At 41.2% G+C, this 144179-nt stretch overlaps 9 protein-coding genes, 2 long non-coding RNA genes and 1 pseudogene across 16 annotated transcripts; 6 read left to right on the top strand and 6 right to left on the bottom strand.

Annotated features, from left to right (window-relative positions):
- Window positions 1-18022: 18022 nt before the first annotated feature.
- Window positions 18023-26319, bottom strand: LOC4350498 (ubiquitin carboxyl-terminal hydrolase 5). Its single transcript, XM_015762050.3, has 13 exons — window positions 25923-26319; window positions 24493-24735; window positions 23558-23702; window positions 23277-23336; window positions 23099-23194; window positions 22503-22919; window positions 21606-21746; window positions 21357-21527; window positions 20919-21176; window positions 20681-20829; window positions 20013-20495; window positions 19150-19423; window positions 18023-18939 (listed from the first exon to the last, which is right to left on the bottom strand). Exons 1-13 carry the CDS (start codon window positions 26063-26065, stop codon window positions 18763-18765), a joined length of 2757 nt encoding a protein of 918 aa, XP_015617536.1. The 5' UTR covers window positions 26066-26319; the 3' UTR covers window positions 18023-18762.
- Window positions 26320-31309: 4990 nt separating this feature from the next.
- Window positions 31310-33818, top strand: LOC4350497 (uncharacterized). Its single transcript, XM_015762180.3, has 5 exons — window positions 31310-31606; window positions 31734-31807; window positions 31925-32028; window positions 32164-32232; window positions 33221-33818. The coding sequence occupies exons 1-5, from the start codon at window positions 31524-31526 to the stop codon at window positions 33476-33478; spliced, it is 588 nt and encodes a 195-aa protein (XP_015617666.1). The 5' UTR covers window positions 31310-31523; the 3' UTR covers window positions 33479-33818.
- A 150-nt stretch (window positions 33819-33968) lies between these two features.
- LOC4350496 (ER lumen protein-retaining receptor) lies at window positions 33969-37727 on the bottom strand. The gene is made up of 6 exons (XM_015762179.3): window positions 37529-37727; window positions 35484-35749; window positions 34916-35031; window positions 34558-34631; window positions 34411-34474; window positions 33969-34331 (listed from the first exon to the last, which is right to left on the bottom strand). The coding sequence occupies exons 1-6, from the start codon at window positions 37617-37619 to the stop codon at window positions 34295-34297; spliced, it is 648 nt and encodes a 215-aa protein (XP_015617665.1). The 5' UTR covers window positions 37620-37727; the 3' UTR covers window positions 33969-34294.
- Window positions 37728-52075: 14348 nt separating this feature from the next.
- On the top strand, window positions 52076-59795 carry LOC107279247 (uncharacterized). Of its 2 annotated transcripts, XR_010737790.1 has the most exons (5): window positions 52076-52314; window positions 52732-52950; window positions 57948-58156; window positions 58540-58679; window positions 59280-59795. It is a non-coding gene; the product is annotated as an uncharacterized lncRNA (long non-coding RNA). The 2 variants fall into 2 exon arrangements; XR_010737789.1 differs by lacking the exon at window positions 58540-58679 and having other exon boundaries at window positions 52078-52314.
- A 907-nt stretch (window positions 59796-60702) lies between these two features.
- On the bottom strand, window positions 60703-61817 carry LOC107278085 (uncharacterized). 2 transcript variants are annotated; one of them, XM_015761121.3, is made up of 2 exons: window positions 61529-61817; window positions 60703-61273 (listed from the first exon to the last, which is right to left on the bottom strand). In XM_015761121.3, the coding sequence occupies exons 1-2, from the start codon at window positions 61638-61640 to the stop codon at window positions 60873-60875; spliced, it is 513 nt and encodes a 170-aa protein (XP_015616607.1). In that variant the 5' UTR covers window positions 61641-61817; the 3' UTR covers window positions 60703-60872. The 2 variants fall into 2 exon arrangements, with proteins under 2 accessions (XP_015616607.1, XP_015616608.2); XM_015761122.3 differs by having other exon boundaries at window positions 61413-61554.
- A 1666-nt stretch (window positions 61818-63483) lies between these two features.
- LOC4350494 (GDT1-like protein 3) lies at window positions 63484-68090 on the bottom strand. Its single transcript, NM_001404463.1, has 9 exons — window positions 67832-68090; window positions 67668-67730; window positions 67429-67554; window positions 67187-67285; window positions 66780-66852; window positions 66081-66166; window positions 64724-64807; window positions 64429-64488; window positions 63484-64230 (listed from the first exon to the last, which is right to left on the bottom strand). Exons 1-9 carry the CDS (start codon window positions 67889-67891, stop codon window positions 64042-64044), a joined length of 840 nt encoding a protein of 279 aa, NP_001391392.1. The 5' UTR covers window positions 67892-68090; the 3' UTR covers window positions 63484-64041.
- A 1160-nt stretch (window positions 68091-69250) lies between these two features.
- LOC112936988 (uncharacterized) lies at window positions 69251-70416 on the bottom strand (annotated as a pseudogene).
- Window positions 70417-84433: 14017 nt separating this feature from the next.
- Window positions 84434-93955, top strand: LOC4350492 (zinc finger CCCH domain-containing protein 63-like). Of its 2 annotated transcripts, XM_066305059.1 has the most exons (8): window positions 84500-84774; window positions 86678-86792; window positions 88255-88406; window positions 88918-88980; window positions 89833-89952; window positions 90068-90364; window positions 91116-91442; window positions 92350-93193. In XM_066305059.1, exons 2-8 carry the CDS (start codon window positions 86690-86692, stop codon window positions 92614-92616), a joined length of 1329 nt encoding a protein of 442 aa, XP_066161156.1. In that variant the 5' UTR covers window positions 84500-84774; window positions 86678-86689; the 3' UTR covers window positions 92617-93193. The 2 variants fall into 2 exon arrangements, with proteins under 2 accessions (NP_001391391.1, XP_066161156.1); NM_001404462.1 differs by lacking the exon at window positions 86678-86792 and having other exon boundaries at window positions 84434-84774; window positions 92350-93955.
- Window positions 93956-104111: 10156 nt separating this feature from the next.
- On the top strand, window positions 104112-104864 carry LOC136354182 (uncharacterized). The gene has a single exon (XM_066305862.1). The coding sequence runs from the start codon at window positions 104112-104114 to the stop codon at window positions 104862-104864; it is 753 nt and encodes a 250-aa protein (XP_066161959.1).
- Window positions 104865-107114: 2250 nt separating this feature from the next.
- Window positions 107115-107717, top strand: LOC136354181 (uncharacterized). The gene has a single exon (XM_066305860.1). The coding sequence runs from the start codon at window positions 107115-107117 to the stop codon at window positions 107715-107717; it is 603 nt and encodes a 200-aa protein (XP_066161957.1).
- A 19294-nt stretch (window positions 107718-127011) lies between these two features.
- LOC4350490 (uncharacterized) lies at window positions 127012-140153 on the top strand. Of its 3 annotated transcripts, XM_015760229.3 has the most exons (6): window positions 127012-128223; window positions 132894-133134; window positions 135375-135491; window positions 136832-136902; window positions 137425-137547; window positions 139673-140153. In XM_015760229.3, exons 1-6 carry the CDS (start codon window positions 127880-127882, stop codon window positions 139677-139679), a joined length of 903 nt encoding a protein of 300 aa, XP_015615715.1. In that variant the 5' UTR covers window positions 127012-127879; the 3' UTR covers window positions 139680-140153. The 3 variants fall into 3 exon arrangements, with proteins under 3 accessions (XP_015615715.1, XP_015615713.1, XP_015615716.1); XM_015760227.2 differs by lacking the exon at window positions 139673-140153 and having other exon boundaries at window positions 137425-138745; XM_015760230.3 differs by lacking the exon at window positions 139673-140153 and having other exon boundaries at window positions 137393-137531.
- On the bottom strand, window positions 134815-137399 carry LOC112936924 (uncharacterized). The gene is made up of 3 exons (XR_010737274.1): window positions 136098-137399; window positions 135359-135472; window positions 134815-134840 (listed from the first exon to the last, which is right to left on the bottom strand). It is a non-coding gene; the product is annotated as an uncharacterized lncRNA (long non-coding RNA).
- Window positions 140154-144179: the final 4026 nt, after the last annotated feature.

Here is a 144179-nt window from a genome sequence, read left to right as displayed (position 1 = left end):
TTTTCCTCACATTAAACCACCAATTACCTTCATATCAATTGGCAAAGTAGGCCAAAAATGAAGATCATGGTTTTCATGTGGTAAAAAAATGGTTGACGAGATGATACACATGGCTCCATGAGATAAGTAGAACGAAACGATCTATGCCATATAGATGAATGATCCAAAGACTAAAACAATAAGGTGATGTAGCTAGCTTCGTGAGAGTAGAAAGAAATAGCATTACCTAAAAGTTAGTGTAGAGAAACTTTAGAAGCATATTTTATAAGTATGTAGGATTTATTTGCCTGATGCTTTTGTGATGTCTTATGATCTCCAACATTGACATGCACGTGGGCTGTCTAAAAGTGGAATGGGTTATGGGTTTGCTGATTACATTCAAATAATATCAGTGAACATGTATTTGTTCACTCCCAATCACATCTGACATTGACATAGGAAAGGCAGATATGCTTAACAGAAATGGAATCGGTCCAGCTATATATAATTTGATATATCTTGATTTAATCACCAACTCCTAGGTGGCCACTTTGTTTTTTTGCACCCAAGTAAATAATTCCAAGATATTAACAAGTTAGTTTCCTGGAGGTTAGGGTTTAAGCCCACAAGAACCCAGTTAGGCACTGTATGGCGGGCTGGACTTTTGGCCCATATACCATGGATGGGAACTCCACGTACTGGATGACCAGTGATTGAGGCCAATCCAAACAAGATGGGCATTATGATTCAGCTTTGTTTGGAATAAGTTCATTTGAGATCCCTTAACTTGTCGACGTATCCGATTTTCATCCTTCAACCAGAAAGCCAGATACGGATCCCTCAACTATCAAAACCGGTGCAAAGCAGATCCCTTAGCGGTTTCAATGGTGGTTTTGGCCGATATGGCACCTACGTGGCCGGTTTGACTTGGTCCTCGTCCTACGTGGCGATGATGTGGCACTGGAAGCAAAAATATAAAAAAAATAAAAAACGTGGAGCCCACATGTCAGTCATACAAAAGGACAAAATAGTGGGACCCACATGTCAGTGGGTCCCACCATCCTCTCTATCCACGGACGACGGGCACCCAGGTGAAGGGTGTCAGTGTCACCGCCGTTCTCAACGAGCTTGTCGCCGCCAGGAGGCAGGTCAGCCGGTGCGCCGCCGCTAACGCTCGACGGGCTCTGGTCCTCGGCGACCATCTTCCCCTTCCGCAGTCGGCCCTCGCCCACCAACGCCTCGCCGCCGGTGGCGCACGGCGCGCTCTGGTCCGTGGCCACCGCCGGAGCTCCACCATCTGGATTGCCGAGCATGGACGGCATCGACAGCCCCGGCACCTGAGTCACAGTCGCCATCTCCTCCTCCAACGCCGGCGGCGGCGACGTCTCCCGCCGGGAGACCGCGTCGAACGACATCGGAGTAGACGAAAAACTGAAAGAAATCGACGAGCGATCTGGGAGTCTGGAACAGTGACGGTCGGTGCAATTTATAAACTGTTATGCGTGTAGATACCATTTGTACTGGTATCTAAGATGCCGCAATGCAACAGGTAGCTAGATTATTGCTCAATTAACCATGAGATGATGAAACGATCGATTTGATCAATGGAGTGTTCATGATCCGTGCGTGCGTGTGCAGCTGGTCACAGATCGCGGCGAGGCTGCCGGGGAGGTCAGATAACGAGATCAAGAACTTCTGGAACGCGCGGCTGCACAAGCGCAAGAAGCTCCGGCAGACGTCGTCGTCGTTGTCGACGGCGGCGGCGGCAACCAGACACCGCCGCGGCGAGGCTGACCGGAGTCGACCGTCGCGGCGAGGCTGACCGGAGTCGACCACCACGGCGGTGGCGACCGGACACCGCCGTCGAAGCACCCGCATCGATGACGACGACGGGCGCCGTTGTCGGCGGTGTTCTCGTGGACAACAGTGGTGGTCACTGGGATGCGGTGGTGGAGGCGGCACGGGGAAACGTCGGCGGCGGCGACGACGATGGCTAGCGGATTCCGCTCCTTCTCTGTCGTGTCGCACATGAGAGAGGAGAGGGGAGAGAGATGAAGAGAGGGGAGATGAGGAGAGAGGAGGAAGAAGAGGAGGGTGAGTTGGACTGACATGTGGGGCCCATGTGGGTCCCACCAATTTTTTATTTTCTATGTAAGACTGACATGTGGGTCCCCCGGATTTAATTATTTTCTGGATCGAATTGCCACGTAAGCGTTACGTCAATGCCACGTTAGATGAAGACCAAGTCAAATTTGCCACGTATGTGCCACGTCAGCCAAAACCGCCCTCAAAACCGCCAAGGGATCTAATCTGCACCGGTTTTGATAGTTGAGGGACGAAAATCAGATTCGCTGACAAGTTAAGGGACCTCAGATCAACTTATTCCGCTTTGTTTTGATAAGGAATAAGTTCCCCTGACGTCCCTCAATTGTACGTCGAGTCTGTCTAAGATCCCTAACCGCAATATCAGAAATGTGTAGCCTGAACTATGTAAAACCGTCCAAAAAAATCCCGAGACGGTACAGAGTCTGGTTTCACTAATGTGGCATCCTAGGCAGCAAAAAATAAAAATAATAAATATGTGGGGCCCACATGTAAGTGAAAAGGAAAAAAAATAGGGCCTACATGTCACATCATCTTCTTCCTTTCTCTTTTCCTTCTTCTCTCTTCTTTTTTTCTTCTTTCTTTTTTCACTTCATCTCTTTCATTCTTCCGGCAGATGGGGAGCAGCAGCGGGCGGCTAGAGCAGGGAAAGCGGCAGCGGCGGCGGAGAGGCCGCGTTGGAGCATAGGGGCAAGGGGCGTGGGGGGTGCGGCGGGCGAGCCAAGGCTTCGAGCAGTAGCCATCTCCAAGCCCTGCAACGCCGCTGTCAGGCGAACCGCCGCCAAGGCCAAGCAGCGCGAAGTCGTCGACGCCCGCCTCTCCCCATCCGCCGTCACCGCCACTCCGCCACCGTACTCGCCTGCCGACATTGCCGCTTCACCTGCTCTAGCCGCCGGCTACCGCTCCCCCTTTGTGGGAAAAACCAAAGGAAAGAGAAGTGAAGAAAGAAAAGAAGAATAAAAAAAGGAAAGTGAAGAATGAAAAGAGAAAGGAAGAAGATGATGCTCATATGTGGGCCTCATATTTTTCCCTCTCACTTACATGTGGCCCCCGCATTTTTTTTATCTTTTGCTGGCTAGGATGTCACGTAAGTGAAACCAGACATCTATACTGCCTCGAGACCTTTTTTGGATAGTTTTACATAATTCAGGGATACACATTTCTGGTATTATGGTTAGGAGACATTAGACAGACTAGGCGTACAATTGAAAGACGTCAGGTAAACTTATTCCTTTCGATTATGTGCATTTACAGTTGGTGTAGAAATTGCACTTTCATTATTGAAAAAAGGAGCCAAGGAGCCCAAGTTAGCGCTGAACTTAATGATGGGAGTAAATTGCATTGGCAGTATACGAACTTGTCAGGTGGGTGCAATTTAGTACGTGAACATGTAAAACGCTCGTTTTGGTGCACGTACTTGTTTGGTTCGTGCGAACAAGGTCAAAATCGCACTACAAGGTTAAACTTGTTTGGTGTGTCTAATAAGGATAAACGTATAATAAGGCATAATGATTGCATAAAAAATAAAATCTGAGTAATGATGCAAGAGATAGAAACAAAGAAAGATAAAGTGGAATCTAAGTTTACAAATATAATATTTCTACTATGTACACGCAAGTCATCTACTAATTTGTAATTTATAATGTTCAACGTAGAAAAATCGGTCTTGTCATGCCACCTTAGTCTTAGTTTGTACTTACCAAACAAGTTCAAGCACCAAAACAAGCATTTTACAAGTTCATATACTAAATTGTACGTACCCGACAAGTTTATGTACCACTAATGCAATTTACTTTAATAGAAATCAAATGATTTTCCTTTCTTGCTTATCTAGTTGGACACTTTACGACGCACATATATCCTTATTAACATTTTACTCACAGTACTAGTAGAATACAGAGGTGAGGGGAAACCATATATATCTGAAATATAGCTGTGCGGATTTTTTTTTATTACACGAGAAGACTGACAAGCACACACAGCAACAACGAGCTCACACCATACACACACGGAGTACACGGCTGGTTTCGCTCCCACAACCTGTGTCAGCACATGCCAGTTGTTCCCGTTTCCTTTTTTTAAAAAAAATAATGAAATAGAATCCCGATCTTTGCTCAACAAGTTACCATCAATTATCACACAAATTTATGCTAGACAAACACACATGAACAAGTCTTAACAAGCACACGGAAAATAACTACAACCACAAACGAATAAAAGACCACAAAACATAAACACTCCTTGATTATTGAATCCTATTTGTGAACCTCCAACCATAATTAGCGAAAAGCTTCATAACCGTCACGTCTCAAGAATATGACATGCAGTAATTTTTATTAGTTTGATGTACTCATCACATTTTTGTTCCTGTTTCCTAGCTCCAGCTCACGGCTATAGTCCAAAACTGACACTTTGGAGAAAATGCCGGAAAGAGATCATTCTATGTCAGAGGGACGTCCCGCCTCGGATCGCCGTTCCTGCCGCATCGAACGGCTGCACTTATTTCGCTCCCTCGGATGTCTTGGACCCATCCAAAACCTGCTTGATTGGTTCAGCCCATTCGCATCATCCATGGCATCTACGAGCTCTGGCCACCGGAGCCACCGCTTGACCTGCTCGAACTCCTACCTCGTTAGTGAAGCAGATCGAAAAATCCTTGACCTGCTCGAACTCCTCCCTCGAACTGCTCTTGGCCCAGCTCGTCGCCTCATCGTCCATCCGCGCGAACCCTTTCTCCATGGCGTCCTTCCACGCCGATGCTGCTGCCGCCGCCGCTGGGCTCCGCTTAGCACACAGCTCGACGCGCATTTGCTGGATTGGCCATAGGCTCATGTGTGCAATCTGTTCTTGCGTGCATGCACGCATACATGGGAGCAATCATGGCCGTCAAAGACGCCAAAGAAATGGTGCTTGCCGGAAGATGTCGAGCCCGGCAGGAAGTCCGGCCTTATGGACACGGCGTCCTCCATCTCGCGCCGCCGGCCGCACACGGAGGTGACGCCGTACCTCGGCCACCACCTGGACCCGAAACCAGCGACGGCCGACGGACGGCACGGGCCCGCACGCGCCACCCTCTGCCGCTTGCCGCAGCGCGAGCTCGATGCCGTGGATGGATGCGAATGTGCCGTGCCAAACCAAAATCGAGCAAGCTATGAATGGGCCCAAGACGTCCAACGGAGTGAAACAAATGATGCCGTTCGATGCGGCAGGGACGGCGATCTGAGGAGGGACGTCCCTCTGACGTAGAATTCTCTACGTCAGAGGATCTCGTTCCGAAAATGCCATCGAGCACTGAAGCAACTTGATCATGTTCACGCAGCTATATACGTGCAAGGCCTTGGGACCAAGATCTACAATGCTGTAATTTCACATGCTCGATGTCCATCAACCAAGAGTATTTGATTTTGACTGCTTCTGTTGTTAAGCGCAATGAACATATGCTGGAACTATCATTTTGAGATCGATTTCGTATAGGAGTAATACGAGATTTCTACCTTGATTACTAAACAACCTCAAATTATATTAAAAAAAAGAATACGAGATCCTAGGGGTCCGAAGGTGTCTTAGTCGGTTAGTGTACGCACTAATCCGACCAAACCAACTTGGGACCCTAAGTACCTCCCACTCTACGATGATTTGATAACTAAGGAACTAACTATAAATAACTTAATAAGGTGTCCATGTATGCACTTTGATGAAACATTGTTGAAATTATCAAAACAAAAAAAAGATAAAATACGAGGTGTGTTGAGTGATCCCGGGTGTCATAGTTACTTAGTGTACGCACTAATCCGACCAAATACCAAACCAACCAGGATCACCGAGCATCTCATATTCTACGATTATTTGATATCCAATGAACTAACTACAGGTAGCTTACAAATAGATATTTTAGTAAACTACCTCAAACTACCATCTCAGCAACAGCGGCGGCGGCACTATGGCAGCAGCAAGCACCAAGCAGCCTAAATTTCCTCGCATTCCATCTCACCACAAATGCATCACAAATATACCCTCAAAATAAAACATTTCAATATAACATAAGCATGCCTCCCATCAAGCTGTTACGAATTTACCATGTCGAGAGACCGTTTGACGGCATTCAGTTAATTGATACTACCTTCATTTTTTAATATATGACACCGTTGATTTTTTAATAAATATTTGATCATTCATTTTATTCAAAATTTTTGTGTAAATATAAAAATTTTAAACCATGCTTAAAGAACATCTGATGATAAATTAAGTTCCAATAAAATAAATAATAGTTACATAATTTTTTTAAAATAAGACGAATGCTTAAACGTATCTTAAAAAATCAACAATATCATATATTAAAAAATGAAGAGAGTATATCCCTAGTTGTCATTCTATTGCAGCTTCCAAATTCTTCACCTCAAATAATTAATTGTCTTGAAAATTAAATAAATGGTAAAGTCAGATATTTTTTGAAATAGTAAGGACGCTATAGTATGAATCGTCCAGGTATGGACGTTGGTACATACAATGTCCAGGTAGGGACGTTGTTCTCGATAGCGTCCACAACCTGGCACGGACGGTTCAAAGAGCCTGAACAGATCATTCCTAGTGTCCAAAATCACCGAATTAAGCCACATGCTTCCTTCTGCTCGCTTGTCCGGCAAAGCCTGAAAGCGCTCTCTCGCTAAGCTTTTAGTCAAGGCTGTGTGCTGCACTCGTCTGTCTCCTTATCTCTGCTAGAAAACGATTGACAAACAAACGATAAAAAACACAATAGATCAATCATAAAAGACACGAGATTTAACGTAGAAAACCCTCTCAAAGCAGGAGAGAAAAAACCACGGGCCAGCCAGCAAAATATCTTCACTATATCGGGATGAGGTTACAACACCACACTGCGGCTTACAAGAGATATATATATGGCGGAACTCTAAAAGGGATTACGATCCGTACCTCATAAACTTCTGCAAGGGTTAGTTCATCACGGCTTAATAGTATGGTATCACGGAAATTTGCATATGAATTAGGAAGTGAGTATAACAGTAGAAGACCTAAATCTTCATCATCAAACTGTACCTCCATCGACACTGGGTCGGCAATGATCTCCTTGAAGACCGATATGTGGTTCAACACAAAATCACTCTCCTGCAACTTGTACGTGAACAACTTCATCTTCATATGCATCTTACTGGTTAGATCCTTAAACATGCAAATCGATTCCAGTTTGAGCCAAAGTTCTGCAACAGTTTTTTCCTACAACACTTCTTACAAAATATCATTAGATAGATGAGGTTGGATCAGCGACAGAGCCTTACGATCTTTCCGCTTCTTCTCAGCGGTCCATTCATCCTTCTTCCTCTTCCCAAAGCTTTCCAGCGCCTCATCAAGATCTGAAGATTGCGACAGAACAGCCCGCATCTTAACTTGCCATAGCGAGAATCTCGTCTTGTAGTCTAGCAGTGGTCATACTTCACCGATGCCATCGCGAAACCCTAATCTAAGAACAAGCTCTGATACCACTTGTTAGGAAACAATAGGCAAACAAACGATAAAGAACAATAGATCAATCACAGAAGACACGAGATTTAACATGGAAAACCCTCCCAAAGTAGAAGAGAAAAAACACGAGCAACAACCAGCAAAATATCTTCACTATATCGGGACGAGGTTACAACGCCGCACGGCGGCTTACAAGAGGTATATATGTGGTGGAACCCTAAAAGGGATTACGATCCGTACCTCATAAACCCTAAAAGGTATAGATCTATCGCTCCGGCAGAAGCTGGCCTTTATTAAGTGCAAATGAATTTGGATCACAACTGTGCAAGGACCGTTTGTGTGCCTCCATGCTGGACTGCAGTAGGCTGCCGAAGCATAGACGTCCTAGAGCAGATACGAAGTATATGGTTGCTACTTCATACTATGAGAGTTTGATTAGTTTCATTTTTTTTCTGTTCAGCTCCATTTCTTTTCTATATATGTATTGAGTTCTCACCATTTGGCCGACTGAATCTTCAAAAGCAACCGGAAGAATTGCATGAAAAGAATGAATCTTCAGAGTATGCTTGCTTCCATGTGCTCCCATTCAAATTACAGTACAGAGCATCACTTACATTGCTCGTCTAGCAATCACACAATATCTTGCACCATTCAAAACAAAAGATGGAACAGTCCACAATTAAAATTTATAGAAAAAAAAAAGATGACCTCACATTTATGTTCTTTCTAGCTTCAACCGATTCCCTTTATAAATCAAGCACTAAAATGGAACAAGCGCAGTACGGGCCATTTTTTGTGGAGCTGGAGCCCGGTAAAAATAAGAACTTGAGTGCCTACATCATCCGCCTTCAACACCATCTGGATCCAAGCCAACAGTGGCCACCCTTGTGGCAGCCATTATGTTTCTACCAAGGTACACATGATTCATAGATTGAATGATTTATTGAAAGATTGGGTAGCTTCACTATGCTTGCTTCGAAATTAAGGTTGGTTCGTTTGGCCGCATTGCCATTTTCATTTAAAATTTTGTAAATATTAAGAAAATGAAACTTAGCTAATCGATTTGAATTTCTTAGCAATGATAAAAAATTATCATCATGTTCATGTTTTAATATGAGTATATTTTACTAGAGTGTGGCATATGTGCACTGCATGGGTGATGGATTGTGGACTTTTGAGGTATATCCAACTCCTCTAAGGAAAATGTGTTGATGGGCTATGAAGGGTACTTAAGATCTTATGGTATACTCCATCCATCCAAAAAAACCCAATTCTAGGAATGAACCTAGACAATTCATGATTTGGGTTTTTTTTGGCTGAGTAAGTAACTTGTAAGCTATAGGCACGGAGAGAGATGCAAGTTTGTTAAAAGTGAAATTCTGATAATAATAATGCATTACAAGAATACTTTGAAATATAATAAATATATGGGAAAATGAAATAATTATTCAAGCCAAATGTACATAAGTACGTATCTTTGCTTGGCGATTCAAAATTTTATATAGTTATCAAATATAGTCGTAGTGTTAGCACAGGTAAATTACTAGTAGAGGGAAAGTGACTTAATGGTGGTGCTTAGATCACCTAGAGAAAGTTACAGTTTCTTAGGAGGTTGAGGGGGGCATATGCCCCAATTTCTTAGGAGTTTGAGGGGGGGGCATATGCCCCTATTTCTTAGGAGTTGAGGGGGCATATGCCTCAGTGCCAGTGAAGGTAAAGTTCCGCAAAAGCTTGTTATCATATAGGGAATAGTGATTTAAGGGTATGGCTAAGATTGCCATGAGCTAGTGGCATTTCACTAGATAAACTAATATTTTACTCTCATCAGATTGTTACCCAAAATTGATCATTGGTAAGGTCACTATGGATGATGGGATCGCTCTCAAAAGATTGTAGTTCAAAATGTACAAATAGACGTTTCCAATTTGGCAATATAATGATCTGAAAGCATTCTCATGGAAGTCTAGCCTTTCTGATTTGAATTTATTGGAAATATACGCCATCATATCTTCCCGGGATGCACCTCTGTGATTGGTGGATCATTAGTATCTTTTCTTGTAAGTTAAGTATGTAGATGTGTCTTGATCAAAATAGAACTTCAATTCTACCCTGCTTAAATTCCATGCAACAGTGGGGATGATTCCATGAATATCATGTGTGAGTAATTCACGGACCCCCAACATAAGTTTCAACGCTTCATGGCCATCACGATGACGCTTCAGCACTAGAAGCTGAAGCTGGACTTGTTGTCGGGCTTGTCACGGCCGTAAGCGGTGACGATGCTGTGTGCTCCTTTTTTGCTGTGGTGACCAAGGAGAGCGCATCTATGGAACACTGTCTTTGCTATGTGAAGATGAAATCCACAGTACCTAGAATCTCATTGTCTAGGTAAAAACTGAAGCTTGTTCTCCGCATACAACGTATCCTAGAACTCAAGAGGCTCCGATGTTGTTGGTATCACACCATTCAATGGTTTCAATGGTTGCAGGGATGAACTCTTAAAGATGGTGGTGGTCGTAGCCGATCTAAACTTGTCCTTGATGGTGGTAGTAGGGCACACGAGAACAGTGAGGTGAGTCACAAGATTATTGCAGTCAATGGTGCATGACTATATTTAATGTTTGCGGAGATATGATCAATTTTACGAGATAGACATATGCACCTGTTCACATTCACCACCATGTAGCCGATGGCACGAAGCTCATATTCTCTCATAGGTTTGGTCATAGTGCTGAAATCATGGTTGACATAGGTCAAAATAAGAAAGAGACGAACACTCCGATCAATGAGCAACCCTCGTGAGTGCACTTTATATGCCCACTTGCATCAGAATAAATTTGTTATAATTGCTGGCTAATATGTAGATATAAACGTTTGTGCATATGATGGATCGATCATACTGAATGTGTTTCTTATATAATTACATACATATGTACCTCAAAACACCCGCCACACCCTTCGAACTAGAAGATTTCAACCGATCAATCGGCCATAGCAGAGTACAATGGTTTCAACACCAGAACCCTATAGCGTCGTTCATTGGCTTCATGACTCGGATAGTGAAATAAGAAGAAACAAATGGTATGGTCAGTTAACAACATAATGCAAGATCACAAAACTTGACGAGGCGATACTTTCAGCACTGGCGCCTTCAGGGGCTTCCCACATACCAGTGCCATCTATCCATACCAGTACCTTGGACAGTTCGATGCACCATAGCACACTATTACTTTCTTTCCTATGCAGGAACCGGTATTCTAAAAATATCTGTGACAAAAAGTATTCAATTTTCCCCTAAAAATTTTAAAATCTTGACATAGAATTTTTGGGTCAATGCAAAAAAAAACATATTGGAAGTTCCACAGTGCAAAGTTATTGTTTTAAAAGATAAAGATATTATCCCCACATGGAACTTTTTCTTTTATTCTTGAGATGTAAATTTTGTTGTAGAATTTTTTTTTCAAGTTTATTTTTTTAATCAAAATGCAAGTTTTGTGATAGTAAATTTCATTAGCTTTGAGATATTTTTTAACTAGATAAATATCTGTGAACAATAGTTTATAGTGGCTAAGCAAAATGTTTTGATCTGTATTGTCGAAAACTTTTTATTGGTTACTGTTGTGTGAAAATTGTGGCAAAGGATCATTCTTTCATTGGGAAAGAATTCATTGCAAAGGAGGGTCACTAACTTGGTAATTGGTTGACAAGCTTGGCACGCCCTGGAGGTCTGGATCATCATCGATGTAACTTCCTTTTGTACGATACCGTCATGAGAATAATATTATTTTGGAATATCAAGTTAGAAACAGGAATAGGTATAGGAATAATCTGTGAAAATTAATACGACTAAAAAATTATAAGACCCCACTTGTAAATATTAATTCCCATAGGTGGTGGTCATACTCTCTTAATACGACTGAGTATTGAGGGTTCAGAAAGTTTATGCATTCAATGTGCAGATATTATTTTCTTCGGTGAAAGGCCTTTGGAAGTGGAGATTCACAGCAGGTTACTAGTCCCTCCAGTGTTCTAAAGTACCATGCATCGATCCTACCAGTATTGTACCTAACACAACTCTATTAACATGCCTGTGAAACCAGACAGGACTAGCTGTTCATTTCCAGATACCTGAAAATTTCAGGATAGGCAGATTAATTGGACAATGTATACTGTTAGGTACAAGTACATGAGACTCAATGGTCTATAAATTGGACTGCCAATTATTCCAAGAGAAACTTCGCCATATCGGTAGTCCCAGCAACAACAATGCATGCCGCTTGAAAGTTGTAACATTACTATCATATTAGAATTTTGTTCTGTATTTTAAGAATGGAAGGCATCAAGTATCGACAGGCCACACTGGGAAGTCATCATTGAAGATTGACACAGAGATAGATCTACCACTTTACTCCCTCCGTTCTTAAAAAAACTAATCCTAACTACGAACCTGGACACATGTGAGTCCAGATTCGTAGCTAGGGTTTGTTTTTTTTTTGGGACAGAGTAGTATTTCATGCGATAGCAGTAGCCATCGCATGGTGCGTGTATCCCCAATATGCGGCTTCCCAAGAGATCCTTCTTGCTGAAGAAGAGACAGGGCCGATGAAGAGAACGATGATGTGGGTGGGTGGATAGAGCCTGATAGTAACATCAATCAACAGTAGGCCTCACTGTCCAACTTTAGAGCTAGGTTGTGGGCACTAAACCGTCAAAGAAATGCGTTTTACTGACAGAAAAACTGTACCTTCACATCAGATTTGTGAAATGTGCTTTCTAATGTGCATTCGACAGAAGAAAAAAAATGTCACTGTTATTTTTCCTGTCTGCACCTGGCAATTTAGATTAAGAAATGCATAACGGGTTACACACAACACATATGAACAGAACCATTCATACATCAAAGTTTTAGTACTAATTGCATTCCTCCAAACTAGAAGAAATATACATGTACAAACACATCAAATAATACATCAAGATTTAAGCTTACAAAAGTTGCATCAACGTTCAGTACCAATCTCATTCTTCAGAATTGACAGTAGTATTGTAGACAGGATTCATAAGTTTCTTACGCTCTTGTCCGATTTATCAACAACAATTAAATTAGGGGAGTAGTACACATGTACAAGAGAGGACTGCAGAGAGGTGTCTTCCAACAGCAACTATTAGAAAATAAAATTAAAACGATGTACAAGTCTTGTTCTACTTCTACGTCGATCAGCGGTTCTGCCTGGGTGGGAGAGACAGTTAAAACGAGTTCCAATTGGCAGAGTTTTCTTCATTTATGATGAACTAGATGACAACAACTAACTAAGTTCGTTTTCTTCAATTATCTACTCCCACTAAAACTAAGCTGTAGGTACTTAATAAGGATCCTGTAAGTTGAATCAGACAGTAGTTTGACATGATGAGAAAAACTGTCATTTTTCTGTAGGTTTAAGTTACACCCGTCAAATAAAATTATTTTTCCTATGAGTACGATGCGGGCCGGGACCGACAGAGAGAATATAGCGGCCCATGGCTAGAGTTTCTCGTGAATTTGAGTAAAGCCCAAGTACACGTGAATTTGAGTCTTGAGCTCTTACCTAGCTAGAGTTTCTCTTTCGCAAAATAATGGGTCGAGAGTAGAGGTACGGTGTTGAACCCTTAAACCAAAGCTTTTTGCAGCTTGTATATGACTTATGATCAACACGTGATCCAACAACTACTCCCCCCATCCCAAAATATACTACTTCATACTCATAAAGGAAATCATTTAGGAAAATGTTTAAGTTAAACCTTAGGAATATAAATCATTAATAACTCTCAAGTTGTTGAGTTTGAAAATGTAAAAATTATATGTATAGATTTGTCTTGAAAAATACTTTCATAAAAGTATACATATATCACTTTTCAATAAATATTTTTATAGAAATAAGAAGTCAAAGTTGTGTTTTGGAGACCGTGTCGCTGTCCTAAACGACTTCCTTTACGCGTACGGAGGGAGTAAGTATTTTTTGGATCTCGTCACAGTCTTCGAGATACTACTTTGACCAATAATATCTATAAGAATAAAATGAGTTGCATATTATAATAGTTTGATTAATGATAAATCTAGTAACATCAATTTTACATCATTGATCTTTTTTATTTTTTATTTTTTGCTATTAATAGTCAAAGTTAAAAATTGTTGATTTGGCATTATGCTAAAAAATGCTTATATTTTAGAACGGAGGGAGTAATATTTTATTGAATATTGTTTAGTTATTTATGTACCATACTAACTTCACACATTTCTCATGTTTGCACGCCCTTCTTTTATATATGTTTACTCCATCTAGGAGTAAATCAGCTTATTTGCATGATGTAATGTGGTTGACTTATCATTTTGACCTGGTTGGGTTCAAATGCGGTTACATCAATAAGTAATCTTCCCTCCACATCTATACTAATATAAAAAGCAATCCTACGATCAAATCAAAAGCAAACCAAGGCCCACGCGCAGTGTAAGATCAAAGTATGTTTTGATTTTTATTCTGTGATAAACAATTGGTATCTGTTATTATTGATTTTGATATTTGGAGATTATCGTGGTTTTGGAGATAATCAATTTTCAGGTGATGAACAGGGGTTGCTGTTTTGTCGGGACCGGTCAGACCGGCTCATGTGTAGCGGTCAGACCGGCTGGCCCACGGTCTGACCGGCTGATGCTGTATCAGTTTCGGTTTCGGGTTGTTTCTTTGGATATCTGTGATTGTTTCATGGTTATGGCTTCTAGATGGATACTATACGTATGTAATACTGTTGTTTGCTTATAATGAGTCAAGTTGGAGATAGCTTGGTCTCGGAATATGGTTTCTTTGTTTATTTCATGTGTAGGTGACTCGATGCCTTGGGAGAGTATTTGCGGTGATGGACCGGGAGTCGGCTTGGTGGTAAGACGATGTCCGTGGTGGTCAGATATCATGCGAGATACTAAGGCTAGAGTTGATGCACATGGTTGGTGAAGATTCCATATGGCATACGATGGAGGTATTGTGTGCGTATGGGATGCGGAGTCGAATTTGGAAGGAGTCCAAATTTGGTACGATTGGTTATGTTAAGTTTGTGTCTTGTACTAGAGGGTTTCCTAAGGTGTTTAGGACTCTTAGTATGAGTTTGGTTCGTGGCTTTAGGCTGCCTACCTCATGTATAAATAGAGGGGGAGCGTGAGGCTTCCCTGTATCGCTTTTGAGAGCTATTGAGTTGCTAGTTTAGTTAGGGTTTCGAGTTTAGTCGAAATTTTTTAAGGAGTATTGTTGGTGCACTTTGTAAACATAGAGAGAAGCAATAAAGTTGTCATCTACTTTGAGAGTGTTTCGATTTGTGTTTCATCGGGTTTCGGCGGTCTAACCGGCGACATACCGGCGGTCAGACCGGCGGAAGGCGGCGGTCAGACCAACAGAGGAGAGGCGGTCAGACCGGCTGCGACTTCACACGCGGCAGGCAATCTTCAGGCGGTTGGACCGAGTGATCAACACTGGTCAGACCAGCGGCACGAGCGCGGTCAGACCGGCGGATCAACCTTGGTCAATCCGATCTACATCGAATTTGAGGGTAACTTTTATTTCCGCTAAAAGTTTTGGTTTTTGGGTATATCAACCATTCACCCCCCCCCCCCCTCTGGTTGGCTTAGTTCTTGTGATTCGATCCTACACGCAGATGCCCCGAGTACCACCCATGGGGGGGCGGGGGGGATTCCTCCGTGCTAACCCCGTCACCCCACTCGGTCAATCCATCACTGCGTCCTCGGCTTCTTGCTTAATTTTTGTTAACGACCAAGTTTGGTAATCTAAGTTTCGGAGATGAAGAAGAAATCGAGACGGAGTTCGAGATGGAGATCGTCCCGGAAACATAGTAAAGATCGGCTAGAGCCCGAATCGGCTGTGATCAGGATCGGCAGAGTCTGAGTTGGACAGGGTTAGCCGATTGAGCCAAATCCGACAATATGACATGGCAAATGTTGTCGGGTTGAGTTGATGTACTTCAAGAGGATTGCCACGCATGGATAGAGTCATGAGAAGGCAATTGTATCTATTAATTTGGATATTTCATGTAATTTCCTTAGAGATATGTTTGGGCAAAAGTCTGCCGCAAAAACTTATGGTATCTTAGAGTTTATTAGAGATAAGAGTCGTGTTCGATATGGACATATTTTGTAATCTTGGGTATAAATAGGCCCCGAGCCCCATGTAATCAAACTAACACACGTTCAATACAATCTCGGCTCATCGCCACCCTTTTACTTTCGTTTTGTTTCGACGAGTTCTTGCTTTCGGGTTGAGCTGCATCGGTTTCGATCTTCAACTAGAGGTAAAACTTGTTATGGCAGCTTGCGATCTCGGGATTAGTATTTCCATCTTTATGATACTCTAATCTTGTTTATGTAATTCATCGAGTTATCATATCTTACATAATCTTTGGTAATATCGCTATCTAACCTTCAATCGGCTAACGTCTGTTACTGGAAGGCAGCCGATTAGGTTATATACCGACGTTGATTTAGATTATATAAGATATCTACCACTCTATGACACATCCAACGGATTGATTGTCTAGATATTGTCTTTCTTTTCATACTTATAGCTGCATCAGTTGAGTTTGATCTTATGAGTCGTGATTAGAATCTCAATCTCTAGCCTACCTTTGGTTGCTGATTAGGGTAGCATCAGGGTTTCAGCCGATCTTACCTGATTTAACTATATTTGTCTTATATGCTTGATTGGCATGTTAAATCTGCCCTTTATGCTAAGATCTTATCGCACTTAAGTATGTTAGGCTTTATGTTTAGTATATTCTACTTGCTTTAATATCTTAATATAGAGTGGTATCGGAGTATTAGCCGATACATGCTAGATCTATCTGATCGGCTATGCTATGAACATCTATAATCTCATTGTTAATATATATTTCGACCTAACTGATTTATACGGTCTCGGCATGGCGACCAATCTATCCCAATTACTTGGTTTAAGTATATATCAACATAAGGATTATATATTGTTAATGTCTACAGCCGATCAAGTAGATTTAGTCCTTCCTTACTTATTTGTATTTGCCGATCGATACACATATGACATCGGCTCAGAGATAAATGGTATGTCATCGGCAACTAGCCGATCGGCTATCGTTTATGGATTTAACTGCGGTTTCTTTGTCTTTGTTTCTTGTTGATTGCAATATCAAATCAACTGGCACGCTCATACACTTAAAGGCAAGCTTTTTGGACCTGCACTGGAGTTAAGCAGATCTCCCAGGCCTCGTGTTTTTACATCAACAATTTTCCCTTAGTCACGCTGCCGATAACTTCCTCCACCCCTTGATCTCACCCCTGATGATGCACCACCTATTCATAACGATTTCGCCATTCACGAAAATCGCTCGGACTCCTCCCCCGTTCAATCTACCGTCACAGCCTCACCAGCCGCCTTCATCATTCTACTGATTGTCCTATCTGCTGCCAGCATTGCCACCCCGTAGCTCTGCGGTGGTCCTGCCTACCTCCGGTACCACCCCTCATCCGCCACAACCCCGGGGGCCCGCGGGTGAAGATGTCGCCCTGGCCCCGGCACCGCATGACCTGCGGGTAGAGATTTGGCCCCAACCCTAGCCCCGTAAGGGTGGGGACCCGCCAAGGCCCCGCACTCAACGGGGAAATTGCCATCCCTTGGTATCAAGTAGGTGCACAAAATTGTTCACTAATAGCTCATAACTCCTAAGCGGTTTTATCGGTTTTCACGTAAACTATTGAAAACCAATGAAATTCAGACAAACTTTTGCCAAAATTTTAAAATTCATGTTCACTAATCGAATACCTCTCCTAAGCGGTTTTATCAGTTTTCACGTGAACTATTGAAAACCAGTGAAATTCAGACAAACTTTACCAGAATGTTTAAATTCAGATTGATATTTTCCAAGACCAATTTACCGAGAGGTTGTCAACTTCAACCAAATGGCAAAAAATCGCAAAACGTTGTAAAGCAATTAGATACAGTGAGGTTGGGCAAATTGTTTGTACTCCCTCCGTTTCACAATGCAAGTCATTCTAACATTTCCCATATTCATATTAATGTTAATGAATCTAAATAGATATATATATGTCTAGATTCATTAACATTAATATGAATATAAAAAATGCTATAATGACTTACATTGTGAAACAGATTAAGTAATAGATAGGCAAAATAGTTTTCTTATATTTAATAAGGCTGTCATCAACTATTAAAATAAAATTAAGCAGTTGAGCTCAGATCTTATGTACATCATGCCATCACCATCCCTTCAAGATTACAAACTGATTCCATAATCTCAAGCATAAAGCCCTCCCAAAAACAGTTATCATGAAGAAAACAACACAAAATCTCAATATGACATCTGAATCTTTATATCGTTGCATAACCACACATACACTACGGGCATTTGCTCCAGAACTACTGACAGGCCAGAATTAGAGAAATCTTGCTTCCAAAGATATCCAATGTTACAGCTCAAGGATACCTGAGATACAGCACTTTCATAGTAGATGCATAGTTTAATTTTACTGTTCTTGATCTCAGCACAAACCCATTTTACAGCCTGGAACCTATTGTCCATACAGTACAAGTACAACAACACAGGTTACTGTAACAAGAGGTATCACACCACCATAATTTTAAGTCTACACAGTACTGGCGCATAATAGCACATCCTATAGATGGCCACCTTGAGCCTCAATAATCAGTGTGATACAGGTGCACCAGAAGCACCTTTTGGTCTAGCATGGATGGTGGAAACAGTAAGGTGAACTCTAGTCATATGGAGCAAAACTAAAAAACAAATCAAACAAAAAGATGTTTCTAAAAGTTATCTTGTGTCCCCCCTATGTTTCTCTCTTCAAGGCGAAACTAGAAGCCAACCAACCAGCCCTACCTCCTACAGAAGCTGTATATTCATAATACCTGGGATGACCACTCGCATTCTCCTTATGCGAATTCCCATCTGTAAAATGTCCAATGCTGCAGCAATTCGTGCCGTTGTTCACAATGTCTAATTCATTCCGCATTTGACTCCATGTCCCTGAGGCCAGCCTTCTCTCAGACATGGTAATGGTATCACAATTGATTCCCTGCAGTCCCATAAAAAAGGAAATGCAGGGTTTGTTCTCAAAATCCTCTTTATCTTGAACAAATCTCTGAAACAAACGACTCTTCATCTTTGGCTAGATCTGTGATTTTGATTAACGTGCGGATGAATTGCATTGCTTGCTGCTCCACCTCTAACTCTTCTGTAAAAGAGCACATAGGCTGCACCTGATTTTACATCTTCTTCATTGATGGCAGAAACATGGCTATCATCAAAATTATACCATCTTTCCTCGTCCAAAAGCTACATAAAGAAATTTCAAGTTAGAATTCTAGGAGAGCACAGCAAGCAGGATTTTTATGGCACAAATTAAGTTCTTTGCACATGTACAGACAGCAAAATAAAATTCAGATACACTAGCTATAAACACAAATAACCCTTTGGAATCTCTAACAAACAACATTTTTTTACGGTAAAATAAAATTGCACGCAGATTCAGATTATAGGATGAACCTTTATGTATGCTGTATAATGTCCACTTGCCATGCTGCCATAATGATTGCTCACAGCATACAACTCATATATCTGGCGTTCTGAGCTCTTCTTGTTGGCAATATAGTTTGTCAAATCAAAATCATGTATTGGGAAGTTGACAAATGTTTCAAGCTTCTGCTTTGTTGACCTACTAAAGGAGAATCTCTTCAAATGTATAACTAGCACTTCTGGAAGTCTCCATAAGTCAAGCTTTTTGCTGGCTTGCCTTTGCTCCTTGCACCTCGGACAGTACCTAATTCAATAATAGGATTGTTACTCACACTGTTTGAAGTGAAAACAAGAGACATCAGGCAGGAAAACTTATCATCTTAACTTTTACAAGAGCAAAAGACATGGAACAATAGACGCAAAAAAAAAAACAAAAACAAAAAAAAAAACGTCCTACACTTTCAACTGGGTAGAAATTAGACTTAAACACCCCTGGGCAATTAATGAGGTATATGTGCCAATACCATATACTACAGTAAACGAGTGTATATACAAACAGCTGAAATGCAAATTTTGGCAATGTGACTATCATACTAACAAAACCCAAATGCTGGATGTCACTGAGGGCCAGTTTGGTAGAGCTCCAACTCCTAAATTAGCTCCAGGAGTTGGATCTGGAGTGGAGTTGTGGAGCTTTTAGGTGGAGCTGAAACTGTTTGGCTGAGCTCCAGCTCTAGGAGAGGTGGAGCTGATGCTGGAGCTGTGCCAAACAGGCCTTGAATATCAGCTAGAACCAATTATAACTGAAGTAAATGGTATTTCTAATGTGTCTTGGAACAAGTAATTGAAAATTGACCACATCACTCTTTCGAAAAATTAGAAAGGAAACTAACCACATGTCTTCAGGAACAAGAGGTTCTTCTCTCAAGAAAGCATCCAAGCATGAATAAAGCGAGAGAGGTTCACCACGGGTTCTCTTGGCAGGAGGAGCATACTTGAACACCTCCGGAAGGTTCTCCAAATGATGAGTGTTTAACTTTTTCAGATCTGCTTTAGACCAATTGACAAAGATTACAGCTGCAAGAGAAGACTGTGGAACTCTAATAGTATCATTGGATTGCTCAATAGTTGTGTTGCTATCGTCAATCAACTGTAGCTGAAATTTGGTGCTGTCAGTATGATAAGTCTGTGTCCTTGTGGAAACAGAGCTTTGAACCGAATGTTGGGATTCCTGATTCTTCTGCATAGGTGCAAGCATTTTACGGACCATCTCATGGATATGCATACCCGTGACAGTTTCATTACGAGATACTTGTGCCAGAAGAGGAACACCGTAGGGCTTCCAAGCTGTTACACTGATATTGTTTCCGTTGTCCCTGTAAGTAGTGAAGCTAACATCATAAGAAAAATTCGATCACAAGTATTATTTTCCAACTATTCCATGTAAAGTATAAGGGATCACATATGCTAGGCTTGTTTATATATAAAAAACATGCAAGTAAGCTACATCTATCATACTAGCATGAACATAATTGTAACTAGAGTTTTATTATTTGCTTACCAATCATCACGGCGATGAACAAACTGAATGTAATTTGGCTTTTTTTCCATTTTTGGAAGCCTATAAACTGCCAAGTGATCATCATCATTAATTGTTGATAGTTGAACCACTGGATCATCAAGTAGACGATGGATCCTATGATTACGTATCTGTAGGAAAAAAGGAAAATAATAACTCAATTGTTTCATAAAACCCACAAGCATATAGCACTTAATTCAGTTGGCCTTTTATGACAAACCTCGGCAATTACAAGTCTCTCCCCATTTCTAAGTGAGCATGCATTGCTGATGGCTTGGATAAGATCTCTGCACCTTCCTTGCTTGGGTACATTTACAGTGTATGGTGTTGGTGGAGTACTCCCATCAAAAGTAAAGACCATAACGGTCATGCTCCGGGTTGATGTAAATTGTAGAGGCAAGGAAAGATACATGAATGGGTCAAAAGTCACTGAAACCTTTCCACAGGCTGGGCATACCAAAGTTGACTTGTACTGTCCCTGGAAAATCACAATACAAGGTAGGTTACAAAACAACTTTCGCAAGCAACAAGGGAGAAAAAATTACGCCACGATTGGTAACAGAGAGCCAGACACTGGACCCATTTTATCTTGCATACTATCATCACTGCTATTGCTAGAATTTCAAAATGATGTCTGCTTGAGAGCACAAAATCTAACCTGGCATACATCAACAATGATTGAATTGTTTCTGGCAATATGATTGGCCCAATATTCATCTGCAACCTCATCATCTGATCGACCATCAGCGTCTTTGGACTTTATGTAAGGCCTATGTTTCACACGGTTCAAGTCTTCATGAAGTCCATCCAAGAGGAATGCCAACAACTCCTGCAAGATTTTGCCAAGATAAATATAAAAGAATATCTGAAGACAAAATAGAATAGTTGTTCATGGAGAGGATCGAACCTGTGAATCATGTTGGTTGTATCCACTGAACTGAGGTGCAAAGCGAGACAGCTTTGTTTTGAATGGCCGAGGAGAAACTGGTGTACGTCCAGGAGCCCACAGTTTTCTCAGTAGCTCACCAAAGGCTAATGCAAGTTCACCCTACAAGACTACCATCAGAACTCAGTACAATTAACATGAGGTACGCATGCAAATGAACATGAAACCTAACCATGCAGTAGCCATGTTTTCTTTTTCTTTTTTCTTTTTTTGCTTTCATGATACACACGCACCAAATCAGTGCACAAAAAATGTTCCAAAAAATAATTATTTCTAATAACTGTAGCTTGTATCCGTTATCTTAATATGACAAGGGAATCACGCATCTGAGATTCTCTTTGCTGTAAGAAATTAGAAATTTTTTGGTCAAAAGAAGAAATCAGAAAATTGATTTCAAGCACAACCATATGAACTGACAAAGGCTGACATAAAAAAGAACAGAAGCATCAAATAAACTTGATAAGTCACTTATACAACGAAAAAAAGTAGAAATTTGAACGCAGGTAGCATAACAGAATGCACAACCCACAAAAAGTATATATCCAAGGGAATTGTTACTTTCCCGTCAAAAAAAAGGGAATTGTTACTGAATCAAAACAAACAAAATTGTCAATTTCACTAATTTCACCAAGTATCAAAAATCTCTCGGTTGTTGCATACTATGTAGAAATCTAAAATCAGCAAATTCGACTGGCATCAAACCAAATGCATGTAACAAAATAATATCACTATCTCTGTAACACTTTAAGTTCAAACGTAAGGCTTCAACGCCATGCTACAAAATAATATCACTATCTCTGTAACACTTTAAGTTCAAACGTAAGGCTTCAACGCCATGCTAGTAGAAAGAGTACTTACCACCATACCCAGGGGATTTTGCCAATTTATTTCACGGTGGTAATCTTCACGAAAATATCTAGCGAATTCTGGTGTGTGCACAAGGCATTGTATAGCACTATTCATGAAACATGTATTTCCCAAGTTGAGTAGCCCTGTAAGACCTAAAGGAGATCCTCTGGTGATCATGGCACTAGTACCATGCATGTTATCTAAGTCCCCATTCGAAGATCGCAGGTACTGGCTTTGTGTAAGACTAGAGCTGTAGCTTCTGGAAGTATAATTGTTTGATGCAAAATTCTCATTTGATAATCCTGATTTCGAAGCATCTGCAATCAAGGAAGTTGATTCTCGTTCTAAATATTCATTTTCTTGGATTGAACCAATGCAACCACCATCCAAACTACCATTTGCATCGGTAGTAACCTCCACTAGAATCTGTCAATAACAAAACAAATAGTTCGAGTTAAATCATTTACTATGGAAACATTCTGGAGAATATTTGGAGAAACTAAACTAAAAAACATAGTGTATTATGGCCAAGAGGGAAAACACCAGTCAAGGAACAGAAAACATAACTTGTCAATGGAAATTATTACGTAAATTCCAGTACTCACATCTTGATCCATTTGAATGTTGGCATCATCAAGGGTTTTCTCCAAGTTATCCATCAAAGAATGTCTTGTTCGGCCATAGTAGTCCCAAATGCAGACCTGCCAATAATAACATGACCATGAAAACTTCAAATTTAGAGGGGGGAACATAATACTGTAAACACCCTAATAAAATATCTACCTCATCAGGTATCAAATCAAAAACCTCACAAGCCTTCTTATGGAGTTCGCCAACTGTATCCTGCACGAATCAATAAATTGTTGGTTCTTGTCTGCTAAAAAATGTAGTGAAATTTTACACGGTTATTACTTTTTGCCATTAAAAGAGTTCTACATCAGTTTTTCCTCCAGAGGATCTGTACTTTCATACATTACATTATTATTCAATTTAAATCAATTGATGGAATGACAAAACAAATGACTGTCACATGTTCAACCCTAGCCAGGGAAATAGATACATACTTTTTTGCTTATCCTTATAACAGCTTGCTCTCCTTTTGGAGCCAGAAGTAACTGCAGACGTAAAGGATAAACTTCTATGGCTAAATCAGTTTGAGACAAGCCAGTATTGATTGCCTTTCTTGGCAATGTTGGTCCTCCACCATACCTGTAAATGCATTTTCAGAATAATAAGAAATAAATACACAAGAAAGAAATAAAATTGAAGATTAGCACGTCAAATGTGCAATTTAACATTCCCATAGGAGTTTCAGCACTTAAATCCAGAAGTGCATGTACAGTGTGCATGTGCATGTGCAAACACTAGAGCAGGGTATCATAGTTTATGATGGCAATCACATCAAGAGTGCAAAGTGAACCCACATAGAGCTCAGATTATTAGACAATGTCATTTTTATTAACCTAAAAATTACTCCAGTATGTTAGTAATGTTACAAACATCAACCTTCTTTGCAAAAACTAAGTTAATAAATTCTATACAGCACTAAATGAGAAATATCTGCATAACCTGTATGCTATGGAATATGTTACTGACAAGACAATAGTTGTGCAGATAAGAGAAGAATTCTCAGGTTGCAAGATCTGTAACAAATTGACCAAGAAACAACCATTTTCTGCTGCTTTCTTCATTTTATTCACTTTCTTTTCCAGACTAGTAGTAGTTTACAAAGCACTCTGTTGATAATCAATCAATTAAGCAGACCCTGGATAGTGAGTGATATCTGGTATGTGTACACAATCAAACAGAAACAGGTACATGAGTTTTAATCACCTTTACGGACATTTTATCTGTTACACATACAAAAAAACAAGATGATCCCATGTTCCTAGAGTAGACATATTAGAGGTATAGTAAAGGAATCACAAAAAAAAAGGTAATAATGAGCATGAGCTGAAGATCTATATATTTTAATGGTTCGTATTAAAATATGACATACCAACCGTGCAACTTTTCCCAGACTTGTTGGGGAAGCAGTATATAGTCACGACCCTCAACCAATGTATCATGTAGTTCAATCTCCATATTCGAGACTTCAGATGCAGTATCATCTATCAAATCTGTATTGTCAATTGCTCCTGGTCTTCTCAGAACGTTAGAACCATGCTCATGATGATGAGAACCATTATTCGTTGAATTAGCCAAATCTTGAATGACATAATCAATCCAACTTTGCCACCACCTATTTGAGTCAACCAAGAGCCACCAAGTATAAAAATCAAATAAATATTAAACAAGCAATTAGCAGCTTAATGAATAGTAAAAACGAGATAAAGAAAAATGAAAATGCATAGATTTGTATATTAACTATATTTCAGAAAATACTTCTGAAACAGATACTTCACTGACTTCTATCTCCATCAAATAGCCAAACAATGGGTGTGTTTGGTTGCAAGCCATACTTTGCCACAGTTTGCCACACCTAAGGTTAGGCAAATTTGACAGGTGTTTGGTTGTAGCCATAGTTGTGGCAAGATTCCCCTCCAACAAATTGGGTCCCACGTGTCAATGGCTCAAAAAAGTGTGGCAAGATTCCCTTAGGCTTAATAAGTTGTGGCTAACAATTTGATCACCTCACCTTAGGCAAGGTGTGGCAACTTTTGTTGGCAAGTAATGGTAAAGTGTGGCTGGGAACCAAACAGCCCCAATATCTATAAAACGCAAGGAGGTAATGAAAGCATTCCATGTCCATGTCCAAATGTAAGAAGGCCGAAGCTATCTTTCCATGGGTGCAGTTTCTGTGCTATCTAGCTATCCTACAAGCATCCAGACCTTGGCTGAAGTATTCTAAAACATGAACATGAGAGATCAGAAGTCAGCATGATAGACAATGCAATTCCTACATGGAGAGAACGGGCAGTTGCCAATTGGCAGCTGATGCTTGCGAGTTTACAGAACGAATTCATAGAATGCCTATTGCACAAACACGGTCAAAGAATGCATCACCCTAGCAGATAACATGGCTAGAGCTCCACTTTAACAGGGTGTGATAAAACCTGAAAGGTCAAAATTCCAAGCTTCCAACACTGCAGCCACTACTGGGACCAGATGCGTACAAACAGGCTGAATATCCTGCAAACTCCACCAAGATCATCTGAAAGAAATTCTGTACTACTATCATACAAGCAGCATTTTGCGCAGCCAAATCACGGTCTGTACCGAGCCCATGTTGCACAGGAAGAATCAAGCTCCCCTATACCGAGCCCAGATGCCTCCAGGCCACTCCATTAACTCACATAAGCATACCTCCCGCCGGCGACGGTCGCCGGAGCGCAATAAAGGAACTTTAAAAAAAAAATCTTTGGTCCCCAAACGACCAAATCCGGGCGCAACATGGAGAGGGGAAGAACAAGGGAAGGGGAGCGAGACCTGTGGGTGATGAGGAAGAAGGTGTCCCCTTCCTTGGCGTGGGCCTCGGCGGCGACGGTGATGTCCCGGATCAGCGCCCTCTCCTCCTCCGCGGGCACCTCCGGCGACGGCACGGCCACCACCATCTCCATCTCCATCTCCATCTCCGCCACCGCCACCGCCACCGGCGGAGGAGACGAGTTGGAGGAGGAGGAGCTACGGTTAGGGTTTGGAGGGGGGGCCCCTGCCTCTTGCCTGAAAAAGCTCCGAGCTTCTCGGACGCGACTGCGCGGCGTGGGCCTCCGGCGGCGGCGAGGGAGCGCTGCGGTGGTCGGCGGCGGCGAGGGGGGAGCGGAGATGCGGTTGGATCTGCAGGAGATGTGGGCTTTGGATGGGAGGAAGGAGGGGAGCCGGATTCACCCCCTTCTTCTGGGCTTGCCTCTTCTAATTTGTTGTCTCCTCGTATTTCGAATGGAAATATTGGATTGGTGTGGCCCTGTGGGTTTGTTTTCTTTGGCATTGCTATGGAAGTTTGAGAAATTTTTAAACGGTTTGTGGTTTAACTTTATCTAAATTAATTTAAATAAATAAAGAATGTCAATTTAAAGTTTACTCAGTTTAGAGAGATGCCGTCCCTATCATCTTTCTTCAACAAGGTTGGCTAAAATGAGAGCTACTCTCCATAGCCGAGAAGTTTCGTCCTACTTCTTTCACCTTCTCGCAGTTAGACAGCCTCACTGTGAGGTGGCATCATCGTTTTCCGTATAAGTAAGCTCATCAGAAGCATTTGTCCGTTAGCACTTGGAGAAAAACTAAAAAAACTGTAAAGACACGTCTTTGAAATAAAATGGGAGATTTTCTTTCTAGCACCATGTCTTATTGTGTATTGTCCGCTTGTCCTCCGTCCTAGAATCCTGGCTTCACCCCTAGTTGACCTCTTGGATGACCAACCAAAATCCTAGGCAAAGTTTCTATCCTCCATGCTAGCATTCTTCTAGTAATCCCTTCCATAGCCCCCCCCCCCCCCCGGCGCCGTCCCCACCCCCACCCCACCCCCCAACACCTCATCATTTATTTATCTCCACAATGAGATTTTTCAATAACAACCTTCTAGAAATATAGTTATTGATACCGGACCAGCAATCGAATTGGTGAGGCTCTTGGTTCGAAGGTTCGCTGATTCAACCGGTTGGACCACTAGTGTCTAATCCGATTCAATACATATTAAATATATTACTTATTTCCTCAAAACACAAGTGGCATGTAGCCCAGTAGTTGGTGGGTTTCCCTGATATGTGATCCTGGGTTTGATTTCCACCGCAGTATCTTTTTCTCTCATTTTACCCCACCTGCTCCCCTTGCACATGCATGTCCTCGCATCCCATGTGAGGCCGGTCCAACGATGGTTTACTTCCTGGTTTAGTAATGGTTTTTCCTCAAAACTGGGTGGTTTTACCGGTTCATAGTCGAGTCGACTGCATACGGTTTGACCGTCAATACGATTTGGTCTTAATAACTACCTAGGAGTTGGTTATAGTGATTGAGCTAGAGAAGGACTAGTGGAATGACAATGTCAAAGAGGGAGAGGGAAGGCGTGGTTGTTAAATAGCAAGATGAGGAATCAAGCGAAGGGGGCAAGAAGGAAATGAAGAAGACAAGCATACTCTAGTTCAAATTGATGTATTCAAAATGTTATTACTTTCCAGTAGCATATACTCTATATGAAAGAAAACTTCGTATTGGCATATCATCAACTCCAATAATCAGCCCTAGAATGACATGCATCTCCTCGTCCATAATACATATATGATATTTAATCCCTCATTACATTCTCTTGAACCAAGTAACAATTAGCTACATAAGTATATGCACATAGAAAGTCAACAACATGATACAATATACATCATTAGAAAAAAGAAGTTATTATGTATAAAGCAAAAGTAAACTAACCTCAACAATGCGCATATAGGCTACATGATGCTGAGGATACAAGTTATCATAAGAAACTAGATTGACCTTATTTTCTTCCCAAATAGGCTACTGAGACCATCGAAGCTCATGGGGAGCTGACCATGACATGTTTCATCCATAACCCGGCTCCTTGCGTGTGAATGGTCATACATTTAATATTTTGAGTTCTATTGAACAATGTTACCTTCATCATCTACCTATGAGGTAGCACAAGAGCATATGAGAATCACTCCACAAAACATAAAACTTATTTGTATTAAACTATCAGTTCATGCATGTAATGTTTTGTTTGGGGTCATCTTTTAGTCTGTAAGTAAGTCCACTCAGGCTATACCTAGGAATTTTAAGCCCTGGTGCGAAAAAAAATTTAAGGCCCATAAAAATGCGAAAAAAAAATAAATTAGTAGTGGAGCTCTATCTAAGTTGAAAGAAGATTTTTAAAATGAATGTAGAAAAATATTATGTCATGATGTAGTGATTTATTTTTATTAAGTAGAAAAATGAAATCTTATGCGTAGAATGCACGTTCATATCATCATCATGAGTTATATATAGCTCTCTGAGTTGGCCAGGATTGCCATCAAACACCTATCGGAGCAGAAGAAAACAAGTCCGTTCTAGCCAAATCAACAGTTGGCCAGGATTGCCATCAAACACCTATCGGAGCAGAAGAAAACAAGTCCGTTCTAGCCAAATCAACAAATAAGTAACAGTGTGATTTGTAAAAAATGGAACGAGAGGCCTTTAAATACATCGAAACGTATTGCATTGATTAAAATATAAAATATTTAGGGCCCCTAATTTTGGGGCGTTGTTCGGTTGCTCACTGGCATGCCCTTATTGATGGCCCTAAGTCCACAAGTCAAGCTGGGATCTGCATCAGCTATCATTGTTAGAGGCACAAGTTACCAGTGAGCAATGCCATACAACAAGACCACACAACTTACTATAGCATATATACACTATTTTGCATAATAGCTACATTGTTTTGGCTCATTATTTGCGAATATTGTATCACATTGTCTCTTCCATTCATCTTGAAATTGGATAACAAAATTAACTCGAAATTACCCAATGTGCTTCCATGACCTCTTGCAAGTTGAGTTATCCAAATCCACACAGCTCTCTCTTAGCTCTTCAATTAGGCGTGGCACAAAATTACCATTTTATTTCTCCCAACTTGGTTTGGATTCCTATCTAATTTGATTTTTTATTATGAAAAATTATATTTTACATCCTCAAACTTTCACCAAAGTTCAAAAGCCCGATAGGCTTCAAAGCAGCCTGGTTTTGGTTGAGGGGTCAACATAAACTCTTTACAAAGTTAAAGAATGAATAAACTTTAGTTTTAAAATTTAGGGATGACTTTTACACATGAGGGCTAGAGATAAAGATCATGTCCCGATGGGATGATAACGATGGGTATAGGATCCAGTACCTCATAGGTACCCAACGATACCCATTAGATACCAACTAATACATATCAGGTATTAGCCGGTATCAGTCGTTATGAGACCATAGGGCAAAGCTAGGATTTGAAGATTAGGGGTGCCTAGATTTCACAAGAGATTTGTCGCGTGTCGTGATCGGAGTTTTAACCAGACAACGACGGTGTTGTCGTTGCTACTGCGAGAGCTATTTTATCATTAAAAATTGTTATATATGACATCTCACAATCTATAATTAAAAATTTAGCGAAAATGGTGTTTTACGAGAGCTATTTTGTTAGAAAAAATATTACATGTGACATCTATATGCAATTAAATTAAAGATATATACAATAGAGGTTTAATATGTTGTTAAATTGAAGATTAAACGTGGAGATTTTACAATAGCTAAAAAATTATATGTGATATGTACTATGACATTGAATTAGAATCCAATAGAGATAAAAGAAATAGGAAAGATGGGGATTGGAAGTAATAGATCCCTCATACTAAACATTAAAAAAAATGAAGTTTTGTACAGTATATTTGATTAAGCTAATATTAGAAATAGAGTGGCTACCATGCCACTCGGTGAGTGCTCCCCGCCTTTAAGTTTCTACATTGCCACCTCCGGTAACTTGGCACCGTTGCTACCATAGGGCTCGATAGAGCAGAGAGCCAGAGAGCATCGTTGCGGTTAGCGTAAGTGAATGTGATGGAGTTGATGACCATGCTATGGCAGAGCAACACACTCTATAGCGCTCGCAACACTAGCCCACCTGCATGGCTACACCCACAAACATGTATAAACATATACAATTGCTGCCATTGAAAATATGGGGCTATCATTCTCAGATAGCTAGTAGAATCAAGAACTTTGACGAGTTGAGCTCGCGGGATGCACGCATGTAATTAGGCCTAATTTATAGGGTGTAAATTTATCTCGTGCTCGTCACCTACTCAGCTGCATCCGCATGCACGAAATTGATCACCAAGCCGCCTGGCAGCACTCATCAGGCACGCGGCGAGCCAACATGAGACTTGGTGATGTGGGAGACATCTCGTGCACGGGATAAGGGATGGGATTCTATTGTCTGGCATTCCCCTTTACACATTAGTAAATATTTCATGACATAAAATAGGTTTTTCCTCTTTATTTTTGGTTCTGATCGCTTCTTATACTCTGAAAAGAAAGCTATAAATCGAGCTATGTTTTTGTGCTCGGGAAAAAGAAATATATAAACTACACATCGACCTCGGCTCCGAAAATCTCCGGACAACCTTGGCTGTCACTAGGGTTTACCAAACCTTTTCAGTGGGGTTACCGCCACCCCATGGTTTGACGGTTACTGCGATAACCACGTGGTTATTGTGAAAAAAGTAACTGCATCAAGGTTGTCAGTATCCTGATTCGTAGATATTACGATACTACGATCCTACCAAGCCGAAACGATACTGATCCCACCTAGTATCCTAATTTTTGTAGTATCTCGATCCTACTAATTCATTACTACACGATCCTACGAAATCTTAGGTGGTATTCCGATTCTACGATACTACAAAATATTATTTAAAATAACATGGTTTAAAAATAATGTAAATAAATATGGTCAAATTTATATGAAAATCAGTTAAATATCTCAAAACCAATGTTAGTGGCGGACGTAGCTTTAAAATATAGATGGAGCTGAGAACGAAGGTGTTCACTCGATAAGAGCAATCGAAAACAACGCATATCGTATTAATAGTTCATTCGCATAATTGCCTCAATCTATTGTGTGTTCATACCTTGTTATACCTAATTTTAATGGCACATGACTACTATAAGGAGGTAAGGAGATCTAAAGGGTGTGGGGCGACACGAGTCGTAGCTGAGTCAGTCGACCCACCCTGCCTAATGGGTATATCCGTCCATGCCAATATGGTTTCTCTTGATAAATGTCTCTATTTGCATGACATATATCATTACTACATTTTTTTTATACAGAATACTTAGCTCGAGCCGCTCTCGTCTTCCCCAATCTCGCCGCCGTCCCCCACCCCGACCAAACCTGAGGTTTCCTTTCTCCCCTCCGTGTCGACGAAGGCCTTCGTCGACCCTCCGCCGCCGCCGCCGCCGCCGCCGACCTTGTCACTCCGGCCGCTGCTCGGCCTCACTCCAAAAGCTCCGACCAGCAGCCGCCGTCCACGATGGCCGAGTAAATCTTGCGGCGGCGGCGGCGAGATGGTGGTGGTGTCTAGCGGCGGCGGCGGCGGGGGGAACGCGTGGGCGAAGGAGATGACCATCCGCCGCAGGATGGCCAGCATGTGGGGCTCCCCTACTCTCTCAACTCATCTTCTTTCCTTTTTTTTTTTTTGAAAATGATCTCATTTTTTTTTTGGCTGCCAAAGATGCTAAGCTTTGATATGCTTTGTGTGTTGATACGAATTCCAGATTCAACAAGACGCAGGACCATTTCTCGTGTCTGAAAGACTACAACGATTATCTAGAAGAGGTTGAGGATATGAGTGAGTTGTTACATCACCACTTTGGTTGGTCGTTCTTGAGCAGTAACGGGCTAAATGTTTCTGAGTTTTGACCAAGGCTTATTTGTGTAAGATTCGTTTGTTTTTATGTATATATAGCTTTCAACCTGATTGAGGGGATAGATGTCGAGGAGATTGAAGCTAAGATTGCCAGGTACCAGCAGGAAAATGCTGAACAGATATACTTGTCCCGGGCTAAAAGGGTATGTGGTAAATTGCTTCAGGCTTTGGTGCGAGTAGAAAAAAAAATACTTCATAGGTTGTTCCATGAATTTTTGCAGTCAGATTTGAATGCTTGATTGAGTGACATTTTCGTTCCAATTTGTATCCTTTTGTAGGCTGAAGATCTTGCCGCCGCACTTAAAGCAAGCAGAATGAACCCTGGAAAGGCTGCTGCCAGTGACACGGTCAGTTTATATTCGCAAACTGGATGGTAATAGTATGGGTACACTAAGTTTTTCTTTTATTTTGGTAAAACAGCAATTAAGCTTTGAGTTTTGGTTGGATATGTCCATATGCATTTGCAATTCCATCAGCTTTGCGTGATTGCGAACATTCTGCGATGGCCCTGTTCTTTTCAGCTTATGCGGACATGGATTATTCATGCCACGCTTTTGAAACTATGATTTCTCAAAAAATGTTTGCATTGCTTAGATAACTCTCTAAGGTATGTTTTAGCTTTATAATGTATAATATCTAATTCATCCATATAATAATCTGTCAGCTAATCAACTTATAAGCCAAAGCGAATGCATAACCTAATAGCTTCTACTGTTCAAGCCTCTAATAAATTTCTTCAGCAAGTGCTACCAATAAAATACTAAATCGCATGTTCCAGCCTTCAAGAAAATACTAGTATTGCAAATGTCGTGCTATTAGATTTTTTACCTTGATTTTCATCAAAATTTTCTGAGTGGTTTTTTTATCAATAAATACTATCAGCAAGCTTTGGTCTAGCTGAAACTTGGCCACAGTAGAATTGATGGCTTAGACTTTGGTGATGGAAGCACAATCTTTACCTAGGTCAATTTTTGCTTGCAATATATCAGTAGACCGCGTGTTCCCATCTCTTTAAAAAAATAAATTCTCGTGGAGACCTTACAGCTTTATGTATTCACTGCTTTGTTATCTGACCATATACCGCTTCTGCACAATGTCCACGGTTTAGGAAGATATAATATGATCATGTTTGTTTTGCAGCCTTACTTTTTAGTTTCTAATTATCCTGGCTTATTCTACTTCTGTAAGGCATAGAAAATTTACCGGAAGCTTCTCACTCTTATGCCCCTCTGTTTCTCTGTTTGCAATGAATTTTATCTGTTCTTTTAAATAATTTATCACTTTTCTTTGTGAAGTATAAATATGAATATTTGTCACTTTTGCAACTCGTAACAGGCTGCTGGAAGCTCCCAGGGCATTAGCAGCAGCGCAGGAGTTCAGGGCCAGTATGCGCCTGCTGCTGTTGGGATGTCTCAGCCCCGGCCGACAGGTATGGCCCCCCAACCAATCGGCGGTTCATCGGATCCACTTCAGGGAGACGATGAGGAGACCATGAGATTACGAGCAGAGCGAGGAGCTCGAGCAGGTGGATGGACTATCGAAATGGGCAAGAGAAGAGCACTAGAGGAAGCGTTCAGCAGCATATTCATCTGATGATCAGATTAGATGCAGCAATACCTTTGTCCGAAGGATACCTGATGAACTCATCGCAGCCTTTCGGACGACTGAAAGATGTTTTCTGCTACAAATATGACTGGCTATGGTCCAATTCTGAATTTTTAAGTATAGTGAAGATTGAGACCGATCAGCGCCAAGTGGCCTGCTGATTGGAAAGATCATCACTTTGCAAGCAGTATAGTTGCATGTTGCTGCATCTATTCATAGCATGAATGTGGTGTTTTTGCCCTTGTAAAACTCTGGGAAAGATTTTGATACTGAGAGTTCGTCTGTTCTCTCTATGATGCAGTGCTTTGTTGATGTGACTTCGTCATCATGTCCATGTGTGCTGTGACATTTCTTCGTTTGTAAAACACGGTTTCTGCTGAGAACCAACTCATCGGCTTGTGGATTTCCAGGTAATAATACAAAGAGTTTTGGAACTAGCAATTAACACCCTGCGCATAGCCTCCAGTTTCTATGAAAATGAAGACAGAACACAGAATACTTTATTCTTCCAAGCTGAAGGATCATACCACGTTGTACACTAAAAGATAGCATTTCCATTGTGTCTCAAAACCTATCATAACTCAGAACGTCCTGGTACTCATCTCTCTGTGCTTAATTGTCTTACAAGATACAAGGTGACCCTTGGATTTCCTCTCATCCGACAAATAGGAAAAGAAATAAACAAGAGGATAGAGCAGGAAACCAAGATGCATATATCATAACCAGGAGCAGTGGCCTTGGTGTATCATGCCTTTCTATCTATTTAACAAGTTTTACCTAGCCTATCTTGGATGAAAAATGAGCTCAGGCTGGTAGCTCCAGCTTCACATTGTTCTTCCAGCTGCAAATTGTTTGGAGTAGTCAATGGAAAGGAACAATAGTAGCAGAATGAAATGATAAGGTAAAACCAAGTCAAATACCTCATTATGTAATAGTAGAAGAAGTCAGCATACAAGAGAGTCTGCACGATGCCCGCAACCCAGCCTGCAACAAAAGTATATATAACAGTTAAAAGATCATCCACCATAACCATGAGAAATGGAAAGGTAAGATGATGGAGTCCATACTTATCCAATGAACGAAATGGGGCTCAGTGAAGTATCGGTAGATCCAGTTAAGGATATACAGCACACGGTATGCACTGCATCATCACCAAAATGTGTTGAGATAGCATTATATCAGAAACTAGAAATGGCAAAATACAAGAAACTGAACAAAATGAAGATCCAACATAACATCAGAATAGCAGATGGAATTTATAAAATTCATAGTCAACCAAAGGATTTATCATCAACTGAAATAATAAAAAGGATAGGTTGATGTTGCTTAAATATTAAGCAGCTTTATCCTATAAGACTGCCCAACCAATGCCTCTCACACAAGTAGAATTGCACATTTCAGACTAAATGGCGTAGTAGATCTTACCCTAGAAAGAAGACATATTGGCCAGTCAGGTTGTCAATATTCCTCGTGCGCTGTAGCAACACAAGTTGAGGTAGAATTGCTACAGCTTCTAAATATATGGAGAATGCCCACATAACCTGCCCCAAATAATGGTGTGAATGGTCAAAATTGCAGAGTCTATAATGTACTAAGTTTCAACAATAAAAGAGGCAAACAGACTTCCATCACATCCATAAATGATGGATTTGATGTCCAAAATTCAAAAATGGTAGTACATAATCTACCGGCCCCATTGTTTGGCTTTTCCCCTAATAAGCCAAAACGGCTTATTAAGGAATAAAAATGAATTTGTTGGTAAAACTTTTATATATGTATTCTTGGTGACTTAAAAGCTAATGCTGAAAAAGAAACTACGTTGAAAATATCTCAAAATCAAGTTTGAAAATTTAAAATTTGGCTTTTTCTTTGGCTATTTAGGCCATCCGATGGGAGCCTACAAAGGTAAATGGTCCATTGAATTGCTTTACATATCAACAGCATCACAGTTGTAAACACCACTATGCGGTAATGCAGAAGAAATCAAACTGACCTCTCTAAAAGTAAACCTCTCATTAATAAGGAGGGCCAGAGCCAAACATGGCAACACTAAGAAGTGATGACGAAAGGTGTCATGATCCTTGTCATAGGTTCTTCGGACAATCTTATGCCGCCTCATGTACCAAACTATTGAGAAAGAACTTGCCAGAAAGACCAACTTCATGACAGTGTTATACAGAGATATAAAATGAATGAACAGGTCCAAGTAACGAGCAGCAAACACAAGTGCATATAGCTCCTGGGTCTTTAGAGATATGCCTGCAAAAAGATCGTCAAGTACAATGCATCATCAAACCAAATGGCAATAGAAGCTTATGACAGTAGGATCAACACAACATAATATAACGAGTAAATTGCACCCACAGTACAACAACTTGGTAGATGGGTGTGATATAGTGCAAGAACTTAAGAATTGAACGTTCGAGTGCAATAACTTGCCAAGTGGGTGCGTTCTAGTACAAGAACTTGATAATTCGATATTTTGGTGCATCAACTTGACTAAGCATATGCTAGATGAGTTTTTTCACGATGTCAATATGCCATTACATAGTAATCCTACGAATATTACCTTAAATATTGAATTTAATCTTTAAGAATTATATTGCACATATAGTTTACATCCAATTATCTTTAAGTTTTTTTTTTGTTTTCTTCGTCTTCTCAAATATTAACCGAAATATAATAATTTTTACATCCAGTTTAATTGACTTTCAGTTATGGGTTATTAGGATAAAAATATAAATATGCTTATACAAATCCACGCTAGTATATTATCAAAATAATTACTTAAAAAATGAATCTATATAAAAATGCTCCAAATAATTAAATTGTCGCGTAACTTCTTAGTTTACTGTATCAAAATCGTACCTACCTTGCAAGTTTTTGCATTTATACAATCATTTATAAATTTCTTATACTAAATTGCACCTATCTACCAAGTTGTTGTATTAGAACGCTCATTTCTCAAGTTCTTGTACCAAATTGCACCCACCTACCAAGTTGATGCACCGTGGATGCAATTTACTCTAATATAACAGGTAGAGTACAATGAAATACATGAAAGGCATAAAAGCCTAGTTTTATTACTGTCTGAGTGGTATGTGCCCTTAACAGATGTTTTAGATAGGCATGATTGAAGATTTCCTTTTATGACCTATCAGGCTATTGAAGATACAATGAGTTTTGGTTTACACCGTTAAAAAAAATTAACACTTCCGGATAGCATCCTCACAATTTTGTCCATGAACAGTGACCAGTGGGTGAGTGCCATGAGAGAGATAGACACATTTGGCTTCACCAAATCACTCAACACTGATTATCTTACCATCTGAGTTGCATTCAAACACGGCTTGCCCAATCCAACTATATTGTGAGCCACATGCAGCTAAATGAAATATTGCCAGTAGCAGATTTAAGGTTGCAAAAAATGAGGCAAAAGCTATTTCATTTTATCTGGGTAGGTTTATAATTGAAGGCCCATTCAGGCATACGCATCGAAATTAAATACGATTAGAAACTCAGAATCCGAACAGATCCTGGTTAAATTAAAACGCATTGCTAAGCGGCAGCAGCACACAAACTGCACTATATCTAAATATGCAGCATAATGGACAGTGCATTCCTACACTTTTAACAAACCAAAGCTGTAGTATGGATTGGAAACGAATCCCGACTCTCCTCTTTGTTCTCCCACAATCCGCAAATCATCCACAAGGTCCATCCATCGACACAAGCTAATCTTCTAACAATTTAATTCCTGGATTAGTTGGCCCAAACAACACGCATCAGACGGGAATGGCCACGCCAAGATTGGGGGAATCGACAGCGCTGACCTGACCTGACCAGATCGAACCCCCCAAAACGAGACCGCGCGAGATCCGAGGCACGAGCAAACACCTCGGCGCGCATATGCTACTAGTAAATCCGAAGCAAACAAGAAAGAAAAGTAAAGCAGAATAGCTGCCGAACAGGCGAGGAGAGTGGATCATACACGCGGCAGCAGCAGCAAAGATTTGGGTCCGCGGCGTGGCGCGTTACCTGCGCAGGACTTGATGGTGTGGATCTTCAGGAGGAGCACCACCACGCTGAGGAGGTGGGTCATGTCCCCGGCTAGCCGGAACGCGTTCATCTCCGCCGCCGGTGTGGGGTCGTCGCCGTCGAGGCTCGAGTCGTCGGCGTTGGATGGAGACGGAGGAGGAGGGAGGGAGGCGATGCAATGCAAATGAACTGTCGGTGCGGGTGGGACCGGGGAAGGTGGGGCCCACCTGGCAGTGGCGGAGAGGTGGGGGGTGGGGGGGGGGGGCTAGTGCGACGTGGTGAGGCCGAGGTGGCCGCGCACGATTGGACGGGTGGGGGGGAGGCCGCGCTGCCTGGATGGATGGAGGTGTTGGGTTTGGGACCGTCGCACTCGCACATCTGATGGGCCTTGGGCCTTCCAACGAAGAGCTCACCCTGAACACTAAGAAAGAATATTTTATACATAACTAGAAAAAAATGTTCGTGCGTTGTAATGGGTATGATGTTTTGAATCAGTGCCCGTGCGTTGCAACGGCTAAGATGTTTTTAATCAGTATACGTTATATTCTTTTCTTAGTTTTAGGTCGAAAACCCATCCTTTCTTTTTTTTTCAGTCCAGCCCAGTCTGCTATCTCCCTCCACTCGGCCTGCTTCTATTTGACCCAATGGAGCCGTGGTCTAGCTCACACATCTTCTACCTCTAGAAGATGGTGCCGTGCACGTACGATGCTGGAGCTGATTCTCCCCATCAAATCCGGCCGAATCTTTCTCGATCTCCTAAAATTGTTTAGGACTTTTGATTCACTCGATCTTCTTTTTTCCATTTTTTCCAAAATCGGAGCGAAAAAAACTTGGGATAAAAACGGTCGAGGAAGCTAGCCGGCCGGCCATAATCGGCAACGGTTAAATTGATATTAAATTCGGTCAATTAAAACCAAATTGAATGGGGAAATCATGGGGAAAATGATGAAGGATGAGGGGGAATCGATTTTTGCAATCAATTAGAGGAGAAAAAGCATGGAGAGAAAGATCAACGTGGAGCTAGGGTTCGGCTTGGCGAAGGAAAAGGACGTGAGGAAAAGAAAACCAAAAGCCCTTACCGCGTGTGAAAAAACCGCAACGAAAAAAACAGCGGCAGAAAAAACCGTATGAAAAAAGGGGAAATAAAGAAAACCGACACGGATAAATCAGAAGTCTTACAATTTTTTTATTAGCCATATAGATTTGTTGACGAAAAATCCGCGCTTGGCTGGTGGTACCAGAACTGTGTTGGCGCGAACTAAGTCAACGAACACAACGGTCTGGAAGATCTGCTTAGCTCCAGTGCAGGTCCAAAAGTTAATGAGATGCGGGTATACCAGTCAGTTTGATCCACTTTATGCGTATGTCCAAACATTCAATATGACAGGGTGAAGAAACTTGCCAATGGATCTAAAAGAGACCCATAATTCATTATGGGAGTTGGGCTACACACTTTCACGATGAGTTGACATAACGTCAAGCTAGCACACGATGATGGGGGTATTTTTGGTACAGAACTAGCTAGCCTAGCCATATGGTTGTTTTGAGGTCTGTGTACGTATGAGAAAACTAAAAGAGGATGTAGTTTGTCCCGTGTTTACATCAATTATGTACATCTGTTTTTTTTTTGATCACCGTACATCTGTTCAATGTTTATTTTTCCAACTCAGGTGTGTACGTATACAAATTATTTGCATCCAGCCTATAGTTTGGTGTGGCCATCTCATGTGAAACGTATCGGCCCAACCGTCTAGCTCCCCTCCTGATCAATGGTGAAAGCCGAAGAGATGTTCATGCTCGAGAGTCGAGGAGAGGTGTCATTGATCGCCATTGTTCTCATGTAAAGACATGTTCCAACAATTTATTCATCTATAAATACCATGACTTTAGATAGCCAATGGTAAATTTCATCCTTCCCCTATTCTATTTAAAAATACCTCAGCGAAGAAAAAGCATCAGCGAAGGAGAAGCGTTAGTGAAGATACGTAAAACGAGGTAAGCCATTAGTACACGATTAATTGAGTATTAACTATTTTAAACTTTAAAAATGGATTAATATAATTTTTTAAAGTAATTTTTATATAGAAAATTTAAAAAAAAATACGGTTTAATAGTTTGGGAAGCGTGCACGCGAAAAACGAAACAAACAAACTTCCCTCCAAACGAACGCAGCCTCGCGTCGAGGAAATTAACACTTCGTTGGGCGGCCATATCTCACTTCAAGATGGTGGAACGAACTAGAGGAGAAGATTGATTCGTGGCGACGGCGTAGAGGACGAGGCCATGAGAAAGACAATTGAGATCGCCGACTCAGCCAAGCTCACCAAGCTGGAGAAGAAGAAGGCTGGGCTCGAGAAAGCAAGTTGCCGAGCTAGAGAAGAATGAGGCTGAGCTAGAGGTGAACTCCAGATCAACCTGATCAATATTTTAATATGTTATTATATAATAGGATATCAGTCGTTTAAATATATATCCACTTGACTGATGATTCAATTAGTTGGTTGTGCATGAATTGTTTGTTCAAGTAGGAGTATTATGCAGTAGCTGTTAACTTTGTTCATTTTATAATCCGGTGGTAAAAAAAACATAATAATTAACTAGACAATCCGGTGTTCAAATAATTTTTGAATAGATGCTCTAAAGTTCTTGAAAACGAGGACAAAGAAGATTGTTTTATATATTGATATAGTAAAAAAGACAAAGTAGAAGATATTATCACGACTTAAGATCGATGGTCAGTATTGTGGAATTTGCACGCAGTCCCCTCATTACGTGTACAGGAGATTATAAGTCATACCGCTTATTAGCGATTAAAAAATATAAAAAAAAAATTTATAGATAAAACCTTTTTTATATATCTGCTTCTAGGCTTAAAAGCCAATTTTTTAAAAAAGAAAAGATAGGATGAAAAAACATCAAAATTAATTCTACAATTAAAATTTAAAACTAAAATTTTGATTGCGGCTGATAAAGTATTGAGCAAAAAAGAAGCTATCATCTATGCCTGAGCAGCTCAGACCATGTCCAATGGATATTAGCATCCAAATCTGTATTTGGTATGCGAAATGAGCGTAACTCAATTAGTTAGGTTTTTTTTATGGAATTAGCTCACCGAATTCAAGTCTTAGATTTGATATATGTACTCACGTTTATGACTAATTCTTTAGCTGTGGTGACTTCATCAATGTTAAGATACGCTGTACCAGTCTTTCAGAGGTGCTTATAAAGATGGGTTTTGTGTGCGCGCGTTCATAAGGGTGAGAGTGTGTGTTGTGAACGTTTACATTTGTGCCGTGTTTTTTTTTAAAAAAAATCAGTAATTACATCTATATTCTAAAAGCAAAAGGAAAGTTTTGCTATATCGTACCTCAACTAGCTTAGGCCCTGTTTAGATCCTACCCTAAAATTTTTTACTTTATCACATCAAACGTTTAAACACCTGCATGAAGTATTAAACATAGGCTAAAAAAATAAATAACTGCACATATTACAACTAATTTGCGAGACAAATCTTTTAAGCCTAATTGTTCCATGACTTGGCAATGTGGTGCCATAGTAAACATTTGCTAATGACGGATTAGTTAGGCTTAATAAATTCGTCTTGCGGTTTACTAACAAATTCTATAATTAGGCTTTTAATTAGTGCCCGAACACCCCATGTGACTCACTATATAATACCCAATGTGAGACACAGAAACTTTACACCACTGGATCTAGACACCCCCTTAATTAGAGGACGGACTGAATCAGAATTATACACGTCTCGCTATATACATGGGTGGAGAAACCATCTTTGGTCGGTCGACCAAATTCCACAATAGTTCCGGTGGCAATAAAAACCGGGACTAAAGATTGTCTTTAGTCCCGGTTGAAAAGGTTAGAGCTACTTTTTGATCTTTACACTGGTGGAGAAACCATCTTTGGTCGGTCGCCCGAAATCCACAATAGTCTCGGTTCCACTAAAAACCGGTACTAAAGATGATCTTTAGTCCCGGTTGGTGGCTACAGCGGGCATATTTGATCTTTAGTCCCGGTTGGTGTTACCAACCGGGACTAAAAATGATCTTTAGTCCCGGTTCTAAATCTGTCAGGCCTTGTCAGGGCCCCCGAGATCTTTAGTCCCGGTTGATAACACCAACCGGGACTAAAGATAGGATCTTACCAACCGGGACTAAAGATCCCAGGGATCTTTAATCCCGGTTGATAACATCAACCGGGAATAAAGCGTACGCACCAGCCCACGCACAAACGCATGCGTAGCCCCTCTCTCTCTATCTCCCATCCTTATCTCTTTTTCCTCTCCTTCCTTATCTCCATCCTCTCCATCATTCTCCTTCCATCATCTCCCCTTGCTCTTCTCTCACCCCCTCTCCTCCTCCCCTCCCCCTCTTCCTCTTGCAGAGGCAGCCGACTGCGGCGGGATGGAGGCCGGGCGCGGGCTGGCGGCGGCTGGCCGGCGGTGGCGGGATGGAGGCGGCCGGGCGCGGGCTGGCGGCGGCCGGCCGGCGGTGGCGGGATGGCGGCCGAGCGCGGGCCAGCGGAATGGAGGACGGCCGGCGGCGGCCCGGCGCGGGCCGGCGGGATGGAGTCCGGTCGCCGGCGGCCTCGCCCTCCCCTCCTCCAGATCCGGCCGGAGGGGAAGCGGCGGGATGGAGGACAGCCGGCGGCGGCCCGGCGCGGGCCGGCGGGATGGAGGCCGGTCGCCGGCGGCCTCGCCCTCCCCTCCCCCAGATCCGGCAGGAGGGGAAGCGGCGAGATGGGTGGCCGGCCGGCGGCGGGATGGGAGGCCGGCCGGTGAGTCTATTTTTTTTTTGATTTTTTTTTAATTTGTGGTTTGGATGTTTTGATCTGTGAATGAATCTATGAATCGATATTGTGAATGAATCTGTGATGTTGTGAATGAGTATGTGACTCGATGTTGTCAATTAACCTGTGAATCAATATTGTGAATATATTTGTGATGTTGTGAATGAATATGTGAATGGATATTGTGAATGAATTTGTGGTGAATCTGTGAATCGTGCTGTGGAGTTGTGATGTGGATTTGGGGTTTGATTTGATGATATGCATACCACTCGATTCGGGAGAAAATAAAAAAGAAAAAAGGACCAGCTGATGGACTGCCGCTACCCTCTCTTTAGTCCCGGTTGATAACACCAACCGGGACTAAAGATCCCTATCTTTAGTCCCGGTTGGTGTCATCAACCGGGACTAAAGATAGCGATCTTTAGTCCTAGATTGGTAGTCCCGGTTTAAAAACCGGGACTACAGGGGGGTTACGAACCGGGACTAAAAAGCACTTCTACACCAGTGTTAGTCCCGGTTGGTGTTACCAACCAGGACTAAAGATCATTTTTAGTCCCGGTTCAAAATACGGTAGATGATGTCAGACCCCTCTAATATCTTTAGTCCCGGTTAGTAACACCAATCGGAAAAAAAGATCGGCATGCGCGGAGAGATCGAAGCGTGCGCGTGAATCGGATCGAGATACATACCTCCTCCCTCCCGGTTCTATCTCCTGCTCTCCTCCTCTCCTCACACCCTATCTCTTCTTCTCCTCCCCTTCTCCTCTCCTCCGATCCCCTTCTCCTCGCCATCTTACGCCTCGCCATCTTACGCGCGGAGGGTCCTCTCCTTCTCCTCCCCCTTCCCCACTCCTCCCCGATCTGCAGGCGGCGGCGCCGGCCTCGCGTGGCGGCGCGCGGCGGTGGTCGGGCGACCGGTGGAAGGCGGAAGGCGGTGGCCTGCTCGGCGGCTGCCGGGCAGCAGGCAGAAGATGGCGGCTTGCGCAGCGATGGGCGGCACGCCGGCGGCCGGCGAGGCGCAAATTTGTTTTGTTTTGTTTTTTTTTTAGAATTTGTGATCCGGATCTGAGATGTATTTGATTTGTGTGTGATGTGAATATGTGATGAATTTTGTAGAAGTTGTGTTGTAATTTTTTTTTAAGATTTTGTGATGTATTTGGAGATGATCGATTTGAGGATTTGGAGGTGATAATTGATTTGGGATTTTGGGGATGGGGATGGAGTGAAATCAATGTATTAAAACAATGAAGAAAAGAAAAGAATAAAGGAGCAACTGAGATAAGCCTGGCTCTATCTTTAGTCCCGGTTGGTGTTATCAACCGGAACAAAAATGGCTCTATCTTTTGTCCCGGATTAAACATGGATTTTTACTCCCGGTTATTTCACCCGGGACTAAAGATAGCGATCTTTAGTTCCGGATTCGTAGTCTCGGTTGGAAAACCAAGAGTAAAAGAGGGTTACGAACCAGGAGTAAAAACTACTTCTCCACCAGTGATATGTTTGTTCCTCCCTAGTAGTAGTACGAATCGATCACGAACACAAGTCTGCAAAGAGCATAATGCTTCTTGGCAAGAGGAGATAGGCCCCAATTCTTTTCTGTTTCCTGATTAAGATATTTATTATCTTTTAGGGTGAATAGCTAAAGTGGTCCTCTAAGTTTCATCTGATGCTCAGTTTAGTCCTTAATGTTTCAATTTGTCCATATTAGTGCTTCAAGTTTTTATTTTGGTTCAAACTTATCCATAAACTCACTTAGAAGTCATATGGCTAAATATAAACAACTCTATTGATAAATGACACTTATACCCCCCTCATTTACACATATAAGAGAACAAAATTGTGTGCAATGAAATATTTTAAGATAATGCATACTCCCTCTGTACCATAAAAAACGAATTTAGGACCGAATGTGACATATTCTAGTACGATGAATCTAGACGTATAGGATGTGTAACATTCGGTATTAGGTTGGTTTTTTATGGGGTGGAGGGAGTAGTAATTTATGTAAAAAAAATATGTATTTGCAAGTGTATACTATAGCCATTAGGCTCAAGTTTTATGTGCACATGTTGAAATGATGAGAAGTATATTTGCAATATTATTTATTCATCTTGGTTTTTTTTCTAGTTTATAGTTGTATACAAATTAAGGGCAAAAGGGATATTTTCTATCAGAAATATTAATTAGAGATAGCCATATGGCATATTAAGTAGGCCCAAGGATGATTTTAAGCCAAAACAAAATACTTAGAGGACCTACGTAAATAAAATGAAACCTGAATAACCAAATTGAGCCTTCGGTAAAATTTGATGGACTAAATTAGCAATTTACCCTATTTTATAAGTATATTTTTTCAAACTGCCAAAATAATACATTTCGTTATCTACATACAAGGTTTTTTTAAAAAAAATATCATATAAAATATATTTTCAGATTTAAAATAATTAAAACTTAATAAATCATACATTAATGACTTTTTAATGTATTCGGACGTACGGAGCAGTAATCTTTACCTTGAAAAAACTCAGACGGGGTCATAGAGACAGAAACCAGAGACAGCTAGCAGCCCAGCAATATTGGCTGTGTTTAGTTCACACTAAAATTGAAAGTTTGGTTGAAATTGAAATGATGTGACGAAAAAGTTGAAAGTTTATGTGTATAGAAAAGTTTTGACGTGATAGAAAAAAACACGGCGATAGTCTTAGTAAACCAGAGCGCCGTTAATTATTCGGAAGAGAGACGATGCAATAGGAGCGTACTCCTACGTACGTATTGTACGAGAGATGGAGGAGGGAGAGGGAAGAGAGAGAAGAGAGGACGGGGACGTCGCGTCAGGCCTTGTGTCGGTCGATGTGTCCGGACGCAGATGCAGCAGGGGGCTATCTATCGGCTATGGGGGACCGGCTGCTGGAAACGAGGAAATAGACCAGCTGTGCTCCCTAGCGCCGACACGTTTCGACCCCGGATTCGACTGCCATTCCGCATGCGCCCGGTGCACCGTGAACGCGACACGCCCGCCCGATCGGCTGCTTCAGTCCTCACAGCAGGTAACGTGAAACAGTGAGGTGGAGCAGAAAAGAGCCAAGACAAAGCTCATACATCTGGTAATCCTTACACAAATTTTAGTAACAACCTGAGAGCGTTAGAGTTATTAGAGCAGGTACTAGCAGACTATGTCAGCTATAAACATATTTTAAAAAAATAAAAGAGAAGATAGAAGAGTAGCGGGCTACAGATTTATAGCCAGTTGTAGTACGGACTCCAAGACATAGTGTGTGTATGATAGGTGGGACCAGGTATTAATAGTTTAGTATATAACTATTGAATGAATTGGCTATTAAATTGACTATAGATAATTTAGAGCTATTAGTTGGCTATACTATTAATTGCTTTTAGGGTTTATATGCTAGAGTCAACCGGAATATATATGTTACCTCTTAATTTACTATTATATATGGTATGTATAAAATTATATGTAGTATCCATGCTCTTATGGGTGAAGTTTTCCTTTTTCATGTTTGCGCGTGTATATGTTATCAATTGTAGGGTCATTTTGGTTTCAAGGTAAAATATGCCCTATCAAATTATTGATACTTTGAAGAGTGCTTTGGGTAATGTTTAGTTTGCTATAAAAATATATAACAATAACATACGTAAGTTGTCAAAATTTTGGCAGTATCGAAATTTATCTAAGTTTTGAAATTCTCGATATTATGGCATGACAAATAGCCTCATCGGTTGCCCATATTCGCAAATAAACCAAAACGCCAAAACGGTTTATTAGGGAATAAAAATTAATTTATTAGTAAAAATTATATGTGTGTGTGTTTGTAGCGACTTAAAAGCCAACGCTGAAAAGAAATTACATTGAAAATATCTTTAAGTCAACTTCAAAATCAAGTTCAAAAATTCAAATTTTAGCTTTTGCTTTGGCTTATTAGGCCAACCGATGGAGCCCAGAAACAAATGAGTCCGTATATTATATTGTCTATGAGGTTTCTCCATGAAAATTTATACATTACTTGCTTTATCAAAAAGAAGAAATATTATAATTGTAGCAATAATTTTTTTTAGTAGAAGTGCTGCCAGGGCTTTGCCCAACAGTATATTTTCATTAAGTGGAAAAGTATTTACAAGGGGAAAAAGAAACAAAAAGGGGCTTAACATTACAAGGTTTGTAACCAATCAAAAACTAATTGCTTGAGTGGGACTTTCATTCTGCACATATGCAGAAGAATTTCTTTCTTGAAAAGTGTCAACCAGGAGTGAAAGGATGTCTGAATATTCTAGAATATAAGCCCATTCCTTTGCTTCCAAATATGCCATGACGCCAGGAAGAAGATTTCTAGGAAATCTTTCTGACCAGATTGCAACCGTGCCAAGACCACCATCTGGAAAAAATCAACATTAGGGTTCAAGACAATTCCAAGATGCTGCCAACATCTGACACTAAAAGAACATGTGAAGAAGAGGTGGAGTCTTGTTTCCCTGTGCCCTCCATTGCACAGCACACAAGTGAGATCATCATCCTCTTTTTCACAATGCCTTCTATCCAACATATCATGGGTGTTGAGCCTATCTCTGAATAGTAACCAGGCAAACACTTTGATTTTCATGACACACTTAATTTTCCACAACCAAACAAAAGGTCTTGGAGGCTGGTATGCATTGAAGTTGAGTTTGTAGAACCTCTTAGTTGTGTAGATGTCACTGTTCCATATAAAACTCCAACTATCCCATGAACCGGCTGCGAGTGAATTTCAGATAAGTCATCCTCCAGGAGCAGATATTCTTCATAAGCTTGGGCAGACAAAGGCAGAAGGAAAGAGTCTTCTAAAGGCTTTGAACACACGATCTTGATTGAATCCTCCTTGTGGTAGCAATAATTTTATAAAATTAGTACTCATGTGATTCATCTTATCCATAATAGAATGAATATCATGTACGCTATATATCTCATTCTCTCTTTTGTCAAGCTCTACATGCCCATTTGGCAATAGGATGAGATAAGGTGGTGACGGGGTTTAAACTCTAGACAGAAATCCATTTTACATCTCTCAACTCTTAATTTTGTCTATAATACATCCTCAAACTTCAAAACCAAGTATTTAACATCCTCTAATTACTGAAACCGTTCAAATTACCACTAGCTGGTTTTTACCTGGTTCTGGGATGCCATGTTGAACACCACATGTACCTTCAAGGAGGATACGTTCAAATTACGCATAAAAAAAGATACGCTGAAGGAGGCTTTGTACGTTGGTCAAGTGCTCGAGCGATGTGATGTAGGACTCGGTTCGAGGAGTTTTTTTTTTACTTTTGGATTAGATGAGCTCTCGATTTCTCATGACTTGTGACCGTCCAGTCTACCGTTGCAAGTGGCTAGATCATCGATCTCAACGAAATTCACACTACGATCTAAATTCTATCCCGAGGACTTGAATGGATTCAAACTGTGGAGAACATATATATGGTTCAGGGGATCTAGTCTGAGGTAACCAACCAGTCATTCTGAATCATCGAAAATTGAGTTATACGACATGTTATCATTTGATCCTGAATTGATCGGTTGACGTTGTTAGGGGTGGGTCGGACAACTCTTGGGAGGAGAACTTGCTGGCATGTGCGGATTCATAGCTTCGACGACTTTGATGAGACTTTGCACTCCAACAGAGTTTGGGATTTTGTCTTATGGATGGGACAAAATTTGTATGGGGGGAAACACACTGAGTATCATGAAGCTTGCAAGCACACATTCAGCTTTATCCTTTAACATAACGTTGCATCCATCTAGTGAGTGAGAACTCATATCATCGAAGGGGCACCATTGCTTCTTGGCCTTGCGAGCGGGCTTTGACATCAATGCCCTATTCTCGCTGGGAGCTGTAGGGTGGATCCACGACGTAGCTCCAAAGACCGGGAACGGGACGGATCCGACTTGGAGAAGAGTGAACACTGACTGGGTCGTATCTCCCAGGTCAAGCTGATCATAGAAGTCGTCATCAAAAAATACGCCTCTTGAACCCATATTATCTAAACCTTTTAGCACCAAGCCCCCTACCTGGCATGTCATCGTAGACGAGCTATATACCCTATTACGGTATTTGTATAGTATGGGGGACGCTACCACGCTGGTACCAAGGTATATACGAGAATGTGATAAGTAGATGTAAGACAAGGGATTAATTATATACTAGTTAAGGCTCCCAATATGGGTAATAACCCTAATGCAATTTATATGTATAGCTTTAGAGAATTAGAGTGTATCTCATAGATTACAATGGGACAGGAAGCTAGCTAATCTAGCTTACCAACTAATACTCGACGAGAACCAATCCAACGACTTCAAGTCAGCGGCTAGCTATTGTCTTCCATCTGATGGATCTACGATGTGGCTTGTAATTAGATGTCCTCCCCTTCTAGGGATGCATTTATACAGATAGTCAACTTCTTTCTCCAGGTAGAACTAGGAGAGCCTTTGTAGGACATGGGTAGATAAGACCCCTTCACATGAGACTCCGACAACCCCTATTCCCATGGAAGAAGTTGTTATTCTTATATGATATATTCCCATATTTGAATATACCTTTCCGCATAGTAATAGTTATGTGGTATTCCATGAGACTACAAATCCAAGTATATGAGCTATACCTAACTCGTAATATCGATACTTGCTACTTGAGCAAGTTTAATAGTAGAGCTAACTAAGCTAATATATATAGCAAATTAGCTATAAGGTTGTCTTTATTTTTTTCTCACTTAAGCTTTAAAACAAATGCATTAATCCATATGTGAGACACTTATGTATAAGTGAGATATCAAATACTCAAAATTAAGTAGTGTTGGCTCTCTTGCATTAGAGCAAACACTACTCATTTTTTTCTATATCTCCATGTAAGTTTTTGCTTGGCTACAGTCCACTATTATCCTTGCTCTAAAGCTCTGGTGTTTTATTTTTTCTTCTCATTTTAACCACCGAACTTGTAGTAAGTCTCTCATTTTCCTCTTTTTCTCCTCCTCGTTGTGTTTCCTCCACATTAATAAAGGGTATAGTTGTCTTTTAACATCCTGGCAAATTAGTATTTTTGACTAGCTAAAAGTACACTATTTGGATGTAGGGAGTAACAACTATATTGTTTGTTTTTCTATTTATAAGCTGCTGTTAAACTTTGATTTTTAAAATTAAGTTGGTTTCGAGGGGATTTTTCTTCGTGGTTTATTTTTAATATTACTAGTTTTTAAACTCTAAAACCCATATATATTTATAAATAAACTATTTTTATTATTTATAAAGTCTTTACAGTTTATAATCATCACGAAATAATAGGGTTTAATTGTATTATGCAATCATATAAGTTTAGCATCAATGCTGCAATACGCACCCCCTATGGATGCAAGCGGAGCGGGCAAGCGGGTTTTTTAGCCCGCTTATCTCACTTCTAGTTCATTTTTTCTTTAAAATTTTGTAGTACCATGTGGAAAATGAAATAGCAAGCGGGTTTTTATACGGGCAGCGGGACTACCACTTGCATCTCTACACCTCCCCCCCCCCCCCCCCCCGGGGATTTTTTTTCTTTAAACCAACATGGCGCAGGCCCACCACGCAGAACGGTTGGTGTATCTTTTCGGGTACGTCTTAGCTTTCTTTCAGTTAGTTCTACAGTGCTGTGGGGGATAGCCTAGTGAGCTGAGAAGTGGATAAGCCAAATGACGTGGAGTGGTACGGCCACCCCGGAAATAGCCCCCGGTCCTTCGTGTTAATTTCATCCGAGGAAGAGAGAAAAAACAATACTACAAGTCCTACTACCAATGCTCTCTGTCTCTGACACACCAGGGGCTCTTGGTTTTGGGCTCGTGTTTTTTGTTTTGCATGGGAGATTCGTACCCGAGTCTGGTTATTCTGCTGCTGCTCATGTGTGACATTGTAGGCATGTGGCTTCGTTTTGCATTTATGTGCATATGTTTTCTCTTGTCACAATTTTACTCTTATAATTCCAAAAAAAAAAGACTTATTTGTGATTTGTATTGGAGCTTCAGCAAAAATCAAGAGAAAACTCAATGGATTTTCATATAGTCGTTAGTAGCCAAATCATGGATGATTTTAGCTCTCTTCTTGAGCTTATGGTGAGGTCTGTTCGTTTGTTTAACAGACGAGGTCTACGCTGATTATTAATAGGAAACATGCATATCAAAGAAAATCATATATCAATATTCTAAAAGTTGTCACCTTTTAATCGTCTAATAGACATCAGGATTAACAAATCTTATGTTTTGTACGCTTATATTTAAAAATACATACCACTCTCTTTTTTTTTCCGTCGGTGGAGGATTAGATTCGATGGGACCACATAGAAGTTCCACTTCAAGATGATCCCACTTTTTGAACCAATAATTCACTTTTCGCACGTTCTGCGGTTTTAGTGCAAAGTTAAGTGTGTGTTTTTCTATGTGATTTTAATTTAAATTCCACTGTTCTAATATCACTTTGGCTTCATGAATCATCTGATCTTTCTTACTAGTATGGCATGCTTTTTGTCCTTCTCATGCCTTCTTTTCTTGGCTATAGCTCTGTCACCTCTGCTATACCTGAAACTATAAATATTGAAGTGAAGTAGTTACACTATAAGTTTTCATGTGTTTCTTTTAGTAAGACTCTTTTAAAGATGGGTTTAGAAATACTCGTCAAACTATACACCTTATTCATTTTTTACGGAGGAAGTATTTAAAAAAGACAGATGAAAGGAAAGTAAATATAATAAATATGTAAATGGTGACCTATATTTATGCCATATTAGACTTTTAGTGAGAAAATTCAAACCATATCACAGGAAACAACCTGATACCAATAAAATAAATAGCAAAGTAGTTTCTCTCTTTAACCAGGAAAATATGCAATCGGTTTTTCTTCAGCATGTAACACTTCCGTTGAATTTTGACCCAACAAGGTTAGACTAGAGTAGAGAGATTTTTCATGGGACTAATTTGTTCTTCATTTTCCTCGCATTCTCGTTCTTTCCCATTCGATCCTCATCTCACTGAGCGACCCGCAAGCAACCATTGTCGTTGCCCCTCCGGCCCTGGCCATCGCTGACCAATCCGCAACGCCTCGCTGCCACGTGCGGTCGAGCAACCCGCAAGCAGCCGTCATTGTCGCACCACAGCACCTAGCAAGAAACCATCGCTGCTTGCAAAACTGCCGTTGTCATCGTCCTTTTCCATGACGTGCGATGCCCTGAAAGTAGCTACCGCTGCCGCCCTTTCTTTTAGGAGCACGACCTCCATCAGACATACCTCCTCATCTGCCACCGCCGCCACGGTGTCCCACCTCCACCGGCCATCGCACCCACGCCCACTCACCCTCGCTGTCCATCGGGATTCAAGCCAAGCCGAATAGCCAAGGAGCCCAAGATCAAGTTTGGTAAGAATAAAGAACAAAATCATCTTTTCACGTCTTAAATCATGGCTAAACAATGTTTGGATGACAAATGTGACAGGCAGTGCTATTAATCAAAGAAAAACAAGTGTCATCTAATTTTGGTCAAAAAGAAGAAATATTTATGCTATTTTTTTAATACCAGTTTTTTTTCCGTGCTATGTCAAAATTTCTCAACTTTAATGACATTCTAGTTGTACTAGTAACAAATAACAATTTCACTCCGTACCGCACAAGAGTAACAGGACGAGCAGGAGGCTGACGATAAAGCCACACCATCAGCAGCTCACCGCACAACGCAACACACTCGCCGATCGAGGAGCCAACTGATGAGAGAGAGCTAAGCTACTGGAGTAGTCCGTTAGTAGTAGTAGTAGGAGTAGCTTTTTCCCATGCGCCGAGGCGACGACACGCTGCCTCCTCCTTCTTCTCCTCCTCATCCTCTAGTATATTGTTGAAGTATACCTCGAAGCTTCCTGTCTTCAATCTTCTGATCGATCCAACCTCGCTCGTCCATGGCGCGAGGATCTACTCTTCTTCTACCTCAGGTGAAATGAAAAAAAAAACAACCCTTGTTCTAACTTCTAACTACGCCTTCTTCCTTCATGTCCGTGGTCGTCGTTTACGGGTTTTCTTGGTTGCTATTACTACTTGCTAGAGTAGCTACGGAGTAGTAGTCTGCTACTGATCTTTTTTTTTTCTTTCAGATTTCATGCATGCTGGTTTTGGTTCTTTTCTTTTCTCGAGCTGTTCTTCCTGTTTTCTTGCAAAGGCATTAAATTAAGGCAAAAAAATCTTGGATCTTGGTTTCATGGCCGCATATCGATCCGTTCTCCATGTAATATTGCGCTGCTTGATTCAGAGGGAGAGAAGAGAGGACACATCTGCGTCTCTTTTCGATCTTGATTCAGAGGGAGCTGATCTTGTCTAATCCAATAAATTTCGGTTTGATTCTACTGGTTCAGGTTCAGGTTGATTTCTTGCCCGGCCAGCCGACGAAGATTTGGTTGGTTAATTTGCTCGCCGGCCGGCGGTGACAACGAGAGAGAGCACGCCGGTGCGGCGGTCACGGTGAGCCGGCCCGCGGCGGCGTACCTGCGTGCTTTCTCCCGTTGTCACTGCCATACACACATATATGCTCTCGCTCGCATGCACAAGCTCAGCTTCTCCTCTCAGTCTCACTGGTGAGTATACTTACTCAACTCAATCACCAATTCACCATACTTAGCTATATATAGTTATATGTACCCCCATCCCCTAAATGTTCTCTTATTGTTTATGCTGTTGTGACTAATCAATTTCAACCGCATATGCATGCATATGGTTTTGTTTCCTTCATCTTTAGTGAGCCTTTTCGCATGAAAATTCTTTGAAGACTTCTCCACACGATTTGTTTTTTTCTGTTGACCTTTCCACATCAGTAATCTTTTTTTCTTTGAGAAAGGTTGCTTATGTGCATATACTATTTATTAGTTCGTTTGGAGCAAAATGGAGCTTATAAATCATGTCCATCACCTTAGTTTTACAGATTCATAAGATAAATATTTCGCTATTTTTTGTTAAGAACTTGATGGCATAATTTCCCCTAATTACTTTCATGCGAACTTTGTTCAGTATTTTATCTACTGAACTCATCGTTTACATTATATTGTTGCATGCATTAGTACTAGTACTAGTATTAGGCAAGTGCAGGACCACATGAAATTTTAAGGTTATGATCAGACTCCTAGGCACTCTCTGCTAACTCAACTAAACTTGCAGAGTAATTAATGCAGTACTGCTCCATCATTAGTGGCTCAGTGCTGGTTATTCTTGGACTATATGAATTTAGTACTCCATCCGTTTCTAAATATAGGTCATTTTGGAGTTATTTACACTTCTTTAGATATAAGACGATATAGGACTTTTGATTCTGCACTTGTACCCAATTTTTCCTCTTACCTTTGCTAATTGAGATCACTACCACTCTGATGTATAGAAAATGGTGTATCATTTCATTTCCAATGGATAATAACTGCAGGGAAACAAGTTTATTTTAGCACACATTTCTTAGTTCTTGTGCATGCACAACTTCAACATTTGGAATCATAGGCGGGAGTACGAATTATAATTTGCTTTGCCATTTTGAACCAACTTTAGTTTGTATTTGGGACGAGATAAATTTTGTTTTGGCTCTTCATGGTATGTGTGATTGCTGTTGCAGTAACTCTGCACTTATGTGATCATGGCATACTGTTTTTTTAATCCATACTGAGCATACAACATGTACATGCACAATGTACAACACTTAGCTCTTGGACTTTGAAAAGGTTGATCTTTAAATTAGTATGGTTCTTCACTGTTCAACCACTTCCATGGAGATAGGCAAGGTCAAAATGTAATGCATTAAAACATTGTACAATCAGGCCCACATAAGTTTTCTTTTGTCATCACCCTTACGGAAATGATACAATGGAGAAAAAGACGTTTTCCATATTATTCTAATATTTACTCTTGAATCCAATAAGATTGACACAATTGAGAACCCAAATTCAATTATATTGCCCTAACATAATTGATTTATGAGATTGAGTTAAAGCAACTTGCTCTACAAAATTAGCATTATCGTACCTTCTATGGAACTTTTTCAGCATTTTATTGGGGAAGGATCACTATTGTTTCTTTTTTTAAAAAAAACATGGTAAACAATTATTTGCTGTCGATTTTTGTGATAGGATAAATAGAAAGGATGAATCTAGTTACATTTGATCCTAATAGTCAATCATAAATAATCAATTGAATTTTAATATTAATTATATTTAGATATTGTATCCATTGGCGATATTATCTCAACTCCAAACTGGAAACAAATAAGATAGGAAATTAAGTACTCCGTATGGTGTAGAGGCAAACTGAATTGTGAGGATAGCCTGCTAACAAGTTGTGCCCCTTTTGCTTTGACAAATTCTTGACACCTCGGTGCACTCCAAATTCTTCTTTTTCTTTGGATTGTTATTCTGACTTCGTTGGAAATGTACAGTTTTGATTTCCAACTTTTTTGCTTGGTCTAGTCTTGTAACTTCCAATGTAAAGTTTTCAGAATTCTATTCTCAACCTTTCCTGCATTCCGCAGGACGCCTTGATGATTTTATCATTGACACTGTTTTGCACACTTTTATTTGGCAGTTAGATTTTTTTTCCTTGAGAAAAGAAAGGTCATTACGCTTCTATGAATATTGTTTTATTACGCTTCTTAAATGACCTAAAATATAGTTCATAGGCACTTCTTTATTTAAGGGGACATACTTTCATATGTTTTTGACAGATTAAGCACTATTGTAACCTCAAGTAGGTTATGTGGTTGGTTGAGTTGCTTAGTCCAGCTTGTTAAGTATTCTTTTCCCAGAAGGTCATGAGTTCAATATTAGTACTGTATTTATTTCAGAATAAATTCTACTACTGTTACAGGTGATAAGGGAAATTTATAATGCAAATTATACAGTTTTCCCCTGCAGTAATAGAGACAAGGTTGTTTATGGCACCAGTAACACAATTAACTCTTTCGAAAGAAAAATTCCGTAGTGACCATGCCTTCCAGAATATGCCATCAAACAATTCCTAACACCTTGCCCATGCCCACTATATTCCTTATTTTATTTTGGAGCCATTATCATGTGTTCCTTGCCTTTTCCAAGGCATTAGGTTAAGGAAAGTACAACAATTTCACAATATTACTTCTCCATGACACCGACTACATATATTGATTTGGATACCTCATGTCTTAAAAAATGAACATTGTATGATCAAGTTAGTGAAATCACTTAGGCTACATTTCTTTTCAATTTCCATTCAAGAGTTTCTATTTGTTTCCACACCCTTTTTTTGGAGCCCGAAACATGAAATGGACAAATTCCCTTCTCTTAGCAACACATAAATAAAAAAAAACAATATTTTATAGAGCAATGTATTGCATCCTCACATTTCCTTTAATTTTCGAAGAATTTGACAATCCATGGCGATGCGACACAATGGACTAACTAATCGATCACAATCAATCAAATCAAACCAAGAGAAATAGGTGGATTGATCAACATTTACATATGGGGTTAATTGATCTTCCTAATGATCAAGGGATTGAATTAATTCCATGGTAGTGTAGTCATATCTACATGTGCTAAATGTGTCTAATGGCACGCATGGGCGCCCTAGCTCCTCATTGGCAAACTCTAGCTCCATGACTATGCCCCTTTATAGGTACAATACATCCAATAAGTTTTTCTTGGTAGTCATGGATTGGCATTGAAAGATGCTAGAGATTTAGAAGGGAAAAAGGAGATCATGGACTTGTGGTGGTAGTAGAGATCGCAACGAATTCACCGTTAGGGGTCACAACCATGTCTTTGGGCCTGCGGTGTTAAAATTTCATCATACCCGCCCCTGCCAACCACGATGGGGCTATATTTTATCCATCCCCGCCCCTCGCACTATGATTTTATTCCCGCGGTTACCCTCATCCCCGCATGTGCTCACCTTGCTTCGTCGCCGTCAGAACTTACGGGGGAGGCCGAAGCCATGGTCGGCAGCTGGTAGGGGAGAGAAACGGTCGGGTGGCGGCTGGCGGCGGACGGCGTGCTGGTGATGGACGAGGAGGGTGCTCGTGCTCCTTGCCGCAGCACCGCATGCGAGGACAGCTAGAGCCGGCAAGCGACGTGCTAGCAATGTACGAGGGCGGCGCTCGTGCTCCTAGCTGTGGCGCCGCACACGAGGACGGCTGGAGGTGGGGCTGCGTGCGAGGAAAAGGAGACGACGCCACGTGAGCGCACTTGAACGGCAGCGGTTGGGCGGCGGCACAGTGGACAGCCTGTTCGATGGATGTGGAGATGGGGAATGAGTTGAAAACTAAGGGTTGACCGGTCTAGGGTTAGGAATATATACATGGTCATTGGGCCTTAATTTTATGGGCCAGGCAAGTTATATCTACTGAAATAGTCTAAAATTGGTCCCTAGGTACAATAAATGCGAGTTACTGCGGGGGACGAGGACGGGGGGTGGAGCGTCGTCCCCGCCACTGCCATCCCCGATGGTGATGGTTTTTTTACCATTTGATTCCCCATGGATGGTAGATATCAACCATCCCCATCCCCTAATATGTGAATTCACAGCGGAGAATTGGTGATCGGGTTCCCATTGCCATCTCTAGGCGGTAGGGAAAGGGTATTGAGGTTTGTGATTGTGACCAATGGAGAAAGGGAGTGGCATTTCAGCCATTCTCACCAAATATAGGCGTGCCACTTGGACAATACAACTTGGAATTGCGGGAGAAGAGAATCAACAACGTTAAGTTATCAATAGGTTATGGGGGAAATAAGGAGTATATTCAATGAAATATCGTTAATCAAGGTTTAGAGGCATAAAATTAATGTTTTCCCCATTTTGGAAAGCCTAAAAAAAATCTTATGAAGGTGGAATAAAATGCCCCTAGCATATAAAAAGCACCTCTACTAGTTTTTTGTTGTGAACTTTGGTATTATATTATTGTGAAATCTAACTATATTATTTTTTATTGTTTATAGTTAGTTTTGTTGAAGGTAATTGGTGGGGTGGGGGCAGTGTATAAAGAAGCAAAAGATGAAGGGCAACAAGTTTATAACTATAACTATATTATTTTTTGTTGTTTATAGTTAATTTTGTTGAAGGTAATTGGTAGGTGTGGGGCAGTGTATAAAGAAGCAAAAGATGAAGGGTAACAAGTTTTAGTGAAAGGAAACTGTAGTTCATAACCTAATCAAACTATCCTGGGTGCTAGGAAGGATGTGTCATAATCCCCTGGCCTTCTAGTAGTAGAGGAGGGCCATGTGGCTCATCTTGCTGTGTTGGTGGATTAGTCTCATATGGAGTGTTTGGATAAGTTAAAGCTAACATATAAACTAGAGTACTAGACTTCAACCTTAATACCTATGGGTTCCTTACTCCTTTTACATGAAGCGAGGATGAAAGGTAAATGCGGTGCTATTCCTAAGCGAGCCTGCTCCTTGGAAGGGATTTTGGGAGTGATCATGGGGGTTCATGTAATACCCTGGCCTGTAGTAGAGGCCCTTGTGGCCTATCTTGTGTGATTGTGGTGGAATTAGACTATCATGGAGAGTTTACACAGATTAATGCCATCATATAAATCCGTGCGTCCCAACCATAACATCTCCAGGTTCTATGCGTAAAGCGAGGATGGATGTGCAAGTGAGGTTCTATGCGTAAATGGGTCCACTCCTCAGAAGACCTGTGCAGATTAGGGAGTTTGATGTTACAACTACATGTACACATGATTGAAAAGTGACATTGCTTTCCAATGATCCAAGGTGGAAACAGAGGATGATCAGGTTTGATTATATGCCTCAGCATAGAATTGCCCATGAGGTACTACTGAAATCATGTGCACTTAATTATTTCATTTCTTAGCATAGATCTACAGCGTTTGTGATGATCATTATCTTTGATTTAGCCTGTATCTTTCTAATAAATTAATTATGTGCCTTAATGTTAATGTGTTGCATATTTGTTGCCTTCTCTTTATGTGTTGTTTGTGATTGGACATATAAATGCATGATTTATTGATATGACCATAATTTGACACACTGAACATCAGAAACTGGCTTTGCTGAAAAAAGGGTACAACAGACAAATTGGCATTTAGAATGCATTGGACATGGTCCACTTATTTGATGTGACACAAGTAATTAATTTTGATTGAGTGGTTCTGTGAAACAATTATCTCCTCACAGTTATATTTGTTAATGAAGGTAAAGAGCATATATTACAAATATGTGTATTTTGTGGGCATGCATGAGATTATTCTGTAGCATCATGCACTGATCATTGAGGAGCCAAATTGTACATACAGAAAGACAATGTGGATAAAAGACAGGCAATAAGATCTTAGGTAGGTTCCTTTTCCTAGAGATTATACACATGAAACTATGTCCTGAGCATCAAGAATACTCCTGAACTCATTTTTCTAACACAGATTTCATTGGTATAATTCATGTAGAGTACAAATTTCCGATTTAATATTTGAGAATTCATCTTCAGAAAACCCAATTATCATATTGCACATTCGGATATAGAACCATACTCAAATTGCAAAAAAAAAAAAAATCCTACTATTATGGTCCATGAACTGAAAGTTTGCCCAGTAGGTGTCATTGTGGTTAGGTCAATTAGTGGGTGTCTGTAGAGAGCACATTTATTTTGCAAAACTTAAATCAGTGCAGAATCAATTTGTCATAAATTTGCTTGGAGTTCAGAAACATTGTTAAATTCACATTTGTCATGGCTCATTGAATGTATAAAGTTTAGCTTTGTATGAATCGTGTTATGACAAAGTTTGGAGAAATGTTAAAACAGCGATTAAATGAAGGATGTAGTTTTGTCATTTCGTTCGGTAGGTGTTTGCATGTAATGAATAAATATTCCACAAATCAAGCTATTTATTCTTTTTGGGTTTCTGTTGACCTGTGTCTTGGATGTTTTATACACACAGCCTTCGTATTGAGGGATCCATCTCAGCATGAAATTGATCAAGAAGCTGTTCTTGTACCAGATCACTACAGCAAACAAGAGTTCTGTTAACATGGGGCTGTGCATTTGGGATTTTGATTGAAACAAAACAAAACAGAGCATTTCAGATGTTTGTACCGACTTCTTCGTCTGATGCATCGGTTGGTAAATAAAGACTGGGCGATGCGATTTGACAATGAGTTCTAAGTGTACTGGTGACACATGGTGATCCAAAGAAGTACAAGCATATGCATATTGTCATTTTGATCAAAGTTTCTTTGTACTGGGCACCTATCCCTGGTATTGTTCCATCTGTCATTTTATAGTATGCTGTTTTCCAAGGACTGCCGCGTAATCAGGTGTCTTTTCTGTTAGATGGAATCATTTACTTCCTCTATTTCATATTCTAAGATGCTTTGTTTTTTTCCTGGTTAAACTTCAATGTGTACTTTTTTTTTGAACGAAAACTTCTTTGTGTATGACAAGTTTATAGAAAAACATACCAACATTTTCAACACAAAATAAATATACAATCAAAATGTATTTAATGTTAGATCTAATAAAACTAATTTGGTAGTATTGTATATGCATTGACTCTTGAATTCTTCTGGATCCCAAGGAGTTGATTCTGGTGTATGCATGTGCGTCCATCATCATCAGCATGTATTCTCCAAAGCAAGCAACTGTTGGTGTCCCACTCTGAAAATTAGATTTACCCAAAGGCCAAGGCTGTCAACTGGTGCAAGTATATGTACTGAGAAATCGTGTGAGCTAGTACATCTTTGTGACAGATGCAGTGGTCTTGATTTTTCCTTTTTCATTAATTCCTGCACATGTGATTGGACAAGTATGGAAACTACTATCATTCATCTAGTAATTTTTATTTGCTTATATATCATCATCAGGTATTCTCTTGTTGCAGATAGTGCAGTGTACTTGTTTCTTCAGACAACTTCCAGGGTTGTCTGCTGCTGCTTCTACTAGTAGTACTGCAGTACTGGGGAAATTAAGTTACACATGTACTGAAATGGATTTTTTGTATACTGTATATGATTGCAACACTACTGACTGGTACTCCTATGTGACAATACTCACGGCTGTTGCATCCAAACTTAACAGAATTATTTCCTACATGAATCTGCACGATATTTTGGCAATGTTCCAAATGGGGCCTAGCAAGGGCAGATAGGTGATACCATCAAAGAAGATTGCACATGTTCTCTCATTTTTTGTGGGGTTTTTTTTAGTATCTATTTTCATACTATTTCGTAATCTTTACCGTATCCATTTATTCTCTCTAAACATTGTTGTGCTATCATATATATACACTATATATAAGCAAACATTTCATCGGCCTATAGTCCCAAACCAAAGGAACCTAGTCACATGACTCACATCACCACGAATCAAGCAAAATTCTGAACTCCATACAAAGTAGCACAGGGCATGAACAAATTAAAGAGAACAAAAATAAGAGCATCAAAATACAAAAAAAAAAGAGTACGCAAGAGAATTACAGCACAAATTAACCCATGATCACAAGCATAAACTATATATATTATGGCATCCTAGTAAACTAATTGGGGGCAACTCTATCTACCACCATTTTGGGGTCCTTGTGAGCAGCCAGTGAGGCCATGGCGAACTCGAACTGCTCCATGGTGAGGCTGGACATGGAGAGCAGCTCCCTGGCCTCCTCCTGCAGGCCCCTCAGGCTCGACATGCTGCTGGACCCGTCCAGGCCGATGTGTGCCACATGCTGCACGTCCGTGGGGAACCCGATCTCTATGTTCATGCTGTCCTCGTCCTCGTCCTCGTCGTCCTCCTTGTACACCTCGAAGATGTGGGACAGGCTCTTGAAGCTCTTGATGAGCTTCCGGATCCCCGCGAGGAAGTCGCGCCTCGCCGCCTGCTGCCTCTCCTCCTGGTCCGCGCTCTTCGCCTTCCCGAATGTCGATTCCTCGTCCTGCATCGCGCCTAAAATAAAGATACGCATATAAAAAAATATGAGAAGAAAAAATAAGCCATCAATCGTACCAATTAATTTACCTCTATAGAAAAAAGAGGTGAAAAAAATTAGAACCTCCTAACATTTACTTAAAATTAGGCCTCTTACGTTCCCGGACCCACATGTCAGTCCCTGCAGCGTCGCTCGACGAATATGACCATATCCTACCATATCCATGAACCATGATAATTAACAAGAAATGGACCGTATACTATGCATTTCACCTGCAGGAAGAACTGGAGCTGATCTGAAATAACTCGTTTCAGCAGCAGCAGCAGCAGCCTGTCCTCCTTGCACCTCCTTGCTGCTGGGCTGCTGCTCGGAGATCGGTGTCATCGTTGCCAGAAACACACTAGAAAATGCTCAGGGAAAGAGAGAGAGAGAGCTGTGAGAGATGGACGCAACTGCAGAATGGTGGTGCCTGGCCTGCCTTCGTTTGGTCGCCATGGCCACATTGTTAAGTATGTATAGAGAGAGAGAGAGGAGAGTGTGGAGTACAAGGGAAGGCAGTGAGTGAGAGAGGGAGGGAGGAAATGGAGGTGGTTATGGTGGTTATCTGGATGGATGGATGGAAAAACAAAAGGAAGGTGCGGTAGCTGCCGGTATCAGTTTGGTTATTATTGCCTGCTGTGCTGCCACACGGACGGACCGGGCGGTACGGTGCATCCACTATTTTCCACTTGGGCGTGCCATTGCCACCTGTCGCCGCGGGATTGGCTCCTCGCCCCCTGTAGGCTTATGTGCACGAATCTCGATGCAGATTTGTGGGTGATGTTTTCTTCAAAGATGATGAAATTCGTTTCTGCGTTTGCTTTGAAAGAATCTATAACCAATTATTATAAAAAGTTGAAGTTCGTAGGTCGATGGACTATAAATTACAAAGTATAACTTGACTAAACAGAAGAAAGCTACTTTGTTGTTCGTAGAGCGGGTTGGAAATTATTTCTCCTCGGCATGCAAAACGAAGCAACGGAATAGCGTATCATTAGCTTCAAAACTTGATAAATGAATTATTATGCTTTTTTTAAGCAACTTTTCTGTAGAAAGCTTCTTTTAAAAAACATATCGTTTAGTAGTTCGGAAACATATAATCAGAAAACGGGAGAGTAAAAGTTGAAAAATGGGAGAAAAGAACACACCCTAAGTTAGAACATCATCCTAAATATAGAGATAACACCTACTGCTAAATCTCCATCTACGATTGGTGAAAATCCGTATAGCGTTGTTTCTATACGGTGGTGTTGCATGTTGTCGTTGTGTCTTTCTCAAACCTGTCAACAGAATATCCAAAATCAACTGCTGATCGATGTGCCGATTGAATTTCATGCACATCAACGTTGACAGCTGATGATGGTTGTAGATTTGTGTATTGTTGTTAGCGTATGATTTTATTTTTTTTCAGTTATATAAAAGACAGGAAACAGAAGCTATTGAAAGTGTACCACGTAACTATAGATACCAGGATTTAAAACTTACTATTACTTACTCTAAAAAAAAAAGGCTCTCACAACTCCACCATTGTACGTACATCTTATTTCTTCCCTATGTAAGAATTGTTCTCATGTTTATAGCGATCTATCATAAGTGAAGTATTTATTGTTATTAACATAAAAAAAATCTATCAGTGATATTACTGAGCTTTTTCTGGCTGTAACTTACAAGCAGAGATACATGACCAAAGCAATGATTTTAGCTTAAACTTTTATAATGTAATGAAAAACACTTAAGTTAATTTAAAGTTAAAAACTATAATCTAAATTTGGTTGTGGCTATATAATTTTGTTTATTTTCTCATACTACCATCGTAAAGGTACAATTTCCATTGCAACTAATGAGTGCAGCAATGAGGAAATAAAGAGTAATCCAATATTTATTTCATAAATTTCTCTCAAAGTAGTTTGTTGCATAATCTTGTACCACATCAAAACGATGCTAATTACAAGCATTTTTTTTAGCACAAAGCAAGAATAAATAGATTTCTACCAAACTTCAATGCAAAGGTTGGATTTGCTGGGTCTCACAATCGCATCATGCCAATTAGTTGGTGTTCTTGCAAAGATCGATGTCACCAGACATTCCCTCCAAAAAATAAATGTTATCAAACATTTAGTCACCAGCAAACCATGATGGATGGACTTTATTGTAACCTCTTATAAATGTGGGGACCGGAATGACCACTGGTACAAATATATGCATATGAGAACTTGCGGTGATCATAACTCAAATAAGATAAATGTGCCATTCAATCAACATTAAATCCATACAAAATGTCCTGGTATAAGCCTGGGGTACAACTGTGCAAAGCTGTAGCAGGTCCAGATTATTAAGTTCCAAAAGGTGAATTTATGGTTTGATTTATTCTCACCTCTTTTTCATCCTAAACTTTGTATGGCTGAAAGAAAATGGACAACAGTAGATAGAAAATGGTACCAGAATAATATTCTATACGCAAGGAACCTTGAACAACATAGTGTATATATATTGTATAAGTTAGATGTCAGGTACAACCAAGCAAAAAATCAGACATGATTTCATCATCGAGACGGCTTCTGCTATAGACTGAAGTGAAGTAGCATGGTCAGGAACAATTTCATTTGCAAGGGCTATACATGAATTGCGAATCGTAGCGTAGAGGTGCCCAAAGAATCAATTTAATTCCTCTACTCATTTGCTCAACACAGGGAGCAGGGTGACCAAAGGGTATCAAGAAAGAGTAAGGAGCTGTTAATGCTGTTAATCATAGTGGGGGATAGAAGTACGATGACACGGAGAACCCCAAGAAGAGAACACCTCCGATTGTTGCAACTGTCCGTTGTGAAATCTTGGATGCCAACATGCTCCCACCTATGACTGCAAGTGATGTGCAGACAGTGTGGCCCAATGATGCTCCAACTGCTACTCCGATTGCATTCTTGTGGGTTGCAAGCTGCAAGGTAACATAAGAGCAAAATATTAAATCATATATTTGGGCCTGGAAGATTCATCTTCTAGTATGTTATCACATCACTCAGTAAAATAAATGAAATAGATCAATTATATCAGCAGTTTTGGGTGCTTATAGCTAGAGTTAACTCGGTTAAGAAATAGAAAAAAAAATGTGCTGCTAGTTGAGTGGTAGCACTACCGCAATAGTTGCTATTTGGCTTCGGTCGCCCCATTCAGCTAAGAAGGTTAAGATAAAAGCCTGCGGGAAGAGAAAAAAATTATGAGATGCAATTTCAAAGAGTGTCTCATCAGAAAAAGCATATTATAGATAACTACTTACCAAAAGAGAACTAATATTCAAGTCAAATATAACACAGCAACAATAATAAGGCGCTATTGTACAACACATTTAACATCTGAATATAAGTACTGAATACGCATGCAGTCCCAGTTTGGAACATTTAACAAACATTTATAAGGTGACAAAAGATGACCTCCAAAAAGATCGGTGTACAAAATCTTCCAAAGAACCGGCGAAGGGTTGATTTTCCTTGACCTGACTCAAGCTTCTCTTCCACCTGTCCAGACATGCATAAACCTTTATAAGATTAGCAGTCATTTTGAACGCATACACTTCAAAAGCCGCAGCTAGTCAATCTGCACTTAAATGAATCCGATCTATCAAAAACTAAGTCAAACCAAGTCCAAAGCCTATTAGGAAATGGGTAACTTACAAAAACTTCAGTTAATGCTAAGGCATCAGAATTACTATTAGACATTTTAGCATATGCCCGTCTGCCAGTTTTGAAGGAACAAAGTATCATGCTATTTATTTATCTTAGCTACTGATGAAAAGGACTCATGTTCCTAAAGTGATGATTTAGGCTGGTCAATAGTTCATTTGTAGTTCTTCCTTCCGTTCTTTTCTGTCAGCAAGTGGACTCTGGACGTTTTAATCTTTACTCTTTTAATAAGAGTTGTGCTATTGGGTGCTCTAACATCCATCCCCCACACTAGATCTTGTGTGGCTAGATATATGCATATATTTGTATTGTTGGCAACATGTTGTATGAGAACTTTGCATAGTTTGCACAGGTTTGTATTTAGGTTATTGATTAATACGTAGTCATGTATACAATTTTTAGATTCAAGCATAATTACTTTTCGTGCTTTTGACTTTAGATCTTACAGTATTTATATCGCATTTGTCACAACACCTGGGCACAATGCTAGTTCTGGAACCGATGGTACCATCCATCGAATTTCCCACAAACACGGAATCTGCAGACTCGCAATCAAACACTCGAGGAGGAAATGAACAGAGGATTTTGGCTCCGCGTAATTGCTGCAGCCTTTTGATTCTTCTCATTGCAAATTAAGAAAAAAAAAAGGAAATAATCACAAAGCAACAAAGCCCCTGCATGTGCACCATGATTGGTTGACAACATGTGCCATCCCACACGTCCTGGTCGTGGCACGCACATCCAGTTGTGTCACACGCCATGATCGGGATGTGTGGGATGGCACACGCCGTCAATTGATCATGGAGCTCATGCAAGAGTTTCGTGGTTATTTCCTTTTTCCCTTTCACAATGAGAAGAACCAAAGTTGCAGAGATTCCACAGCACCAAAAGTCTGTTCGTTCCTCGAGTATCTCATTGCAGGTGTGCAGGTTCTGTGTTCGCATGGGCAATCCAATACCAGCTACAATAGTGCAAATACCAAAACAAAAGTCAAGATAATAGCACATCATGTTTAATGTTAGACCATGGCATCAAACACTCAACAAATGAATAATGGAGTTGCACTATGAACAATGACAGGCAAATGGTACATAAAAAGATGACATACTTCTTCCATTTCCTTCTTCTGAGATCCCTTTGGGTCAGACTTCCAAGCAATGTATAACAAACGTAGTCCAAAGAACAAGTACAAAACTAGCAGGGAAACAAAGTAGATAAATTATGAGAAAATAATGGGAATATTAGTGTATAAGGGCCTGTTCACTTTGATGCCATTTTCAACCTTACCAAATTTTGGTAAAGTTGTTAAAAAAGTGGCTACATTTAGTTTGCTGCCAAATTTTGGTAACTATATAAGAAATCCTACCAAAATTTTGGCATAGTTGCCAAAATTTTGGCAACTTGCCAAAATTTTGGTAATGCCAAAATTTGGTAAGGTTTTTTTTGGCATCAAAGTGAACAGGCCCTAAGTTGTTTCATATGTAAACTGTCCAGCATGTGAATTATGGTAGAAACTATCATCCATGGAAATATTGAAGTATGCGTTGAGAAATCTGAACAGGAATATTAGATATATGTTATGAAATCAGTTGCCCGCGATACCTAATTTTCTAATTGAATTCCACATAATGTAAGAAGTTTGCAATAATGATGGAAACTAGCTGACTTATTATATCCCTCTATCTATAAGAACAAGAAATGGCAGGACTGCCAGCATGCCAGCATGACAACTACAGATATGAAAAGCATGAACTAGCATACTCCCGAAGCAAACACCTGGAAACTCACTAAGTAAGAAAATAAGTACCTGTAGCAGCACTGTTAGTGTGCTTCCTTGATATCAAGTTGGGGACTATCCTACCAAGTCCAGTTGATAGTACCTTGAGAACAAATATACATATTAACAGCATATACAAACCCATGTAATTTCTTATAAGATTAAATGAAATTAAATAATTGGCATATACATATACCAAACATGAGTATAGACACCACAGGTCAATAGGCCATCATAATAGCACTAATCAGAACTATGGAAAATGCATACTTCAAAAATAAACAATGCAGTAACATATAATTTATCTCTGGACCTACATATACTAAGGGTGAAGGATTACAAATTACAACTTTATCTAACAAGTCAAGTATAAGCATGATACTAAGTTTTACTCATTGGATAGGATAAACGAAATGAATTGATCTCGAGGAGCTCACCGTCATCACGTAGAGCGCCGATAGCGCACCAGACAGAACGATTGACTTGGGGTGCCGCATTGCCATTAGCGCCGCAATAATAAAGGTTTCATCTCCAATCTACATCACCATGAATGCAACCCAAACATCAATACCCCTCTCATCATCAAAACTTCATAGCCACCCTAACTAACCCCCAAGCACCAAGCAACTACATATGGAACCCAAACTCCAACCCCTCCTAGCTCATTCCAAGCAAGTACCTCGCTGACTAAGATCATCGAGAGACTCGCGAAGAGCGCATCGAACAGCCCGGGGCCGACCTCATCGAGGGCCACCCCATGGTCTCCCTCCACCACTGCTTCCTTCTTCAGCCCGTGCAAGAACCCCTAACAATTCGCATCATCCAAAACCATCACAGATTCGCACTTCAGCACAAAAAAACACAAAAACACACATCTTTAATCAGATTTAGCGATGATGAAAGAGCCAGATTCCTCACCCCTGCACGGCGCCCCAGCGAGACCTTCGATCCCCCCGTCGATTCGCCGTCCTCGGCGACCGCCTGCAGAAAAAAAAAAGCAGCAACTTTTTTCACAAGATTTGTCCAAGAAAAACAACATTTTTTGCCCAAAGATCTGAACTTTCACGGGTTCTTGTTCTTACCACGGTGGCGGAGAACGCGAGGAGGACGAGTAGGATGAGAAGTCTAGGGTTCGGATCCATTTCCGGGGGATCCCACGAACCCTAGAGGCTCGCGGATTTGGGGGAGGGTAGGAGGAGTCGAGCAGTGGCAGCAGGATGAGATATTGAGATCCTCCTCCTCCTCTTCCCTTCGAATTATTCCTCTTCTTTTTTCTTTTTATCCCGTCGCGTGCGAATTTGAGAAGCCGCGTGAGGGATTAACGAGTTTTTTTTTTCTTTAGATCGAGGGATTAACGAGTTGTGGTCTTGTGGAGTCTGGTTTGTGGTTTCAGAGTTTCAGATTTTGGTCACATGGGAAGTGAGCAAGTGACAGCGTAAGCACTTCTTTTTGTTGCAAAAATAAACCGACCATTTTCTATGCCCGTAACTTCAAATTATGAATGAACTTGGTAATTGACATGTTTTTTTTTGGTGAAATACTTCCTCCAATTCGTGATACGTGATATCTAGGGTTGTGTCCCCAAAATAAATACATTTCCTTACATCTCAAAATGGTACTACCAGGTGTAATTTAACTGTTAGGTTCTTTAGAGCATCTGTAGTGTAACGTCGGTTTATTCTGACCAAAAAATCGAACGGAATATTGGTTCGATCCCTGCAGTGTGTAATCGATTTTGATGGGAAAAAAAAAGTCTAAGTCCCACCTTTCCCCTCGCGGAAAAATCCGCAAGCACCTGTTCTCTCCCTCGTTCCCCTTCCTTTCCCATCTCCCTCACAAAACCTTCCAAATTTCCAATCTCGTGATAATCCAGAAATTAACCCATGGACGAGAGCAAATCAGGTTAACCAGCTATGGATCCAACTAGATCGGATCCTTCGCAGCGCTCGTGTGGCTCGTGCTCGCGCTCATGTGGGTTGTTGCACATGACACAGTGGAATCAGTATGCCGTCGCATACGGCGCTGCTAGCCGGCGGCCTTGGATGAAAACCTTGCCGAGGGAAGACGGAGGCCGAGGATATGCGCTTCCAAGGCGAGGATCCGCCACACCAAGTGCATCAGGGTGATTATTTTTCTGTAATCTATACAGTCCTATTCTTTCTTGCTGTGACTTGACGGTATAAATTTAGTTGACAAATGATTTCATACGAAAAGAAACAACATCCGGTATATAGATTTGTAATAGAACTAGTAGTACGCTTGCATTGTGTAAAGAAAAAATAATTTGAAAGGGAAACAATACTTAGTACATGAAAAACAAGACTAGCTAATTAGTGCTCAGGTTGGTTGCCTCCAAATTTGTCCATATAAGTTAAAAAAATTGTCCCATATACGCTCAGTCAAGTCATTTTTTAGTCGATGATGCATGTCTTTATTCTGAATAGCCACGCATATTTCAAGCACCCTATCAAATCCAGGAATTGGCCCTTGTCCATATCCATTCAGTGTACAGGAGAGCTTCTTTGCTCATAGTTAAAGTCAGGACGGCCCTCATATGAGTCCCTCTCATCCTCGACAATCATATTATGCAAAATAATGCAAGCATACATAATCTCACCAAGAGTTCGTTTTTTCCACATATGTGCTGGGATACGTATAATGGCAAAACGAGATTGCAAAACACCAAATGCACACTCTATATCTTTTCTTGTCGATTCTTGCTTTTGAGCAAATAACTTGTGCTTCTCACATTGAGGCAATTTGAATGTTTTCACAAATGCTGCCCACTCAAGATAGATGCCATCAACTAGGTAGTAACCCATGTCATACTCATTGCCATTGACGGTAAAATGAACCTCCGGTGCTATCCCTTGATGTTGTGCTGTGAACAATGATGATTGGTTCAACACATTGATATCATTGTTGGACCTAGCCACACCAAAAAAAATACATGCCATATCCACAAGTCATGTGAGGCAACAACTTCAAGCATGACAGTGGGCCCTCCATGATCCCCACGGGTATATTGTCCCTTCCATGCCACCGGACAATTTTTTCACTCCCAATGCATACAGTCAATAGTTCCCAACATACGGGGAAGCCTCGAGCCTCTCCCACATGAAGCAACCTCTGGATGTCTTTTGCAGTGGGCCTCCTAGGTATTTTGGCCCAAAACATTCAATAATACCTTTGCAGAAATTGACCAAGTTCTCAATGACAGTGGTCTCAGCAGTATATCAGCATATGTTACATATGCTAACATTCGCAAAGCAGCAGTGCATTTGAGTAAAGGAGAAAATCCAACTTTACCAAAAGCATCCTTTCTTTGCTGAAAAACCGGAGACCAATCACTAAGAGTTTGCACAATGTGTAGAAATAGATGCTTTTTCGTCCTATACCTCCGACGGAACTGGGTATCGTTGTACATTGGGTTTTCTGAAAAGTAGTAAGCCTTCAACCGATCCTCAGCATCTTGACACTCCCTTCTTATATACTTTCTCTGCTGGCTTGGTGGACCTCTCTGTTGCTTCTCAATTTGATAACTAATGTCTTTTTCAATCTGAGTCTCAACTGGATCATTGATGTAATCCCAAATCAAGTGGAATGGGATAGCATCAAAGTTGCTAACCTCAGAACTATCATGTTGGGAGCTAGGTTGTGTGGACATTTTTGTCGATCTGGTAGTGTAGAATGGATGTGGGCAGCTGGTAGAGTAGAGTGAAAGTTGGGATCTGCTTGATAGAGTGGATGTGGGCCCTTCTTGTAGTAGAGAGAATGTGGAGATTTGGTGGGATGGAAGGGATCTGCACCCTTATTTTGTAGACAAGCTTCACAATGGCTAGTTTTACAACGGCTAGTTTGCTTGTAGAATATTTTTGCCTCCAGCTTTACTAATTTGATTCAGTGTTTTTTTTTGCATATTCAAATGTTAGGCCAATATAAAGTGTACAACCTTGGGCTAGAGATTCAAAAACTACACGATAGCACACAAGATTTGTAGGATCGCACAAGACCAAACAAACCTATCAGAGGGGGGTTGAATGGTAGGGAAAACCAAAAACCCAAAAATCTTTTGCGGAATTAAAGATTACCCTCAAACGAAGTAGACGTCGAAGCCCTGTCGCCGCCGGTCACACCACCTGCCTGCCGCCGGTCGGACCGTCGAAGCCTTGCCGGTCGGACCGCCCGAACACCTGCGGTCAGACCGCCGCTATCCCACCGGTCAGACCGCGCGCACTTCTGCGTTTAGACCGTCGGGACCCAGAAACACTGGTAGATGACAAACTCGAAGATGTAGATTGAAACTTTTCGACTTTATTGCATCAACTAGTATTTACAAAGTGGACCAACAACACTCCTCACCAAAATCTCGAACTAAACTCAAAACCCTAACTTTCTCTCAACTTGTGTCTCTCTAAAACTGATACTAGGAGGCCTCACTCTCCCTCTCTATTTATACCACAAAACCCCCTACTCAAAGTAGGTGTAAAACTCCTATCCATTATTCCTATATAATTGGTACCCACTAACATGCATTAATTGCTATAAAGCAAGTCTCACAATGAGCCACGTCATCATGTTATTTCAGCTGTTGGATCAACATTGTGCCACAAAGATCCATCGTTAGATCTTCATTTCTACCAGGCCTGCAAAATCAAGGCCTGATTGGAGCTTTCAGTCCAGTCGAACCTTATCATCTTCCCATCGGCCCACTGCCATGAATTGGAATAGACACCACAGTTAATTCAATTTACTCTTTTGATAAGCCTTTTGCAATTCCTCATGCAACAATGCTAGCCTCCACCATGGTTCGTTTCCTCTTCAGCAATTGTAATGAAAAACTGCCATTATCTATAGGCGTCATGATGAATCCCATTTAGTGTCTTTATATTGCAATGCACTTGCAATTCCTCCTATATAAGTGCGCAACACTACCGGTTTTCTTGTACCGTCCACACCGAGCCAATTTGATTTCATCACTTGCGAATGCCTCTCACAAGACGAAGCTGCTTTCCACTGCGACGACAGCTGGCTGACTTAGCCAACATATGATCTCCACCTATGAGAAGCACAAGATACGAATTCCCTCTAACATATTTGCATCTGTGTATTCATGAACAACATTAGGTTCCCTTTCCCTTTTTATTTACTCGACGATCATTTCTGCAATATAAGTGCTCTTTGCTTTCTGGTGTTTCCTGCTAGCTTAGAGCAAGTGCATACATATCGATTCACTGATTGGGAGATGAATAATCATAAGTCATACTATATCATAATCAAACAGGGTCAAGTTTGTACCCCAATCAAATTACACGTTACTTCGTTATTGTAATTGTTACTCTCTCTCTCTCTCTAGGATGGTTGTCTTCTAAATTTTGCTTCTAAGCAACATGGTGATTTAATACAGAATGACCATTTAAACTTCTGCAGCACTTTATAAACGTAAGCAGATTTTATAGCGATGAACGTGCTAATTGTAATTTACAGGGGTCCGTTGCCAACAAATATGTGAGTGAGACCTCCTAAATTTCTCGAAATTCCCATTAAGTTTTGCTATATGTTTTAGGCTCAATTTCATATTTCTTTGTCCCTATTGAGAAAATCGCACATTCAGTCAACAACCCATATATGTACAATTGTACAAACTCTGGCTTGGGTAGTAGTTAATTTTACATGTGAATTAATCATTTTGCAAAAGTTCATCCTTAATTAGCAGTTCTGTAAAACATTATTAATCCTTATATGTTATACCTTTGCTTTATTCTTTTTTTCCTACTTATTTTCTTTTCCTCAAAATATCGTCCAACAATCTAGTACGATTGCTTCCAAAATGTCCCGCCGCAACACGCGGGGTATCATCTAGTTCACAATAGGACTCAATCCCTTAATTTCCTTTTTCACCGAAACCACAGCCGAACGCATCTGCTGTACCGGCTTGGTCTCGGTCTCCATCGCACGGGCCGACACCACTCGGCCTCTCTGCCTTGCCCTCCAGGCCGACACGGTCTGTATCCAACCGAGCCGCTGCATTGCTACCTGTTTGCACAGAACGTGCACACACATGCATGCTACAGTACCACCTGTACTGTAGCACCATATGCCAGCCAATCACAGACACGATCAATCACACATATATGCATGCTACAGTACCATGCCATACTATAGCACCATATACTCTTCTCCAATTCCTTCGCGAACACCGTCGCTTGCACGCACACCTCATGAAACCCGTTGCGAAGATCTCTCCCATACGGTGTCCATCCACCGTATGCCATCTCGTATCCAACTTCGTCACTCGGTATCCTTGACCGTCTAGATCTCAACTCCTCCCTGAGTCTAGTCCCGATCCCTACCGTTGACCGAAGTTGACCTCCAAGAATCCTGACTCTTGTCACTTTCTCACATGGTATCCCGACCGCACTAGACCTCTGCTTCTCCCTGAGCATAGTCCCGGTCCTCACCATTGACCAAGGCTGACCTCAAGTCACCTGCACACAATCAGACAAAACAACCGTTTCTGGGCACAGATATCACAACCTAACCCACATTAGTCGCACGCACTCACGCCAACATTCACACATCATTTCAAACCATTTCATTGATTAAATTATTTGCACAGCCAATTGTTCATCACAAATATTAATCATGACAATGATATCACAAGATTGACTCAAGGTAACATTGGGCTACATTCTCACTCATCACAACAATTAGATGGGTACAATATACCAATTAGATTGGCACATTACAATAATTAGATGGGTACATTGCCAATACATCAAATACTTCTCAACACCATAAATTTCATTAGATAAGAAGTCTAGCATCTTTTCATGGCGTGTTTTTTGTGACTCACTGTATGATGAGGTGTTAATCATCAAGAGTTCATTGAACTGCTTGATTTTTTTCCATCTTCGCCTTCTCTTTGTCAGCTTCAGCCTGAATAGCAATGGCTTGAGCATGTTCGCTTGCAGCATGTGCCATTTTTTTTATTGCCTCAGATTTTTTTGATTTGCATATTATTGAATTGTCCCACACTTTCATCTGATAACCGACCCTTCCCCAACTTCCCTTTCCCCTTCCCCTTCCGCTGCTCTTTTGCTGCCTTCTGTCCTTGTGGTCGACGGTGTTCAGCATCAGCTGCTTCATCAGTGTTTCTGTTTGAAGAAGAAGTGTAAGCTCCTGATGAAGACACCTTATTTCTCTTATTCATAATGCAGCAGCCACATCTCGATTAAGCCATTTAGGTTCATCCTTTACCACTCTCCACCAATACTCAAATGCGAAGGGCTTATTTGTTCCCTTCACTTTTTTGTATTCTTCATGAACTAACTCCATAAGTTGCTGATCAGAATGTCCACTTTGATATGTCTTGCTTAACTCTGACCAACATCCATGAAACTTTGCAACAAGTGTGCTGATTGAATTCCAATGATTCTTGCACTGCATAGCTGTTCTTTTCTTTCCTTTAGGGGCATATGTGTTGTATTCTTCTGCGACTTGCTTCTAGTAATGAGGTCCCTTCTTTGAATTGCCATTGATTGGGTCATTGGAGTTGTTCAACCAAGCACTTACTAGTCACAAATTGTATTCTTTCGACCAATGCATCCTCACACATTTATTTTCCTCATCTGAACATACATCGCTCCATTCCTCAATTACATTTGGATCTTTGCTTGTATTCTATACAAGAGCTATTGGAGAAGTGACCGGAGAAGCTGAGTCCACTGGTGATGATGGACCAGTAGCCATACTACCCCTATGAAAGTTGCCATGGACAGGAATGCCATGTTAATAGCTTGAAGCTGGGAATTGCTGGTAACCTGGTGGAAATCCAAATGGATTGAAATTTTGTGGGTAGTACTATGGTTGAAAGTTGGGGCTAAACTGATGGGGTGAAAAATTCATGGAAAAATGGGATGAGAAACCATGGGATTGCTGGTTGTTTGTGTTTTGAAAACTATGGGGTTGTTGGTTGGTTGGGTTTGAGGATCTGAACTTGAGATTGCAGTGTTCAAAAAATTTGTAAAACTAGGTGTGGAGTTGTTGTCCATATTTGAGGGTCAAATTTGTGGAGAAATGTATGTGAATCAATATGTGTAAACTTGTATATATATAGTAGAACACAATGCCCAACGGCTAGCTAGGTTTTACAACGGTAACATGCCAACAAATATTATTTAAATGCCTTCCGTTCGACCTCCAAACTCAATTCGATTTTTGCTCTGACACGACTCTAACACGTACCAACCGACTCCCACTATGTGGTTGATTCGGTTTTTTTGTCTCTAAATCGATTTCAACAATACACTACAGATGCTCTTATGGTGGAACTGTCAGGGTTATGGATACCACATACCCAATAGTAATCGACTAAGCTCGGTGGGGCCCACCATATACCAAGTTTTATACCGAATCATACCTCGTATATAGGAGTTCCGGATATATAAAGAAGGACGAATAGTGTTCTATATGGAAACTATAAGGATTACTTAGATTGTATCCATATTGGTCTCACTAGTTATACTTGGATAAGAGGACATCTATGGGTATAAATACAAGACCCCCTAGAAGGAGAAGGGACATGACAGACCAACAAGATCGACACACAAGCTAAGACAAAGCCAACACACGCCGCCGAATATCGATATCGGGGATGAGCCTAGACATACCCAATCTGGTGTCTATGGAGGCCGACAAGAGGGATCTAGCGCCATGTCTGATCTCGACGAGTTCGTACTCAAGGAGGAAGATTACCCTGCCATCGACTACGTGTTGGTTATCTATGCCGCCAAGTCGACGACAGCTAGATAGGTTATCCTAAATATTGTACTTGTGTGATCCAGATAAATATAGAGCAACACCGGCTTCGGCCAACAGGAGTAGGGCTATTACCTATCAGATAAGGGGCCCGAACATGTATAAAATCCCTGTCTCCATCTCTTTTATCTCAATCTCGCATATACCCTGAACCGACGATCCCTATACCATGCAAATACCGTAGTCGAGACCTCAAACGTCGACAGGAACCAACCCATTGGATTTAAGTCCATAACTTGATATGTGTGCTCGCATTTATGACTAATTATTCTTTAAGTTGTACGTATCTCAAGATATGTTGGCCCAATCTTTCGGAAGTGCACATAGGTGTAGGGTGTGTGTACGTGTTTATAAGGATGAGTGTGAGCTTGTTGTGAACATCTATGATTGCACTATGTTTCTTAAAAGAAAAATATTACTACCTATTTGACTTTTGGAGTAAAATAAGCCATACATTGAACACCATAGTTTCTTTGACTAAATAATATTAAAATTAATCATAGTGTTCACATGAAATTCATCGATAAACAAGAGGATTTTCTTAGATTCAAAGTATGTGCTCGAGCATTTATATTAGCTAAAAAATGTAGTATATGTTTTTTTTTCTAGGTGTGTTTAAGATCACCTTCCTCAAGAATAGTAAGAAGAAGATCAAATGCCTGCGGGAGAAAAACAATTGGCCTCGTGTAGAGGTTGTCTTCCCTTCTCTGGTCTTAAGTCAGAACTTTTAACACTTAGCACGCCATGTTTTCAATTTTAAATATTTATTAAAGAAAAATAACAATATTTTTAACAGCACTATAAATAATTTGCTTAAGTTCCAGGGTCTACTCTTCTTTGCATCTCCATGTGACACTGATCCAAATGCTTCTTACTTCCCTCCCATAACGTGGTTTTGCCAATTGCTAGGGTGGAAACAACCTCTCTTAGCCTCTATAATTTGCACTAGCTTGGTATACAAAACATGAAACCTTTCAACGTTCTGAAGGAAAAGAAAGATTTTTCAACGATGTCACCAGAGTAAGACCTACATGAGGTCTGAAGCATATGTGTTATTATATACAGGGATGTATCTAGTCTTCGTAGGGGCTCATTGCCTTTTTCCAAATCCGGTTGCCCTACTCATATTTCTCCCCTCTCTTCTTGTTCTCTATGGTGATCTAGCGGGGTAGGGAGACTCGAGCCCCTAGCATCCATGCTGGATCCATCACTAATTATATATTCTTCATAGTTTTGAAGAGATGAAAACGGTCGGAAATGGTGGGAAAAATGTATCAACTATTACCATAACCATATTGAAAATGGTAAAACCAGAAATTAAAATAACATCAGAACTATATAATGGAAACGTGTAGGTATATATTGGAAACTAGTAATAGATATCGAAAACATTAAACCATAAATTTACACATTTAAGGATGAAATAAATTCAAGGTTACACTATATAAATTACAAATTATCTCCATTTTAACCATGCACTTAAGTTAGAGGTTTGGACAAGGAGTTGATGGACCACTAAACTATGGATCAAATAAATAAATCGACTACTGATAGTTACTTATTCAGAAATACTGTAAACAATACATAAAATTCTGAAACGATCGGTATAATAGTAAAATCATTTCCGTTTACATTTTCACGTAATAGTAAAAAAATATATTGGAAAGTTGTTTAAAAAATCATATTAATATTCTTCCAAGTTTTTAGCTATTATTTAATTAATTATGTGCTAATTAGTTGCTCCATTTTGAGTGGATAGTTCTCAACCCTCCATGCCAAACACAGTCTTAGCCTCTAATTTAGACTAGCTTAGTATATAAAAAATATTGAGTAAATTGCACCCACGGTACAATAACTTGGCGGGTGTGTACGATATAGTGCAAGAACTCGAGAATTGAACGTTCGAGTACAACAACTTGATAAGTGGGTGCGTTTTAGTACAAGAATAGCTAAGTATATGCTAGGTGAGTTTTTCTCATGATGTTAATATGCCATTACATAGCAATACTATGGATATTACCTTATAATATTGAATTTAATCTTTAAGAATTATAGTGCACATCCAATTACCTTTAAGAATTTTTGTTTTCTTTATATACAAATCCACGCTAGTATATTATCAAAATAAGTACTTAAAAATTGAATATGTATAAAAAAAAGTGCTCCAAATAATTAAGTTGCCGCATAACTTCTTAACTTATTGTATCAAAATGGTACATATCTTGCAAGTTATTGCATTTATGCGATCACTTATAAAGTTCATGTACTAAATTATACCTATCTGCCAAGTTGTTATACTTATAACGCTCATTTCTCAAGTTTTTATACCAAATTACACCCACCTGCCAAGTTGATGCACCATGGGTACAATTTACTCAAAAACATTTAACCTTTCAGCACTCTGAAGGAAAAGAAAGACTTTTCAATTATGTCACCAGATCAAGGACCTACATGAGGTCTGAAGCGTATATTGCGTTATTATATAGCCTTCATAGTTTTGAATCTTGGGAATGAAAACGGTTGGAAATGGTGGGAAAATGTATAAACCATTCATATAACTATTTCTTTTCTTGAAAATGAAAAAAAATGGTAAAATCGAAAATAAGAACGTTATCAAGAAACTGGAAACGGAGCTATGTGGATGGAAACATGTCGGTATGGATCGGAAATAGGTAATAAATATTGGAAACACTGAGCTATAAAATCACATATTTAATGACGAAATAAACTCAATGGTACACTATGTAAATTACGCATTGTCTCCATTTTAACCATTCACTTAAGTTATGGCTTTCGTTGAGGAGTTGATGGGCCTATGAATCATCAAATAAAGAAATGTGCTATAGATATTTGCGTAATTACCATGATAAAAAAGGTAATTGTCATAAAGAAGACGTAAAAATCGGAAACAAACGGTATAATAGTAAAATCGTTTAGATTTTTTCATTTTTTTAACTATTTTATTTTTTTTCATCAATAATCATTTCCACATTGTTCACCCAGTAAAAATCGGAAACGAATATCGGTCGATCAGGAATTTCCATGATTGTTTTCATATATACCTAAATTTTGATCTCTATTTTTTTAATTAGTTGGCATCTTTTGTGATGTCTACCTTCAATTGCACAAAGGCTAAACCATACTAATCTGGTCAATTTGGCTTTAATATTGAATACTTGACGTAGGCGTACTTCTGTTATAAAGAGTCATTTTTCTCCTTTTCTAATTACTGATGACATGGATATAAATGGTTCCCGTGGGCCTAATTATCTACATTAGGTAGATCTAATGATGTTGTGCTTCTTAAATAGATGGACCAAGTTTGGTTATGAAGTTTTCTTTCACGAAAACATGTGAATATTGCGTGAAGCATTGGAGAGAGTGGTGTTGAAAAGCGATAGCTTCATCAAGAAGAAAACTTGGCGTGCAACTAATTAATTTAAAGATAAAAAAAAGTTTTGTACGCGCTGCACTGTTCACTTGTTAATTAGGAGTAATATTTATCGTAGAAATGCCCGGTGTAGTTTCTTTAGGACTACATATAGGGGGTGGAAACATGAAAGCTTGGTGAAAGCTCGGCTTGGCTCGGTTCGATACAAGCAACAAGCTAAAACTTAGACTCGGCTCAACTCATTAATGGCCTCGAGCAACAAGTAAACCTAAAGTAGGACTAAAAGAAATCGAGCAATATTTTAATATATCGAATGTGCAATAAAGTGATAACTTTTCTTCAATGTCCTATGGCAATCAAAGTTACATTTCCAACAAATAAAAAGCTAGAAAAGGTGTGTAGTTCTTGTATATGGCACTATTAGAATGAGCCAAATGAGCTCATGAGCCAACTCGGGCTTGGCTCATTTCAGAAACAAGCTAGTAAGAAGGCTTAGGCTTGACTCGTTTTGGTTTCGAGCCGATCCGAACTATACGAGCCCAAACCAAGTCTGAGCTTTTTATCCACCCCTAACTACATATCAGGCTCCGTTCATCATTTCCGCCGGAGCTTACAGTGGCTCGAAAAATGGATTAGATTATTAACACATGATTAATTAAGTGATAACTATTATAAATAAATTTATTTTTTTTAAAAAAAACATCATGCTTGCAGTAAATAAATAAGAGAGTAGTAAAACCCAATCATCACTTTCAAACTCACCTTAAAAATGTCACATGGCTGCAGCTTCCATGCGTGCATACAACTACCTAGCCGGTGCATTCCGAAAACAAAAACAGTTTTATATATTTAAAAGAAATTCCAAAATTCCAATCCCAGTAAAAACAGCTGCTGCTGCCTCGCTGATCGATATCCCCCGTAATCAAATCCCACGCACAGCACACACAGGGGTCAAAAGTCAAAACCCCTTCAATCCTAACGCGTGGGCCCACCCCCTCATTAAATCCCCTCTCCTCTCTCTCTCTCTCACCGGCGCATCTACCCGCCTCCCTCCGCCGCCCACCCCCCGGGCCCACCTGTCCTCCTCCCCCTCGCCCCGAGGGTAAGTAAACCGGACGCCGCCGTCGGTGCGCGAATCTCTTCACTCACACTCGCTCACTCCCGCGGTGGGCCCCACATATCCGGCCTCCCTATCCCAATCCGACACGTGGCGCGCGCAACCGCGCATGGGCCTCCCCCACCGCGCGGGGCCCCCAGCTCCGCGTCGCTGGCGGGTGGGCCCGAGCGGAGGTGGGCCAGGTCGGGCAGCGAGGTGGGTGCGCGTGGGCGTCGGTGGGGCGGGCGGCGTGGTGGGTGGGCCCCACCGAGGCACGCGCGGGGAGGAGGGAGTGTGGGCCCCACCCCCGCCAGGCGCCTTTTGACGGCCCAAGGTCGCCGCGTTCCCACCTCGGCGACGCCACGTGGGATATGGGAGGTAGCGCACGTGCGGGGCGTGTGCCGCCGCGCCGGCTTGGGGCGATCGGCAGCCGTCGATCTACGATCGGACGGCGGTTGGGTGTGGTCGCACGGAGAGAGGCTGGACGAGAGGAGAGGGAGGGAGGTCCTCGCGTGTGCGACCCTGGTTGGTTCCCGTTGCGGCTACCGGGGTGGACGGTTTCTGTGGCCTGTGGGGTGGTTTTTCTGCTACGGGTACACGGCAGCAATAGCCCAAGTGCATATGTATTTGGCTCTCTTTTTTTAAAAAAAAAAAAACAAAACTTTCTTTGCCGTGAATTCTTGCTTGGCATATGGTCTGGTTTATGATAGAGTTGGATGAATACTAAGTTAGCGCTCATAAAATGAGAAAGTTATTAACGCATTACTAATTAAGTTTTAATTATTATAAAATTGGAATATATATTTATTTGATATTTTAAAACAACTTATATATATATAAAGCTTTCACACAAAACATACCATTTTATAATTTAAAAGATGTGCTAACGGAAACTGAGGTAAAATCTATATCTTAATAAATTTGGGCTTTTTTGTTAGGATAGTGACCGTCTGACCAACGATGGATGGATGGTGTAAGCAAAGCTCATTGATCTTTCTTAAACCCAAAGAAGAACAAATTCTATGATCACATTGAATTCATTCGCTACCACAGAATTCTTACGGTTTTGTTGACAAATTTGACTGGAGGTAAGTTAACCATAGAAAATTGGATGATAGTTGTTAACCATGAATATGTATAAAATGATGGTAATAATAATTTTCTTCAACTAAAAACCCCTTGCGCACATGCGATATACTAGTCCTTAAAAATCGACACACTTGTAGGTAGTCCCTTTGTTGTATCTCTATTTATCAATAGTATCCAAAAGGTTTTTCGATCCAAGTATTACAAACATTGAAGGAATATTACACACCAATAATAATAAAAAAGTGCACCGGTAAAAAATAATAAAAAATACAGGGAAGAAAAGAAACTCCACCATTTAAATCTTGGTACAAACAAAATTTAAATGGATCCAGGCACACTCTTAATATGATTAATACAATTTCTTTCTCAGTGAAATTTTAATCCCATGGGCTCTCCCCAACACTCCTTGCCTGTCGTTTAATAACAGTATTTTATTTTTAAAATTTCTAAACAGTCTTAACCTTTTTGTTTTGGATATCTAGCTAGAATCATTGTTGATTTGTCATCTTGTTTGAGTGGTAGTTGTCATTAACAATTTATGGACATATTGTATGATGGTGATGCTAAATCTTATGTCTTTCCACCAAATATCAATTCATTACCAAACTGCACTGATAAGAGAAGAACACGACACCCCAATTTGTACTTTGTCACCTTGATATCTGTGGGAGAAGCTACAACATGTCATTGAATTCTAGTCCACTGCATTGGCCGAATAACGCATTATTTTGGACTAATTTTCTAGTAGAAACTATATTTCGTAATATCATCACATACATAACATCAGAAGGATATATCCAGTTTACTACTTCCTCCGTTTTACAATTTAAGTTATTCTAGCATTTTCCACATTCATAATGATGTTAATGAATCTACATAGATATATATGTCTAGATTCATTAACATCAATATGAATGTAGGAAATGCTAGAATGACTTACATTGTGAAACGGAGGGAGTATGTTGCAACCGTTTCTAAAAAAAAATGTTGCAACCTATAAGTCATAGGTACCATGTTCAGGTAAGGTAAGTTTTATCGTGCTTTTTTTCCTTTTAAGAAAAGGGCTTGCAGTACACCAATACTGGACCAGGCTATGGGAATGAGGCACAATATCATAATCTTTACCTATTATATTTGTAGAAGGTTCCACCATACCTTTTCTACATGATGTTTCATATTTTTTTTAAATATTATTTATTTGTCATTAACTTCCGTAGATGAATAATAAGTAATTTGCAGTTTAAAATTTGTTTTCTACTCGTAATCAGACAATTTTATTTGTTTGCATATTTCACTTTTACTTTTATTACCTTATTCTATTAGATTATTACTCGTTGTATTTTTTAGGTAAATTTTATTGAAGACCTAACAAATTTGAATTTTCAGCCATATTTCCCTTTTACTTTTAGTTTTATTATCTTCATTGATTTTTTTATTATTAGGCCAAATAGGATGGACTTAACTAGTTAGCCATGAAAATTTGCACTATTTTTTATGTGCAACCTTTTATGCTGAATAAGACTGTGTTTGAAGGAGCATTTGAGTTGAAATTTTCCCTCGTTTACCATGAATGCACTTCGCACACTGCTACACGGTGCGTTTTGTGTAAAAGTTTTCTACAAAAGTTTTTCAAAAAAACGTATCGATCCATTTTTCAAGTTTGAAAATAATCAATACTCAAATTATCATATGCTAATGGCTTATTTCATTTTACAAGCCGCTAAGTTACTAAGCCCAAACGTTCCTTCAAACTCAGCTTAAGATGCATAATTTTTGTTGATTTGATGGACCATATTGCTACAACACACATCGACCCTATTTTACTCCATTCTAGTCTACTTTCTAATCAAACAATTAATTTTAACTTTGCTTTGGCAATTTTCAAACAAATCATACTTGGTTTACACATTTTTTTAACATGTACAATCACTAATGTGTGCCGGTGAAAAAAAAAACTAGAGTTGATCCTGTCTATATCTGGTATAAAATTATGAATGTGATTCCACTATTGACTTTACAAAATTCATGATGCTATTTATATGACCGACACATTCTAAAATAAGTCAACCCTACATTTCTCTATTAAGAATCCTTAGACACATGTATCCTAGATTTGTACTGGCTACTTAACATTATAATGTCTGAAGCAACCTCTTTGTGTGCTCCAACAAAAACTCATTTCCCAAAAGGATCAAAAGATCATGACAATTTTGAAACATGATACCTTTTTGCTATATATAGCAACACACAAGGCCAATGCAATAAAATAGACAATCAAGACAAAAAAGTGAGTTTTATCAAATTAAATGTTTAATATAAATAGTGTATTGTTTACCTCATGGTTCACCTACTTTCTATATTGATATATAATATGGAAGAATCAACAAGTAAAAGGGAACATACCTAACACGCAAGGCAAACACAATCATTTACAAAAAATGCATGGACTTTGCCACAAATACACATAATAGTTTGTCCCTTTGCGTTGTTGTCTAACCAACAATTAATGTCAATCACACACATTTGATTTGGCATACCATTTAGCACCGAAAGCATCCCACAAATCTGTTTTGTGTGTCAGCATACAACCTTTCCCTCGTAGAAGAGAAGATAAATATCTATAACAAAAATATAGGGCTATCTATCATATTAACATACCGTGGTACATAAACCATTCTTCTAGTTGTATCTAGTACTAAATATGACACTACAAAAGACATTTGCCATGTCATGTCATGTCGCATATCTCCCATGTCTTGGCACGAAAAATGCTATCAATAGCAGGATTACATTTCAGGTTGTTGCCTAAAAAAAAAAGACCATAAGTGCTTTTCTAGATGATTCGAGTGGTACACACATTTCATACGCAATCTAATATCGAAAATATTTGATGCATCTCCTTGCGTGCCAGCGTATACCCTCGTCACCACGAAAGAAAGATACAAGACCTTCCTATCCGCCACGCCCTCACGCCGTGACGCTCATAACATTTTTTTTCTCGTCATATCCCAGGCGCAAAAGACGATACCAACTATAAAACATGACGTCCAAAAACACTAAACACGTCACGTCGTCACATATCTCCAGCATAGCTTTGTGAAAAAAAAAACAACCACACCCACGACCCTCCCCCACGCCATCGCCATGACGTGGCGCCCACTCGTCATTCTGTCCGGCGCGTGGCCTGGCCCCTCTCCATGTACGGGCCGCGGAGCCGGGCGGTAGCTTTTGCTTCTGTCGTGTTGTGTGTACCCAACGTGGGGTGCGCGTAGCCGCGGTGAAGGCCCCAGTTGACTGGGTTGGTTGGCGCGGCCGCGCGGCGGTGAAAAAAAGCGGGGAAGGGAGGAGAGGAACAAAAACGACTGGCTGTCCGAACGGGGACGCCTCGTTCCTCTCATTCCCCTTCCTTCCTCCCTCTTCCGCCTCCGCCTCCTCCTCCTCCGCCCTTACCCCCGCGCGCGTGCACGCGACGGCGCGGCGATCTGATGCTGCCGCCGCTGCTGCTGCAGGCGCCGCGGTGATGGCGGCGGCGCCGTCCGCCGGCGGCGTTGGGGAGGGCTCTTCCTCCTCCGCCGCCGCCGCCGCTGCTGCTGCTGCCGCGACGATCGGGCCCCACGTGGTCGACGAAGGTGACGACCCCCTCATCCTCATCCTCGTCGTCGTCGTCGTCGTCGTCGTTCGCTTTCCTTTTCCGTCAGGGTGGGTGTGGGGGGAAGCGGCGGAGGCGGGTGCCAGCTGGGGGTAGGTTTCGATTGGTTCTCCTCGTGGGGAAGCGGGGGTGTCGGTGGCGCGGGTGCTAGGGTTTGGGCGGCAGGCGGGGGGTGGTGGGGAGGGGAGGGCACGCGTGCGGCCGACCAATGCTGGTGAACACTGTGCTGTCGGTGGGCGGGGGTGTGGTGGGGGGTTGAGGGTTTCGGTTAATTTTTGATGGCGGACGGTGTTCCAACGCAGTGCTGGCTCTGCGGCGGAGCCGCTCGATTCGGTGATTAATTCATATGTTTGGGCTCATGTACCATATTGGAGAAGTCAATCCAGCTTGCTGGATTGGAACGGTGCATCGGGTCGGAAAGGCGAGGTTTCTGAGCTGATTTGGTATCCCACTCCATGCAGGAGCGCTCTGTTTTGGTCATTCTCACAATGCTGATATGTTTTATAATGTGGATACGTTGTCGGTGGTGAGTTCTATGTGAATTTTTGTTTGTGCGTCTATTGGATGTCGGTGATTGTCGATGGTGTTTCCATGAGAATAGTAAGAATCTCAAATGGAAAGAATACATTGTTTTTGGAAGATAGGGAAGGTTTTTAATGTTATTGTTGGTTTTGGAAAGAATCATGAGGGCAGGGCAGGCAGTGGTTCGGTTAAATTTCATTTGGACTCAAGCTATCATTCTGTAAATGTTTACTCAATTATGTTGTGTGGTTGAAGTAAGATATGGACATCAGTATGTTTTCAACCTGGCTGTTATGGTTTGTGAATGTTCTGGGCAAGTATCCGAGCTATTTATCAGGTAGAAAGGAGTTACCACCAAGGGTTCTTGAAAGGCACATAGACATGGGGTGTGTTTACATATATTTTTGGCCTTTTTGGGTTTATTTTTTTTGTATCACTCTTGTTGAAGTGTATCAGGATGAACATTTCTAAATTTGGCCGCATTTCTTTTATATAGATTGATGGTATGGTTGTAATCACGACTCAAAATTTTGAACTCCAGTACATTAAAGGTCTTTGGAGGATATGGCAGGTTTTTAGTGAGGATACTTTGTTTAGAAAGACCTACTACCCTTCTCTGTTAAAAAATGGACTGGTGAGGTGATGACCTGATGCACAATGCAGGATGAGGTATTGATACTTCAGTTTTGGAAGATTGGTCAGAGTATTGGTAGGATAGCTTGCCTGCTAGTATTTGTGACTTGAAGTTACGCTGCCCCTAAAGACTCTGACCTTATTCTTCTTGCAGACAAAATTTAATTAGTTACACTTTTCATTCTTCTGTGATAATTTGGAGTTCTGCAATATTTTGGGTTGTTTTCTCATAAGCAAAATTAGCAAGTTTAATTTCATTTGTTTGTGTTCACGTGTACAAAATGATAAATTCACTTTTGTCGTCTTTTTGGTAACGCCACAATGGAAGCAGTATGGCTGTTCTTAAAGATTTGGTACATGAAAGAATTTATTAAAAGTTTATCAGTGTGACAACCCATCCTTATCTCATGAGTTATGACAGTACTTTCAATTGTTTTGAACCGTTACTATAAATTTAACTATTTCTTTATGCATCTTTAGCACTTGACGTGCTGTGAGGTATGTTCTACAAAATTAATTCAGTTCTTCCTTTTTTTCTGATAACGCTGAAGCGGAAGTGGTATAGGGATCTTTTTGCAGAAAAGGGAACACTTTAATCCTTTTTGGTTGCCGTTTCTGTTGTTTTATGATTATATTTATTGGTACATGGTTCTTCCTGAACTATTTATACCAAGTATGCAATTACCTGAGATTAAATTTCTGATCCGATGCCTCGGGTGGCTGTGAAGGCGACACCATTGATGGGCAGGATCAGCTTTGGTGCTGCCAGGGAGGGCTTGTCAGCCGCTGCTACCGCAGTTGCTGTTGCAGCCTCTGTGATTGGGCCCCATAGTTCTGATGAAGGTGTGCTGCACCCTCCTAGGTCTTTGTCTTTGTTCTATGGTGTAGCCTGTCTAGCTGGTGATTAGTGTACTTGTATGGCTATTTCATTTGGGGTCTTTCTTTTCTAAGGAATGGAATCCTTGAAACTGCAGAGTTTGTAGGATTTGGATCTCGGATCTTGCTTTTGTTTCCAAGTACGCTTCTTATGGATTTATGTTTCTTGAAGTATGGTTGTATGGTGAAATTTTTGTTTGAAGGCAGTGTTTGAGTCTGATTTGGTCCTCGTAGTGGAGTTTTTGATTTGGGTGCAGAAAAGTGAAACTCTAGAAATACATGTCATCTCATCATTTGGTTTGCACTCTTCTAGATGGATATGTTAATCTTACTTTGTTTTATCATGGGTATTTGAAGAACTAAAGGTGAATGTTTTGGATGGGAGGAACAGTTTTGGGATTAGCTGGTCTTGGAAGTGAAATTGCGGAGAGGTAGCAAGTGATCTGAATTTTCATTTTAAATGCGGGGAATACTTGTGTGATTGTGGTGTTCCATCATTTTTGGTTTGCGTAATTTATTTGTTGGTTGAACCTTGAGTTAATCTGATTTATGGTGCTGTTTGAGTTGGGTGTAGTTCAGTTTTGCAAAGTTTCCTGTTTGTGTTGGAATTTAAGTTATTTGATTCTGGCGAAGAGGTTTAGGTCTGATTTTATACTGGGGTCCACAGCTACAATGAAATTAGGATTCAGCTTAATTTAAGGCTTTTTTGGGAACTCTTGTTACTGTTGCCAATACCAGTCTTTTCTGCGAAAAGTGTTAAAATGTTAAGTGTCTTCTAGGATGTAATTGTATTTATTGCAGATGCTTTCTTGTCAGTATCTGAACAGCTGAAGACGAAGCTTTCAGAGTATTAGATAGTTTATGTAGTGATAGTGAATCACTTATTATAATGATATAGAGGGCATGATGAACTGACTACGACTCGGTTTTTACTCGAGATAGAATGAATGAATTTTATTGATTTCTGTAGAAAGAATATGGGTGGAAATCTATTTCCTAATCTTGGTGCAACTTTTCTCTATCTTTTGAGTTCTGAGGCTGTGTATTGTGATGATAATTATTTATGTGATTTGAGGGTACAGAGGATCATTAGTATGATTAAGTTCAGTAGTTCTCTATTTGTTTTATGTAAATTAATTTTTTTCCCGTTATACTGGCTAAATATAGCTTATTTTGTCACTTCATAATATCCAGTCCAGCTCTCTCTATGTCCGTCTTCATGTGGTGTTTATTCACTGCAACAGTCTTAAGGTATCCAATGACATGGATTAGTAGTCATATTGTTGAATGATGTTGCCAGGAATTCTTGGTGTCCATTTTCCACTTTTCTTGATGCTACCTTCTCTCCTTTGATGTCAATAATCTACCAGCTTATAGATTTTGCTGCAATTTTTTGTGAGTGATCGGTATTGTTATAATTAAATTGCAGAGGCAATGTGGCAGATGAATCTAGGAGAAGCTATGGAAGCTGGGCCATACCCAGAGCGTATTGGAGAACCAGATTGTAGTTATTACATGAGGACTGGCTTGTGCAGGTTTGGGATGACCTGTAAATTTAATCACCCAGCAGATCGTAAGATGGTACACTAAACTATTCTTGTACCCTTTTTTTTTCCACATTAGAGTATATTTTTCATTAGCATTAATGTCTTCTACAATTTTTACAAATATAGTGTGGTAAAGACTAATGCTACAAGTTGAATCTATGTAAATTGTTTGAATTTTTGACAGAGGAAGTACTTTGTTGATTCTGTAGCGATTCCCTTCTAATTACAAGAATTTATCTAGATTGGTTCTTTTGGAGTTCATGTGCGAGTTATTTTCCTGAACAATTAACACAACAGTGAAAACCAGATAACAGCTTGGCTCCTCCTTTGTAGGCATATGGCTGTTTTGAAAACCTCTTCAAATGACTTGTAAATATTTTTCTATTTTCTATCTTTTGGAATTCATAGATTTTTTATTAGATTTGCATAGTTTAGGAGCATGATAATATTTTCAAAGCTGTAAGTTGGAAAGCTTATGGAACTCACCATTTTTGTGCTACTTTCTATAAATTCTTACCTTTGATGTAAATGGTTTTGATCATCAGGCTGTTGCTGCTGCAAGGATGAAGGGGGAATATCCTCAAAGAATTGGTCAACCTGAATGTCAAGTGAGATTTTCCATTCTAACAGTTTCCTCAATTTTGATACTTTTGATCATGTAACAGTAACGGATTGGTGGTGTTTCATATCTTTTAATGCTCTGATATTTGAAAGTTTATACTCGTGACGTTAACTTTTAACATACTTGATAGTTTCACATTGCGCCCTTATTTTTGAGCTATTTTAAACAATATTTTTTTGCTGGTAATATTTGAAACAATATTGCCTAAAATTGTTTTATCGCTGTTCTTCAGTTATCCTGTGCCCTGTCAAGCCGCAGGTGTCTTAGAGGTTCTTCCTTAGCTGTTCTTCAGTAAGAAGTTGAGGGCATTAAAGATAAATAGTTTCATAAGTGTATGATCTAAGTGGTTACTTTGATGAAGGCAGCCACATGGGTTGAAATCATCCTTTAATTGCAGCGCTAATTCTCTTGAACTTGGTGAATACCAACACCAGAGTTGCCTCATGCACATTATCACAGACAACTCCTTACTATTTTACTTTCTGATGCTTTTACCTGATGTTTTTTGGCGCTTGAAGTTGTAGTATCTTAAACAAGATCAAAGAGCATGATCTTGAGTGTAATGTTGGCATCTTTTTCTATTGCAAGCCATAGCTTGGATTTTTCCAAATAAACTGGAGTAGAATGACTTGCATCCAACCCAACTCTTAGCAAGTGTGATTTAGTTTAGTTCGTTGAATTTCTTGTTCATTGCATGATGATATGGACTGTTTTGGTATTTTGGACGACATATATTCATAATGTAGCTGCTTAAAGCTGTCTATTAGTATATCTTATCTTTGACGACTTAGCAGCATTGTTTTCTGTATTATTTATTGTGCTTCACCTTTTTTTTCAGTATTATTTGAAGACTGGAACATGCAAATTTGGAGCAACATGCAAGTTTCACCACCCCCGAGAAAAAGCTGCAATTGCAACCCGAGTACAGCTGAATGCTTTAGGCTACCCATTGCGGCCGGTTTGTTCTAAATTTCCATTATCTTTTACTATTACTTGTTGGACTTAAGGATAGTTCATTATTCTGCAACTTCTCTGCAATATTTGTTTTAGTTACCTAAATTTTATTACCACAGAATGAGAAGGAATGCGCTTATTATTTAAGAACCGGACAGTGCAAATTTGGGAGCACATGTAAGTTTCATCATCCACAGCCATCTAATACGATGGTTGCTGTACGTGGCTCTGTTTATTCACCTGGACAGTCAGTTACTTCTCCTAGTCAGCATACTTACCCAGGGGCTGTAACAAACTGGCCCTTGTCAAGATCTGCTTCGTTTATTGCAAGTCCAAGGTGGCCAGGCCATTCTAGCTATGCACAAGTGATTGTTCCTCCAGGGCTCGTTCAAGTTCCAGGGTGGAATCCTTATGCAGTATGTTTATTTCTCCCACTTTGACATTTACGATCGTCTATTAAATGTATACTCATCCAGTGGAGTAGATGGTGCAATTCATTGGTTTATTGAGAATGCTGTCAAAGTGACTATGGTCTTATGGTCTCTATTTAATCTGTTTTTTGTATTCCCTTTTTCTACCACATATTGTGGTAGGAAAGAAGAGGCAGCTTCACCCGTTGCAGTGTTCAGCATCCACATTTTGTCATCAGTTACACACTGCTAATTACCTTGAAGTTTGTCACCAATTGTTACCTGATTGGCACTTTTCCGCAGCAAAAAGAATTGAATATTTAATAAACACATCTGTATAATTATTTCTGCCTTTCTGTTGGGTAATAGATCTCCAACATATCCTTACAAGATCACTTGAAGTGTGATCCTTATTTCTTTAGAATAACAATAATGAAAATATTGGCTATAATATCACTCTGCGCAACAAAGTGTTACCTGTTTTTATATAAATCTATTGTATGCTGGCTTGTTCATGTCATCCATTAGAGGCTAATTAAATCTATTGTCTTAACAAGCATTATTTTTCTTAAAGTAAAAAAAAACATTATTTTCTTATTGTATATTTGTGTTGATCCACATGCCTAGAGTGATGAGCTTAATATTTTTACATGGAAAATCATTTACCTTGAGATTAATTGTTGATTTTGTCGTGCCATCATTTCTGTAGCTTTCATGTCAAATATGTGATTGCTCAACTATTTTTATGTTTTCTTAGGCACAAATTGGTTCTTCATCCTCAGACGATCAACAGAGGACAGCTGGAGGTGCACAATACTATACTGGCTCACGTCACAGTGAAACACCTAACATGGGTGACCAGGGAATGTTTTCATCATACCAAGCTGGTTCTGTTCCTCTTGGGCTATATACAGTACAGAGGGAGAGCATATTTCCAGAGCGACCTGACCAACCAGAATGCCAGTTCTATATGAAGACTGGGGACTGTAAGTTTGGTGCTGTATGCAAGTTCCATCATCCCAAGGAGAGAATTATCCCTACTCCAAACTGTGCGTTGAGCTCATTAGGTCTTCCACTGCGTCCGGTAAGGGAGTCTTTTATAGCATTGTACACCCTAAGTTCCTAAGTTCATGTATTCTTAGCAACATGGTCATTTAATTTTTTGCTGTATGCTGCCTTAGCTTTGTGGCCTCATTTTGTCTATAAAACCTCATGCGGCAAATCCCTTTTTCCATAGGGAGTGGTGGTTCCTTTGACAGAGGGTATTAGAAAAAATAAACTAATCCGTGTAGTGTAGTTTAAATAAATCTGTCCTAAAGAACTCTTTGTTGTCATGTGATGTAATTGTTTTTTGACAAGAGACATCAGGAGAGACTCCTACTATGTTAATATATTAAATATATAAACATGTACAAAATAATTACAGGGAGTGTGGTGTAAATTAGTTAGATCTTAGTTGTCTTTGCAGAAAGTGAAACCATTTAGTGTATTATTTGCACCAGTCCTCCTTGGTATTCGCTGTTTTTTTTTGAAGGAACTTGATGGCTAAGCAGAATCCCATGGGGCGAATTAGATTTCCACTTGTGCATCTTGACTGAGAATTCCCATGCTAATTTTGATTGTTGATCTACATTTGAATACAATAATGTGTAAATGGTACTATATTCAAGATTGGCATATTTCTAAATTTACTTTGCATACACTAGTTTTTGTACTTTCTTTTATTGATACTGTTATCATCACGCCTACGATGCCTACTTACTGCTGATTAGTGATTAGTTACTCTGAGTGATGACTTGGCATTCTGCATGTGATTCTATTATGTGTAGTTGATTTCTCGACAATAGCTATGCATGGAGCGTACCAATGCACATTTTAGTAATTGCTGGTTGTTTATCATGCAATGTTCAAAACCGATAAAACATAAATACATACAATATAGAAGATGGACAAGTGTTGCCTAATCCTCTGTTTCTTTTTCCTGCTTGCAGGGAGAGCCCATATGCACATTCTATTCTCGCTATGGCATCTGCAAGTTTGGTCCGAATTGCAAATTTGATCATCCAATGGGAACTGTGATGTATGGTCTCGCAACATCACCAACTGGTGATGTGTCTGCCCGACGTATGCTGGCACCTGTACCAGCACATTCAGAAGTATCGCCTGACAATGTCTCAGGGAGGTCTCGGAGGATCACCCATTCAGATTCCCAGCAAATACCCTCTGGTGAAAGAGGCACCGAGAGAGAGGCGTCCTAAGCCATCCTCGGTGCAAATGTTTCATGCTGCTTCCTGTTCTTGACTCTCTGAGTAAATTACCCGCAACAAAACTTGAGGAGCCGAAGCTGTACAGGTCTCGCCCTTTTGCCTCACATTTGAGCTTTACATACCGGAGCTTGCTTCAAGACTTCCAACATGTATCGCATTCAGGCAGGAAAAAGTTCTTGCTTGTTAGGGATGCTCTTTTGCCCCGTGTAAACGGGACAACCGACCTTATTTAAACATCTATATATGGAACAAACTCACCTCTGGACATTCGATTTCGAGTGATGTGCCTTGATCCCTTTGTTGTAGTTATACAGGTGCCTTGCAATGGACAAAGCTTTTGCCAAACGGGGGATATGTGCAAATCGCTCTCCTCTCTGTTTCTTTCTTTTTTTTGCCTTCCCTCTAATTTAGCAGTTTCATAAGGGGCAACCCCCGCTTCTGGAATTGTGCATGTTGAGGATGCGGAAATAATAGGCAATTGTATAATCATCTACATATTTATACCCTGTCACTTGTTCCCATAAGAGAGCAGAAAATTCACCTTGATGGTGCCGGCTTTAGTTTGTCATTTCATCTTGCAAAATTTTGTTCTGCTACTGAACCTTTTATCAATTGTGCATCATTTTTTTGCCATTATATGTGCACGGGAAGGATGGTTACTAAAGAACAAGTAACAAGAGGTAGGGTTAGACTGGTTGAGACAGGTCCGGTTCCTAATTCTGTTACAGCAATCTATCATTTGCACAGCTATCAAGGTTGCCAAACACCTCTATCCGGTGTTACGCCTCCTAAATCCTGATGAACGGAGCAGCTGCGTCAACACCTATGTCCTGATAAACGGAGCAGCTGCATCAGGATTCTGGAGTGTCAGGTAGGTGAAGGTATAATGTGGAGCAAAAGGAGTTCCAGATGACTCCTAATCCTATAATCATCCGATACGAGTAGGTTCGCCACATGCGGATGAAATGTAGTGGATGGTTTCTAAACTACAAATGTAGTGGATGGTTTCTTATAAATAGGATTATCAGATCATCAGCCCTTCAAAACTATGGGCCTGGTTGGCACAGCTCTAGCTCCCGCTCCACCCCTCCTGGAGCTGGAGCTCAGCCAAACAGTTTTAGCTCCACCAAAAATGGGAGTGGAGTTGGGTAGAGCTCTCTCACAGAATGTACTGGAGTTGTAGAGCTGGGTTTAGGCAGCTCCACAACTCCACTTCAGACTCAACTCCTAAAGTTATATTTAGGAGTTAGAGTTGTACTAAACAGGCCTTACAAATAGAACACTACTTATATGTCCACATTATAAGTTTGCCTAAGAGGGTATCATTTTCACATTGGTGGTGCCGGCTTTAGTAGGCCATTTCATCTTGCACTCTGCTTCTGCTGTTCTGCAATTGAACCTACAATTAATTTTGCACAATTTTCTGCCATTATATATATGCTGCACCGAAATCATCAGTACTAATAATGTAGAGGTAAATCATCAGTACTAGTAATGTAGAGGTAACCATTGATTGGGTTAGTACCAGTATTATGTTGGGATTGAAATTCTATGAAAAAATTCGTCTCTTTGGCACAGTTTTGTAATCCTTCAGATCCGCTATCGCGTGGGACCCACCTGTCATCCCTTAGAAAGAAACCGCACCGTGCAAGAAAAAAAAAGAAACGTTGCGAAAAAAAAGAACGCGCACGCCCGCCGGACCTAACCCACGCCGCCGCTCCGCCCGCCTGACCTCACCGGCGCCGCCCTCCCCCACGTTGCCGCCCGCCTCACCTCACCGCTGAGCACCACCCCCGGCCTTGTTGATGACAACGGAGAGGGGAGCGGTCGGCGTCACCTTCTATAGGGGAGGGGAGAAGCGGAGAGGGGAGCGGCTGGCATTTACCTAGGGGAGGGTAGAGGCGGAGAGGGAGGGAATGGCGGCATGGCCAACAACATTAGTAGCTTGGCGCGAGTCCGATTGAGTCTCCTCGTCTGCCTTGACGCCCACCTCGATGGATGCCATCCCCGCTGGCCCGCTCCATCGTGCCTCCTCGATTGGCCGCTTGACGTCCGTGCGGCCAACGCCCGCCTCAACCAACGTATTCCCTGCCACTGACCACCCGCCGCGGTAGTTGCTGCCCATCTTGGGCATCATCCTCCTTCTCCATCAATGATAACACCGTTGGTTGTTCATCCTCACATAGGCAGAGAAGTGTATTCGTTGCCGACGATGTCAGGTTCAACAGCACTACTTCTATTTTTTTCCATATGACACTCACTTATACCTTTGGGTATTTCAGCGACATAATTCTTCGATTGAAATTCCGTATGTTTTTGTGCATCGATATGAACCATGCCTGCAGGCTGCTAAGATATTTCTGGGTGTTGGTTTGCATCTGTGCAAATTTATAAGAGATTAAGAGTTCATTTATTCAGTGCTGATCATCTCAAGTCTCAACATAATTATACTGCGGTATGAATTATAGGGAAGAAATATGCCCTGTTGTCTACTAATTTTTGGTTACTTTAAAGCTTTATATGTTAATAAGGATTCCAATGCAAATTAGAATTCATGGTCTGCTGCTTCACGAATATGCTACATTGATTCCATCATGCATATTAATTACCTGTCGAAATATTTTGTTATGAATTTTGTTTCCTGCTTATTCTCATTATGACCGCAGCAACGATGGCATTCTTTCTTTTGTTTCTGTCTACATGCATGGAAAGACGTGGTCCTAAATATTACGAGAGGACGTGGCGGCTGCGGGCTCTTTTTTTTTTTTACGCGATAGGGGATCTCGGGAGGGGGAGAGAGAGCGTGAGGAAAGGACTTTTTGCGCAAAGATCCCTCATTTTTCACGATTCAGGGTGCAGTCCTTTTTTCCCCTTTTTCCCTCCTTCGTGTAGGATTTCGTAAGACTCTAAGGTCCTAAACATAATATTTTTAAACCGGAGTAAATCACAGAGAGGACGTATAATGAAATACTTATAAAAGAGAGGGCTTTTCTGCAAAATTTCCAAAGACGACGCGGCCTCACGAGCGCTCGCGAAATCTCACCGGATTCCAGCGCCCCATGACGTGTCGCGACGCGGGAGCGGCCACGCCAGCACAAAAATCGGAGGAGCGAGCAGCCGGGGGTCACTTTTAATACTTTAGATATTTGTTCAGACGATGGATGTACATGCTCATCGGCTGCGCTCCCATGAACCAGCAGTAACTTGATCGATTATATTGACTTGAACGTTCCATTTTTACAGGTGACATATGAGGTCCTGCTCTTATAGGTTGATTGCTTGGTGGATGAGAATGTAGCAAGTATCTTAGGACATGGCCAGATGTGTGGATGCAGTGACATCATTGTTTGGGCTTCAGTAAATAGGAGGAACCAAAGTAGCAAAGAAGGCTCCTGAGTTCATGAGGCATATTTTTAGGTATTTTTTTGTGTCATATTATTTTTATCCCTGTGAACAAAGCTGATCTCTCAGTCAATAATTCTTTCCGATTGTGAATACAGGTTCTTCTGGTTAATAGTTGGCTTCTTTCAAAACAAACATATTTGTGGTTCGTATTCTACTTATAACCGTTGCCTTTGATTTTACTGTCACTTTGTGAGTGTAGAAAAGTCGCTTTCTACTGTAATTTCTTGATTTTCATGGATATGCAGTTAGGCATAGGTGTCTGACACGTTGACATGTCCTTCTGCAGGTTAGCGATTGACAATTTTGTATTGTATGAATATATAAATAACTCAAACGTGCATGTGATTAATGGTTGATAGAAATTTGGCTTCAATTTAGTTCTGTCAATAAGATATTGTGATCTAACTCAATTCTCTTCCATGCCTAACACCATTGATTCTTGCTGTAAATTTGTACTCCTCTTCAAATTAACTTTTACCTCTAAAAATATATTTAGTTCAAATATATAGACATGTCTTAATAATTGTTCATGATTAAATTCAGAGTTTTGGTTTGCCAAAAAGGACAGCAGACAAACAATGCACACTGTTGTAGCATTTCTCAGCACTTTAGATCAACTAGGAAGGTAGCCCGCGCATTCGCACAGGCATGTGTTGTAAATTGTGTTTGAAAACTATATATGTATGTACTATTTTTTGAATAAGACACATCAGGTGAGGCCTTCGCTGTTCATCGGCATTTTGCTTTGATAATTTTTCCAAGAAATCTGTTAGGTTTTAATATATATAATATTTAATACATATGTATAAATAATTATCTATGATCTCTTTATTATATAGAAATAAGTGTAAAATCAAAGGTGTTTTTGATTATTATTCTATGATGAACAATTGGCATTAGAGATTATAGGTTTTGATATTTGGAATTTATTTGCGAAGTGGTTTTGGAGATGATTGGAATTTTACAGGTGATCTACAGGTGTTGCTGATTTGGGTCCGGTCAGACCGGGCACGGGTTGCCGGCCAGACCGGCGGTGATCGAGCGGTCAGACCGGCCAGCCCGTGGTCTAACCGGCCGATGCTGTGTCGGTTTCGGTTTCAGGTTGTTTATTTGGATATCCGTGATTGTTTCATGGTTATGGCTTCTAGATAGATACTATGCGTATCTAATACTATTGTTTGCTACTAATGAGTCAAGTTGGGGATAGCTTGGTCTCGGAATATGGTTTCTTTGTTTGTTCCATGTGTACGTGACTCGAGATGCCGGGAGAATATTTGCGGTGATGGACCGGGAGTCGGCTTAGGGATAAGACGACGTCCGTGGTGGTCGGAGATCATGCGGGATACTAAGGCTAGAGTTCAATGCACGTGGTTGGTGAAGATTCCATATGGCATACGATGGAGGTATTGTGTGCGTATGGGATGCGGAGTCGAATTTGGAAGGAGTTCAAATTTGATATGATTGGTTATGTAAAGTTTGTTTCTTGTACTTGAGGGTTTCCTAGGGTGAGTAGGATTTCTAGTATGAGTTTGGTTCGTGGCTTTAGGCTGCCTACCTCTGGTATAAATAGAGAGGGAGCGTGAGGCTTCCCGGTATCGCTTTTGAGAGCAATTGAGTTGATAGTTGAGTTAGGGTTTCGAGTTTAGTCGAGATTTGTGTAAGGAGTGCTGTTGGTGCACTTTGTAAACACAGAGAGAATCAATAAAGTCGTCATCCACTTTAAGAGTTCTTCGATTTGTGTTTCATCGGGTTTTGGCGGTCTAACCGGTTTCACTCCGGCGGTCAGACCGGTGGCAAGGGGCGGTCAGACCGGCGGGTGACCTGCAGTCAGACCGACGGCGGTGACAGGAGTGAGCAGGTGATATCGGCGGTTCGACCGACGTCAACCAGGCGGTCAGACCGACGCATCTACTTTGGTCATACCGCGATCCGTCGAATTTGAGGGTAACTTTTATTTCTGCTAAAAGTTTTGGTTTTTGGGCATACCAACCATTCACCCCCTCTGGTTAGCTTAGTTCTTTTGATTCGATCCTACAATAAGTTCGATTCAGTTTGTTTGGAAAACGTGTCTAACAAATCAAGTGTAAATTAGAGGCAAGGTGTTTTGTCATTTTTTTAATAGAATGTTTACTTGCTTTTTTAAATAAATTCTAAAGAACTATTATTGTTAATAAAAATGTTTTATTTGTACCATCAAGTCGGTCTCCTTCTAGTTGGTTTAAGTTGACGTAAGTTGTTCTATATATAAATTAATAAAGACTTGTCATATACCTCGCTTCCTTGTGATTTGTGTGACCTATACTATATTTTTTAAAATAAAATACCTAGTTAACATGAATCCAAAAATTTAAATTTAATAGTAACAAATACAACTTTTCAATGAACTATATACTGTGAACATTAGTGCGGTTTATATGTGTAATAATATGTGGAGAAACTCATAATGCTATAATATAGGATAGATGTAAGGCCATTAATGTCTAAGCATTTTAAAATTGTTACAAAAATTGAACATGCAATGGTTGGTCTAATTTTAGTGAAATGTAAGAAGCAAATTTTTTACGAACTTATTACATTTTCTCTAAATAGTTCAATTGAGTCCCTATTGTCATATTCTATTACTTTCTTTATTTTATATTTTATATCAGTTCAAAATATAGGCTTTATGGATCTTTAAATCATTGGTTTAATTATAAATACAACAATATTTGGATTAGAAATCAGATGTGTAGCTTCAAATTTATGCATGTTTTAATAATTTTGATTATTTCTCGCTATATAAACAAGAAGGGGTAGAGTGGAGAGCTCAAGTCGAGAAGGGATGGGATGAGTACTGTCGTGTTGTGCGTATGTGTGGGGGAGGGCAAAGTGGAGGGGTGGTTTTTTCTATTTTATCTAAATGATTTAAGTAAAACCGATGATCCATTTTTTTCTCACATTTTCTGTTATTTTATCTAATGTTTAAAACGTAACACATGTCGGCTTAAGATTTTTCCTAAAAGTATATCTATTGATTGAAAATAATGGACCTACCTATTTAAGTGGAAATTGATGGTCAGATGGTTTTTCTTCCAATTGTAAAGTTTTATTTTTGTTTAAGGCGTAACACGTGACGTCTTAAGTGCGCTTAGAGGATGTACAAGGATTTATGGTAATATAATATTTATTTTCATTTTGTATGACATTCTGAATTTTTTCTATTTGGCTACATTGCAAAGGAACGGTGTCTATGGTTAAATGATGTATTTTCATTTTTTATAGAGTGAAATATGGGTAACATGGATCATAAATTATTTATTTAATTATAAATAAAACAAAAATTCAAATAAGTTAAAATTATGATTTAACTTAATAATTATAATCATTTAGCTTTTTAATTATTGATCTTTTTTTATTTAGTTAATAATTAGGAGATAAAGGAATTAAATGAAGAGAGGAAGAGAGAGTTGAAGGGAAGAGATTACACATGCATATATTTGTAATACTTCTTTTTACGGGGTTGTTGTGTTTTAGTTGCTATTACTTTTTTAATTAAAAATTGAAAAATGATTTATTGATTTATTAAAATCTATCCTTTTTTTACTTGTCTTTTCCAGTATATTCATAATAGATATTAAAAATACGAACACTACAATCTAATTATGTTATATTATAATACTGTTATTTTACTTATCCTAATGTTATACTTGGGGGAGTAGTTTTCTAAAAGATTGCTCAGAATTAGGTTTATTTTACTTTTATCCATATATATCTAATTTAATTATTCTGAAGTTATATATGGTGATAAAATCTATATCATTATCTTTCTATAATTTTATAATTGTTCGATTAGCACACAAAAATTAGAAAATATAGCCCCAAATTTATTCTCAAAGTTGATATTACAGTGGATATGGATCTTTAAATGTAAAATAATCTAAAGAAATAAGTTGATCAAATACTAGTTCTTTGATTTAGATGTTATAGTTGCTTATTTTTTTTGCATAAGTTTTACTTTCTAACTAACATACTTTGGAGACTCATAGTATATTCATTTTACTGCTATGATTGTAGACCTAATTTAATTTTTATGAAGTTATGTATGATGAAAAAAAATCTATACTATTATTATTTATATATATTTTTAAATTGCTTAAATGGCACCCAAAAGTCAAAAAATATAAACCAAAATGATATTTTTTGAAATCTAAATTACAGTGAAATATGATCTTCAACTATAAATTTAATTATAAATAATCTAAAGATTTACACGGATCATTAGTTGTATGATTTAGAAGCTTAATTTTTTAAAACAAAATTATACTTATCTAACTAATAAAAAAAAATGGAGAAATGAATTGAAGGAAGAGGAGGCGTACATACGTGGGTTCTTTATTTCTAAAAAAAAAATAGTAACTTATACATACATGCTTAGGTGGGCCCGGTTTTAGAAGAGGAATTTTTTCTTGAAAATTAATCTAATGGTTGTAAATAATCGGTTCACCAAATTTAATAAAAATATGTTTTGTTTTTTAGAATTTTTAAGAATTTCACTAATTTATTAGAGCATCACATGGAAACATAGGAACGTTTGCAGGATGCCATATGGTGGATTAGGTGTATTTTTAGGAAGTTTAATGGACTTTTAGTACATAATGGATACATCTAATCTAATGTTCTAAAACATCGATCGGGTTCGCCAATTTAAATGAAAATCAACGGTGATATTTACGTAAATTTATAGAGTAAAATGTTTTATCTTTAAATGATAGAAAAATCCTATTTTAAATATCATCAATTTTTTCCCATGGTGCTAAGTACGTATGTTTTTTTTCTTATTGATTTTATAGTAATTCTGTGCGCAGCTTTTTTTCTTCTGACGCGAACAATAGGTAGGCTTTATTGGTTACTTCAGTTGTGTTTCTCCCATATACGTACGTAATAGAGTAAGGAATTAGTTTCTTTAAAATGAAATAAAATACATCTAATCTAATAGCCTAAAATACCGGGTCCATCGATTTAAGTGAAAATCTAATCTAATGGTCTAAAATATTGGGTCCACTAATTTAAGTTAAAATCGACGGTTAGATTAGATAGAGCCATGTGGCAACCTAGAAGCGTTTGTAGGAGTCTCACGTGGCGGCTTGAGAGCGTCTGTAGGAAGTTTAATGGACTTTTAGTATATAATAGAATAGATAGTGTTGGCGGATGGCATGAGGCCCTTCAACCAAACCTGCCGAAACCCATGGCGAAGGCTATAGAGCAAGAACGGCGCAAGGCGAAGAGTAGCGCCAGGCCAGAGGCGTCTCAGGCGAAGGGTGCAAGGCGAAGACTGTCTGCCAAAGGAGGATGACTTCGCCTTGACAAGTTCGCCCCCGCGAGGGCCGAGGAAGGCTTTCCGGCCCTTCAGGCCGGCGATCGCCAGACGGCCCATCAGGGGCCCATGAGCCCCTATAACATTATGTACCCCTGTAAATGTCCCTTTTGTAAGGGTAATCATGTAAATTCCCCTGTACAACCTAAACCCTGGTAGTAAGAACCTGTAATGGGGCTATAAATAGTCCCCTAGGGCCATGTAATGGGGGATCCCAAGTGATATTCAAAATTTAGTACACTTCATTTTTCCAACCATTGTTGAGTAACCATGTCTTTCGACGTATGCAGTTGTCGTTTCGATAACAGCTGGCGCCGACCGTGGGGACTCCAAGCGAAACCACTGAGAGCGAATGCCACCGAAGAGGGTCGTGAAGGAGAAGGTTGTCAGGCGGTAGGAGAGCGACGCCGGGCCGGACATGGCCGCCGAGGAAGGAGCAGAGCCTTTGGCGTCCGTGGCCGAAGATGGAGAAGCACAAGCGCCATCACAGCCGCCTTCGGCCCCCGCGCCATCACAACCGTCTTTGGCCCCCGCAACCTCAGTGCAAGTGCCGAACACGGCCGACGTGGCGAAGGCGGCTGTGGCGGCAAGGGCACTCCAGACCAGGGCGGATATCCTTTCGACAAACCAACTGGTGGTGCCTCAAGCCGCCCCATCGCAGCCGGCGGCGCCAACTGCGCTCGCCGTTGTACAGGCCCAAATCAGCCTGGACCCCGAAGCGCAAGCCGATGCCGACATGGAAGCCATGCGGCAGAGCATGACACGGCTCCAAGATATGCTTCGCCAAATGCAAGAACAACAACAAGCATACGAGGCGACAAGGCGGACCAAGGCCACGTCGGCTCCAATCCTTCAGTATTCGGCAGGCTATGCCCCACCTCAAGTCCGGCCGCAAGTGGTGACCTAGCCCTCTCCGCCACTAGCCGCACAGCCGCCGGTGTACTTCGCCGGGCAGCATCAACCACCTGGCCAAGCGCCACAATCAGTGGCGGAAGGGGCTTCAGCTCTGCAGGCGCAACTCCAAGCTTTCCTTCAGCAACTCAACCAACCCCACTACATTTCAAGCACAACCCCATCGGCTTACCCGGTGGGGAATACAAGTCAAGGTGCGCCCAATTGGTTGCCACCAATTCAGCCAGGCTCGGGACCTTCGCTGTGGAGTCAAAGACCGCAGTTCGACTTCGTCAACACTGCTCAGGTGCCAACCGTTCGGCAGCAAGTTCCAACCCCAGGCTTCGGAACAAACCAAGCACCAATCCAAGCTGCCATGATGTGGTCGCAGCCAATCTTTGACCCATCCATGGCGGCCCAGCAAGTACCACCAGTTGGAGCCGGGCAGTCGAATGCCACGGCCCAACTCCACGCACAAGCTGCGATTTCGCCCTTCGCCACACTGTACCCGCAGCAAGGTGCGGTAAACAGGGCGGGAGGTGAAAAGGGGCTGCCGCTGAGTGGGGGAATCAAGACTCGTCCAATCCCGCCCCAGTTCAAGTTCCCACCTATCCCACATTATTCGGGCGAAACTGACCCGAAGGAGTTCCTCTCCATCTACGAGTCAGCGATCGAAGCGGCTCATGGTGACAAAAATACCAAGGCGAAGGTAATACATCTCGCTCTAGACGGCATCGCCCGTTCTTGGTATTTCAACTTACCAGCCAATAGCATTTACTCATGGGAGCAATTGCGCGATGTTTTTGTCCTTAACTTTCGAGGCACCTATGAGGAGCCGAAGACGCAACAACACCTTCTTGGCATTCGCCAAAGGCCGGGGGAGTCGATAAGGGAGTACATGCGTCACTTCTCGCAAGCCCGGTGCCAAGTTCAAGATATAACCGAGGTGTCGGTTATAAACGCCGCTTCGGCCGGTCTACTTGAGGGCGAACTAACAAGAAAAATCACCAACAAGGAGCCGCAGACGCTCGAGCATCTACTTCGCATCATTGACGGGTTCGCAAGGGGTGAGAAGGATTCTAAGCGACGACAAGCTATACAAGCTGAGTACGATAAAGCCTCCGTCGCCGCTGCTCAAGCTCAAGCACAAGTTCAAATTGCCGAACCACCTCCCCTCTCTGTTCGCCAGTCTCAGCCGGCAATCCAGGGACAGCCGCCAAGGCAAGGCCAAGCCCCCATGACTTGGAGAAAGTTCAGAACAGATCGGGCGGGCAAGGCTGTGATGGCTGTCGAAGAAGTGCAAGCCCTCCGCAAGGAGTTCGACGCCCAGCAAGCAAGCAACCATTAGCAGCCAGCCCGCAAGAAGGTCCGAAAAGACCTCTACTGCGCCTTTTACGGACGCTCTTCGCACACCACGGAGCAATGTCGAAACATTAGGCAACGTGGCAACGCGCAAGACCCAAGGCCGCAGTAGGGAACAACTGTCGAAGCACCCCGTGAAGCAGTTCAGGAGCAAACACCCCCAGCCGAACAACGCCAAAATACACAACGAAGGGTAATCCAAGTGATTACAAGAGCTGACCCGCCAAGCCAGTTGTCGAAACGGCAGAGGAAGATGCAGATCCGCATGGTCCACAGCATCACTTTGGCGGGTGAGGGGGCGCCATAGTACGTGAACCAGCTGATCTCTTTCGGGCCAGAAGACACTGAAGGAGTCCTGTTCCCGCATCAAGATCCACTGGTAATCTCAGCTGAGATAGCCGGTTTTGAAGTCTGACGAATCCTGGTCGATGGAGGGAGTTCGGCCGACGTGATCTTCGCCGAAGCATATGCTAAGATGGGCTTGCCAACCCAAGCTCTTACACCGGCACCAACATCGCTCCGGGGGTTCGGCGGAGAGGCAGTGCAAGTTCTTAGCCAAGCACTTTTGCTGATAGTTTTTGGCTCGGGAGAAAACAGGCGCGAAGAGCAAATACTGTTCGACGTCGTCGACATCCCATACAACTACAACGCCATCTTCGGCCGTGCAACCCTGAACAAGTTCAAAGCCATTTCCCACCACAATTATCTCAAGCTCAAGATGCCTGGCCCAACAGGGGTGATAGTAGTCAAGGGGCTTCAGCCTTCGGCCGCTTCAAAACGCGATCTAGCCATAATCAACAGAGCAGTGCACAATGTTGAGACCGAACCGCATGAGCGGCCGAAGCACACGCCGAATCCCACCCCTCACGGCAAGATAACAAAAGTGCAGATTGATGATGCCGACCCCACAAAGCTCGTATCACTGGGGGGCGACATGGGCGAAGAAGAAGTTGAGAGCATCCTAGAGGTGCTCAAAAAGAACATCGATATCTTCGCCTGGAGCCCTGACGAGGTGGGGGGCGTCCCGGCGGATCTCATCATGCATCACTTAGCAGTCAAGCCGAATATTAAGCCAAGAAAACAAAAGTTGCGCAAGATGTCGGCCGATCGCCAAGAAGCGGCGAAGACCGAAGTACAAAAATTACTCTGGGCGGGGATTATTCAAGAGATTGACCATCCGGAGTGGTTGGCGAATCCAGTGCTGGTGCGGAAGTCAAATGGCAAATGACGCATGTGTGTCGATTTCACAGACCTGAACAAGGCATGTCCGAAAGACGATTTCCCCTTGCCGCGAATCGACCAGCTCGTGGATTCAACAGCTGGATGCGAGCTCATGAGTTTCCTAGATGCATATTCTGGTTACCACCAGATCCACATGAACCCGCTCGACATCCCCAAAACATCCTTCATCACTCCATTCGGCACATTTTGTCACCTCAGGATGCCTTTCGGCTTAAGGAACGCAGGAGCAACCTTCGCCAGGCTAGTGTACAAGGTCCATGGCAAACAGTTGGGGCGAAACGTGGAAGCTTACGTCGATGACATTGTCGTAAAAAGCCGCAAGGCTTTCGACCATGCGATCGACCTACAGGAGACGTTCGACAGCTTGCGCGCGGCAGGCATAAAGCTGAATCCGGAAAAGTGCGTTTTCGGCGTTCGCGCAGGCAAGTTGTTAGGTTTCCTTGTTTCCGAAAGGGGCATCGAGGCGAATCCCGAGAAAATCGATGCCATCCAGCAAATGAAGCCTCCATCAAGCGTACATGAAGTACAAAAGCTTGCAGGCCAAATTGCAGCACTCAGTCGATTCCTCTCAAAGGCGGCCGAGAGAGGTTTGCCCTTCTTCAAGACCCTCCGGGGCGCGGGAAAGTTTAATTGGACACCAGAGTGCCAAGCAGCATTCGACGAGCTAAAGCAATACTTGCAAAGCCCGCCAGCTCTGATAAGCCCACCCCCAGGAAGCGAACTGCTATTATACTTGGCAGCTTCGCCGGTGGCAGTCAGTGCAACACTCATCCTAGAAACAGAGTCCGGATAGAAACCGGTCTACTTTGTCTCCGAAGCACTGCAAGGAGCGAAGACAAGGTACATTGAAATGGAAAAGCTCGCTTACGCTCTAGTGATGGCTTCGCGCAAGCTTAAGCACTACTTCCAGGCCAATAAAGTCATAGTGCCTTCACAGTACCCCTTAGGCGAAATACTCCGAGGCAAGGAAGTCACTGGCCGGCTCAGCAAGTGGGCGGCAGAGCTATCCCCGTTTGACTTGCATTTTGTTGCACGCTTTGCTATCAAGTCTCAAGTGTTAGCTGACTTCGTAGCTGAATGGACACCAGTACTTGCCCCTGACCCCGAGCCGGCCGAACAGTTCTGGGTTATGTGCTCTGACGGTTCGTGGTCGCACAAGGGGGCAGGCGTTGCGGCAGTCCTCTTTTCGCCGAATGGTGTGCCGATTCGGTACGCAGCATGATTACAGTTCGACACAACAAACAATGCAGCAGAATATGGAGCCGTTCTCCTGGGTCTAAGAAAGGCGAAAGCACTGGGAGTCCGGCGACTGCTAATTCGAACTGACTCCAAGTTGGTAGCAGGTCATGTTGACAAATCCTTCGAGGCAAAAGAAGAGGGAATGAAGAGGTATCTGGAGGCTGTTCGGTCCATGGAAAAATGCTTCACCGGCATAATGGTCGAACACTTGCCTAGAGACCAGAACGGGGAGGCAGACGCCTTGGCGAAATCCGCTGCTTGTGGTGGCCCACATTCGCCGGGCATCTTTTTTGAAGTCCTGCATGCTCCAAGTGTGCCCATGGACTGCTCCGAAGTCATGGCAATTGACCAGGAGAAACGGGGCGAAGACCCACATGACTGGCGAACCCCATTTGTGAAACACCTTGAAACTGGCTGGCTTCCGGTAGACGAAGCAGAAGCGAAGCGTTTGCAGCTCAGAGCCACGAAATATAAGATGGTTTCGGGTCAGCTTTACCGCACAGGGGTACTTCAACCCTTACTTCGTTGTATCTCATTTGCCAAAGGCGAAGAAATGGCAAAGGAGATACATCAGGGGCTATGCGGCACGCACCAGGCTGCAAGAACGGTGGCCTCCAAAGTATTTAGACAAGGAGTTTATTGGCCCACTGTGTTGAAAGTCTGTGTTGAGCAAATCAAGAAGTGCGAAAGTTGCCAGCGTCATGGCTGAAGTCAAGCCGCGCCCCAGTATGATCTGCAGCCCATTGCGCCAATATGGCCCTTCGCCAGATGGGGACTGGACATTATTGGGCCGTTCCCAGTGGCGTGAAACGGGTATAAATTCGCAATTGTAGCTATGAAATATTTTTCTCGATGGATTGAAGCCGAACCCCTTGGGGCAATCACTTCGGCAGCAGTACAGAAATTTGTATGGAAAAACATTGTTTGCCGTTTCGGAGTGCCAAAGGAGTTCATTACTGACAACGGCAAGCAGTTTGACTCTGATAAGTTCAGAGAAATGTGCGAAGGGCTTAACCTGGAAATCAAGTTCGCGTCAGTCGCACACCCGCAGTCAAATGGGGCGGCCGAACGTACAAATGGCAAGATTATAGAAGCACTGAAGAAAAGACTTGAGGGGGTGGCGAAAGGCAAATGGCCAGAGGAATTGCTATCGGTTCTCTGGGCTCTTCGGACGACCCCCACAAGACCAACCAAGTTTGGCCCGTTTATGCTTCTTTATGGCGATGAGGCAATGACCCCAGCAGAGCTAGGGGCTAACTCACCAAGGGTGATGTTTTCCGGGGGCGAAGAAGGACGCGAAGTATCGCTCGAACTTTTGGAAGGAGTAAGAGTCGAAGCGCTCGAGCACATGCACAAGTACGCCACAAGCACTTCGGCAACTTACAACAAAAAAGTTCGACCCACGGAGCTCATACCTGGTCATCTCGTCCTAAGGAAGAAGGCGAACCCAGTAGCAGTTGGCAAGCTTGAATCAAAGTGGGAAGGACCATACCTCATCAAGCGCAAGTCCAGGACGGGATCTTTTCGCCTAGCGACACTCGAAGGCGAGGAGTTCGACCATTCCTGGAACGCCGCCTCCCTCAAGCGCGTCTATGTCTAGAATGGGTGGCACCCAAATCGCCAACTTGTAAAAATGTACATACTGTCATGTAAGCCCTTCGGCACTATGTAAGCCTTTCGGCAAGGAAAAAAAAGGAGAAAAAGAAGAAAGAGAGAAAAAGAAAAAAACTGGATGTAGGGCTATTATCCACCATGGAGGCCCGAACCAGTATAAAATCTCTGTGTCCTCCGCCTTCTTCTTACTTTTCGTGTGATTGATAATTTGTGGAAAAACCCCAAGGCAAACGCCTGATCAGCGAAAAAGGCCAAGGGGGCGAAATGAATCGGCCGAAGCATTGCTCGCCGAACGTTGAAACCGCAACAGCTTATCTCGGAACATAAATAGCCGAACGACGTTACGACTGATCAGCACAAAAGAAAAAGCGTTTCTCTCGACACAGAACGCTACAGATCGAAAATGAACGACGAAAAGGTGAAAAGTCAGTACACCTATTTCGCTAATATATGCAAAGGGGCCGGCATGTTCCGGCCTAACAAAAGCACAAAATGTGACGATGCGAAAAATAGCGAAAAGGAAATAAAGCACGTTCTTTATTAGCTTCGAAAAAATAATTGAAGAATACAAGGTTTACAACCCGATACAATTCATTCTACAAGTAAATTACATTTTCGCCCCAGTAATCATTATCCCTCCCTAAGGAATGGTCGGACGAACTAGATTCGTCATCACTACTAATATCATACACAACCTTAAGAGGAGTAGGGGGCGAAACACAGACTAAACTGTAACGACGCTGAGAGATCGATTCCTGGCGTTTAGTTTTCTGATGGTTTCGCCAAAAGCGAGCCATATCTTCCAAACGTCTTGAGCGAACAAGATCGTAATCTTCTAAGGTTCGCCCGGGGTGCGCACGTAGCCAGTTGGCAACCTTGATAACCTTATAGCTGCGACCGTTTATCTCCATTTCGCGATAAATAGGCCGAAATGGACATCGCGTCTTCGGCAGCCCCTTCAATGCCACAAATTTCTCGTTTTGACTTCGCCAGCTCCCAGAAGGGGGCCGAATGCACGATTTTCGGCGGACCCCCTAGTAGACAGTGCAGAAAAGGAAAAACACATCTTGCATGGTAAGAGTTGGCGAAAGAAGGGGAAGGTATGGCATAATGCGAAACGAGTGAAATAAAAATATGCCAAAAAAGCATACCAAAAAGCCTTTTTTAAGGTTTAGCGGCAGTTTGCCGAATATACAACGGTTCGCCACATCTAGCGAACACCAAAAGAAAACTATGAAAATCTAAGAGAAGGGCGGAGGGCCTCACACCTCTGGGTGGTCCTGGGCATCGCCTCCACCCCCTCCGGCCGCCGCGCCTTCCTCTTCACAAAGGTCCGCCGCCTCTGCTTTCGCCAGCTGCTCCAAAAGGCGCGCCTTAGTGGCGGAGCGGCCGTCCTTCTGCCAAAATTGTTTTCGCCACGCACGAAGTGCAGGCGAAATGTCTTGCGCACTGATTTCCCAATCCCCCTTCGTGTACTTGGGGAACTCGGCGATGTGCTCACAGCCGAACTGCTGCAAGAGGCCCATGGTAAAGGCTGCTGACACGCGCGCACAGCAGTCGCCGTACGCGGTGGTGCAGTCCGAAACCGATCCGCCGGCTTGCTGGGTCCACTCCGAGAAGTCGAAGGCTGAGGCATCCTCGGTAGGGACCCCACGCACCTTCGCGCCCATGTCAGAAAGGGCAAGGCGGAGTGTTTGGCAAGCCGTTCTCGCGGATTCGGTGGTCTTCGCCATCTCCCGCGAAAACCGCTGCGACTCCTCCGCGGCGCTCGCTTCGGCCCTGCTAGCCTTCTGGCGAAGAGACTCCATCTTCGGCTCAGTAAGGTTGTAGTAGTCAATGAGCACCGCCGAATGGGCCTTCTCTTTCTCCAGTTCGGCCTTTAAGCGATCGACTTCGGCCCTGGCTTCTTTCCCTTTCTCCAGTTCCGATTGGAGCCACTTGTTTTCAGCCTTCGCCTCCTTAAGAGTGTTGGCAAGGGCCTCCATCTCCAAATTTTTACGGCCTAGCTCGTCATCCTTGGCCCGAAGACGGCTTTTGAACCCATCAAGTCAGGCTCGCACAGTTCGCTCTGTTGAGTTGTGAGCCGCGAGGATCTGGGCGCAGAATACGAGCGGCGAAGAGAACAAATGTCAGTTGTAAAAACAAGATAGAGGAAGGGTAAAGATAAAAAAAAGGGGGGGGGGGAAACATACCCGAACAACCAGGCTTTTTATAGTAGAGCACCCCTCGTCGAACTCATTCAGCTCGGTGAACAAGCTCGGGGCACTGGCGGGCAGTACAAGATTGCTTACCCCCTCCACAAAAGGAAGGAGGTCCGCACGTGTCTCGAAATCACCAGGGGCGAAGCGGGGTACCGAGAGCGAATATTCCGAAGTGGACGTCTCAGTGACCGCTCTCTTTCCATTCGCCTCAATCAGCGGCGATGCAACCGGCAGAGGCGGAGGACTGCCGAATACTTTCGCCGCGGCCGTCACAATCCTTTCCGCAGAAGCCGAAGCCCCCGCGGCGGTGCTACCGTCTACTCCAGCGGCGCCGAATGGAGGAATGGGGGCGGCCGAAAGATCCAGGCTGTGATCAGCGGGCGAAGTCGGAGTCCCGTCGGAGGACTCGTCGTCGCTAAAAATGCGAGCGACATCGACGAGTCCTTTCTTCTTGGCCACCTTTTTGACAGGACCTCCCTTCGCCACTGCACCTGAAGAGAACGCAACTAGGGCCTTCGCCCCTTCCAAATCCTTTCGACGAAGGGGGGAGCTGTTCGACTCCACCCCGGTCTCGTTTTGACCGGGACTTGGGGTAGGAGTGTAGCCGGGGGTGTCGACGCGGTCTTCGACCGCCTCGCTCGTGGCCTTATCAGCCACAGCCTCCACCTCCTCCTCTTCCTCTCCTTCCTCCTCGCCGTCACGTTCTTCGGCATCATCCTCGTCGTCGGTGTCGGAGTCAGACGAAGCAGGAACCCTTCGCTTCCTGGTGGCAAGCTTCACTTGTCCACGCATCCACTTTCGCGAAGGCCCTGCCTCGTCGTCGGCCTTTTGAGGATTCGCACGGGGAGGCAGTTCGCCATTGTAAACTCGGTTCGCCCGCCCAGCCGCTTGACGCGTTAACAGCTGACTATGCTCGACGACCGAAACATCGCCGATCATCCTGCGGGCTTCGGCTTCGGCCTGGTCGAGGGTCAACACTGTAAAAGTAGAGTGTGAAGCTATGTCAAAAGTCAAATAAGGCGAAATAACAAAGCACAACAGTATATAGCAAAAGAACAGTCTTACTGTTCGCCCCCTTAGGAAGTATCAGGTTCGGCAAACCGTCGACCTCTTCGCCTTGTTCAACCGCGACTTGCCATGACTGGGAGAGGGGAAAAATGCGAAGCATACAAAATTCCTCCACCAAGTCACGGCAGCTAAGGCGGGAGCAAACCTTCCGCAGTAGAACGAACCGCGCCTCCATGGTGCTGTCCACAGCGATCTTGGGTCTCCGGTTCGGCGCAATCGCCCTGCGCCGGCACCGGAGGGCTTTCGCTGATTCAGAACCAGCCTCGAAGGGGATGGTGTGGTAGAACCACCTCGCCATCCAATGGCGGTCCCACTTCGACATGGCAGCGTTCACCGGCCAGAGATCGGACCGCTCGGGGCGAACGTTGAAGTTCACGCTCCCGAACATTGTTTTTTTCGTTCCAGCCGGGGTAATTACCGTCTTCGAGTTCACAGTGGCAAAAAATATGGCGCCAAAGAGCTCGGCGTTAGGCTCAAACCCGGAAGTCCGGCACGCCCAGTCGAAGGTAGCGATCTGAACAAGCGCCGACGGGCTCAGCTGCGGAAGTTCTACCTGGAAGAGGCGAAGGATTTCCGGCAACAACACGTTGCAAGGAAACCGTAGCCCTGCCTCAAAAAATACGACGAACACCACTGTCCGATTGTCGATAGGTTTCGGCACCACGGTTTTCCCTGGGGTGAAAGCCTGCCCCTTAACCAACGCTCCGGAGCTGACCAGCTTCGCCAGCTCGACGTCGTCTACAAGAGAGACCCTAGAAAGGCGGTACTATCATCATCGAATCGGCCGGGATCTGGCCCTTTCGCCGAAGTAGGGTTTGGCTTACGTGGGGCCATGGCGAACGGTGCGTTTGCGGTGGCGAAAAACGAGATTCGGCGAAAAAAGAGATTCGGCGAAACGCCTGAGGGGTCGAAAGATGCTGTGAAAGGAAGAGACGAAGGAAGAGAGCGCGCGCGGTAAAATGGCAAGTGGGGCGGTGAAAAGGAAAGAGCAGCGGGAATATATAGCCCACCCAGGCGACCGTTCGCCTACCCACCAGTAATAAAGCGCCACGTGTCGCAAGGGTAGGCGAAACGGTAAATTCCTATCGACCGAGAGGCATAGTGAAAAGCCCACGATAGGAAGGCCCAATACTGTTCCGTTCGACCTAGGAAAAAAGAATATATATAACCATCAATCGCAGGAGGCGAAGCGCGGCAAATTAATACCAGCCGCACAAATAACAAACTTCTTTCGCAGGAATAATGTAGGTTTCGGTAGGAGCATCGGTCGAAAGGGGGCGCCGCATACCATACCACATGGTTTGCACAGTCTCGGCCGAAGCTCCAATATCACCCTTGCCCGTGAGGGGCTTGTTGGCGGATGGCATGAGGCCCTTCAACCAAACCTGCCGAAACCCATGGCGAAGGCTATGGAGCAAGAACGGCGCAAGGTGAAGAGTAGCGCCAGGCCAGAGGCGTCTCAGGCGAAGGGTGCAAGGCGAAGACTGTCTGCCAAAGGAGGATGACTTCGCCTTGACAAGTTTGCCCCCGCGAGGGCCAAGGAAGCCTTTCCGGCCCATCAGGCCGGCGATCACCAGACGGCCCATCAGGGGCCCATGAGCCCCTATAACATTATGTACCCCTGTAAATGTCCCTTTTGTAAGGGTAATCATGTAAATTCCCCTGTACAACCTAAACCCTGGTAGTAAGAACCTGTAATGGGGCTATAAATAGTCCCCTAGGGCCATGTAATGGGGGATCCCAAGTGAAATTCAAAATTTAGTACACTTCATTTTTCCAACCACTGTTGAGTAACCATGTCTTTCGACGTATGCAGTTGTCGTTTCAACAACAGATAGATAGATAGATAGATAGATAGATAGATAGATAGATATATTAAACATAGTGGAAAATTTTCTCTTGGTAGGGATTATGCTACTTGCAACGACTTTCAGAACTGTCTTTACAATTGCTTCACTGGTATCATGACAATATGAAAAAAGAAGTATGTATGTCACTATTACTTGATGCTTAGAGCTCAAACCCATCTATGCAAACAAAAAAGGATGTATCTTTTCGAAGTTCCTGCAATATATGAAGGGATGATTATGACATAATTATTTTGTTGCTTGCAGGGGATGCTAACCACCTTGGATTTTTCAATGTATTTTAATCTTTGAATAATGGACATTAACAACTATTGCCCCATAAGAATATGGATATCTTTCATGGTTTCAAATTGAAGACTCCAATAAATCAACTCTAGCTATATTTGGTGGATAATTCAGCTGTAGTTTGGACATCAATGGAATGTATGCTATGCATATATTATACAAGTTCTCTTCAAATTGAACTTGACTGTAAGAGTTCAATGCGTGTCCATTTTTCACATAGTATTTACAATTGTGCCTATTCATATATCACAAATGCACAATTACAAGTTGATTTTTTAATATCAATTAGATTTATACATTTGCAAATTAAAATTCATGTAGAAATACACCTATCTGAACCAGCATCTTCAATCTTTCTAAGCGTTGTTACTTCATGAGTGGATAGCTAGGAATCTTTTAGAGCCGGCAAATCTAATCACATAGAGTGTTTATTATAAAAAAAATATATTTTCAATCACTAACATAACATAAAAATACTATTACATGGCCCTTCTTTTGCCCTGAACATTGGAAGATTAGATTGATTTACACATGGTGAATGAATCAATTCTATTGTCACAAAGATTTAGCTTCTGATTTTCTTTAGATTGGGTGAGACTCTGAGTTAGATTCATGTAGATTTTAAGTTGCCAATATGATCATCTAAACTGAGTCTTTATACCACACCGAAAGGATTCTTCTGGATCATTCAGTCAGCATATATGACAAGCAGAATAGCATGCAATCTTCTCTTTTTTATATACTAATATACTATAATATGTCCTGACTATCTAAAAGCAGAAGTACCTTGCATTGACTTAAGATAAGGTGAATGATTGGAATTATAGATATGCTTTCTATATAGTGGGAGTCATATAGTATTACTTTTGCTCCATAGTTGAGCAAGAAAACATAGCCTTCTCTATTTACGAAGTGCGGGTCTTCTTCTCCTTAAGGCCTTGTTCGGTTAATCCCTGTGAAGGAGGGATTAGAGATGATTTATTCCACACCTATTATGGTGTGGAATTATTCCCCCTCAATCCCCTCCAATCCTCTTCAATCCCCTCTAAACCGAACAAGGCCATAGTAATTTACATAATGTTGGTTATTTTTATTTTTATAGTTATGTGAGGACATATGTATTTTGGTTAAATAGATTGTATTTCAGAAGATGTAGTTTCGAAAAATATTGTTGTAATTATGTACTCCAGTGATATATTATGGAAAACGTGCATCGCACGTGCATGATTACTAGTAGAGAAGAAAAGGGACATAATTCAAGAGTAGAATAGATCAAAATTCAGATTCATTTCTTTGTCGAAATTCAGAAGCTTGTCTTCAGCACCCGTGAGCAAAGGAAATTCCAGATGACTCCTAAGCCTATTATCCAATGGTAGTTGGTTCACCACCAAACTTATTAGGATGAAATGCGGAGGATGGCTTTCTGGTAGGTGGTTTACCGTTTCATCTAACCATGCAAACCAAGTGAGCACAAAGAGAACACAAATAAGTGAATAACAATTGGTCAGTTGTGGTGTTGGGTGGTGGTGTATATATATGAATGCATCTCCTGCAACCAAGTACCAACTTAGCATTGAGATAGCACACCATGGGGAATTATTCTTTTTTCTAATAAGAAAGAAAAATAGAACAAGATGCATGTGTTTAAAAGTGGCTCTTAATTACTGGGTACACACTTCAGTAACTACTCCACAGAAACGGCTATTACTATCGACCCATCACTTACCCTGTCATGACCGATCCACTTCATATTCCCGTCCTAAAAATACAAAAATGCTATTGCACGATCAACCGTGCGGGGTGCACGAAGCGTGATTGCGTCGCTGCTTTTCTCTTTGACCAGTTGAATCTTCACGGGTTTAACTTATCTTTCTATTGGAAAAAAAGTTCACTTTTCATTTTTCTGTTAGGTCTTGGGATTTTTTTTTCATGTTTAGATCAAATACTACCGGGAGGTCAGCCAAAGTTCATACGTGTGCATGAACTTTATATGTACATGTATAAAATTTATAAAATTCTGTACGTACAAAGTTTATATATATATATATAATATAGAATGTGTACATATATACAATTTTTATTTATAAAGAGTTTATACCTATAAATATATACATATAGATACAAATATAAAGTTTTATACCTATACGTATAAATACAAAGTGTATACATATATGTATAAGCTTTATATGTATAAATATAAAGTTTATACTATCGACGGGGATACTGGCGGACGTTGATACGAGCATCTACACAATACAACATCAAGCACATAGAAAACAAGGATTATACTGGTTTAGGCACCTTGTAAGGTAATAGCCCTAATCCAGTTTATATGCGATTATGAAGAAAACCATGGAGTATAATAGAGAACTATAGAATCCCGAGATTACCAACGAGACCCCTGTCGAAAACGCCTCGATGAGATCTATGGGCGAATTGGCTTCAAGTCCTCTAGATTGCCTCAGCTATGGTGTGTGTCTTTGTGCTAGGATTTGATGATCTGTACCCCAAGGGGCCTGTATTTATACCGCAAATCACCTTAGTCTCCAAGTAGTACTCGGAGACAACGGACCCCGTACGGTATGACAACATCCTTATCTCCTCTGAATAGGATTCTAACACTTTCTATTCGTGGAGATTAATTTCTTTAGAACTCATTGATTTCCTTAACTCAAAAGGATCCTTTCCTTATACTTGAAGATATACCGTATCCGTATATCTTATGACTCCAAGGATAGAGGATATGCCTTATCCGTAACTCTGACATATATGTATAAACTTTATAATTTATATATCTGTATAGGGGTGATGGACTAACCGCACACAGTCAGCCGCATATAGGCGCGCTCCCTATAATAATTTAAACCTATAGTGATACCAGTATCATTAAGAACCGATTAAAAAACATATGCTGATTAAGTCAACATGCTTGGGGAGGGGCAAAAATAATATAAGTCTCCTTCCCCTGTCCCACCGACCCTATTACCCCGACCTCTCCACCTTCCCCTCCGCTCTCCACGAAAAAGCTGAAGTCCTCCACTCTCCTAGTCATCTCTCCCTCCCTCCCTCCCTCCCCGTTCCTCTCCACCCTCCACACATCCACCCAGTTGGGCTCACCACCACCGCCACCTCTCCTCGCCCAGCTGGCACTGTCGCTACTCCCAATCCCCATCTCCCCAGCCGAGTTGCTGCCCTCCCCCAGCAGAAGCCCCCCCTCCTCCCTCTTCTTCTTGCTACTATGAGGTCAGATTCGACGGAGGGAAGGGTGCCTGGCGGATTAGGGGGCCACGGATTCCCGCTGACGTATCTGGTCACCTAGAGGAGAGGACGAGAAGTTAACCTTCCTCACTTGTTGGTGACGATGGTGGCCACTTCCCTGTGGTATCGATGACGGTCGCGCAGGTGGTTTCAAAGTGGCTGCGAGCTCCATGGTGACGAGCTCTGCTCCCTCACCCTATTCTCTCATCAGGGGCACCGGATTCTAGCCAAGGCACGATGGCCGGTGAGGATTCGGCCACGGCATTGATTCCCAAGTTCATCCTCTCCTTTCCTATCACAGATTTGGAGGTTGGCTGGGGGATCGAGGCATCGAGCTGATCTGGTGGCATTAGTATAGGAGTTGCGTGCGGGGGAGAAGGCCAAGTCGAGCTCAAGGGTGATGCGCAACACAGGACTCTTCCGGTGCATGCCAGTCTTTAGTTTTCAGGACACTTTTCATATGAATGATCGGTGTTGCAGCAGCATCATTGAGTAATTATTATTTTTCCATTCATCCCGCAACAATGCACGGAAGGTTCATATATTTTTATATATTTTTTAGCACGGGTGGATGACCAGTGGAGTACTACTAATCAACTATTAAAATAGAGTCCACATGCATACTCCTCAACTGGAGGTTTGCAGTAGCCATGAGTCAACTGGAATTGTATGGTTTTTGAGCTGACATCAAGTACTCGCTTTTTTGATCCACTATTTTTTTTATACCACACAGTATACATTTTTGGTTAGTTTAAACATCTAAAATTTGTCACTAAGGTTTTTACATTGAAAATTTTCACGCCGAAGTTTATATGAATGATTTGGATTCCAATTTGAATTCAATTTTTTTCATACAAAATATTACTTTGTACACCTAGATTCTATAAACTAAAGTTTATAGAAAAAAAATTATACACAAAAAATTTGTACACCGAAATTTTGTACACAAATTTTACATGCTTGAGTTGGATTTCAATTTGAATTCAATTTTTTCATACAAAATATTGCTTTATTAGAGTTTCTACATATAAAGTTTTATGTGTTCAAAGTTTCCATGTATATATTTCCATGTATAAAGTTTATATACTCAAATATGTCTTTCTATTTTGTTGTTTTTTTTTGAAAAGTACTCCATATGGAACAGGGGCACCACGACCGCACGTGGGCAATTGCGCATTATCGCCTCATTTTCCATATGGTAGTATACAGTTTGGGAGAAAAATAAACAGGAAGTGGGATAAGCTGGCAAAAGATACTTGCCTTCTCATCCCAATTACATCCCTCTATCAGTTGCAAAAACGGAGAGAACATTCAAAATTGTATCATGATATATAATCGAAAGCATTTTACTAATATCTTACATTAAAGCATGTCTGTTTTTGACATCGCTTAAAAATAATGGTCAAAGTTTCTACTCAATTAAAACTTGTCGAAAAAAAAATAGTAAACCGTCTTTCAAATCTTAAAAGAGTATTGCACTCCTTGGAACCAGGTCATCCCATTTTATTCCAACATCCTTTTAGAGGCAAGGTCTTCATTGGCTATAAAAAGGACTTATATGCACCTTGGCACATGCGGAAGCAAAGAAATGAAGTTAGTTTCATTGATACTCCTTAAAAGTTGGTATTGGTGGTGTCCGTTGTGCTGGCAACCCCACCAACCTGACATTGGGGTCCACCAGTAAGGCCCACATGCATCAGAGACAGAGACCATGACTAGTCTCTCCCTCTTCCCTCTCTTTCGATACCTCGCCCCAGTCCAAGTCCCTCTCCCTGGCGTGCACATCTCCGAGGCAAGAATGACATAGGCGGAGTCAGCAATGTCAATAGCAGTGACGACGCCATGCCCACTCACCTCAACAAAATCAAGGATAGGATGGTTTATTTGCAATACCCTTTGCTTTCATTTCACTTTGGCCGAGTTTAGTTCCAAACTTTTTCTTCAAACTTCTAACTTTTCCATCACATCAAAACTTTCCTACTCACACAAACTTCCAACTTTTCCGTCACATCGTTCCAATTTCAACCAAATTTCCAATTTTAGCGTGAACTAAACACACCCCAAAACTTTCCTACATACATAAACTTTTAACTTTTCCGTCACATCGTTCCAATTTCAACCAAACTTCCAATTTTGGTGTGAACTAAACACACCCTTTGAAGGAAGACCGTAGTAAGCTTGGAGAAAGATAGAGAAAGAAAGAGAATGGGGGAGGGCAGTATATTTTACTGACCAAATGGGATAGGATAGACATGCAGCAGTGGATAGGAACGTAGTGACCAGTAAAAAAAATACAAATAAATGTCTGGGAGGTGAAAGCTATCCATTCCTCTCATAAATTAGGCAGGTGTCTCCTTCAGTCCGAAGGAAGCTGTTGCTATAAAAGCCTACCAAAACCTAGAAATACTACTCGCACCATAGAAGCCAGCGTGAGCACAGAGCTGCGCAGATCAAGGAGGTAAGTGTATTGTTACATTTCAATAGTGTTCAGACCTAGCAAGTAGCTAGTAATAAGCTAGCTAGATCAGCAAAATTTCTTGTGGTACTAGTAAGCTACTAGATTTACCTTTTTTTTTAATAGAAATAGGGTGCTTTTATGAACTTGTGTACTAAAAGCAACAGGAGGAGGTAGATATATTAGTGTGAAAGGTTAGTACTTCTAGTGGCTAGTATAGAGACTAGGAGCCTAATTAATCTTTCATTCGCACATATGGGTTACTGTAGCACTTATGGCTAATCATGGATTAATAAGGCTCAAAAGATTCGTCTCGTGATTTCTCCCCTAACTGTGCAATTAGTTTTTTTAATCTATATTTAATGCTCCATGCATATGTCCAAAGATTCAATGTGATGTTTTTAGGAAAAATTTTGGGGGAAATAAACCAGGCCTACATGTTGGTTTTCTTTCTCCAGTAGAGTCACATCAACTAGCTATCTATGGTCCTAGTAGCTGGTTCCAGTAGCTAATGTCCTGCATAACAAATATAGATATAAATTAATACCAAAAACATGTATATTTGATTAGGTGGGATGCAGAGGAAGAACAACAAAAGAGAAGGCAAGACTGCGTCCATCAACTATTTTATTTAATCATCTCTAACTAAATTCGCTTACCTGTATTATATATTGGGATGATGATACTAACAATCTAACGGTAAATATTATTAACTCCCAAATAATTGATTGATGATTTTATCAGTGAGAATAATAACGTCATAATCATGGAACATGATTGTGATACTTAGCCTGAGACGGCCGATACCTGAAACAACGATATCGGGTCGGCTGATATCAGTGTGAGAGAAGGAATGCCTCACACAAGTAGGAAATTCGGCGCCGTGATTCTCAGATGAGGTATCACTAGTTGGAAAAAAATGGATTGAAGGAACGAGATTATGACAATTATTTTAATACCTCTGCAGAATGTATTTAAATCACTTACTATATTTAATGTTTTTTATACTATTTATCGGCCATTAATATCCATGGACAGTAATATTTCTTCTTTAACAAATATGTATATAAAAATAACTGCCGACTATTGTTCGCTCCAGTGAGAATGAAGTTATCGCCGTGTTTAGTTCCCCCCAAATTCCTAACTTTCCATCACATCCCATCGAAAACTTTCGTACACACATAAACTACTAACTTTTTCTCCAAACTACTAACTTTCTCCCAACCTCCCAACTTTTCCACCATCTAAACACAGCCTATGTTTCTGGAGCGCCTCACCTATCGCCTGTACCACCGCATCCGCTACCTGAGTGAAACCATTTACTGTTCTGCAGAGTGGGGTTGGGGGTAGTGACAGCTCTAGTGGCAGTGTGTGAGATGTAGGAGTGGTGTCAGTATGGGTTTTGTTTTCCCTTGGGATGGGATGTACTCCACTATAATAAGTCCTTTAGGCTGAGTTTAGTTCCAAAATTTTTCTTCAAACTTTTAACTTTTTCATCACATCAAAACTCTCCTACACACGTAAACTTCCAACTTTTCCGTCACATCGTTTTAATTTCAACCAAACTTTCAATTTTGGTGTGAACTAAACACACCCTTAGTGTCAGTAGCATGTGTGGATGGGCCACGAGACAGCCAAAGGAGCTTTTAGAACTGAAGAGTTAACATCAGAACTCATGGTGATGTCTTTCTAGACATCTTGTGTAAACAACCAGAGCTCTGTATGTGGCACTAGTACATCAGTAGGTGTTTGCCTTAGTGTTTGTGTAGCATGATAGGCTTCTGCACTTTCTTTTCGTCGAAGTAGGCTGTGTTTAGTTCGTGTGCCAAATTTTTTTTCAAGTATATGGATACACATTTGAAGTATTAAATGTAAACTAATAACAAAACAAATTACAGATTCCACCTGTAAACTGCGAGATGAATTTATTAAGACTAATTAATCTATCATTAACAAATGTTTACTATAGCATCACATTGTCAAATCATGGTGTAATTAGGCTCAAAAAATTCGTCTCACAATTTACATGCAAACTGTGTAATTGTTTTTTTCTCCACATTTAATGCTCCATGCATGTGTCCAAACATTTGATATGACGGAAAAGTTAGAAGTTTGAAGAAAAAAATTTGAATCTAAACATGACCGTAATGCACTAGTGCTGTGGTGCTTGTGGTTTGTACTAATTTTATTTATTTATTTTTTAACTGGTGCATGTTAAGAATAATGATAAGACTAAAAGAAGAAGAGAAAAGTATAATGATGATAATATAACTAAATAGTTTTATTTTAATATTACCTATATTGAATATTTTATAGTAAATCTGATTTTTGTTACCATTTTGAGATCCATCCAATGACCATTTATGTATTCTGGCTAATGAGTTGAATATGATAGATGGAGCAAAACAACAACAACAATGGTACTAGTCAGGATGGAAATAATACTAGTAATGGTGCCACTGGATCAATAATACCTAGTGCAAGTAGTCAAGACCCTTGGGCTAACTTACTCGCGAATATATTGGGCAAGCAACAGGAAACCCAACAACGACAGATGGAGATTTTAGAACGTACTACTAAAAGTGATGCTAACCGGAATGGACTTGGGGAATTTCAGAAATTGAAGCCACCAACATTTTCAAGAAGGAAAAAGTACGAATTACCCCCTCAACAATTACGGTCGTCCGATTTTTAACCCTGAACTCCAATACCAGTTATTTTTAACCCTGAACTTTACAAACCGGATGAATTACCCCCCTAGATCGATCTAGGGTGGTTTCGGTCCTACGTGGATGCACACTTGGATGCACACTTGGCAGTCTGGTCAGCCAAAACAAAAGAAAAATATATAGGACCCACTTGTCAGCCACAACAAATAAATATGGTGGGGCCCACTATCTGCCCAACCCTCCTCTTCTCCCCCTCCTCTTTGCCCCTTCCCTTCTTCTCTCCATCTCCGTGGAGCTCGCCGTCGATCTCGATTCTCGCCGCCTCCACAGCGAGCTCGCAGCGGCGGCCGACCCGCTCACGAGCACCCGCTCCATCTCTGGCGCCACGGAGGAGGAGCACAAGCACCCGCTCCTCGCCGCGCCCGCTCCCGCTCCCGCCGCGCCCACCGCACGAGCGCTCCCGCCGCACCCGCCGCCACCGCTTCCCCTACCTGCCCTGGAGGGCGCCGTCGCTGCTGTCACTTCCCCGCCACCACCCCCGTTCGACCTGGAGGGCGCCGTCATCGCCGCCGCTTCCCCGCCTGCCCTGGACGCCGCCGCCGCCGCTTCCCCCAGCCGCCCTGGAGAGCGCCACCACCGCGCCGCTTTCTATTTGCCCTTGAGGAGATGAAGAGAGGGGAAAGTGGAAGAAATACATGATCATGACATGTGGGACCACCTAATATTGCTGATTGGATTTCCACGGCGATGCCACGTGTATGCCACGTAGGACCAAACCGCTCCGGATTGAATCAGGGGGGGTAATCCGATTTCAATAGTTTGAGGTTTAATATGTTTGGTTTTGTGGTTTTGGGGGGGGGGGGTAATTCATACTCTCGCAATAGTTCAGAGGGTAATTCATACTTTTTCCTTTCAGGAACTACCAATCCACTTGAAGCGGAAGTTTGGATAGTAGCAATGGAAAAGGCATTTGAAGCTATGGGTTGTACAGATAAAGAAAAGATTACATATGCTACCTATATGCTTCAGTCTAGTGCTTTTGAATGGTGGGATGCTCACAAAAAGTCATATTCGGAACGTATCTCTATTACATGGGAATTATTCAAAGAAGCTTTTTACAAGAAATATTTTCCAGAAAGTGTGAAGAGAATGAAGAAGGAATTTCTAGAGCTTAAGCAAGGTAATAAATCTGTAGTAGAATATGAAATAGAATTTTCGAGACTTGCAAGATTTGCTCCTGAATTTGTACAAACGGACGGCTCTAAAGCTCGACGATTTGAAAGTGGATTACGCCAACCTCTCAAAAGGCGCGTCGAAGCCTTTGAATTAACCATATTCAGGGAGGTAGTAAGTAAAGCACAACTTCTTGAGAAGGGGTATCATGAACAAAGAATAGAACACGGACAACCCTGAAAGAAATTCAAGACAAATAATCAACAAAACCAGGGAAGATTCCGTGGAAACTACTCTGGACAAATGCAGAGGGAATCTTTAGAAAATCAAGACAGAAAATGTCCAATATGCCAAGGTAGCCATGTTCCATCAATTTGTCCTAATCGGTGGGGAAGGTGCTTTGAGTGTGGAGAAGCAGGACATACTAGGTACCTTTGTCCTCTGTTACAGAAGGGTAAAAATCGAGTTAATTGAACTACTCAGCCAAGTACTAAAGTATTGACTTCAGTACCGTCGCTTTATTTACCTGGACCATCTTCAGCAAATAATAATGGGCCAAATCAAGGAAAGCCACCCGCAAATACTAATACTACATGAGGAATACGATCGAATAATTCACAAGGTGGGAATCGCGCTTGGGGTATACAACTTAACTAAGAACACAGCCGAAGAATCCAACACCGTGGTTACAGGTAATGTCTTAGTGTGCTCTTATCCTGGTAAAGTTTTATTTGATTCTGGCGCAACACATTCGTTTATCTCCACCAACTTCGTGAGAAAATACACCATCCCTACTAGTCAATTAAAAGAAAGGATTTGCATAGAAACTCCTTTGGATAGCCAAATAACTAATTTAATTTGCAAATTGTGTCCAATTACTATTGATGGATGGGAATTAACTGCTGACCTCATACCCTTGGATATGCATGATTTTGATATTATACTTGGTATGGATTGGTTATGTAAGAACAAAGCAAATATTGATTGCCATGAAAAACAAATTACACTTAAACCATGGGATCAAAACCAAATTACTTACCATGGAGATTAAAACAATTTACCAAGACCTTTAGTGGCAGAAATCATGAGAAAGGAAGCAAGTTGGGAAGGAATGCCAATTGTGAATGAGTTTCCAGTTTTTCCAGCTGAATTACCAGGATTACCACTAGATCGAGAGATTGAATTTGGTATTGAATAGGACCAGGAACTACTCCGATTTATTAGGCACCCTACATAATGGCCCCTGTTGAGCTAAAGGAACTAAATGTACAATTAAAAGAATCAGAAGATAAAGGATTCATTCGTCCTAGTGTCTCCCCGTGGGGTGTTCCTGTTCTATTTGTCAAGAAAAAGGATGGAACTATGCGATTATGCATGGATCACCGAGAACTGAATAAGGTGACTATCAAAAACAAATATCCTTTACCAAGGATAGACGATCTATTTGATCAACTACAAGGAGCTCGGGTTTTCTCAAAAATTGATCTTCAATCAGGCTACCATCAACTAAAGATTAAACCTAGTGATATACCCAAGACTGCTTTCCGTGCATGCTATGGACACTATGAATATCTAGTAATGCCATTTGGTTTGACTAATGCACCGGCAGCTTTTATGGATTTAATGAATCGTAAATTCAAGCCTTATCTTGATTAATTTGTAGTGGTATTTATATATAGATGATATTTTGATATATTCCAAGACTAAGGAAGATCATGCAAATCATTTGAGAATAGTACTACAAGACATTGCGAGATCATAAACTATTTGCCAAATTAAAGAAATGCGATTTCTGGATGGATAAAGTATCTTTCCTTGGTCATGTTATTTCGGGTGAAGGTATATCAGTGGACCCTGAAAAGGTCAAAACCATCTCAGAGTGGAAAAGGCCCTCATCGGTAACCGAGATACGAAGTTTTCTTGGGTTGGCGGGATATTACCGTCGATTTATTAGTAACTTCGCTAGAATTGCAGCTCCTCTAACCCGGTTGACACAAAAGGGAGTAAAATATGAGTGGACTCAGAATTGCGAAGAATTTACTATTCTTGCCTTGCCTATAATGGGAGAAGAATTTACTATTTACTGTGATGCTTCAAAAATTGGATTAGGTTGTGTTCTCATGCAAAAAGGTAAGGTAATTGCCTATGCTTCGCGTCAATTAAAGCCATACGAGCAAAATTATCCAACCCATGATATGGAATTAGCTGCTGTTATTTTTGCCTTAAAAATCTGGAGACATTACCTATATGGTGAGCATTGTGAAATATTTACTGACCACAAAAGTTTAAAGTACATATTTACTCAGAAGGAATTGAATATGAGATAAAGGAGATGGTTAGAATTATTGAAAGATTATGATTTGAATATTCATTATCACCCTCTGAAAGCCAACATTGTGGAAGATGCTCTAAGTCGAAAAGCTCTTTATAATATGGCTATTCAGATCACACAGGATCAACATATACTTAGAGACTTGGAAAGATTGGATGTGGAATTAAAGATCCATGAACCCAGAGTATTATTACCCGTGCTTCAAATAAAGCCTACTTTAGAAGAAAATATTCTAGAGAAACAAAGAGACGACAGTGAATTGCAAAAGGCAAAGAAAAATATTGAAGAAGGGAAGGTGTCTGAATTTCGAATTGATCATAATGGTGCTATATGTTTCAAAAATAGATTGTGTGTGCCTAACGACCCTGATTTAAAACAGAGAATATTGGAAGAATCACATTTCTCTCCCTATACCATACATCCAGGAAGTACCAAAATGTATCATGAAAATAGAAATTGCAAAATTCATTGTAGAATGTGATATCTGCCAATGCGTAAAAGTTGAACATCAAAGGCCGGCAGGACTGTTACAACCCTTAAGTATTCCACTATGGAAATGGGAAGAAATCAGTATGGACTTTGTTCAAGGATTACCTACCACACCTCCAGGAAATGATAGTATCTGGGTAATAGTGGATCGGCTAACAAAATCTGCTCATTTCATACCCGTTAAAAGCAAATTTTCTTTGGAAAGGTTAGCTAAACTATATGTCAAAGAAATAGTATCTTTACATGGTGTTCCAAGAAGGATTGTGTCAGACAGAGATACACAGTTTCTGTCCAATTTCTAGAAAAGACTACACAAGCCCGTGGGAACAACATTAGATTACAGCGCAGCATATCACCCCAAACCGATGGACAAACTGAAAGGGTGAATCAAATAATTGAAAATATTTTACGATCTTGCATCCTAGAATTTAAAGGATCATGGAAAGAATTTATGCCATTAGCAGAATTTGCATATAACAATAGTTATCAATCTAGTATACAAATGGCTCCGTATGAAGCCTTATATGGAAGGAAATGCAGAACACCTGTTTGCTGGAACGAAGTAGGAGAAAGAAAATTGTTAGGACCGGATATAATACAACAGACAGAAGAAACAATACGACTGATACGGGAACGACTGCAAACAGCTCAAAATAGACAAAAAAAGTTATGCAGATAATAGGAGAAGGGATCTTAACTTTGATATAGGTGACTGGGTATATTAAAAAGTATCACCTATAAAGGGAATTAAGCGATTCGGACTTGGAAAAAAAATAAGTCCCAGATATGTTGGACCATTTACAATTGTCAAGCAAATAGGAGAAGTGCCTTACATGCTAAAGCTACCAGATGCTTTCACCGGGGTACATGATGTATTCCACATCTCCATGCTTCGTAAATGAATTCGGAGGCCAAGTGATCAAGTTGAAATTCCTATGGCTGAGTTGCACTGTTTGTATCTTGGATATTAAAGATCTAAAAACAAGGAACCAAACAATTAGATTTTTAAAGGTACAATGGAGTCATTACACCATGGATGAGGCCACATGGGAGAAGGAAGATGATCTCCAGAAAAAACTAGCCTCAGTTTTTCCATCACCAAGGTATAATAATTTCAAGGATGAAATTTCTAAAGGAGGGAAGCCTGTAGCAGCAGCAGCACTGCTGCTAATAATAATAATAATAATAATAATAATAATAATAATAATAATAATAATAATAATAATAATAATAATAATAATAATAATAATAATAATTTTGTGAACTTAAAGTGTGTTAAGCTTAGAGAAAGAAAGAGAATGGGGGAGGGCAGTATATTTTACTGACCAAAGGGGATAGGATAGACATGCACCAGTGGATAGGAACGTAGTGACCAGTAAAAAAAAACAAATAAATGTCCAGCAGGTGAAAGCTATCCATTCCTCTCATAAACAAGGCAGGTGTCTCATTCGGTCCGAAGAAAGCTATTGCTATAAAAGCCTACGGAAACCTAGGAATACTACTCGCACCATAGAAACCAGCGTGAGAACAGGGCTGCACAGATCAAGGAGGTAAGTGTATTGTTACATTTTAATAGTGTTCAGACCTAGCAAGTAGCTGTAATAAGTTAGCTAGATCAGCAAAATTTCTTATGGTACTAATAAGCTGCTACATTTACCGTATTTTTTTTATAGAAATAGGGTGCTTTTATGAACTTGTGTACTAAATGCAGCAGGAGATAGATATATTAGTGTGAAAGGTTAGTACTTCTAGTGGGTAGTATAGAGACTAGGAGTTACTAGCAAGCAGCTGTACTACATGCTGCATGCATGCAGTACTGCGCCCATGCAGCACTGCTAGACTAGATGCATGCAAGCATCTACCCCCTCCGTCCCAGAATGAGGCAATTTCTGGCGGGAAGGATTTGTCCCACAAAGAAGCGATTCCAGCCCAAAAAACCAGATATTTTATCTATCGCATCTATCTGTGGGCCATACTACTGAGGGCAGCGACCTCTCTCTCCTCTCACACCACAGAAACATTATCTCTTCCCCTTCCCGGAATTGCCACCTCTCTCTCTTGCGTACTCCTCTCGTCTCTCTCTCATTCCCAGATCTTTCCCCTCCGCACCTCCAGATGCCAAATCGAAGCCGCAAGCTTCCCTCCCTCCCGATCCTCCCCGCACACCCCTCCCCGCTCCACGCCGCTTCCCCTCGCTCCCGCTTCTCCCTTCGATGTTCTGCGTTCACCAGGATGCGGCCGCTCGGATGTGGTGGCAGACAGTTGCGAGGGTTTAGATCCGATAAAGGAGGCGGTTCCGGTGGAAAGATTTGGCTCGGTAGCAGCATTCATGGAAGCGGCATAAAAAATTATGGTTTTGATTAAAGATACGCGAGCCAAGGCAGAGGAGGTGTGCCGTCTTGCGGTTCTTATTCAAGAGGCTACGGCAGGAGGCGGCTCGAATGTGGCAGCGGTATCGGAGCTTTGCAAGGTGGTGGCGACGGCGGGGGATGGAAGCGGTTCGGGTGTGGCAAAGGCATTAGAGGTATGCAAGGCGGTGGATGTGATGCACAAGGAGGTGGCGGCGCCCGCGGATCTGATGCAGGTAGGGACAACAGCGGAGAAGGTGGCTTACCGACCACCTTTTCTAATTCCGGCGCCAAGAGCTGTGGACATTGGCGGCGATGAGGTAGAAAATCCATCCTGCTACCAAAGGTATCTCCCGCTTCATCTCCTTGCCACCAATACGTTCTTCTCATGCAATGAAAACTGCTTTGATGTCGCGCCTAGGGATTCGACAACCCAAATCACCGGCCATCTGTGCATTAACCTCTGTCCAGGCATCAACCAGAGTACACAGATGACAATTTATACAGTTCCACGTCTTACAAAAATAACAAAATAAAACTCATATGCAGCGGAAAAACTAAAGAACTAGACTTAATATTCACAGCAATGCGAAGCTTCCTCCATAACTCCCCAGGCAAACTCTTGACGGCTAGCACAAGCCTAATCTTCATAGAACTCACCATCTGAACCAACTTCTGCTTCGGGGGGATTGGAAAAAAGAAGCAAGACTGAGTACAACCACCGTACTTAACAAGTAATACCTAGGGGAAGGTATGATGCAAGGGTAAACAAAGGATTGGCTCATATGATATTTTGCAGTAAAAGCAGCATTTGTAAATCATATGTTGAAAGTAGTAAAACAGTAGATAATTAAGTAGTATTAATATCATCATTGTCCAATGCTAAACCACGTTGCGACAGGCCCAAACCAAAACCACATGAACTACACCAGTTCATTAAGGCAAATTATTAAGGTGAGACTAATCATGGTGAGCTGGTTGACCGCCCAATAACCGCGGACACGGCTATTCGAATAGTTTTACTCTGATAAGAGGTGTACAACTTCACCCACAAGACATGATTCCACACATGAAAACATGCCCCAAAGTACCGCCACGATACTGCAATGGGGGAAATCGTGAAAAAACCCTCCATATAACCACCCCTAACCAGCACACGCACCTCTGGTTTCTCCCCCATGCCAAAATCCAGGAGCAGGCAGCCCCCGCTCGTGCCTAGGTAAATCGGAAGCAGCATAGACCGCCTCCCGGTCCATCCATACTCCATCACGCTTACCCTTGCCAATGGTGCGCTAGCTAGAAAAGATTATACTTAAGATTCAGCCTGGAGCCCATCTGGCTTGTGGTTAGTACGAGTATATCTTCTAGGGATTCTCGAGAACCGGTCCTTAATTATCTTGGGCACGACCACCAAAAGAAACCATGCATGTGCCCACGACCCACCAAGTAAAGCATATTTTAATTAATTAACCATATGCCAAGAAGGCATAGCAACAGCAAATTAAGGACTATATTATAGTGAATCCCAATGTGAGATAGTTGATCTAAGCATGGCTAAGCAATCCTAGACCAATCATCTTGTCAAATTATTAACCCAAGCTATCAATGACTCAGGGTAACAAAGGCTAAGTATGGGTAAAACCATCCCACATGACATTACAAAAGTAATGCAATTTTGAGAGAAAAGCATGGGTTTTTGCAAATAGGCTCAATATAATCAATGATATATGTATGAATTGCCTTGCTCTTCAGCTGACGGGACCTCGGCGACCACTTCAAAATAAACTGGAGCGTCGGAACTGCCGGAATCTAAACGACAAAAAAGGAACACAATAAATACAAGCTAAAAAGATACTGAAACAGCAAAAGAAACCAATTTTAATGGATTCTTGACATTTTAACGAATTTATTGCAATTTGAATGGGTTAAAACGGAGCTCAGATTATTTAGTTATGAATTTTACAATGTGCTCTATGTCTTTTACTACTCCCTCCATCTACTTTTAATAGTCATATTTCCAAATCTGAAAAATTTATTTTTGATAAACATATTTCAATCCAACAACCTATCATCTTAATGACTTTCTTGGATTTAATGCGTGACTCTCCATTCTTCCACACAAGATTGGCTACATGGGCATCGAGAAATGTAAATATTAATGAATCGCTTGTTTACGAGGAATGACTAGTAGCATGTTTAAATGGATGATAAGTAGAATTACTTATCCTTGGTCTGTGTGCCAAGATGAAATATGACTATCAAAAGTAGATGGAGGGAGTATTAACATAAAGACCTTAGTCAATTGACAGGGATTTAAGCCCAAAAGAACATAGAATCAAAGGATAGATTGACTGGCAAGCGAGCCTCACGAGATACCGACTCAACGAGTCAATTTAACATGACACGGGATCACCCAAATGATCAACCGAAACCAGCGAATGGAACCGGTGGCTCTGAACCCTAATTGACTCGGGACGGACGAACGAACGAACCACAGGAGAACTCCTCGTTCGTACGAACGAGCGAACGACTCAACAACGGCTGCGGCTAAACCTGCGGGATAGACACGATTCACGGTAAAGCCTCGGTTTGGCAAACGATTGGCCCATAGGAACCTAGGGTTGCACCTACGGCTAGACAACTCAACTACCGAGCAATGGGCTAAAGCGGTGGCTAGGTTTTAGCGGCACACGGCTGCGACACGGTAGTGCTAGGGTGGCTCGGCTCGGCGGCACGCGGCGGCGGCGGTGGCTTTGCTAGGCGCGCGGCAGCGGCGGCTCGGCAAGGCGCGGTAGCGGCGACAGCGGCGGCACGACGACTCGGCTCTAGGGCTAGGGCTACGGCAGAAACTCTAGGGACAAGAAAACTTAGTCCTAAAAGGACGGAGAACCTCACCGGAAAAGAACGGCGAGCGGAGGGAGGACGACGGCGGCGGCGGCTGTTCTGGCGGTGAGCTCGGGATAGACGACGATGATGCTAGAAAAGATTGAACGGAAGGAATTAGATAGATGAATTGATGAATGCTGCACCAAATACATCCAAAATAAAGGAGAACGGAGTACCGACGACGCAATGGCGGCTAACGACGGCGGTGGCAGCAAGCGGTGGCGGCGGCTCGCGGTTAGGCAGTGGGCAGCGGCGGCTTGCAGCTAGGACTCGGGAAAACACGAAATAAAAACTAGGGAGGAAGACTTATATAGGGGAGGACTGGATTAGGAAAGGAGGTGTCCTAGAGGGAGTAGGACTAGGAGGGAGGGGAGGGAGTCCGACTCAAAGGGGGAGAGGGGAGGCGCGCGCGTGGGAGAGGGGGAGGGAAAAAGGAAAAAGGAGGGGACTAGGACTTTCCGAACAAGGAAAAACAAGGCGGTGCCGTTCTAGGAAAGGAAAGGAAACGGTCCCGCAAACTGACACGGATACGGTTCGTCATGCAAAATGAACCGCTGACTAAGAGGAGGAGTGAATTGGGCACAATTCACGACCAAAGGAAAAAGAAGAAGATTAACTTGACACTTTTAACTTAGCAACATTGCCTCCGGTGATCTGATATTTACTCTTTAAGTCCTGTTAATGATTTTTAGAGCAAAGAGAATTCGAAAAAAAATTCTCCCTGATAATTCTGATTATTAAATGCATTGTTAACTGGGGTTTTCTCCTGGTTAACCAAAGCAAATTCTTGAAGCTATTTATTAGTGATTTGAAACCTAAGGGAAGGGAGAACTCCGGGTGTGACATTTGAATGGCATTGAAAACTGCTTTCAATGGAGGATGTAGCACAGATGCACGGGGTGTGGTTGCATACCTAATTTTTTGTATGAAAATAACTATTAGGTATAGCAAGTACTATAACATTAGCGTGCCGGTTGGCATGCTTTCTTTATAGTAGTTATTTCAACTTTAATGTTCCATCAAATATTGTATTATCTTGCATATAATTACGAGCATATATAATCTCCTGCAATGTTAATATGGGATTAATTATATATGTTCAAACCAATCTATGTTTCCGGTGGATGATTAATTATATATGTTGAGTTTCTACCAATTTCTTGAGATAATTGAATATTAGAAAGTATTAAGAAAGTAGAAAGTAGGTGGATTTAAATATTAGAAAGGTCTCTGAAAAAATATTAGAAGATTGATAAGTTTCTTTTTTCTAAAAAAGGGACTGATTATAGGCAAAGAATTCATGGGAAGATTGTAACTTACAAAGCTTACCCTCGATAATCCATAATACTCTCTATGTCCACAAATATTAGTTAAGTTGTGGCCTATGGGCGGTCTTTAGGTTCACTCCATCCCTCATTTTTGTAGGTCACTACACCATGTTCCCCTCTCCTTTTCAGTTGAGCTGAAACTAATTTACAGGAGTATACTAGTGTCACACTTGTCACACTTGTTTTGTTCCCTCGTGCATGGCATGACATGATTAATTTGGGACCCCTGCTGGCTGCAGCTAACTAGCTAGCGGCTGTTGCTTGCTTGACCTGTTTATTTTAAAACTACTAGTAACACTAAGAGTAGAATAATCAGTAAGGAGTTCTGAAACCTTGCCCTGAACAGCTTCAGCTTGCTCCAACAGTCCAACTGCACCCACGAATAGTTAGGAGTAGCATTTTCATATATTGCCATTCATAGCCAATTAAATTAACTAGATAATCTTGCTGTTTTTGTATGAGAAATAGCATGGATGCTTAACATTTATTGAGCGCAACTCTTTTTTGATAAGTCACTGGTTTTGATCCCTTAACTAGGGCACACAGATATATATATACACTGATGTACTCTGATTTTTAGATATCATTGCCATGATCAGTCCCTTTGGTCTTTACTTCATTTTAGACATTGATTGTTCACATGTTGCATCATTATATAATGGAATCAAAATACATTTTAGTTTGATTCGGTGATAGATTCACCTTTACATCACAAATCGAAATACTTTATTTATATGTTGGAGGTTCAAGTGTCTAACAACTGATCCCATCTTGTATTGGTATTGTGTTTTATCCTTTCCAGGACAATATTGGAAGACGATAGCGACCACAAGCCCCTCTTCGAGAAGGCACTCGTCGGGCAAATCAACATTGAGGATACGAGTGGAAAAGCTAAGGATGTGATCAGCGAGGAGGGGAGCAGCGAGGAGATGAAGGATAGCGACAATGATGTTGGCATGGTCATTGGGGGATATGCGCAAGATCCATACGATGATAGAGGCCTAGAAGAACTCATGCAAGACCAAGATGCCTTGGAAAAATCGGTAAAGAATTTTCTGGAATGTTTTAAGAGTACAAAATTTAGATGAATGCTTAAAATTATGTGTTGCTTTTGTGCTGGTTTGGTGGTTATGAATGATGGCCTAACATAGTATCTTGAAGTGCTTAAATTACTTGCGTAACACTGATCTTAACTTATCACATATACAACCTGACATTTAACCAAAAGCTGAAACCATGATAGTGCTTTCCCATATTGCATGATTTATTGCACTTGGTTGGCTAATGTTGTTCTTACCTTATCATATAGCTCAAAACCACAACTAAGTGTATTGGGGAGAATGTCTAGACGCTCTAGCCTCTCTTTACCCATATGAGGAATCTTGTATCCATTTCCACCATCAGCTTTCGTAACCTCTAACAAGCAAGACTGCAATGTTAGAAACACCCTATTTAGCTTGTCATCATAGACCTGAAATTACTGCTCAACATTATCTATTAGGTCATCCATATTCCTGGATATCCTTCTATATGTTAATGATTGTAGAGACGCAAAAAACCCAAGATCTAGTGCATTCATATATGGGGAATTAGGAGGTTGATGCATGAGTTGAATGTCAAACCCTGTTTGGGAAACTGCATAGGCAAATTGAGTATCATCCACTGGGACATGAGAGGGAGCATTATCCTGCTGAATCCATATAGTGTTGTGTGCTTCTTCTCGAGGCCAACTTGCTATAATAGCTGGTAGGACTTTAGCAATCAGAAATGACCTTACGGTATCTTGATCAACCTTGATTGTCTTGGTGACTAGAGTCCCCCTTCATCTAATATGACTTGTCCTTTGAGCTGGTTCCTAAGTAGTACAATAATCAAGTTAGATTAACAATTACTTTTCAGATCAAATAATTAATTTTCAGATCAAATCACTAAGTAAAAATGCATATATGAAGAGGTTATAGTACCTTTCTGGTGAAAGGCCACAAGCCTATCTTGCCATCAAAAGTGCAGATACCTTCTTCATTGTATCTAGACCTAGCAACTGCTGCCGAGAACATCACTTTATCAATAGAATTTTTGTTTTGGACAGGTCTGTATGGATCATCCTCCCAATTGACCATGTAAATGGTTCTTGTCCTTTTAGTTGTATTGAACCATTTTTCATCTATGTCCACAATGTTTCGCATATCAATGAACTTGGGTTCATTTGGCAAAGTATGCCAATCTAACATGGAAAGACACCACCGCAGCCTTGATTGTTTATTCTCTTCCTTCAACAATGGCTTTAGTGTGTTTGAGTGACGTCTTAGCAGCCCTTCTATCAACATCCTGTGCAGCGTGTTCTTTGGTATACCTGAGGCTGATGCAAATGACCGTAAAGTGCTCCTTAGTTGCAAGGGAACATTAGCAACATCTGTCAGGTTGATTTCATTCTTTTTGCGACCACAATTCTTTTTTTTCCTAGACCTTACATCGATTGGTATTCCCTTGGCACGACATTGCTTCACTCTTCACCAAATTGCTTGCACTCTAGCCCTTTTCACATTAAACATTGCTGCAACTTCAGTTGTAGCATTTTTTCTTAGGGTTCCATTGTTAGTTTTTCCAGCCAATGCTGCATATATTTGTTGCCTTTGTATTTTGGTCAGATTTTTGTTTTGTTGTTCATCTTCCTGATCTGAATCATCCAACTCCTCTTGTTCGAAAACAACTTCCACATCACCCGCATACACGCCATACTCTTGCATGTCTACAACAACAATTATACGGTTAGTCATATGTACCAATTCAGAATTTTAATATTTTATTGTCATGGATCAACATGCTTGCAACATTATGGCATAACTTTTTAGGTTCACCACGTGGTTTTATTTGTAATATGATTTAACCATACATATTAGATCTAAGTGAGACAGAGAGACATTAACACAATTTAGTTTATGTGCTTTCTTTCAGACTGCTGTGGTAGTGAACCAATTGACATGACAATTGTATGTAAATACAAGATATCAATGTATTTATTGGTCAATCTCATTATTCTGTGTGACATACTATGTGCTGAAATGTCTAATTTACAATCCTTAATTGTTATTGCAACTAATACAACCAATGACACGGCTGGACTATTGTAGGTAGTTGGCATGATATAATATTACTACTAATTAAAAACATGGTTTTAGATAAATAATATTATTCTTCAATGATCCTTTGGGTAAAACCACATTTTATCATTTTTTTTGTAAGTCTGATATTCATGAAAGGGTTTACCTGGATGCATTTGTAGGTCTTCCTCATCGGCATCAAAGTTGAGATCAAAAGGAAAGGCATTATGGTTGTGACCTCCATTTACTTGCAGAACTTGATCCATGGCATCGGCATCGTCTACAATAACAAATACCATGTGAGTACCATGTTGTTGGTATTTCTTAACGTTATAGATAGAATCCGCAAGCGCACAGAAGATACAGATGTAACACTTCACCTGGGAGTATTCCAGAGTATCGATTTCCATAGGGAACGTGTGAGTTCAACTCATCGTCAGGTTCATCCAAGGACACAAAGCTAATGTGGGCAGAGGGCATAGAGGATTTCCTAATAAGAAACAGTGTCTAGGGAAAGCTTAATTTTAATCCTAACGCAATACTTCAGGCACTGGCAACCCGCTGTTTCCAGATGTTGCTCTATTACGTACCTGGACAGGGAGGACTTAAGTTCTCTTGAGGGCTGTCACCACCTCTACACCCACCTCAAACGTACTGTGGGATACGCAGCAACCACTGGAAATTAATTACCTAGACACCGCGTCTACGCAATTAATAACTACTCTAGTGCCGATCAAACACTAAAGCAATCACTATAAATTAATAAACTATAGTGAACAATGATCCTGTACGCTAATTAGGAACTAACCAAAAAGTAATTCTCACTAAGTAAATCTTAATTACTCAGAATGATATTTCTATTAAAGCAAAGTAATTAACAAGATACAGAATTAAGAGAAGATTACCGACAACTCCGTAATTCCTCCGATTTCTTCTACCTTACTCTCTCCCTAATCTAATATACAATAAAGTATACTAGAGCCTCTTATAATTCAGCTCATGCTTTGGTGTGTGTGAGAATGAGGGAGGAGAGGGGTATTTATAGTGTGGAGGTGACTTGAGAGAGTGGAGATCCTCCAAGCATCCAAAGAGCATCTTCTCTCTTGTGTTGTCAAGTGTCCATGTTATGACGGTTTCTACCGGTGAAAATGGCCATAACCGTCATTGGTAAGCGGATTGCTACCAAACGCAACTTTGGCCTGGGCCAACGGCCTTCGTGAGGGTTCATCCGTACTCAGGGTTCGGCCGAACCTGGGACGGCTCCGTTCGCTTCGGTTTTCGGCCTGGACACTCATTTTAGGCCCCTAAATCCATTGGTATGAATGTTTGGTCCATTTGGAGGTGTTTAATTGGGTTTCTGGGTCCAAAACTCCATAAGTTCGGATACGAGTTTGATTCTCCTCCACCTTCATGTATATTTCCTCTCAACTTTGGTAGTTTGTCACCTGCATAGGAATATACAGCAACACTCATGGAAATTGTTAGAAATAAACTCTACCACTATATTGGATGTTTTATATTTATGGTCTTATGTAAGTATTGACGGCATTAATTCAGTACTTAACAGCCGTTAACACATGTCCAAAAACAATAATTTTTGCATGCAGATTATTCTATATTGATCCATGGTTCCATGCAGATTATTCTATATTGGTCCATGGTTCCATATATCGTGCTGAAGTTCAGAGCTCTTTGCGCACAACATTGGAGGTACAATCTAACTTTCTTTTATAGTACTAGCTGAAATTATGACATTAGAAAGGAAGATACAAAAGTTGTTTGTTTTTTATTCCAGTTCATGATTTTACAAATAGACGAAAACAGTGGTCTTGCTTTCTGATTTCTCATGTTTATTCCTACTTTATATTAAGATGATGTTGCTTGAGCTACAAACAATTTAGCTCAATACCAGTACTGTAAAGGAAATTATCCATGTAGAATCTAGCATATCATGATTAGTTGTAGGTAGATACATGTATAAATATCAAAGACAGAATTGAGTTGGTAAATATCAAAGAAAAAAAATCAAGTCCTAATTGTTTTCTCAATCTTATGAAAGATCAATTTTGTTCCAAGAAGATAGCAATTGCATCAATGCACATGTTATAGATCATTTTTACAGAGAAATGGCAAAGATTTTAGAGTGATTTATGCAAGCCATATCTACAAAGATCAATTGTTTTCTATTCATGTTTACAAGGTTACCTGGATGTATTTCTCCTTGATGGTCAGATGCATACAAGTTGATATCAAAAGGAAGCACATGGATGGCACCTCCGTGGAGATCACCTCCAAGCTGGTCATCCTCTTGATCAGCCACTGCTGCTTCTTCAGCCACTGCTTCATTGAGATTAGGTACAGCCTGTTCATCTCCCTCATCTAATGGTATATCTATACTTCTAAAGCTGGCTGGATCTCCAGCCAGCTGATTGGACCACGTGTCCTTCCTCATCTTGCAAATAAATTCCGATTTTATGTAATAAGAAAATCAGGATATTTTCCGGTGCTAACGGAGAAGTTGCCCATTCAGGTTTCTAAATCTCTCTAATCTCGCCTCTCACGATTCACACTTCTACAATTATCACGAACCTACAGGTCCCAGTGTCCGTCCGTCAGTTTGGGCTGGACCAAACGTTTCATAGCAATTTTGAATGTACAAAATTAAACAATAGTTGTCTGCGCGCTCACTTCAGATAGTTATATAAGCCTTCATTAAACTTATTTTTCATGCTCACATACTAAAAACCAATATTTCTAAATCTAATGTTTTATACATAAATATATGGCTATGTTCTTTTCCCTACTTTTCCAACTCGCTCCCTCATTTTCCACGCGCACACTTTTCAAACTACTAAACGGTGTATTTTTTTAAAAAAAAATTATACGAAAGTTGCTTTAAAAAGTTGTATTAATTTATTTTTCAAAAAAATAATAAATATTTAATTAATCAAAAGAAAATATGTCGCTCCATTTTGCATGCGCGGATTGTGAGTCCTGTACACACTCATATGAACCAACGGGTTAGATATTAAGTGCGCCGTTTGGTGCGCATATTTTCTACTCCCTCCGTCCCTTAATATAAGGGATTTTGACATTTTACTTATACTGTTTGACCATTTGTCTTATTCAAAAAATTTTAGAATTATTATTTATTTTTTTTGACTTACTTCATTCTCCAAAGTACTTTAAGCAGAACTTTTCGTTTTTTGTATTTGCACAAATTTTTTGAATAAGACGAGTGGTCAAACAGTGCAAGCAAAATATCAAAATCTCTTATATTAGGGGATAGAGGGAGTAGTTTAGATCTAAAGCCATGGATGTGTTTTTGCAGAGTTATGAAGGGATAAAGTGGGAGGAAAACTTGTGTTTTGGTAGAGTTATAAAATGATAAAGTGGGAGGGAAACTTTTGATTTGAAGCTTGTAGGGTTTGTTGTGGTGGGGTGTGCTAAATTTGTATTACTTCCTGCCAATTAAGTGGCGTTTGACTCTTCATTCAAATTTTTTGGCACCTGGCGCCCTGTGTCTGCCTGTGTGTTGGTAATGTCTGCATGTGTGCAGCAGAAATAGGAGTATGGAGTACTACTACCATTTTATTAATGTCTGCATGTGTGACAGCAGTAGTAATATTAATTCAACTTACACTATTTTATTTGTAGCTAATGATTGGGTGTACTTTTTCTGAGGGTAGTTTAGACTTTTGCTATTTGTCCTAAAACTACCTTGGGCTTCCAGGAATCCCTTCTTTCTGGGACGGATGGAGTACATACTACTACAAGTTGGTTTTCTTTCTCCAGTATAGTCACATCAACTAGCTACCTATGGTGCTAGTAGCTGATGTCAGTAGCTAATGTCCTGCATGACAAATATAAATATAAATTAATACCCAAGACCTATATATTTGATTAGGTGGGACGCAGAGGAAGAATAACAGAAGACAAGGCAAGAATGTGCCCATCAACTATTTTACTTAATCATCTCTAACTAAATTCGTTTACCTGTATTATATATTGGGATGATGATACTAACAATCTAACAGTAAATATTATTAACACCCAAATAATGAATTGATGATTTTATCAGTGAGAATAATAACGTCATAATCATGGAACGTGATTGTGATACTTAGCCTGAGACGACCGATACCTGAAACAACGATATCGGGTCGGCTGATATCAGTGTGAGAGAAGGAATGCATCACACAAGTAGGGAATTCGGCGGTGTGATTCTCAGATGAGGTTATCATTAGTTGGAAAAAATGGATTGAAGGAACAAGATTATGACGATTATTTTAATACCTATGAAGAGTGTATTTAAGTCACTTACTATTTTTAATGTTTTTTAATATATTTTTCGGCCGTTAATTAATTTCCATGGACAGTAATATTCTTCTTTAAAAAAATATGCATATAAAAATTTATGTATTAATCTCGCTGAGTATGTTTCACATACTCATATATTATTACTATTTGATGTGCGCAGAAACTAGTCAAGATGTGATGTCATAGGGAAATGGTGACATGCAAACCGAGCGGAGAGTGTGGCCTACTTAGTCTTTAGTCTTTAGAGGCATACAAGAGGACATACCTGCATGCTAGGTATAGGTATCGTCCTGGTGATAATAAGTTGGTCAGTGAACCAACCGATGTATTATGCAATGTAGCAGGTGAAAAATAAAGAGAAAATTCCCCATGTACCCATGAAAGTTCACCTAATCCTTTATATGCCCCTAAATTTTGCTCATTCTCTTACATACCCCTGAATTTTAGTTTGGATCCCTTCCACGCCCTTTTCGCTAGTTGACCGTTAAATTTTTATGAAAAGGTCCATTTTGCCATTTGCTATGAAGAAACATAATAAATTAATAGAGTACATTGTTGGAGTGTAGAAATTTGTTGGATGAGAGTATTATATTTACGAGTTTGTTATGCACCATATTATTTCTGACTATTTTAATTTTAGATATCACATAAATGTTAATATTTATTTATTAGTTATTAAAAGTTTTTTATGTAGCATATGTGTTTTGATAGTAATACAATAGATTTGTTGTATAAGACAAATATATTTATATGCCACATAAGCAACTTTAATACTAATAAATAAGTATTAATTTTTTATGTCATATCTAAAAGTATATTTATCGCAAATAATATGGTGTATAACTAACTCATAAATATAGTAGTCCCATCTAAAACAATTTTACGCTCCAACAATACACTCTATTAATTTATATGCTTCTTCATAGCAATGGGCAAACTGGGCTTTTTCATAAGAATTTAACGGTCAACTAGCGGAAAAGGCATGGAAAAGATCCAAACTAAAATTCATGGGTATGTAAGGGAATTAACAAAATTCAAGGGCGTAAAAGGGATTAGGTGAAATTTCAGGGGTACACAAGGAATTTTCTCAAAAATAAATGGAACCACGGCTGTAGGTGTAAAAGCTCCAGTTGTGATGGTTAGACATTACACCTTGCCTTGTATCCTTATGGACATATATATAAATATTTAGTATATATATATATATATATGCTTATAAGGATACGGCAGGTTGTCAGGAAAAAAAAGAAAAAAAATTGGGTCATGTCAAAGACCTTACTTTTACTTTTGTTCCAGTATTCGCTTAAGGATAGGAATAGCCATATCTCGCTCGTAGTCATATCAGACTTATGATAGGAGTGGTATTGAAGGAAAACCACATGATAGCTTGGTACTCATCTACCTAATATTCTAGAAGCATGTGTTTTTATTTAGGAAAGAGATTCTGATTCAAACCCAATTCCGAGAATGAAATAGCTTGCTGTATGATAGAACCTGGCTGGTTCTGTTGGAAAGTCAGGCAATATTTGGAAAATCCTATGCTGGTTCTGTTGTTGTGCAAGAAACTATTGCCTTACTTTATGATGAGTTTTCCCCTTGTGTTGCAACAACCAAATTCCGTTTTGTTCCAAGCAAGACCTATTCCTTTCCAAATTCGTACTTATGCAAAGCTTTAGGGGTCTAGAGAAGGGTTAATTTGATCCGTGCCATCGTAACTATGCCTATTCAGATAAATGCCATTACAATTCGTCTATTCATAGCTGTGCCACTTAAATTTTACAAAATTAGAACCATACCATCGCTGTCACGTTTTCCATCATCTTCCCCATCTACACGTGTGACCCAACATTCAGATTCATCTTTTTTTTTCACCTTCTTTGTCTTCTTCCTTCCCAAATTGCTATGTTCTTCTCGATCACAGTCAGAGATCAAAGGAACAAACGAACAAACACTACTATAACATTGATTTTCCTGGACATCCCCTTTTTGTTTCCATACAGTCGTAAGTGGAAATGCACGGAAAAATAAGGAACCGGCGCTGGGGTGTCGCCCGCATCGAAAAATCAATTTTCCCGTGTGGGCGTCCTAACCCAACCACACAGGATATTCCTATCTCCTTTCCCTCTCAACCACTTCAAAATTTTCATATCTCTCTCCTCCTTTTTTTCCCTTTTTCCCGTGCAACCTCAACCACTCCCACCTCTACCTTATCTCTTCTCCCTCAACCACTCCCCATCCACCTCTCTTTCTCTCTACCTTATCTCTTCTCCTCTTCTCTCCGGCTTCCCACCGGTCTCCTCCCCGGCTGGCTTCCCCTCCTCCTTCCCCCTCCCCTGGGCGAGGCGGTGGCTGGGCGCGGCGGCGGCCTGGGCGACGGCTGGGAGTGGGCCGACGACGACGAACAGGCCAGAAGGCGAGCCGGCCACGGCAGCGAGTGGGCGAGGCGGCGGCTAGGCGAGCCGGGCGCTGGGAAAAACACAGAGAAACATGTAGAACAAAGGGCTGCAAGATTCTTGCCAACTACAGTGAAGGCAGGGATGTGGCGGCTGTTAACACTAATCATGACTTGTACATGTATTAGAATATTTTGCATGTGTTGTCGTGCATAGATCGGTAAAGGTTCGCGCGTGTGTTGCATGTAGGAGTTAATTTAATTAGTGGAATAACTAGATGCATGGAATTAGCAAGTAGTTAGTTAGTTGTATGCGTGATTAGGTGGTCAGGCTGGTAGACCGCTTCATGTGGATCATGGAGTTAGTGAGTCTGTTGTGCATGAGTTCGTGGCTCGTGCAGGCCGTGCGTACGTGCGCGTATGACCTGGGGAGTAGGCGCTCCCGTATGTGCATGTGAGGAAGACTAGCTAGCTATATAAGCTATGTAATCATCTGTTTACGTGTGTGTTAATTAACAAAGAAAAGAGGAAAGGCATTAGTTGCCGCAAAAGCTAGTGTGTCTGCTTTCTTTGTGTTTATCCAACGAGCTCTCGTGTGAGTTTGCTGCTTGTGTGAGTGTGAGTTCGTTGTTTCCTGGGCCAAAGCTAACAGCGGCTGCGTCCGCGGGTGGCGGAGGCAGAGCCGCAATAACGGGCTCCGGACTGGAGCTTGCTTGCTAGCACAGGTAGATCGATGCACGAAACTGCACAACGAGGAGCACACGACAGCGACTGCAGCGATGGTTAATCTCCCCTTTGCTGACAACATGGCCCACAAGACGGGACTGGCGCGATGGGCACATCGGGCTGGACATGCCGGAGATTCGCCCGATGGAGCTGCCGCGTCCATGGTGTGCAGGCGTGCAGCCGCTGCCACGCCGTCCTCACCTCGTAGGTGAACTCCTCCTCGGCGCCGGCGACATGGTCGGGGCGGATGCACGCCATGCACATGGTAATGCCACCGCGCTCCTGCGTGCAGCTGAGGTGGAAGATCCTCCCGTCGTCAGCGCAAAGGATGGTCGGCGATTGGACGGGCACCACCACCGCCGAGGGGGCCCCTGCCATATCGCGTGGTCAGGTGGCACCCCAGGAAGTCGGCTATAGGCGGAGAAGCTGCAGCGGCAGATCGGGCAGAAGCAGGACTCGTGCTCGCAGGAATGACGGACAGCCATACTTGTGGTTCTTGCAAGAGATGGGGAAGGAAGAATATAAGGTAAGGTGAAAGGAAGAAGATGAATCTTAACAGGTGGGTCCCACATGTATGTGAGGAAGAAGATGGAAAACGTGATGGCATGGCATAATTCCAAATTTTCAATTTTGTAAAATTTGAGTGGCACAGTTACAAATAGACGAATTGTAATGGCATTTATCTAAATAGCTATATTTGCAATAGCATGAATCAAATTAACCTTTTAGAGAAGAGAAAATCTATGAAACGCCATTGACAAGCATCCTAAACTCAGAAAAGCCATCAACGAGCGCAACTTCTTGAAAATGCCATCGTATAAGCCTTTTTCTCCCAGAAATGCCATCAAAGTCAACGTACCGTTTAGTCCACACCGTTAGAATTTTTTTTACCAGAATGACCAGATTGCCCTCGCTCCAAATTTTACTATCCCCACGCGGTAAAAGAAAAGAAATTGGGAAAAAAAAAAGAGAACCCTAAACCTAACCGATGGGCGACGTTGGCGATGCAGTGCCCCCAGGCGGCGACGTGGCGGCGCTCCTAGCTGGCAGCACGGGGCCCCCGGCGACGCACGGCTCCCAAGCGGTGGCGCGTCGGCAGCAGGCTCTCAGGCGACGGGCGGCGAGGAGGTGGCAAGCGGCGGCATAGGGATGGCACTGTGACCCCTTTATATTGGGTTGTGATGCTAATTAAGTACTGTGAACTCTTTATTTTGTGAAAATTCATGTTGATCATAATTGGTACTTTGTGTGTATTGCCCTGATAATTGATAGCCCTATTTTTGCTGATATCACAACCCTGATAATTGATAGCAAAATTTCTGAAATAATTTTGATGCCAAAATTTGTGAATTTAATTTTGAAATAATTTGATTGATAGCAAAATAATGATATATGTGAATTTAAATATGCATCAATGCAAAATAATGTTGTGTGAACCCAGGGGTAAGATTGTCTTTTCATACAACTTAATGGGGAGGAGTTAACAACAGTATGGCTGTTATGGCATTTCTGAGAGAAAAAGGCTTGTATGATGGCTTTTCAGGAAGTT

This window comes from Oryza sativa, chromosome 11 (genome assembly GCF_034140825.1).
Source record: "Oryza sativa Japonica Group chromosome 11, ASM3414082v1".
NCBI lineage: Eukaryota > Viridiplantae > Streptophyta > Magnoliopsida > Poales > Poaceae > Oryza > Oryza sativa.
Note: the sequence above shows the minus strand (reverse complement) of the source record. Positions and strands in the feature narration are given on the sequence as shown.

Bases quoted from the DNA above. Each gene is read 5' to 3' on its own strand.
- LOC4350498 (XM_015762050.3), bottom strand. From the start codon at position 26,065: ATGGAGATGGAGATGGAGATGGTGGTGGCCGTGCCGTCGCCGGAGGTG. The intron at 24,736-25,922 runs GTCTCGCTCCCC...TGACTCAAATAG, and splicing joins TTCTTCCTCATCACCCACAG to GTGGTGGCAAAGTTGGATTG. The intron at 23,703-24,492 runs GTATGTCATATT...ATGCATTTACAG, and splicing joins TGGGAAAAGTTGCACGGTTG to GTATGGTGGAGGACCAACAT.
- LOC4350497 (XM_015762180.3), top strand. From the start codon at position 31,524: ATGGTGGTGGTGTCTAGCGGCGGCGGCGGCGGGGGGAACGCGTGGGCG. The intron at 31,808-31,924 runs GTGAGTTGTTAC...ATGTATATATAG, and splicing joins AGAAGAGGTTGAGGATATGA to CTTTCAACCTGATTGAGGGG. The intron at 32,029-32,163 runs GTATGTGGTAAA...ATCCTTTTGTAG, and splicing joins ACTTGTCCCGGGCTAAAAGG to GCTGAAGATCTTGCCGCCGC.
- LOC4350496 (XM_015762179.3), bottom strand. From the start codon at position 37,619: ATGAACGCGTTCCGGCTAGCCGGGGACATGACCCACCTCCTCAGCGTG. The intron at 34,632-34,915 runs GTAAGATCTACT...GTGATGATGCAG, and splicing joins CAATATGTCTTCTTTCTAGG to TGCATACCGTGTGCTGTATA. The intron at 34,475-34,557 runs GTATGGACTCCA...CTTTTGTTGCAG, and splicing joins CCATTTCGTTCATTGGATAA to GCTGGGTTGCGGGCATCGTG.
- LOC107278085 (XM_015761121.3), bottom strand. From the start codon at position 61,640: ATGACACCGATCTCCGAGCAGCAGCCCAGCAGCAAGGAGGTGCAAGGA. The intron at 61,274-61,528 runs GTGAAATGCATA...TCTTTATTTTAG, and splicing joins AGCTCCAGTTCTTCCTGCAG to GCGCGATGCAGGACGAGGAA.
- LOC4350494 (NM_001404463.1), bottom strand. From the start codon at position 67,891: ATGGATCCGAACCCTAGACTTCTCATCCTACTCGTCCTCCTCGCGTTC. The intron at 67,286-67,428 runs GTACTTGCTTGG...ATGGTGATGTAG, and splicing joins CGATGATCTTAGTCAGCGAG to ATTGGAGATGAAACCTTTAT. The intron at 66,167-66,779 runs GTACTTATTTTC...TTTCCCTGCTAG, and splicing joins CACTAACAGTGCTGCTACAG to TTTTGTACTTGTTCTTTGGA.
- LOC4350492 (NM_001404462.1), top strand. From the start codon at position 84,666: ATGGCGGCGGCGCCGTCCGCCGGCGGCGTTGGGGAGGGCTCTTCCTCC. The intron at 88,981-89,832 runs GTGAGATTTTCC...CTTTTTTTTCAG, and splicing joins TTGGTCAACCTGAATGTCAA to TATTATTTGAAGACTGGAAC. The intron at 91,443-92,349 runs GTAAGGGAGTCT...TCCTGCTTGCAG, and splicing joins TAGGTCTTCCACTGCGTCCG to GGAGAGCCCATATGCACATT.
- LOC136354182 (XM_066305862.1), top strand. From the start codon at position 104,112: ATGGGCTTGCCAACCCAAGCTCTTACACCGGCACCAACATCGCTCCGG.
- LOC136354181 (XM_066305860.1), top strand. From the start codon at position 107,115: ATGTGCGAAGGGCTTAACCTGGAAATCAAGTTCGCGTCAGTCGCACAC.
- LOC4350490 (XM_015760227.2), top strand. From the start codon at position 127,880: ATGGTTTTGATTAAAGATACGCGAGCCAAGGCAGAGGAGGTGTGCCGT. The intron at 133,135-135,374 runs GTAAAGAATTTT...ATGCATTTGTAG, and splicing joins AAGATGCCTTGGAAAAATCG to GTCTTCCTCATCGGCATCAA. The intron at 135,492-136,831 runs GTGAGTACCATG...GGTTCCATGCAG, and splicing joins TCTACAATAACAAATACCAT to ATTATTCTATATTGGTCCAT.